We start from the raw sequence: 128660 nt of genomic DNA, 5'->3' as shown, positions 1-128660 counted from the left end.
GCTCCCCTCCTAGCTAGTGTATTTGCACATTTGTTAACCTCTTTATAGCAGTGTTGAATTTGTACTCTTGGGATTCTAGACATTCCTTCTCCACAATCAGCAACAATAGTGTTATTTCCATTCAGGTTGTAACTTGCATTCTTTATATAGCGGTAATCTTAAAACGGTACACTAGTATTAGTTAGTACCAAAATATTTCGTTCCCTAGCCAAACAGAAACACCCTCTGATATGAAATTGACTCCCTTGATTATGCCACTTGCATATGCCTTCATTTTGGTTTTTTTTTTTTTAATTTTTTAAATGAAAAACTTATGTGAATAGTGCACAAACTAACATGTTTATATCTTTCATAAAAAATTAAAAATAAATAAATAAAAGTTGAAGCGTGCGATAATGCTAGTATATAGTAAATAGATGAAGTCATCCTATCCCTCTAACACCACAAAAAATATCATAACTCCATATACTGTTAGAAAAAATTAATTTCAGAAAATAAGAACAAATAAAGAGAGTGAGAGACATAAGGACTTCATGAAATAAGAATGAATGTAAAAGAAAATATATATACTGAAAATACCCAAAACAAAAGGAGAGAAATTATGGATTTCATCTTATTTTTGTTGTTGAGTTTGAGTTGTTTGTCTTAAAGCATTCCTCCTTATATCCTTGCCCATTCAGCGACAGGCATATAACCCAATTGAAATCCTTCTTCTGGAATAGAGCAATGCGAACTGCAGGGTGATTATCTCTTCCCACTCTACCTAATTCTTGGTAATTGCTTTCAATTGATTTGGACATTGTAAAGTGAATGACAAATCACTGAACTTCGAAAAGAGAAATTTATAGTTACATATCTTTTAAGTAAATCAAACTCAAAATCAACTCTGTCGTAAGCTTGGTACTACTATAAAAGGTTGAGACACCAATGTAAAACACACACGCACAAATATGAAGAATTTGAATAATGATCAATATTCACCTAGTGTGAGTAGCAATTCTTACTCCATCTAAAGCTTTGGTGTGATGCCTGATTGACCAATTCATCTGTTAAATCTAACACTTTTCCAACCTAAATCAAGCATGCCAATTTTTAATCAATTACCAATTTGTTGCTATCCTTATCTTTGTAGCTCTTTAAATCAGCTTTTTACTTTGTATCGAAATAATAAGGGCTCATTTGGTTTGGCCATGACTCAATTTTCATAACTCATAACTCAAACTCAAAACTTATAACTCATAACCCAAACCTCATTTTATCTCAAAAACTCCAAAATTTCTTGTTTGGTCACATAACCCAATCACATAACTCACATTTTGCCACCATAACTCATATTTCAGAAACTAAAAACACCAAAAACTCATATTTTAGAAACTAAAAACACCAAAATTCTGTTTTCAGTTTCCATCATTTATCACTGAAATTTTTGAGTTTTGAGTGATGGAAACATCACCCAAAAACTAAGCCAAACAAGATTTTTTCGGTGGGACCCACGCGTTTTGGAAACTCAATGATATTACTCAAAATCATGGTAATCCAAACAAACCCTAAATCATCAGTCCCTAGCTAGAATAAATAGAGGCATTCAACTAAAATAACCAAGAATCATTATAAACAGAGGTATTCAAGATTCAACTTAAATAACTAAGACTCATTATAATGTAGCCATTGAAGATTCGTATAGAAGTCAAGCATTCATACAAATGGCACTATCTAAAAGCACAAAAATTTCATAGAATTTAAGCAATAATGGATCTTGGTGATTCTTAAATCAACTAAAATATATATTAGATATGGATTAACTTTTAAGCAATAATGATCATCTATATCTATATCTATATCTATATCTATATATTACTAAAAGTTAAAGCATAGTATTTATTGTTGTTACGATCCTGTTAAGGCACATCAGCAATCATGTCATTCATTTATTTTTTATATTTTCTTTTTTCTATTTAAACTTTTCTTCCTCCTATTTTCCACAAAAAAAAAAAAAAAAACTCTTCTTCTCTCTATTAGTTCACACACCTACTATTACACTTCTTCCAACCTTTTCCTTTTCCTTTTTGCCTCTTTATTTCCCCACTACTTTACCGTTATACTTCTTTCCTCTTTTTTATATTTTGACTCTTCTTCTACCAATTTTATTTTGTATAAATTTGATATTGCTTTTCCATTCAATTCATATTTTTCCCATACAAAACTGCTCTCTCTCTCTCTCTCTCTCTCTCTCTCTCTCTCTCTCTCTCTCTCTCTCTCTCTCTCTCTCTCTCTCTCTCTCTCTCTCTCTCTCTCTCTCTCATTAAGAAAGATTTTAGTTATTTTTATATTTTTGAGAAAGATTATAGACTTTATTTTATAACCCCCGTATATAATTTTTTTTTTTTTCTTTTGTATTTAACGGTACCTAGATATCAGAGAATACTGAGCCTCGACCACACGAACGAAAGCAGGAAAATATGACCAAACTCAGAAAATGTTTCTTCTACCACTAATCCTCATTGGCGCTTCCATGTGCATCATCGCTCAAGATATTTCCTCTTTCATCATTCTCTCATTGTTTTCCTCCTCAAAATGATTTCACCTTCTTTTCTTCATCACCATCTCCATATGTCCCCAAGACTGATTCTGAAAAGCCTTCCAAACTCATGCAAAACTCTTTCAACTACTCCTCTCGCCTTTCATATCGATTCTCAGCTGTGGAAGATCATTATGATGACGATGATGATGATGATGATGAAACCAGTGATAATTGCAGCTTTGACGAAGCTGTCGCACTCTTCAATGACAGAGAATACTATAAATGCCATGACTATCTTGAAGCTCTGTGGAACATGGCCCAAGAGCCTACCAGAACTCTTATTCATGGCATTCTACAATGTGCTGTAGGATTTCATCACCTCTTTAACCAGGTTGATACTTCATTTGTAGGTTTAGCTTTATTAATATATTGGTTTATTTTACTTACTTTCTTTTTTTTCAAAATTTGGTTATTGGGTTTTGATGGTTTGTGGTCAATTAGAACCATAAAGGAGCCATGATGGAGCTAGGAGAGGGACTCTGTAAGTTAAGAAAGATGAATTTTGTGAGTGGACCATTTCATCAGTTTGAGCAAGAGATTTCTGCGGTTCTGGATTTTATTTACCAGACCCAGATTGAGTTAGCTGCCTGTGAGTGAGTCTATATCCAATTTTTTTTTTCTTTTTTGCTAGTAAGTATATTTATCCCATTTCCATTGCTTTAAAGTTTTAAGTTATTATTGCAGCAGGCATCCCATTAGCTAAACAACATAAATAATAATCCTATGGTTGTGAGTCTTGTGACTACTGACTAGTTGGTTAGAAATTAGAATTCAATTGGAATTCTAGCTCTTTTATTTATTTATCTTTTTCAGAACCAATAGGATTTTAACCAATGACATCCACTTTATAATCAATTTTGTTTATCATACAACTAAAACACCAATTAATTCTTAGTGTAGATGAGATTCGAAGTTTTGAATCCAAGTCCATTATACAGTTGGAATTGTAGCTTTAAGGTGCCTTCTTTATCACAAGGAATGCAGTGGAGATAAATATACACAAATTAGTTGTCTCCCTTGAACACCTTGGCCTTGAATTCATTATTGTGTGTTTGTCTTAATTTATCAGAAACCACATAAAAGACCTGAACTTTATACAATGTTTCATAATAGGTATTAAGTATTTATATTTGTCAATTAAAGACTTGAATTAAATCATTTCAATTTAAGACCTCTATCTATTTCTATTAATCTAAACAGTAACAGAGCATATAAAAGTGGAAAACCCATTTATTAAATTTTGCATTCCGCCTAGGCCCTTGCTAATAAATCAATTTGATAACCATTGAACAGAGAGCAGTAATGAAAAAGTTTCGCTTATGGCCTGTTTGGGAGTTTAGAGAGGGAGAAGAGTAGAGGGGAGTAGAGGGGAGGGGAGTAGTGGGGAGGAGAGTAGAGGAGAATGATTACCCTCCACCTTGTTTGGATGTTTTTATAATTAGTAAGGGGGAAGGGAGTAATTAGCCCTTCCCCTTGTTTTTAACATTGCAATTTTATAAATATAATAAGGGTAAATTAGGTAATTTACTTTATAAATAATTTTATGTGCTCTACTCTCCCTCCAAATCTCTCCAATTTGGGGGAATTAAAAATGAGGGGGTTGGAGGTAGTTGAAACCCCTCCAAACCCCTCCAAATCCCTCCCCCTCCTTCCTTAAAAAACTCCCAAACAAGGTAATTGAATTACTCCCCTTCCCTCTACTCTACTCCCCCTCCTTTTTTAAACATCCAAACATGCCATTAGAGTGAGAAAGTGATTACCAATATTTTTAAACAATAAAATTTCAAAAGATTGAATTTATCAAACAACTAAAAAGGTTAAGGTGGACCCAAAAAAGAAAAGATTCAGGTGATTCAAATAAATAAAAAATGAAGAATAAGTCTTTCAACATTTGGGGGGATTGGGGATGAGAACGAGTGGAAATCTTGGGCTTTAATAAGTTGGGTGTATATGATAAGATGGGCCAGGGTTATTATGGGTAATTCAGATTGTAATGAGTCAATTTGGGTTTTTTCTTTGTCAATCTGTGTCTAATTTTTGGTCCTTCGGTTTCTTCTATGTAGCATCTAACTAAATCCGATTTTGTTCGTACCATGTTATCTAGTCATAACTCACTGAGAAACCCTGCATACAGCCTAACAGTACAAACCTCAACTCCTTTCCACATCCTCTAAGTCTCAATAATGAATTGGAAGGCTATTTTTTTTTTTATTAGGGTTTTGATTATCTTACGTCCACTATTTTACATTTTTTTTTTATGTGTGTGGGCCTTTTTTGTAAGTGTTGGGCTGGGCCGCCTGCCGTTACACTAAGCCCAAAGTTTTCTGGATCGAGAAGTTGGGACCGGTCCAAGAGTAAACCTTCTTGGTCCGGCTTGTGCACAAATAATGCCCTTGTTGGTCAGGTCTTGATCGTACACTTACGGTAAGCAGAACTATCATGTTAACTACAACAAGCAGATATAATGGAGATAATAATAAGAATTTAGGCAAAATAGTTAGTGGGCCTTAATGATGGGTGCCCGTCTTACACGATATTAACAAAATAATGAGTATTAGATGGAGAATAAGGAGCATGTTAAAGAAAAACAAATGTCCGCCGGCCGCGTTAAGCCGTTCTACGAAGTTTGTGTCAGGAAGGGAAACCACTCCTTCAACACAACTAATCTCTCTGAAGAGGAAATTAGCTGCTTTAAAGGAAATGGCCTAAGTGACTTGGGTTGAATGCAGTTTCCTCCTTTCATTATCAGAGAGCATGGGTTGGAAAGGGAGAGGGAGATTAACCCATTCGGTGCATGTCAGTTACTCTATTCCCTCTGCCTCTCTCTTACTTCTTTTCTTTTCCGTTTTTCTTTTGTCTTTCTTTCTTATTTTTACTCTCTTTTTCTTTTCGTTTTCTCTCGTTCCCCTGTTTTCTTTGTGATTCTAGCGACTATCTTACAGAGATTTTCCCCCGTTCCTCCCTCCGTCCTCTTAGCCGTGCACAGTAGGGCTCCTTATATAGGGCCAACCGTGCTTGGTTTTTTATCATTTTAGCCCTTAACCGTTTTTGTCTGACATGGGTTCCTTTGCTGACCGTCACTAACTGGTCAGTCACCCAGTCAGCGCCTCTCCACCTCAAACAAAGAAGACTCTTTTGTTTTGCTTGCTGCTCGTGGCATTCTTATCTGCTACGGTGTGAATACTCTCATTCCCTCTACCTCTCTCAGCATGCACCTGATGGTTCCCACCCAACTTTACCTCTTTTGGGTTGTACGTCATCCCCGCAGGACAGTACTTCCAAAAGGGCTTGAGCAGGAAACATGAAAATGGGTTCTTCCCCCTCCCCACCGCCAAACCATACCCCCTTTCCCTCTGACCCGTGACCTCACCATTTCCTATATTGGCTAGGTACAGGCTGGTGGTGCTTGGGCCTTGCGCGTGCTTTGCCTTCATGCTTGTTCAAAACTCTGCCTGCTGCTCATCTGTCTGCCGCGGTCTGAACGTCAAACTGCCCAGTCTGCTGCTCGTTTTTGGCTTCTTTTGGCATAGGCTGTTTTGCCTAACTCCCCACTTATGGCCCGCATCTTCTAAGGGCTGGGCCTTTCCCGATTGTGGGTTGTTCCATGTCTTTATTCCCAACTCCTGTTACTTGTTTCTTGCCACACAATTCTATTATGCTTGCTGTGGGGTCTACTTGACCCAAGCCTGCTGGGCCACCTTAAACCTTTTCTGTTTATTCTTCCTCCAAAGACCCAATGATCTTACTGGGCCTTTTGCTACTCGTGGGCTCCCTTGTCCCACCTACTTCATTTGGGCGTCCTTGGCCCACTTATTCTCTTGGGCGTCCTGGGCCCTTTTTCAATTCTATGTTTCCCATGGGCTTTTACTAACTTCTTGGGCTTCCTCGGCCCAAGTACTTCTCACCTTTCTTTTGGAGCTCATGGGTTTTCCACAGCCCCTTACTTTCTTTACTTGCACTACTTTGGGCCTACTGCAGCAACTGTGGCCCATTCTCACTTTTTCACGTCCATATAGCTCATGGGTTTGTTGTTACTTTCTTCCAGGCCCTTTTAGGCCCACTATCCGTTATCCTTGCCACTTAGCTTAATGGCACTCCATACTACTTTTTTTTGCTCATGACTTTGGGCCTACTTCCCTGCTGGGCTCGTAAAAATGAGCATCTACAATATGTTTACTTTTATGTATTAAAATATGGACATTCCTGCATTAAGGCGAAAATGGGCAAATGCCCATTTCGCGCAAAAAAAAAGGGGCAAATGCCCCCTTTCTCAAACTAATTAGAAAAATGCCTCTCTTTTAAAACTCGATTTTCTCAAAATCGAGTTTTAAAAAAAAAAATCGGAAACCCTATAGCGACGTTTTAAGGAGCTTATAGTGACATTTTAAGGACCTATAGCGACGTTTTACCTTTAACTCGATTTCATGAAGCTCAAGTTTCAAAACGCCGCTATAGGCTCCTTAAAACATTGCTATAGGCTCCTTAAAACGTTGCTATAGGGTTTAACTCGATTTTGAAAAAATCGAGTTTCAAAAAAGAGACATTTCTCTAATTAGTTTGGGAAATGGGGCATAATGCTGTTTTTTTTTTTTTTTTTTTTTTTTTGCGCAAAAAGGGCATTTGCCCATTTTGACCCCTGCATCAATTATGGATATGTTTGTGAAATAGTGGATACATATAATTTTTTTTACATCCACTTTATGTATTAAAATATAAACATTCTCCCATCAATTATGAATATGTTTGTGAAATAGTATATATATATATATATATATATATATATATATATATCAGTGCTTAAGCCCTATAAGAAAAGTATCTATTATCGTTTATAGACCAAATTCAATGGCTATTCAGTGATTGACCCCTACAACAAAAGAAGAGCACCAATGATGTGGATTGTTGTGGTTGGGCTAACTAGGACACATTGTTGGAATTGCATGTTGACATATTACAATTGATACGCTCCTAAGTAACTAATCAATCTGTGTTATATTGTAGTGATAAATCTAACACTTCGATCTTATTGGTATGAAGGAAATGGCTGATTATATTTCCTGGATTTTGACAGGCACTGATGATCTTTGTCTTACAATGGATAGATCAGAGAGATCATACCAACTTCTTGGGGGCTACGGCGCTGGATAGCATCTATATAGTCTTCAAAGTGACCTTAATCAAATAGTGTACATTATGTTCTACCCCCAGAGGTCCTATGGTACCAATATGGTACCAAGGGTAAAGCTTCCGATCCTTAATGGTACCAAAGAACACCTCCTGGCCTTCGAGTATAGATGAATTTATGCTAAAAGCAATTGTGTAGTTTTTTTTTTTTTTTATAAACAACAATTATGTAGTTATTGTAGATATTAGTTGGTTGATGAGCTTATTAAAATTAGATCCCACTTACAATAAGGTAGAGTTAGGGCATTTTATACTCTCACATATGTTATTTCACATCCATTTTCATGGTTTAAAATGCGGTCATTTTCACATCAATTGTGCATATTGATGTGTACAAAGTAGTGTATAGAAATGATTACTCTTCTTACGATTGAATATTGGAATCCATCGTACTTCGCCCATCCCTTTTAAATAAGCTTGAAACTTTCTCTTTCTAAAATTTCATTTTGGATTAAGACTACTCTTCTTTCGATTGAATATTGGAATCTAACATATTGGAGTTGGTAGGTATTTATTCTGCTCCATCACTAAGAACCAACAAAGAATTGGTTATGCACTTATGCTCCGCTATTTGATGTGGATTTGGGGATAGCAATTGCATGGAAGCTACCATTGAGTATTGGCGACTCCACCCCTATGTGATAAATGCAAGCTATTTCATAAGGTTATGGCAAGACCTAAGGAGTCTAGGAAGGCTAATGGTTTTGAAGAAGATAGGAGGGAGTCATGGTATTGCCCTTGACAAAGTTTTCCACCAACTTGTTACAAGACATTATGAACATGCTTAACTCCTTTACAATGTCAGCAAACCACGTAATTAGAAACTCTAATTTTTGTGGTCTTAGCAAGAATGAGCTCTTTTGTGTAATCAAGAAGGAATTAGACCAAAATTACCTTGAGTTTAATATAAACTCTTTTCAATGCAGCTAATCAAGTCAACACAATACATCTTTCTCAACAAAAACAACAACAACAACGACAACAACAACAAAAAGAATTATTCTCATCTTGTCTATCCTTCCCTCTCCTCTCCTCCATCTCCCTCTCTTCCAAACATATCCTTATATGACAAGTTTCTCTTCCATTGCTCTTAGTGCCTTCTAGCATGAATCCACAAGCTATACTTATTTTTAAAAATATTATTTATTATACGATTAAAGTCACATAAATAATCTTGGTTACTCTCAATAATAGCATTCAATATAGGGACACAATTTTTAAAGCGGTCAATAATGTAAAAAAAATAGTGATCCATGTAAAAGTAATTGTCTATCACTATAGTTAACTACTTTAGCAAGTTGTGAAGGAAAAAAGAAATGGAAAAATTACACTTTGCCCACCTGTAGTTTGTCAGAAAAAAAAACTTTGCCTACTTGTTCAAAAATTAGTTTTTTACCCACCTAAAATTAGCTTTGATTATCTCCTGTTACCCACCTCTGTTAAAAGCAGAAGTAAATTTGTATAAATGTTACCCTTTTATATCTCTCTCCTCTCAAAACATAAAAAACTAAAAAAATCAAGGGAAAAGAAAATCTAAAAGCTAGGTTTTGTAAAAATTAAAACCTAACTTTTACATATTCTTTTCATGTATCAACTTTTAGATCTTAAATTTTAACACATTAAAAATCTTATTCCAATCCTCCCCACTGTCTTTCTTGCACCACTTCTCTAGATGTGGACTTCCTTCAATGCTCAATGTTTTGAGTGCCGTAAGATTCTACAGCTCATCTGGTATAGACGCTAGATTAGGGCAGTACAAAAATCCCAAATATGAAAGCGATGAAAGGCATCCAATCTGCTTCAACAGAGAAGACAAATCTTCACATCTACTAATTTGCAGAGAACAAAGAGCAGTTAGATGTTGAATACCCTGTGGCAATGAAATTAACTTCGGACACTCCTCAATATATAAATCCTCAACTGCAATTAAATATTGAATTCCCTCAAACAAAGAGCAGAATTTGTTGCTGCTCGAAATGGTTAAAATCCGTAGTGAAGATAAGCCCTGCAAACCATTCATTGGTAAGGACAAAAAATTATTACACTCCCATATGTACAGTTTTCATAATGAATGTGAGTTCTAGAGTCCTTTTGGAAGACTTTCGATCTTGTCGCAACATTCAAGACTAAATTCATTCAACACAGAAAGATTATCCAACTGATTAGTCAGTAGTGACTTAAGATTAGGCAACCTGGAAATCATTAAGATCTCAAGCATTTTATGATTTTGCAACAGTCCATCTAGAAGAACTGTCAATTTATCATCCATCTCTTCAATCACAAGGGAAGAAAGCAAAGAGAGATTCATCACTGACCTAATTAACATTGCATTGTTTCTACTCATTATCAAATCTATAATGGAAGGAATTATAGGAATTTCAACTAACTTTGGGCACTCAGTGATATTAAATGTGCTTAGGCAGGGAAAATTTTCTCTTCGATCCATTCATTGTTCTCCATTCCTCCAAATCATGCATCCACATAATTCTAAGGGCAATATGTTAAAATAGAAGATTTAAAAGTTGATACATGAAAAGATGTAAAAGTTAGGTTTTAATTTTCACAAAACCTAGCTTTTAAATCTTCTTTTAATTTATTTTGTTTTTATATTTTGAGAGGAGAGAGACATAAAAGGGTAAAAAATACAAATTTACCCCTATTTTTAACAGATGTGGGTAACGGGAGACAAATGGAGCTAACTTCAAGTGGGTAAAGTGTCAATTTTTAATCCATAAGGAGGTAAAATGTTTTTTAAGCAAACTACACATGAATAAAGTGTAATTTTCCCTAAAATATTTGAAAAGTGTTGCACATCACATAGCACATCACTAGTAAATACAAACAGGGGTACTAATATGACTTTTACTTTATTTTAAAATCACTTCAACGGTTGCACGACTATATGTGGTATTTGGAAGTGATCCGTTAAACCAAAATCTGCCATGAGAAGCCATACATGAGTGAGTAGCTCCCCTCCCCGTCTAAGTTACTTGAGCATGAAGTCTTCCTTTACATTGGCTAGCAGCATGACCCAACATTTCCAGCCAAACATCTTTAACTAGTCCCAAACCCCGCGCATTGTACTTGATAAATTTTTTAGAGTGGTCTTATTAAATTTATTTATTATTTCATTTTAGACTAACTTAATAAATAGTAATGTAATTCATATTTTAATTTATTATAGAGACAATCACAAATTTAATATATATATATATATATATATATATATTATTTTTGTCGTACCAAATCAAAACAATACAATTTTTCTCAAGAATTCAAAAGGTAAGTTAGTGAAAATATTAATTTTTTAATAAAATTTATTTATAATATTTTGTGTACCATTAAAAATTATATAAAATCTAAAAAAATTTCTTTTAGTTTTGATCAAACTTTCTCAAACCAGAAATTTTTTACCATACAATCAGAAACACCGAGAAACTTATCTAAAAAATTAATAAAACTCAACAAAACTACAATTAAAAAAAATAAAAATAAAAGATTGCAAATCTTTTTCCTTAAAAAATAAGAACCAAGAGTACAATTCCAAAGGGGAAATGCAGAGAATTTTTTATAAAAAAAAAGTATTGTGTTAATATTGTCGTAAACTAATCTAACATATAATCCAACATATGAAAAATGAATAGATAAATAAATAATTTTAAACACAAAATAGAATTTATTTTCTTAGAAACCTCAAAGAACACACTAATGCAATAAAGAAGATGAAAACAATATAAAATATTCGTAAACGCTTAAAACAATTACTTAAACATCTAAGAAATCATATAATAAAGACAAAACAATTTTCCACTAATATATCAAACATAATATTTACAAATAGTGAAAAGAAATTACACAAAGACCATTGTCTTTAACTACACTAACAGTTCTTCATTGGCTTGTTCAAATTATCCTGTTGCTTTCCAAATAAACTAAAATTTGACAACAATACAAAATATAACATATTACAATATGATTTTTCCCCAATTCAGATCAACATCAAACACCATTCATTAAAAGTATTTGGTGATGTAAATAAAATGATAAAAAAAAATACTTGCATCAAGGAACACATATGAATTAGTTAATAATAGGACAATAAGGGAACGAACTGCTAATAGGAGATCCTCGTATGGGCAGTGAATATTTTTTTATAGAAAATTTTTAAAAAATAGAATTCTAAACAACAAATATTCATCAATCTAAGATAGAGATACAGGGAAAATAAAAAATAAAAAATAAATCCAACAAAAAATGGAAAAAAAAATTTTGATTGAGAGAAAGAGAAATAACCTTTTTTGTATGGGAAAAATATACATAGAATGAGAGAGAATGGCAAATTTATAGTAAGATAATGGGAATAAGAAGAGTCAAAATAAAAAAAGATGAGTCAAAATAAAAGAAGATGAAGAGGCAAAATAATATATAAAATTAAAACCACCCAAGATGAATATATATATATATATATATATATATATATATATATATGAATACATATATATAGACAATACTTTTATTTGATTTTCCAATGATTTATTATATAGATTATAACATCAAAATTAAAGTAAATAAATATGTAAAGTAATCCGCCTAAGATGAATTTGTAAAGCCAATATATTTATATATTTAATATTGTAAAAAAATTAAAGATAAAAAATAAATACGAAAAGACTAATTATGTAGCCAATAACGTGACAATGCCAGTGCTCTTTAGCCACTCATTAACACAAAGTCTTAAGTATAGAATTAGATCATTTGTTTGCCACCTTGTGCTCTTTATTCTTGAATCATTACACATATATAATGCTTACAACAAAGCGACCACCTTGAAAACCGAATACATTGAGACCCTCACTCCATAGCGTTAAATTTATAATGCCTCAGAAAAAACTATTGAAAAGGGATCGAAAGAGGGGGAGAAATGGGGGAAGTTTTAAGGAGATTAATTCTTATTGCCATCTCATGGAATTATGCATGGAGAGGAACAAAACATTTTAGAAATACAACAACTTATTAGAATTGACAGCCAAATCTCTAAGAATTCTATCTATATGTGCACATTAATTTTTGAAGAACACACAGAAAATGCAATGTTTATTTGGATCCAAAAGGGCAAAACTCAAACAGATATTATTAATCTCATTTTGATGACTAAGGAGTCAAGACAGATAACAAATCCACCATCTGTAAATACGGACATGCCTAATCATCGAAATTTATAGCCAGTCTATTTGTAGTCTTTTTTTCCTTTATACAATTAAATCACAAGAAAATGGGAACAGAAAGCTGTAAATCCAAAAAATTGTATATCCACCAACATAAAGAGAAGAATTCTTTTAACATAGGAAGCTAGGAACAGAACTTTACTTTGGGGTAACAACTTTAACCTCAAGTGTACTTCCATTAAGGGTATATTGAGCTGCAAGCACTTTCTGACAGCATGAATATCAGATCATTTAATTAGAAGATATATAAATGTCACATAGCCAAATCCATGAGAATGTCCTGTCGTGCAATCCTACAAGTCTACAACCATAGCAGAAAAAACACACCATCCAATGTACAGTTAATCTGCATTCTGCATTATATATAGTTGAAACACAATAAATCTACAACACATCATGCAAGATAGCATCAACATTAAAAGTGAGGTCAAGAATTGCTCATTAAACCAATGCATATAAATATTAGTTTTCTGCATAGCGAGTGAGGCACAAACAAGTAGTCATCAACCAAAGGTTCCCAACCGTATGGAAGAATTTATACAAAACCACGCAACTTTATGTTCTGGCAGGCTAGGAGGGAAATAGTAAAATACTAGTCACTATCAACACTGAATTTTTGAGATAGCTGGATAGCCAGAGAAGGGCCCATGCATTGATGGTTGAACCATTCTGGAATTTCACTTTTGAGGAAAACATGTATTTATACAGAGTGTTTGGATGATTTTAGTGGTCTAAAATGTTTTTCCACTACATCTTCACGAATGATGTCCCAATTGTCATAAAGCAAAGCCTTACAGTGGATTGAATTTGCCAAATCTGTTGTCCATCTTGTTTTTTTACAAGACAGGAATCCACGTTCCTGCACCATCCACCCTGGCTAGTCGCTGACTATTGAAACCTCCTATGGATCCAATGACTTTCTTTGTAGTGACACCAAAAGTACTACACCCATCATTCCTCCCTGGAGGCAACCAGTGGAAAAGTGATTACAGAAGTTAACACACAAAAAAGTGCTCCTAGAAATGGATTTCATCTAATGATAAACATCTTGTTTAGATCAATCTAAAATTCAAATATTGATTCATTCGGAAGCATTGTTTCTTGTTAAATTAAATCACTAGCAACAGGAGATCAAACAGTTCATGGCAGATGATGTAGAATAGTATTAAACTTCGGGAAATTTGATTGGAAAAAAAAAAAAAAAGTAAACAGAGCAAATACACAAGTTTCATTTTTAAAAAAATGAGGCAGTGCTAATGTGAGTCAAAGTTATCCACGAAAAAAAAAAGAAAGTTATCTCTCACCTAATCACAAAGAAAAATAAGAACAAAACAAGATTTTTTTATACCAGAAGACTAGAGGGAGGATGGCTTACAAGTAACTTAAGAAGAAAGAGCAAAGAAGCTATGAAGGTAGCTATGCAAGTAGTGGAGAGGTTTTTTTAAAACTTGTGGCTAAAATACACTGTAGTGAACACTTTTAATTCTTCAGGTTTCAAATGAGCAATATTAGTCCCTAAATATTAAAAAATGAGCACTATTGGCCCCTCTGTCCATCTCCATTAGTTTTCTTGCATGTGTCTAATAAAGCAATACAGTAGCATCTTTATAATAACATGGAAACTAATTCTTTTATTAAAAAAATAACACATATGCAACTAAGAGCAAACCCATTTCTATTTGGAACTTTTCCCAAAACTAAATGAAATCTTCTTCACCAAAAAGGATGTCTAGCGCTCAACCATATACCAATGACCAACACAGCAACACCTTTATTGAAAAAACAGAGTTGAAGAAGTCTTTCCTAAATATTTCTATTAGGCCACATTCATAGAATAGTTCATTTCAATTTTACAATCTTCAGATCTAGAGGCCTCTCTAGAAACTGAGTCTTATTGAGAAGTATAAAAAACAATTTCAAGGCATTTTCTTTGAATGTTAACCAGATCATCAGATCTGGCTTGGCGCCAACTCCAACTTAAATAGTTAAATGGCTGATTACAGAATCTACAATTACTTTAACATTACTGGCTGCATCATTTTGCCCCAACCAGTTGAGCAAGTCTGTCTTTATCTTCACTTTGGGTTTTGCATAATATTTGAAAAAATAATCATAAAAGGGTCTAGTGCTCCAAACCTTGAATCTTTTCTCCTATGGTATATGGTTGGGCATTTTGTTTTCTGTTCCAACAAAGAAGTTCTACTGCCCCAAATTAGTTACACCAAATGTTTGGCGAAGAGGTTTTCATTCTGTTTGGGGAAAGATCTTTATAGAAAAGGGTTCAGGCCTTAGATGCATGTGTCAATGTCATTTAAATATATATATATATACACACACACACGCACATATATACACCATGCCATTTAAAAATTTTCACCTTATTGTCCCTTTAGACATATAGGCAAGAAATTAATGGAAGTGGACGGAGGATCAATCAGGCTCATTTGTGAAACTTTAGGGACTAATAGCACTATTTGAAACTTTCAAATTAAAAGCGCTCACTAGTGACTTTAGGGACCAACAATATATTTCGGCCAAAGCTTTTTTTCCCTCGTCTTTAAGAATGGGATCAAGGACTGTCTCAACCTCTCAATGCAAAATTCCTCATTGGAGCCTCAAGTTCTACTAGGTCTTGCCTTATAATTACAGTTTTGCATTTTTCATTAGCTATTATCAATCATTAATGGACAAAAGACACCTCAATTATCAAATAAAGAGGCCACTAATGCCTTATCGTTTGCTTAAACTCTACATAACACCATGCTGATAGAAGAGTAAGCCCTTCCACACTATCAAGGTTGGCCAATTTCCTGCAACTGAATCCTCAATGCTAGAAAATTGACCCTCATGTATTTTCTGGTAGTCTAGGCTTATTTTGATTTTGTAAATATATTTCAAGGAGTAATGTGTTCATAGTATAATCATCATTCTATTTATTAAATGCCAAGCTCCCTTTCAAGGTGAACTAGAAGCACATAGAATCTGGAAGCCCCTTCTTAAAATCTAGAATCTTGGTGAGAAATTGCATACATAGGCACTAAAAACCAACAGCCCAACCCTCTTTTCACATGATACAGACCTACAACCTCAGCCAAGCCAAGAAGCACACCACTTCGTTATTGTGCAATGTTCCAAATGAAAAATTGACTCACTCTTAAATAAAACCCAAAACTGAAAATTAAATTACAAAACCAACATGATAAATAGTAGCTTACCAGCAGAAACAGAACCACTGTAGGGGCAAAAAAGAAGCATATGTTCTTCTGGGGCTTCCTTTTCAAGTGACCCAGCTTGTGTATAAGCAGTACAGCAATGTGGGTCGTCCCACAACCTTTTCCCAAATATACAATTATATTCTCTCCAAAGCTTTCTGGCTTAGCTCCAACTGGTACTTTCAGAAAACATATATACAAAACAATGTAACCCAAAATAAGCTCCTATTTTCTTGCGGAAAAAATTGCATTTTATGTGAAGGAAAGAAATTGCCAGCAAAGCCAAACACAACAGGCTTGCTTGAGCCGTGTTTATGTGTTCTAACAACAAAACCATAAGAAAAAACCCCAGCATTTTGTCACTCTTTCAGATTCTATTAAAAATATGGGATAAGAAAACAAAATTTATATGTTTCCAAGGGAACCCAGAAAGTTGAGAACTCAAGAACCAATTCTAGCTCCACTATTTCAGCTCATATTAGTCAAGCATTACAATTCCCCAAAACTAAATCATCAAATGAGATAGAATTCATAAGTTTTTTACCCTTTCTACATTAATTTTCCTCGAGTTTCCTTGCAGCCAAACAGAGACATAGTCACATACAAGAAACAAATGTGTGCCAAAAAAAAAAAAGACAGTTTCTGGGAAAAGGAAAAGTGGAAAACCCACATGAGAAAATAAGTAGATACTTGAAAATGACATACTTTCTGGAATCTTTCAGTTTTTGAGTTGCTGAACCCAGCTCCACTCCATCATCATCATCAGCATAAAGTCCAGACACCCAAAGACGGTGCAGTGGTGGTGGTGGTAGTAGTAGTAGCACCAAACCCCGTGCTACTGGCAGTAGGCCGATCATCTCTGCCACTGGCATTGCATGGCCTCTTTATCCGAGTCACCTTGTCATTGTGTGCATTAATTGAAATTCCCAAACCAATTTTCAATTAGATTGGGCCCATTTGGATGTTGCATCCACTTTTGGTGTGGTGCGTCTACGTCATTAGAGGTACTTTCTCCACTAGGTCCTGCCCCTTCCCCATCATAGTTGTCATGGCTTTCCTTAATTATGGCATCTCTGGCTGAATCGTCAAAATCATCCTCATAAGGAGTGATGCTGCAGCTTCTGCTAGACACAACAATAGTTTGTTTGAGATCTTCAACATCTTGCTTGAATACCATACGGGCCCCGCATTTTGTAACCTCCAATCCTGGACCCCAGGTTTTAAATTTAATCTCAATGTCACTGAATCCATTAGCAAAGCTTTTACTCAACACGTCTTTCCAGTCGTTTTTAAAGAATTGAGAGGGAAAATATTGCAGCCAAAGGTGATGCCGTTCAATCTTACCAAATTTTTCAGAAAAACCATGGGCCACTACGTCAATTTGACTTTTTTTGGATTCAATGGAACACGAAAGCTCATGTGTAAATCTATGAAGTCCCCAATCCTTAAAATCAAGTTGGTCTAATGGATTGTGTTGGCGGAATACAAAAACACAACACACAGCAATTCCCATCAACTTGTTACAATAACCTAAAGGCATTTGCAGACTCACTGAAGCCCCCACATTTCGGCGGCAAAACCAGTTCGGAATTTCACCTCCAGGAATGTCGATATAATGTGCCAATCTTTCTTGCCCACGGTAATGCTGAAATATGCAAATAATGAAGCTTAGAACTTCACAAGTGAGAGAGAGAGAGAGAGAGAGATACCTTTTCATTAATGAAATAACGTCTTAGAATTGTTAATAACATGTTACTGTAGCCTTGATTCTCAATCAATTTGACGCAATTGAGAAGCCGAAGTGCTGGCTGAAAATCATATTCTGATTCTGATGATAATGTTTCTAGCGAGATGCACTGTGTTGCATCGATATACTTAATGTTTAATGGAAGCTCAGGCAATGATCGAAGATTCGTGCAACAACTCAGAACAAGATCTTTTAGATTAGATAGTTGAATCATACTTTTAGGAAGCGAAACAAAATGATTTCCCTCTAGATTTAATTTCAATAAAGACGACAAGCAGTCAAAAGGATTGGGAATTTCTTGAAGATTGCAATAACTTAGATCTAGTTCAGTCAAAGACCATAACCCTGATAAAGAAAACTCTAACATGGCAACAGGATCTGGACTTCTTCTTTGTTGCATTGAAGGAAAACTGAAGAGTTTATTCGAAGGTTTAGGTGATAGCCCTTTACATCCACGAAGAGACAATACTCTGAGATTTTTAAGATGATTGATGGATGTAGGTAGGTATTTGATTGCAGTTCCACTCACATCTAACTCCTCCAAGCCTTCGAGATTCCCCAAATTCTCTGGAAGTGCATCAAGCTTTGAGCAGCCAGATAAAGTGAGAATTTTTAGAGACATTGAACTATAACAAGCATTCAGAAGACTTGAAAGGCTTTTACAGTCTCTTAGATCCAATTTAATAAGGCCAGTTAAAAGCTCCACTGATAATGGTAGATCTTTTATAGCGGTCTCATTTAAATAAAGTTCAGACAAACATGACATATTTCCCACAACCTCTGGAAACTTCTTCAGTTTTGAACATCCGGAAAGAATAAAAACTTCAAGAGATTCCAAGTTGATCTTGTGCGGAAGGCTTTCAAGGTCCTTGCAACCATTCAGATCTAATTGAACAAGCTGTTTGAGATTTTCAAGAGATGGATGAATCTTAGACAGTCCTGTACAACCTTGAAGAATCAATTGCTTAAGCTTTGGGACTCCACTTAGATTTGGGGTCTCAATCAAGTTTTGAGAGTTACGCAAGTCAATGAGTTTTAACTCATCTAGATTCTGTTATTAACCAATAAATAATTAGATAAACTCAAGCCTTAATGAAAATGAATAAAATACAAAATTGAATAAGTGAAAATCTAACCATAATTCCATCCCATAGTGGTTTGATGCCGCTGCAATGCATTTTCAATTCAACAAGCTTGTTTGGTTGGAAACTGGCTGGCATGGAACTTAAAGGATATCCATGCCATTCTATAATGCGTAACTCATTAGAAAGATAATCAAGGCCTTGTGGAAGTTTCACTTTACCCATATCACCCATTTTAAGCAATCTCATTTTTTTCATATTTGAGAAGACTCCAGCATCCAAAAGCTCCTCTTTTTGAATAGGTATGTTTAGGACTATGCCTTCAACTACCTCTGTTCCCTAATGATGAGGGTAAAACTAACATGACGGTCTTGCTGGTATGATTAAATTAAGGCGACGGGCAATATGGCTTAAAGAGGGCGGATCTGTGGTAGACGGACGGAAAGAATTTATGCATCGCTCTCCAGGCTACCTCAAACCACGCTATGAGATTAGGGCTGACATGGCCTTGAGTGTGATTCACGCAAACGTAAATACGAAGAATTCTTGCGCTACACATTAGCCTTAATCAAAGGAATTTTATAAGGAAAGAGTTTTGATCATGAAAGGAAAGAGCTTGGTAATCAAGGAAAAAAGCCCGACTCTACACCCCTATAAATACATCCAAAACCCCCTTGACTAAAGGTACGCACATTTGACTCAACTCTAATACTTTAGGGTTGAAAAGAAATTCTAACTTGACCTTCGGAGGGTTTTTGGCCGGCACCACACCGGTGCTCTCTTTTAGGTCTCTTTGTTTCTGTTTGCAGGTCTGGTTCCAGCTGGAGAGTGCTCGCAACTAACTGGTGACGTTTTCGACATCATCAGTTGGCGCCGTCTGTGGGAAATCGAGAGTGAAAGAAGAACTAATTCGGCCTTTACTCTATTCCAAAGACAAAAAGTTGCATGGTACATACCAGATCAATGGCGACAGTCAACAATCAAGGCGAAGAACCGCATGCTACAGCGCTAGAAAGGCAAGTTCAGACGCTCGCTGCTGCTGTTGAGCGCCTCACTAAGCAGAATAATGACTTGGAAGAGCAACTACGGCAGATGACTGCGCGCCAAAGTGCACCACGGGAGGACCAGGAAGTCGCGAGCCCGGAGGGGAGGGATGCCGTCAGGCCTGAAGGTAGCACCGCACTGACAAGACCGGAGCGGCAGGAGACAAACCCGCCATCTGCCTTGGACTCCATGCCACCTCATATCACCGCTGAGATGCAGAAGATGAGGGAACGCATGGATGCAATGATGAACGCCCTTAAAGGACGGGTATCTAGCAACCTGGACAACCTAGTCCACAGAACGGATTCGCCCTTCACGGCTTTGGTGAACTCGTGCCCCGTTCCTCCGAAATTTCGTATGCCCCATGTGGAAAACTACGACGGATCTAAAGACCCGGTGGATCACTTGGAGTCCTTCCGAACCCTGATGCATCTTCAGGGTGTACCGGATGAGATAATGTGCAGGGCTTTTCTCACCACTTTGAAAGGACCTGCAAGGGATTGGTACAGAAGACTGACGCCAAATTCCATCGGCACTTTTAAGGAGCTAGGCGCACAGTTCGTGTCACACTTTATTGGAAGCCATCGTCACAAGAAGTCTATTGCCTGTATACTGGGTATTAAGCAACGGGAAGACGAGACACTAAGGTCCTACATAGCCCGCTTCAATAAGGAGTCCCTCTTGATAGACGAAGCAGATGACAAGATATTGGTGGCAGCGTTCACGAACGGGTTACAAGAGGGTAAGTTCTTGTTCTCTCTATGTAAAAATGACCCAAAAACTATGTCCGATGTATACTACAGGGCGACAAAGTATATGAACGCAGAGGATGCCTTGCTGGCCAGGGACGACTATAAACCAAGGAAAAGGGAAAGACAGGAAGACACGAAACCAGATAATGGACGAAAAACGGCAAGAACCAGAGATCAACGAGAAGATCGGAGATCCAAACCACCTTCGGGGAGGTATACAAGTTTCACCCCCCTCACAGCCCCGATTGACTAGGTGTTAATGCAAATCAAAGATGAAGGAACCTTGACGTTCCCGGGCAAATTGAAGGGAGATCCGAACAAAAGGCCACAAGATAGATACTGTCGCTTCCATCGTGACCACGGCCATGATACGATGGACTGTTACGACCTGAAGCAACAGATCGAAGCTCTTATCAGGCAAGGAAGATTGCAGAGGTTCGTGAGGAAAGAAAGAACGGATCAACCCCAGGAGCAGGGTCAAAGACGGGAAAACGAACGTCCCAGACCACCAGTTGCGGACATACGGATGATAATAGGGGGCAGTACTCCAACGAGGTCATCTAAAAGGGCCAGAAAGACATATTTACGGGCAGTGCAAAGTGTCCAGTCGACGGGCTCTTCACTTGAAAGAATACGGCGAAACGGCTCCAGTATCGAGTTTTCTGAAGAAGAGGCTCGGCGCCTTCACCACCCTCATGACGACGCGCTTGTGGTTAGTATATAGGCCAGAGACTTCAACATCCACCGAGTTCTAGTGGACAACGGGAGCTCGGCGGACATCCTTTACTACCCCGCGTTCCAACAGATGGGGATTGCAAAAGAGCGACTGGTCCCGGCATGCACACCCCTCGTCGGCTTCGGGGGAACCCGGGTCCATCCTTTAGGATCCGTCACATTGGCGGTGACGGTAGGAGACTACCCGCAGCAAATAACCAAGGATGTTTCCTTCCTAGTGGTTGATTGCTCCTCAGCGTATAATGCCATACTCGGACGACCCACTCTCAACGCATGGAAGGCCGTCACTTCTACCTACCATCTGATGATCAAGTTCCCCACCGAACATGGAGTTGGACAACTGCGCGGAGATCAGGTGGCCGCACGGGAATGTTACGTGGCTATGATGGAGATGGATGACCATGTACAAGCAATGAACATCGAAGAACAGAGAACAGCGGCAGAACCCGTGGAGAGATTGGAAGAGGTGCAACTGGACGATTCAAGGATCGACCGGACCACCAGGATAGGAACCTCGGTCGACCAAACGGTTCGACATGCGCTTCTACTGTTCCTTAAAGAGAACCAAGACGTATTCGCATGGAGCCATGATGACATGTCAGGGATAGATCCGGCAGTCATTGTCCACAAATTGAACGTGTCGCCTTCGTTCTCTCCAGTTCGACAAAAGAAGCGCGTATTTGCCCCCGAACGGGATCGTGCCGCAGCAGAGGAAGTGCAGAAGCTACGGGAAGCAAACTTCATACGGGAAGTATACTACCCAGACTGGCTGGCAAACGTGGTGATGGTCAAAAAGTCAAATGGGAAGTGGAGAATGTGCGTCGATTTCACGGATCTGAATAGAGCGTGCCCTAAAGACAGTTACCCGCTCCCACGCATTGACGCCTTAGTGGACTCCACCGCTAGACATGAGTTGTTGAGTTTCATGGACGCCTTCTCAGGGTACAATCAGATCAAGTTGGAGGAAACGGATCAAGAGAAAACATCGTTTGTGACAAGCCAAGGGCTTTTCTGCTACAAAGTGATGCCGTTCGGACTGAAGAATGCAGGAGCCACGTACCAGCGATTGATGAACAAAATGTTCGCGCACCAGATTGGCCGGAACGTCCAGGTCTACGTGGATGACATGCTGGTGAAGAGCGTAAAGGTGTCGGATCATCTGAGGGACCTACAGGAGACCTTCAACACTCTTCGAACGTATAAAATGAAACTGAACCCAAGCAAATGCGCATTCGGAGTGACCGCTGGAAAGTTCCTAGGATTCATGGTGTCCCAGCGGGGCATTGAGGTCAACCCCGAGAAAGTGAAAGCAATTATGGGGCTATCTCCTCCAAGGACGGTGAAGGAAGTGCAAAGTTTGACAGGGAAGATAGCAGCTCTAAACAGGTTTGTATCAAGAGCAACGGACAAATGTCTGCCTTTCTTCAAAACACTAAGAAGATCTTTCGAATGGACGGACGAATGCCAAAAGGCATTTGAGGAGTTAAAAGCATATCTCTCCGCCCCGCCGCTGCTTAGTCCGTCCACACCAGGGGAGGAATTGTTCCTATACCTTGCCGTCTCGTCAGCGGCCGTAAGTGCAGCTCTCATCAGGGAGGAAGGGAAGATGCAGAAGCCCGTGTACTTTGTAAGCCGAGCGCTAAGGGGTGCAGAGGAGAGGTATCCACGGATGGAGAAACTTGCCTTCGCTCTTATAACCGCGGCACAAAAACTGAAGCCTTATTTTCAAGCACATCCCATAATAGTCCTAACGAACCAGCCCCTGCGAAGGGCAATGAATAATCCTGAAACTTCCGGACGGATGGCTTTATAGGCGATTGAGTTGAGTGAGTACGATATCCGATACCAGCCACGAACAGCAATGAAAGGGCAAATATTGGCAGACTTCATCGCAGAATTCACTACAACTGAGGAGCGGGGGGCAGAAGAGACGCCCACATGGAGAATTCACATAGACGGGTCCTCCAATAAGCATGCGGGAGGAGTCGGAGTCGTACTCCACACCCCGGAAGGAGATAAGATTGAATGCATGATCCGTCTAGAGTTCCCCACTACGAACAACGAAGCAGAGTATGAGGCCTTGGTAGCAGGATTGGAACTTGCGATAGCAGCTGGGGCAGGGAAGGCAGTGGTCTACTCCGACTCTCAAGTCGTAGCCAGCCAAGTTAATGGGAGCTATGATTGCAGGAATGAACGAATGAGAAGGTACCTCAGAGAAGTGAAGGAACTAGCGAGTAACCTCCAATTCACGATAGCTCAGGTCCCAAGAGAAGAGAATCAAAAGGCGGACCGACTCGCCAAGGCTGCTTCGGCCGAACCCATGATCGCTCCAGAACAGGTATTGTCCTTCGTCTAACATTCATCGCTACTAGATAACGTTCGTGTACAGGAATTAAGCACTAAGGACGATTGGACGGCTCCGATCGTGGCGTACCTCAAGGACGGGAAGCTGCCAGACAGCAAGGAAGACGCAAGAAAATTGAAGGTTAAGGCTGCCCGATTCGTACTGATTAAAGGCATCCTCTACAAAAGAGGATTCTCCCGACCGTATCTAAGGTGCCTCGGCCATGACGAAGCCGACTACGTGATGAGGGAAGTTCACGAAGGAATTTGTGGAAACCACGCGGGATCAAGGTCTCTGGTGCACAAGCTACTCCGAGCGGGGTACTACTGGCCGACCATGCAGAAGGATGCCCATACGTACGTCAGAGCCTGCGACAAGTGTCAATGGTTTGGCAATCTCATTAGACAGCCAACGGAGGAGCTCACACCCATGACGGCCCCATGGCCGTTTGCACAATGGGGGTTAGATATCATGGGCCCATTTCCAATAGCAGCAAGACAACTGAAGTTCTTGGTTGTTGGCATCGACTACTTCACCAAGTGGGTGGAAGCCGAAGCCCTTGCAACTATCACGGAGAAAAATATTCGCAACTTTGTGTGGAGAAGTATTATTTGCCGATATGGGATCCCGAGAGTGCTCGTTTCAGACAATGGGAAGCAATTCGACAACGATGCATTCCGAGATTTTTGCTCTCAACTGGGAATCAAGAATCACTACTCGTCACCCGCACACCCACAGGCCAACGGACAAGTTGAAGTCACGAACCGGTCCTTGTTAAAGATTATCAAGACCCGGCTCGAGGGGGCAAAGGGCATATGGCCGGACGAACTACCAAGTGTCCTATGGGCATACAGAACAACGGCAAGAACGCCAACGGGAGAGACACCTTTTCGATTGGCGTTTGGTGCTGAGGCCCTCATACCGGCAGAAGTGGGGTTGACGAGCTACCGCGTGGAAAGCTATGACGAGAGCAAAAATGTTGAAGCATTACGTCTAGAGCTTGACCTTGTCGATGAAGTTAGGGCAGCAGCAGCCCAGAGACTAGCACGGTACCAAGACATGATGGCGAAACACTACAACTCCAAGGTCCGGCACCGAGACTTCAAGGTTGGAGATCTGGTGTTACGAAGAGTGCTTGGCGCTACGAAGGATGTATCCTTAGGAAAGCTGGGTCCTAACTGGGAAGGCCCATACAGAATCATCTCATGGCACAGGAAACGAACGTACTACCTGGAGACGCTAGACGGAAGGAAGTTGGGCCATCCCTGGAACACGGAGCACCTGAAGAAGTACTACCCTTAGTGCAGCAATCAGAAGACAATACCTACTGCCTAATTTTTTGTTTAATTTTTAGACAGTCATAGCTTCTACTTTTCAACTCATGTTTTCTTTTCCATTGACAATCTGGTTTGTTGAACTTGTGGGAGGAATTTTTATTTAGAAAATACGGAATGTATACTGTTGAAAAACCTACGTGTCCACAAAGTGGACGGATCATCCAAAGGATGAAAAACCTACAAGTCCATAAAGTGGACGGATCATCCAAATGATGAAAAACCTACGTGTCCATAAAGTGGACGGATCATCCAAAGGATGAAAAACCTACAAGTCCATAAAGTGGACGGATCATCCAAAGGATGAAAAACCTACGTGTCCGTAAAGTGGACGGATCATCCAAAGGATGAAAAACCTACGTGTCCATAAAGTGGACGGATCATCCAAAGGATGAAAAACCTACAAGTCCATAAAGTGGACGGATCATCCAAAGGATAAAAAACCTACAAGTCCATAAAGTGGACGGATCATCCAAAGGATGAAAAACCTTCAAGTCCATAACCTACGGGTCCACAGAGTGGACGGATAATTGAAAAACATTATATGGACGGATACAATAAAGGGTTAAATAAATAAGCAAAAGCGAAATTCAAAGTGAACGGATAGTCCAAGGAATACTAAAGATTTCGTGCAAAGTATAAAACGACGGGCCAAAATACAGTGTAGTTCAATAACAAAAAGTCGAACAAATACAGAAGTAAAACTGTTCCCTATCACTACAAATTTCATTAATCTATGACGGGTTCCTCAGGGCCTTCAGGTAGCGGCTGGAAAGAGTCAGTGACGGTCGCCTCTTCTGTAGCTTTAGCGACCCCGTCATCACCTGGAACCTCACCGAAGAGTTCCTCTGTCCCTTCAGAGTCGACAGGGTGAGCAGGGGTTCGGGCTTCAGCATCAATGGTTATGTGAGCCAAGTCCAAGTCAGGGAATGACGCCTTCACCTGACGGATGCAGTCATCGAACCCGTCGCTAAAGGAGGAACCCAGCTCCGTCAGAAGGGCGTTGGAATCTCGGTACTCTCTGACGGCATCAATTTTCGCTTGAACAATATTATCGTCATGGGATTTCACCGTCTTCCGGAGCAGCTCCACCTCCTTCTCTAAGTTTTCGCGAGCCTGCTCGGAGAGCGCCAGCTTCTTCTCATGACGGACCCTCCACAGTTTCAATTCGTCCAGCTCTTCCGCCGTCGCCTTTGCCTTAGCGCGTACCCTTTTAAGGGCCCTTTCCTGGGTTAGGCAACGGTCTGACAGGCCCTTGGCCATTAATACCCCCTGCAACAGTTCGGATAAAAATAGATTCAGGACGGATAAGAACAAAACTAAGTAAAATGACGAATGGGCCTGTGACGGAGCTAACATGGGCTAAGCTGTATAGACATGTCTCCCCCATGGTCTCGGTGGCATGGTTCCCCAGGTCTTCATAATCTTCATCGGTTATGATTGAACCAATACGACGGAGAGCGTATTGGGGGTCTTCACGAAGCAGGACGGGGGGTTTCTTCTGCACGGGGTCCGGGTCGGTCACCAAACCCTTACCCTTGCCAATTCCTAGCTTGGGCGCTGATTTTGCCATGCCGGCAGGTAGACCCGTCACAAGTTTTTGCTTTTTGGAGTGACGGTCCAACCTCTCAGAAGACGGCCTTTTAGGGGCCGTCTGTGACGGATCCACCCTTGAAGCATCGCCCCCCTGCTTCTTTTTTGCTGCTTGTTGTTTGATAATAGCCCGTCTCCTGGCGTCATCCATTTCTGCAAAAGAAGACGGTCAACAAAGGAAAAACATAAAGCCAGATTATTGACGGAAAGATTCCAGAACTTACGTTTGCGAACACCTGTGTCGTATCTTCTGGCGATGGGTGTAGGTTCAGGACCGTCACAATACCAATGTAACGTGTCCAATGTGACGAGCTTCGACCAGGTCCGCTCAGACAACTTTGTCTTTTGGAAGATTCTCTCCAGAAAACCAAACTGTTCGGTTGAGATAGGTGGACGGTCCCTCGCTGTAGTAAAAAGAAAAAAAGAAAAAAGAAAAAAAAGGGGTTAAGAGAAAATCCATGAAAATAAAAATTAGTGACGATTAATGAGTAGACGGACTCGTACCAGACGGGGGCATTATACCCCACGTTTTATCAACCGGCATGTAGTCGTCGTCGCCTGGACGACACATCCAGTTATCTTCGCGAAGGAAGAAATAACGACCCTTCCAGTTACGATTAGAATCTGGGGTCTCGGATACAAGCCTAAGTACCGGACTCCTCGGCACAAAGCTGTACATTCCCCTTGACTTGGTAATTTCCGACGGACGGTAACAATGAAAAAATTCTTCCACTGTTAACCGTCTAGCTCCGTCAGACATAACGCCGTACAATACCTCGACGCTTAGGAAAACCCTCCATGCGTTCGGAGATATTTGGGTGACGGCCAGACCCAGGTACTGGAGGAGACGACGGTGCAATGCACTTAAGGGAAATCGAAGACCCGCCTTTAGCATCTGCTCGTAGACACCGACGTCTTCAAGACCGTAGTAATAGCATTTTTCTGATTTGAATGGTAGACGGATGGATATGGTGTCGGGTATTTGGTATTTTTGCCTCAGCGTGTTGAAGTGCGCTGGTTTGATGGTTGACACAAAGTCATTCACCGTCCACAAAGGGAGCAGGACGAACTCCCTGAAGCCGTCAGGACCAATGACGGATTGGACCGGGGGGTCGACACCGTCCAGGCTGTTAGTCGAGTCATACTCTGACCCGTCCATATCTTGCCCTTCATCTTCCCCATGGGAAGGAGAGCTAGACGACGGTTCCCTCTCCCCGCTGGAGGTGTCTTGGTCTGCTTGACCTGACGGGAACACCTCTTCATAACCCGCTCCTTCGCAGGCACAAGATTGACTACTTGACGCCTCACTAGACATCTGACACCTACATATGACGGGCAAAGGAAGCCTAAGGCTCTAGATTTATACCGACGACGGGACCAACAAGGTTAATAAAGAATGAAACGTTGTATAAGGATAGCTTACAAGCAGACGGCGAGACGCTCACGACGGAGAAAGTTATCACCACGTTGTTTTCCGGCTTCCAAAGGAGACGGTTGCTCTCTGAAAAGGGATGACGATTGCGCTCTGATCAGAAAATTCTCTAAAAAGTGTAAAAATGAATACGGTGGGTGATATATATATAGGGGGAACGGCGCGGTAAACGAAGCGACGCCTCGATTCGAGCAAACGACCATTGAAATCTCCCCACGTGTCCCTGAGCATTTATGACAGCTTCCAGCCTGTCCGTCAGAAACTATAACTGTCATTCCGTGAAACCGCTTCGTAGAAATGACGGTATCACGGAATGAGGGGGCATCTGATGAGGGTAAAACTAACATGACGGTCTTGCTGGTATGATTAAATTAAGGCGACGGGCAATATGGCTTAAAGAGGACGGATCTGTGGTAGACGGACGGAAAGAATTTATGCATCGCTCTCCAGGCTACCTCAAACCACGCTATGAGATTAGGGCTGACATGGCCTTGAGTGTGATTCACGCAAACGTAAATACGAAGAATTCTTGCGCTACACATTAGCCTTAATCAAAGGAATTTTATAAGGAAAGAGTTTTGATCATGAAAGGAAAGAGCTTGGTAATCAAGGAAAAAAGCCCGACTCTACACCCCTATAAATACATCCAAAACCCCCTTGACTAAAGGTACGCACATTTGACTCAACTCTAATACTTTAGGGTTGAAAAGAAATTCTAACTTGACCTTCGGAGGGTTTTTGGCCGGCACCACACCGGTGCTCTCTTTTAGGTCTCTTTGTTTCTGTTTGCAGGTCTGGTTCCAGCTGGAGAGTGCTCGCAACTAACTGGTGACGTTTTCGACATCATCACCTAATAACCAAGACAAATGAAATTAGAATAATTGTTAATCCTTAAAAGAATCTAAAAGAATATATTTCTAAGTTTAGGTTTAGACTAGTCAACTTACAGTATTATTCTTTAGGACATGAAGGATATCCTCACAAAGCCATAACCTAGTACGTCCACCAGCCTCTTTTCGAGATCCACGACGAACTATTTCCTGACCCATTTCTTGTAGCAAATCATGCATCCACAAAGTTCCATTTTCATTAATTGTTATGAGAGATTTATCCACAAAAACACCAATATTGTAGTCTGGATAGTAACCAAAACTTTGTAATATATCTCTTATGCAACCTTTGTTCTCTCCTTTGAAAAAACATGCAATATCTAAAAATAATTCTTTTTTGGTATCCATTAACCCATCAAAACTTATTTGAAGAATATCCAAAATTTCTTTATTAGGTTCTGCCTTTAGTTTATCAATGACACATTTCCATTCATCTGTGCTTTTGTTAAACAACAAAGAACCTAAAACTTTAAGAGCTAAAGGAAGGCCATTAGTGTGATTCACAAAACACATAGAAAAATCCTCATAATTTTCTTTAGGATGGGGTTTCTTGAAAGCTCTCAAACTAAAGAGTTGCAAAGCTTCATCTTTATCCAACCCCTTTGCTTCATATATGTCATGCACACCGCATCTTCTCAACAAATGGCTATCTCTGCTTGTTACAATGATTCTACTCCCTGGACCAAACCAATCATGGTTCCCCGCTAATGCTTCTAATTGTTTTTCTCCATCAACATCATCAAGAACAATGAGAACCTTCTTACCACGTAGTCTATTCCCTATGATATTGATCCCTTGACAAACATTCCATATCTTTATTTCACTTCCCATAAGAATGTTAGAAAGAAGTTGTTCTTGTAAAGAAACTAGATGTTGATTTTTAGTTTGTTCTCTTACATCAGCAATATAGCTGCTAGCTTCAAACCTACCTGAAATTCTTTCATAAATTTCTAGTGCAATAGTCGTTTTGCCGATTCCACCCATCCCGCAAATTCCTACAAAGCGAACACCACCCGAATTTTCATCTATATATAAATCCAACATTTCCTTCACACGGGATTCTATTCCAACAAGCCCCTTGGGTATATTACTTGAGAATTGAAGATCTGAAAATATCTTTCCACAGATTTTTCGGATAATTTCTGATTCTAGGCTGCAAAGAAGATAGCATAACAATAAATTTGATGACTGTAGAGTATAGCATAAATACATCAAACGAAACATTCAAAACACAATCTTAGATTCGTTCAATAGCAAAAGGGGAATTCGAAAAGTATATAATATAGCATCGTAATTGAGGTTTGATTTGATTGGCGTCATACAGTCTAAGTGAGAACCGCATGTTTCCCTCTAACTTAAACATTTTAATGAGTTGAGACTTGAGAGTGTGCTTAATTTTAATAAGGATTTGTTGTATGATTCTTGGATTTAATTTTCATACCCCTTTTTTCTTTCTCTTTAATCTTCACAATAAGAAAAAAAGAATAAATGTAGTAATTGAATTGTTTATGATATATTTATGCTTATTGCCTGTTTACTTGTCCAGAATATTCTAACTGTCCATCAAAGAAATTCTACAAGAATGTAAATTAGCGAGACAATGATTGAGGCTAAAAGATTCCTTGACTCGGCAATTCACTTATAGAATGCAGATTACCAAGTTGTATGTTCTGTTGGGTAGGCAGAGAGGCCAAAAGATCAGCAGCAAATGCTCTATCTCGCTGGTCTCTGCTTAATTTTGCATTTTTTTTTTCTTGCCATTTCTCAAGACTTGGCTTCTGTACTGGATGTTTACAGGTCTTGAAGTTTGTTTATCAATAAAAGTTTATGTGATTATCAAAAGATAGTGTCTATATTGATTAATTCAGTAACAGACAGACTACCATGCCTCAAAAAAAGTTCTTCAACCAAAGTCCAACTTGAGCAGTTGAGCGTATAATTTCCTAACTCATAATATACATAAAAGTGACCCAATTTAAAATTTTCTCTGGTTCTATTGGACTAAAAAAGAGTAAATAAAATTTGTCAAGTTAATCCACGGGAAAGCCGGAGTAATTTTAGAGAGTAGAAATTATGATATTGATATAATAATATGAACAAAAGTAGTCTGCAAAAGACAAATGTAAAGTGTTAGTGTGTTACCTATCTGGTTTTACATGCCATCCAGCTAAATAGCTGATAACTTTCAAAGCAGCTTTCCATGCTTGCACGTCATCTATGTTAACAATAGTACCCATCTGGTTCCGTACATCAAAATTAAACCTATGGTTCCGTACATCAGACGGATCCACACGGTAAAAGACCGGCAAAAGTGTCAACTTCTTCTCTTTCAGGCGTTCAACAATCTTTGCTAGTTCAGTCAAGCACCACCTTGAAGAAGCGTAGTTTTTTGAGAGAATGACAATTGCAAATTTGGACTCTTCTATTGCTTTAAAGAGCTCTTGAGAAATATACTTTCCCCGCTCAAGTTTCTCATCGTCTCTGAAGGTAATAATACCTCTTTGTTTCAAAGCAACGTAGAGATGGTCTGTAAAAATCTTGCGGGTGTCAACACCGGAAAAACTAAGGAACACGTCGTATTTCGGAAAATAAGAGGAAGAGGAAGCTGTTTGAGTGGCCATAGAAGAAGATAAAAGCAATTGGATCAATGACCAAAAGTTTCAGTCCCTTTGCCCGTAAAAAAAACCACCAAATTAAAAAGATTGATATTGAATTGGGTTTGCAAAGAAAGGGAGGAAGAGCAAAGATCCAGGTGAGAGCATTTGCAGGAGAGACTAGAGAGAAGGAAAAAGTGAAACAACAAAAATAAAGGAGATTTCGGAGTTGGTGCGCTTTTTTTTCTCTTTCTTTTTCTTTTTCTAAAACCATTCACGTGCTTAAAAGTTTAGTCATTTATATAAAAATTTAATTTTGGAAACTTTTTTAAATTTAAAATTTTAACCTTGTACTTATATCATTATGTAGCGTTTTTATTTGAATCTTCCGTCCATGATCGATTTTTATTTTTATTTTTTCCGGAAAGTCCATAAGTATTAAAAATAAAATAAAAAAGATCCTAATCCAAAAAAACAAAAAACAAAACCCTCTATACGATGTTGTAAATACACAATTGTACCCGGACCCAGAAACGAATGTTGGGCTCAAACCCAACGAGCTTTATATAATAAGATTTGTAGAGTGTGGGCTTGAAATTTAAGTTCGAGATGTTGGAAGTTCGATTAACAGGTTGAAATGTTACAATCTGCGCAAATGATGAATGAATATAACAAATAGGTCTCCCGGACGTAAGCCAAGGATGATTTATATAAATACTCTCTTTCTAGGCCAAAGTTTACAACTCTTAGCTCCTACTTTTGTTTAGCAGAAAGGTCCAGATCCCCTTCTCTTTCCTCTCTTGCCTCCTTATATACTTCTTCTTCACTGGTTCCTCCACGTGTCATACAAATATTCCCCTTAGATACTTGTCTCATCCGTCACCTTCTTGAAGTCTTCAGACAATAGCAGGGAGGCTGGATCCTACTATTCAGAGGTTACTTCCCCATCAATGAGGCCAGGGAGATAGGTGCAGGGTCTTTAATGTGGAGGTTGCAGTCTTTTCCTTAGATATTTCTCTCACATCTTTACTTCTAGAGGGTGCTTGGTTCACCCTCTTACCTATTAGTTTTCTCCAGAATTCTGCCTTTAACCTTCTTGGCAAGTCTTAGGGTCATCGTCGGGCCTATCCGAGGAGACATTCATCCTCGGACAACTCCTCGGACCTCTGCAGCGTAGACCAACTCGTGGGCTTAGAGGCCCCCTGACAAAAACCAAACTGGTACCAACCGATCAGGCCCAAAGCCCAATTATTTATTCACTAGTTTTTACCCCCCACAGATGTAATTTTAACATTCTAAATTTAATGGTTTTGAAAATATTTATTAAAAAATATAATACTACTAACAATATTTTCAAAACAATTTCATATACAAGTTATTGGTAGGTAAAAAATAATAATGTTAAGAGTGAGACCGGATTAGTAGCAATTTATCACATACAATTTATTATGAAACTATAATAAAAATATTGTGAACGTAATATTATTTGTGAATAATTATTTAATCTAGCCCTATGATACTAAAATAGTAGCAATTTGGAAAGCATGTCATTGCTTGGAAATTTCTAAATCGTTGGATGCAGCTTTATTTTTCCTTTCCCAAGAGAAAGTGTGTTTCCATTTAGTAGTCAAGTCAAAAAGACTTACATCGGGTTAGATTAGCCGAATGATGTTTCCCGCGTCTTCAATGCATAGGAACACGTGTAATTTTAACATTATAAAGTTAGTGGTTTTGAAAATATTTAATAATATAAAAAATATATATAATACTGCATTAACAATATTTTCAAAACAATTTCACCTCTAAATGACAAGTTATTAGTAGATAAAAATAATAATTTAAAAAGTAAAACCATATTAGAATTAGTAACAATTTATCACATATAATTTATTATAAAATTATAATAAGAATGTAGCATTATTTGAAAAAAAAAAAAAAACTATTTAATCTACTTGTATGATACTAAAATAGTAGTTTAGAAAGCATGTCATTGCTTGGAAATTTCTAAATGGTTAGATACAGCTTTATTTTTCCTTCCAATCTAACCTGATGCAAGTCTTTTTGACCTGACTACTAAATGGAAACATGCTTTCTCCAACCTGATGCAAGGCTTTTTGACTTGACTACTAAATGGAAACATACTTTCTCTTGGGGAAGGAAAAATAAAGCTGTATCCGACAATTTAGAAATATCCAAGCAATGACATGCTTTCTAAACTAATATTTTAGTTTTTCATAAGTAATTTTATGTTCACAATATCTTTATTATAGTTTCATAACAAATTATATGTGATAAATTATGACTGATTTTAATTTGGTCACACTCTTAACATTATTTTTTTATCCACCAGTAACTTGTATATGCAGTGACAGCTCTACATGCAAGCCAAGGTGGTCACAAGACTACACTAACTTGCAAAAAAATGTATATATACACTTGTAAAAAAAATATTATATGCTAAACTAACCATTGTGACTACCCTAATAAAAATTTTGAACACCCTGACTTAAGAATTACAAAAAATTGGGTTTAACAAAATAAGAGTAATGCTACTACATTCACAACATTTTCACAATAATTTTACAATAAATCTAATGCAGTAAGCTATTACTGATTCTAATTTAGACCAAATACTAATATTATTTTTTTACCCACCAATAACAACTTTTTGCATAAAATTTATTGTAAAATTATTATGAATGTAGCTTTACTCCAAAATTAATTCTATCTCCAAACATAATTCTTAGTCCCTGTGTTTTTTTTTAAAGCTTAAATAACAACAATAAATATTAGTTCAAATAACAACAAACATAAACCAAACAAAAACAAGACAAGGCCAAACAACAAGAAGTGAAAAAATTATCTTATAAAAAGCCTATTATAAAACAAAAAGATAAAATTTGTAACTCGTTCAACCTATTCAATAAAAATAACTTCTAATTTCATTTTTCTTTAAAAAATTGTACCAATAAAAATATTGTGGTAGTTTAAATTTCTTACTGACCACCTTAAAAAAAATCCTAGAGCCACTACTGACCATAATAATACTTTTTCTTTCCTTTTTGAACAAGGTTTGGTGTAGCAAGTAGTTTTTTATTTCTCAGAAGAAAGCATGTCATTGGGAAATTTCTAAAGGTTGGAATTTCATTCACATCCTGAGGATTGATTTAATACCAACCAACCATGTGACTTTTTAAAACTAACCAATTTGGTCTCTAAAGTCAATTTAGTCTCTAAAACAATTGAGAAAAAATAACTAAACTGTTTAAGAACTAAGTTAGTTTTAGGAACCAAATTAGCTAATTTTGAAAAAATTTAGACCAAATTAGCATTAATCCAAAGACTTCAAACCTCAGAATATGTTAACAAAATTTACCATTTTCCTTTCAAAAATTATGTATATAAGAGCATTCACATTGGGAATGTCATATGTCATATACCATTTTCCTTTAGTAGTCAAGTCAAAAAGTTGTATTAGGGGAGATGAGCCAAAAAAGTCTTGTGCCACACCAAAAGGCACAACTTGTTCCACAACTCGCCACATGGGCAAGTTGTGGCACAACTTGTGCCTTTTGGTGGACGAGTTGTGACACAACTTGTGCCTTTTGGTGTGGCACCAAAATTACTCGAGATAAGCCGAATCGCATTCCCACGTCTTCAAGGACAAAGCTATTTATGGGCTTCTTGGGGCACCCCAATTTTATTTTTTTTTTAATATTACTATATATGTAATACTAATTTTAGTAATTTTTGGTCTATAAAATTATATTTTGTCTCGTTAATAATATCATTCTTTTAAGAGTAATATTATAGTCATAAAATTTTCTACAAAATTTTTACAAACTACTAAGATAATAAATTCTTATTGGTTCACATTTGGACCCACCACTTACATAATTTTTTTAACTTACCAATAACCACTAATCTCATCAGTAATTTGTAAAAAGGTTTGTAATTCTAGCATTTTCCTCATTTTAAATATCATATAAAAATTCATAGATCTAAGATCTAAAACAAAATATACAAATTCCAAAAAATTAATCCAACAAAAATTACCAATAGTAAAACTAAACAAAATTAAGCCCAATAAATCAATTTCAACAAAAACAAACAAACCATCCCTAAAAATCAAAACAAAAGATTTTTTTCTATATCCAACAGTAGACACAGCATCAAAAAAAAAACCCAAAAAAAAAAAAACAAACAAAAAACCCTTTAGCGGCTAAATAGTAGCAAAAGCCAAAGGTCAGAGTTGTAGCACGTAACTAGCAGAAGAGTCGGCTTCCATAACTCCAAATTCTGGCTTTGTCCTTGCCCATCTTAAGTGCAAGGAAAACGCGAGGATCTCAATTAGAGCCCAAGAAAAATGGATATGTCAATGGATCATTTTAGGAAAGTTTTGATACCACTTTCATGATAAATTTAAAAGATTTCAAAACATTCAATTATTTTTTTTGTTCTTATAAAAACTTTCTATAAATATTTCCTAAACTAATACTCTTCCGTTAACTTTTCTCTTTTAAAAAATAAAAATAAAGACATGAATTTATTACACTAGCCTGATCACACATGTTTATGTAATTGAGAGAGTAAGATATGCAATATAATTAAAATGAGAAAGTAGTATATAAATTTTGTTCAAATGCTTTCCAATTTAGAGAAGAATTCAGTATATGAAACAGTAAGTGTAGAAGAAAATAGTGTCGGTTAGAAATATAATGACAGAATGAAAAAGGAACTAAAGGAATATTGTGGGTTTGGAGTTTGTGGGATCTAATGTTATTAGAATTTTTTCTCATGCATTCCACAACATTGTAATTTTTTTTCCAGGAAGTGGTAATTTTTTTTTTTTACTTGGGTAGTTTTTAAAAAAAAAAATTAATGGAAGTTTTATTTATTTATTTATATATGTGTGAGAATAGGATGGTGTTTTATATATACATATATAGGAACTATGGGTAGTTTTTTTTTTTTTTTAATTTATAGAACACGGGGTAATGGGAACTGGGAAGTAAGAAGGGTTTTTTTTTTTTTTTTAATTGAATGTTGGGTAGGTTTTTTGTTTTTAATTTTTTTCTATTTATAATTTTGATCACATTTCTTATATTTTAGGAATAAGGATAAGTTAATTAAATAAAGGATATTTTTGAAAGTAAAAAATGCAATAATTAATTTTCTGAATCCTCTTAATATATAGAAATACGGTACCACCAAACCCTCCCATCCCCAATCTCAAAAGAAATGAAGAAATGAAAATTGACTTTATAAATAAAATATTTTAAAATGCGGACATTTCCATATCAATTGTGCATATTGATGTAAAGTAGTGTAGGTAAATGATTACTCTTCTTTAGACTAAATATTGGAATCCATCGTACTTAAGCCATTCCTTTTGAATAAGCCCATCATACTATGCAAATGGTAGCTAGGTATGCAGTACTTGAAGCTTTCTCTTTCAAAAATTACATTTTAGATTAAGATTACTCTTCTTTGAATTGAATATTGAAATCCAATATATCGGAGTTGGTAGGCCCATTCATTATGATCCATCACTAAGAACCAACAAAGAATTGGTTATGCACTTATGCTCCGCTATTTGCTGAGGTTGATGCAAATTCTGAATTTCCTTAAGGGAGTTGTTGTGGATTTGGGGAATGGGAAATACGTGAGCTTTATTGAGTATCCTTACGATTCCACCTAGGGATGGCCATATCCATTGGGTAATGGATATCCAACCCTACCCGATCCAAATATTCCGGGTAATACCCGGTTCTTCATGGGTAGAGCTTAACTGGGTAGGGTATGGGTATTACTCGAATTGTTGGGGTAGGGTATGGATATTATCCAAACCCGACCCATATTTAAAATAAAATAAAATAAAAAACCTAAACCTCTCTCACCGTCACTCACACTCTCTCTGCCTCTCCACCTCTCCTCACCGCTTCGTGTTATGGGAAGGTAAGAAAAGAATTATGGTGTTTCAGTTTATGGGCTTACCAAAGTCCACGCTTGAAATTACTCTGGGCCTCCTTGGATGAAATGTCATCGTTTTCATTGTCATCATCTTCTTCGCTATCATTGGGTACTCCGATCGAAGACGAACTGTCACATGATTCCTCATCTTCTTCTTCTTCTTCTCTTTCCTTCGGAGCCTTCACGGGTTCACAGATCTCAAACCCCAACTCGACTTCGTTTCAGATCGCGAAATCCACATCACCAATCATCATCTTCTTCTTCTTCTCCCTCCGGAGCCTTCACAAGTTCATGGATCTCAAACCCCGACCTGACTTCGTTTCGGATCGCGGAATCCACATCACCGATCATCTTCTTCTTCTTCTTCTTCCTTCGGAGCCTTCACGGGTTCACGAATCTCAAACCCCAACCCGACTTCTTTTGGGATCTCGGAATCCACATCACCGATCGTTAGCTTCACTTTGTCTCTGGTAGCTGATCTTGGTAACCTTCAAAAACCCATCTTTAGTTTCATGCATTTCTTTGCTTCCATCATCAACCGCACAAAAAAATAATCAAACGGTCTGATCGAAATTGCTGTTTTGGAATTTTTTTATTGGCTAGTTTGTAAGATAAAATGTTTTGGAATTTTTTTTTTTTTTTTAAAAATGGGTTTTGGGTTTTGGGTAGGGTATGGATATCCATGAATAATAGATCCGGGTAAGATTCAAGTATGGATACTAATGGGTATTGATAATCGGGTATCCATGGGTAAATATTTCAGGTAGGGTATGGGTATACCCGATCCATACCCTACCCATAGCCATCCCTAATTCCACCCATATGTGATCAATGCAAGCTATTTCATAATTGTCCAAGATAGGTGAGACAAGTTGGGGACCTTAAGGAGCTGAAGAACTAACTTTGCCATAAGGAACTTCTAAGTCTCTTTTTTGATACCAGGCTACTGGTATGGGTGCCTATTAGGCCCAAAATTCCAATGTCATCGAGAGCAGGGGCAGCATTACAGGCACTTAAAAAATTATATGTAATATTTTTTAGGGCAAATTATAGTAAACTTATCTGTGGTTTGGCCCATTTATACTTTGCCTACCTATGGTTCAAAACTTAACACTTTACCCATCCCAGGTTACCTCCGTTAGTCTTCCGTTATCCAACTTTATTAAAAAAACCTTTTAAGACTTAAAAAAATTTAAAATGAATCAAAGAGTTAGGGTTTGAAATTTTTACAAAAATGGATAAACATTACAAATGAAATTCCAAACAATTACAAATTAAATTATTTGAAATTAAAACTAGTACAAACATGCATATCACAACAAACACAAGACAACACAACACAAGATCGGAGAGAGAGAGAGAGAGAGAGAGAGAGAGAGAGAGAGAGCCCATAGATCATAATAAACAAAAAACAAAAGTTCCACCATGGGTAGGGATTTGGTTTAGATTGGAGAGAAAGAAGGAGAAGGGGGCAAAGCTTAAGGTCATGGGCTCAGTATAGATCAGAGAAAGTAGGGAGGGTTTAAGAGATAAATCATCGAGTTGGAGGTGGTTTGGTGCAGAATGAAGAGAGGAGGGCAAGGAGGCTCTGCCATGAGTATGGGTTGGCATGAGATAGAGTGAGAAAGAGCTTGAGGTTTAAGAGGAGAGAGATGGAAAGAGGAAGCCACTGCGTTGGTGATGGTGGAGATGAGAAGGCAGAAGAGAAACGCACTTTCGACCATCGCTCCTGTTTGGTTGTGTGTGTGTGAGAGATGTCCATGGCTCCAGTGAAGCTTTGGCCATAGAGATTGGTGGTGGATCAACCATGGGTTTTGGTTATGGTGGTCTTGGAGACCGGTGGTGGATCCATCATGGTTTCAGTTATAATGGTTTTTAAGGTCGGTAGTAGATTGGCCGATGAAGTCTTGGATCTGCTCTCTTCTCTCTCTTTCCCTCTATCTGTCTCTCTCTAAGTTGCTACTTGTGTGTGTCTGAAAGTGTAGGATTTTTTAAATTTAAGGTTAATCATGTATATAAGTGTAGTTTGTGAACTTTTTTTTGAATTTGTATTTATTTGGATTGATTGGCTCAAAAAATATGTTTTTAGACCTTATTCTCTTACTGTTTTATGCATTATTTTGTTTTGGGAGGAAAGAGACATAAATGTGAGAAAAATACATATTTATCCTTATTTTTAACAGAGGTATATAACAAAAGACTAACTGAGGTAATCTCAGGTGGGTAAAGTGTTAAGTTTTGAATCATGGGTAGGCAAGGTGCAAACAGGCAATCACAGGTGGGTTTATTGTAGTTTGCCCACGTAATAATTAAAAAGAAGAGGCACTCACAAACACTCACCTTTTGATCTTAAAGTTGGAAATGCCAAGATAGTCAAATAGAAAAGAGAGATGAGATGAGAGAGAGAGAGAGAGAGAGAGAGAGAGAGAGAGAGAGAGAGAGATTTTGTGAGTGATTTGTGATTTGTGTTCTTTGATTTTAGGATGAGCTAATTTGTGATTGTAATGTAATGTGTGAGTTTTAGGTCAAGTGCAAAAATATTTCTAAGAGTAAATTAAACTAATAAAAAAATGGGCAAATTACAGTAAACCCACCTATGGTTAGACCCATTGTTCATTTTGCCTACCCATGGTTCCAAACTTAACACTTTGCCCACCTGAGATTCACTTTGTTAGAACTTTGTTATCTACTTCTATTAAAAATGAGGGTAAATATGTATTTTTGCTTTCCGTTTATATCTCTCTCCTCCCAAAACAAAATAATACATAAGAAGGGAAATAAGATTTGAAAGTAAATTTGTAAAAATGGTAAAGTTCTAGTTGAAGGACACACTACCTCTTGGTATGAACATTCTTGAGCCAGTCAATCCACACAAATCCAAAAAACTATTCGCAAGCTACACTTATATACATACAATAACCTTAAATTTAAAAAATCCTAAACTTTTAAAACTCACACACAAACAACCATCACCATCACCACCACCGATCTTAGATCCGTGGCCGATCCACCGCTGATCTCAGTTTCCACCTTTCTCTCTCTTTAATCTCATCCAAGGAACCCATGGTCAAAGCTTCACTGAGTTTTGTTGTCTTCTCTCTCTCTTTGTCACACACACACACACCCAAACAATAGCCACTGATGATCTCAAATCGAATTGCAATGACTTTGTTTTTGCTTTGTGGGTCTTTCTTTTTTTTTTTGTGGCTTTTTAGGTTGTGGGTTGATTTGATTTTGGCATGGCAGTGGTTGTGTGTTATGGTTTGCGATTGGGTTTCGGTTTCGAAGGTGATTATGGTGACTATTGATGGATGGGAGAGAGAGGGGCAACAGAGAGAGACAAATCTGGGCATTTTGATAAAGATGTCAAATGATGAAGAAAAAGTTTTGGACTTTTTGTTAATAGTTTCTACGAATTAGAGCCAACTTATGCAGACTATGTCAGAAAGGAGATGGGAAAGAAGGCTTTGCTTGTAGGACTAGCATCATATAACACAAATATTACTTATAAGGCTGATTTTCTTTTTAGAAGAAAAATGGGTAGAAGGGGGTGACTTGAGTTGGTGTCTTCTACTTGGGCGTAACCATAATGACACTTTACCTACTAGGCTTGGGCCTACGAGAGCAAGAGATTCGGATGAGCCATCTGATAAGGCTGAGAAATAGCCCAATTTGGTTCTCTATATTAGTTTTAGAAGCAAACCTAATTTTGCACTAGGACAGTTTGTTGAGATTGCTCATGCTATTGAGGCTTCCAACTATTCATTGATTTAAGTTGTTCAAAAGACCTTCAAAGACAAAGAATTCTATGTTGGAAGGAGTTTGTTATGGTGTGCCTATGATTAGATTGCCTCCCTCTACTGACCAGTTCCTAAAGTTTATGTGTTTTTGAAGTTATTTAGCAACTTATTACCAATTTTACAAAAATTACATTTTTTTGATCTTGTTTGCTTTTGTTTTTGTATGAATTTTTTGTTTTAAGAGGAGAGAGATATAAAAGAGGAGTAAAAATACTTATTTACTCTCATTTTTAACAAATGTGGGTAACGAAGTTCTTACAGAGCTGACCTTAGGTGGGTAAAGTGTTAAGTTTTAAACTATAGGTAGGTAACTTGAAAATGGACCTAACCACATGTAGGTTTACTAATTTTCCCTAAATTTATAATGTCTTTAGAAAAAACTATTGCAAATCCTACCTCAAAATTTCCTCATTTAGAATGCATGGGATTCCAAAACTCTCACGCTAGAGCAACCACATCAGCTTGTGGAAAATTTTGCAAAATAGAAAAAGTTACACTTTTTACACATTTTGGTAAAAAAAACACCCACATCAGTGGGTGTAAAATTGTGCATTTATGCACAATTGCTACAGTAACCGTGCATATATGCATGCAACCACACTAGCTCGTGAATAGTCTTTTAAAATACAAAAAGTGCTCAATTTTGCACATTTTAACCCAAAAACCCCTCACATTAGTCTTTGTAAAAATGTCTAAATATACACAATAGTATTGTAAATGAACAATAACCATGCATATATACACAGTTACTATTCACCATGTAAATAATTTTTTTATTCTTTTTTTCTCTCTCCTCACTCTCTTTTTCTCATTTCCTTTCTCACGTTACTCTCATGGTTACTGTTATAGTGTTAAAGAAATGAATATTTTATTTAAATAAATGTGTATAATAGACAAACTGATATGGATGTTTTGTAAAAATAAGTGTGTAAAATAGAAAAAGTAAGTTTTAGATGTGCAAAATGGAAAAAAATTTGCACATACTGATGTAGTTGCTCTAAGTACTAGAAAAATTAAAGCAGCCACGTTTTAACAAGTTAATAATAGCCTTTTGATTTCCTATAAACCCACATTAAAAAAAAAGAAAAAAGAAGTAAACAAACTCTTGAGGTTTGTGACACACTACCACGTCACTTTTTCGGGAGAGTGCTAACACAAAATCAGCATTTTCTTCTTAACATAGAGTAGATTTTATGTGACAATATTCACCACAATTATTAAAGGCTATTAGTAGTTTTATATAAAGACGGGAAGGTTTTAAAATAGAAAATCTAAAAGTTGATAAATAAAAGAAAATGTAAAAGTTAAATTTTGATTTTTACAAAACTTAACCTTTAGATCTTCTTTTCCTTTGATTTTTTAGTTTTTTATGTTTTAAGAGGAGAGATATGTAAAGGGGTAGTAAAATACAAATTTACTCCTGTTTTTAATAGAGGTGAGTAATGGAGACAAATGGAATTAAACTCAGGTGGCTAAAATGTCAATTTTTAAACCACAGGTAGATACAGTTTTTTTCGAGTAAACCACAGGTAGATAAAGTGTAATTTCCCATAATATATATGTATATGTGTGTGTGTATATATATATATATATATATATATATATATATATATATATATATATATATATATATATATATATGAGTTGGGTTCAAGTTACACCTGGTGTAACATTACTTAGAGTTACGCCAGGTGTAACTCTAAGTAATGTTACACCACTCAATATTTTTTAATTGGATGCGAATATTGACAAATCCACCGTTAGATTACATTATCTTCATATATTCTTTATGCTTGCTAAATTTTAAAGTAATCAAAGATTAATAGGCATGTCATCAATCAATTGTTAATATTCAAGTTTTTGTAGTTTAAAATCAATCAATATATATATAAAAGCAGAGACCTCAACTGAGAGAGCATGAGGTTCTGCCAAGTGGCACCCTTCTTTGATTTAGCCATTCAGATTTTTATTTTTATTTTTTCTACTTCCATTTCATCATTTAACACTGCTACTCTACGTGTCTCTCAACTCTTCCACTTCCCCATTAATTCCATAGGCTATTCAAAATTCTAAAACGTTTTTTTAGTTCTCTCAACTCTTCCACTTCCACGGTTATAAAATGCTCTCAGCAGTCTCAATGATGATGCAAAGCATGCCGCATCATATTTACGAGCATGGAAGTCTAAGCACGTCAGGTGTGAAGTTAACAAGGCTGCACACCGAATGGCAAACAAGGTTGCATTGTTTCTGGATAGTCCTTCCATTTGGTTTTAGGATGTGCCTAATTGTATTGCTAATATTGTTAAAGTCTAATTCTCATCTGTAAGGACTAATTCGTAGTAATAGAATGCCCTTTTACCATCACTTCTATCTTCTTTTTAAGTTTCTCCTTTTTATATTTATTTTTTTTCCTTTCTAAAATTTTTAGTTTGTCAATGCCATTGCTAGCTTTGCATGATTAATCACAAGTATGCTATAGTGGTGATTCAAAAACATTGTTTTTATTATTCACAGTTTTATAACTTAACATTTTGCTTGTGTAGGCTAGATAGTGCTCTAAATGTGACTAAATTCAAACATGGCAAGGGTTTAAAATATTGTTCTTTTTTCCCTTTTCGGAAAAGGCGTTGCATTCTTGGGTAAGTAAGAGGAAACACAAATACAATAGTTTATCAAATATGAACTAAATTTATTTATGATATAAAATTTATCTATATAAAACCAACAAGGAATTGGTCATTGAAGAAAAAAAAAAAACAACACATGGTTAGGGTTTTGTTGTGTTGATATTAATGTAAGAGAAAGGTTAACGGATACCTTAAAGGCTTTGGTTTATTATATATACATATTTTTAAAAAAAAAATTATAAGAAAAGAAAAAAGTAACTGCTTTCAATAAAATTTTGCATTAGAATTTTCGTAAATCCCATTGTCCATACCCTAAATCTAATATATAGTTTACAATTTAGCCGTGTTGGGTGTTTTGTTGAATTACAGTCAAAAGAATAGGCATATATATATATATAAGGAAGTGACTTATGAAATCCCATAACAAGGGTAATAGCGAGGAGTTCAAGCATATCCAAGTCCAATTATTCTCTCTTACTCCTTCACCAAAATTGCCTAAGTATCATCACAATTGAATTTTCCCTTTGAAGTCAAGCTTTTCTTTTATATCTTTCATTTTTATGTTCTTCATCAACTATCATATGTCAATATCGATGGTTTGTGATTAATATCCTTTTGCTGGTTGGTTAGGATTTGGTTTGCTTGTGATGAGAATGGGTGTTTGGGATTTTTAAATCTCTACAAAGTCCATAGATTTTTACACTTTTACCGGCAAACTTAGTAGATTTGGTTTTTAATGATAATAAGATTTGGTTTGTCTATTATTTTACACTTATACTGGCAAATTTCGTACATAAACTATGACTATTGTAACTAAGAATAATAGTATTGATGAATCCAATGAGTTATAAGATAATTTCTTACAAAATATTTGAAAGAGACCTCATATGAAAAAGCATGAAGTTTTGCGAAGTGGTGTATTCTATGTAAAGAGAATTGATATTTTCTCAATTGTGCCACATCCAAGATAAGAATAAATTAATGGTCCGTTTGAATTGAGGGGAATGAAGGGGGAGTAGAGTAGAATAGAGTAGATTTAGCACAAAATTAGCTTATTTTTAGCCAAATCTACTTTACTCTCCTCCACTCTCTCTCCTTCCCCCCTCCATCCAAACAGGCCATAAATATTGATTTTTTTTTTATTTGATTCAATGTTTCAAGAGTTTTCTAATTAAAAAATAAATATTCTTTGTATCATTTGGTTCAATGTTTCATGACTTTTCATTCCTTACACATACACCAACACTCTTTAATTTGCATTTTAAGTCATTATTTTTACCTCTTGCACTTCTACCCCTTTATATATACCTACTATAACCCTTCATGACATCCTACGTCAAATACACACAGACAAAAAATAATGTCATTTTCTTTCAATCTTTCAACTACACCTACCTAGCTCTAACATTGTGTCTCATCTAATCCTAACCCGTATAAGTTGGCTACAACCAAGGAAGAGGGACTTGCATTTTATATTGAGTAACAACGACAATTACGATTTTTATGTTAATGTCGGATGTTGTGGATTTGTGAGTTTTGTAAATGATGTGATTAACTATGGGTGTTTAAAATGTGTATTTTGTTTTAGAATTAATGAGAAAGAGAAATACACATTCTATATCAAATTTTATTCTATCATATTCCTCCAAAGTTTCTTTTTTTTTCCTCATTACTTCAATTGAATAATTATAATAGATATGTGTGTGTAATTTATAATTGTTGTTTTTAATGATGAACTCATTATTAATAAATTTCTATAACAATTATGCTATAATAATTATACAACATTTTCTAAAACCATCTTACATAAAATATTACAACATTATTTGTGCATCGCACGGGTAACTTACTAGTAAAACATAAAAGATGAGCTTATGGATCAAATATTAAATAACATCCGATTGATATAAAAATCGGCATGCATATTAAGAATATATAGAACATGTAATTCAACGGTTGGATTTTCAAAATATTAATTCAATAACAAGTTATTTGGTGGTGTAACATTACTTAAAGTTACACCAGGTGTAACTTGAATCCAGCCTATAAATATATATATATATATATATATATATATATATAAAATGGGAAATTACACTTTGTCTACCTGTGGTTTGCTCAAAAAAACTGTGTCTACTTGTGGTTTAAAAATTAACATTTTAGCCACTTGAATTTAACTTCATTTGTCTCCATTACTCACCTCTATTAAAAACAGTGGTAAATTTGTATTTTGCTACCCCTTTACATATCTCTCCTCTCTAAACATAAAAAACTAAAAAATCAAGGGAAAAAAATATCTAAAGGCTAAGTTTTGTAAAAATCAAAATTTAACTTTTACATCTTCTTTTATGTATCAACTTTTAGATCTTCTATTTTAAAACCTTCCAGTCTTTATATAAAACCATGGTTTTAAAAACCGGTACGGTGAACGAACCGGAAAAGCAGCTAATTACCGGTTTTAAGGTCGGACCGGGGTCCGACCGATGGTCGAACCGGTGACGTCATAAATAATTTAATTATTATTTATTTAAATTATATAAATAATTAATAAATTTTTTAAAGAAGTATATAACATTTTTTAAAGAATTTAACATAAAACATTACAAAAAAATCATGCTTAACATAATAAACTATCAACAAAACCAAATAAATAAGTTCCTTAGTCATTATATTTACATCCAAATAGCAAATAACAAATAAGTTCATTACATCCAAATAGCAAATAAGTTTTAAAGTTTCAAACAAATAACTAATAAGTTTGAAAAGTCAAGCATCATTTGTTATGAAGAAAATTGAAATCAATATCATCATGTAAACCAAATGCTCCACCACTAGCATCATTATCATCATCCTCATCCTCATTTTCTTCATCTTCAATAGGAATAGGATGATTTTTATCTCTAAATCCGGGAGGAGCATCATCTTCATCACCAAATGATTCCAAATTGATGTCATCATCATCCTCAATCACTTCATTATCCATATCTATACAAATTCCAAAACCAAAGAACAACAAATGAAATAACGATTCTAATAATCATTTATCATAAATCATAAATAGTCTAATTAAAATATGCAATTAGGCAAAGAATTGTTATAAGCTAACCTCTTTGTACATGACTAGAAGACCCTTCTTCGATTGGATGAGCTCCCTCTTCATATAATGCATTCTCTATCTCCTCATGATCCAGAAATGGAGGTTCCTCATCTTCCACTACCCAAAATTCAGTTTTATCGATACTTGCATAATCAATAGGATCAAAATTGAACTTCTTCCTTTTGACTCTATATCACAAAATGAACATAATGAATAATTGATAACCAAATCACTTATATTTCACAATCACAAAGAACCCACTCAACCAAATTAGTGAATCACTCATATTTTCCCATAACAACGTTAATTAAAAGAGATTATATAATATATACCTTTCTTTCAATCGGTAGTTATAATGAACATACACAAGATCATTAAGTCGTTGATGCTCCAATCTATTTCTTCTTTTGCTATGTATTTGTTCAAAAGCACTCCAATTCCGCTCACATCCCGAAGAGGCAGCTGTTTGGCTAAGGATCCGAATTGCAAACTTTTGTAAGGTTGGAGCACAAGATCCAAACAACTTCCACCACTCATCTAAGTTCCATATACAACACAAAACAAAGATACAATGAATCAATAAACATACTTATCCTAAAAATATAAAAAAGAGCTATAATCTTTAAAACATAATTAACTAAAGTAAATGATATCTTACCCGCCGAGATGTCTTGGCTGATTCTTGAGCAAGTTGAGTTCCAAAAGTTTGTTCACGCTCTCGAAATAGCCTTAATTCCTCCACTAACTTCAATCGGCCAACTGAAACTTTTGATTCAATCACATCTGTCACAGCAGATTGTGTCTCTAGCCTCTTATTAAGAGTAGATGAGTCATATTGGAATGCAGGATTCAACCAATAAGCAGCAGCATGAATATCTCTATAGAATTGATTATCCCAACGATCCTTGATAATATTAACATAAGGCTCCCATAGTCGCTTCTTGTCCTTAAAATTTTTTTTGATTCCATCAATTACTCTATACATGCCATCATATACATAACCCATAGCTGGTTTTTCATCAGAATCAACAATGCGTAATAAACGAATCAATGGTGACATAATATGCACAATTACATGACAATCATTCCAAAATTGATTATCAAGAATGATTTTCACCACTGCCTTTGCTTTCTTATCTTTTGCATATCTTGATTCAACATAAAATTTGCTAGTCACCAATGCTTGTAAGTCATGCTTATGTTCCTTAAGACTCCCTAAGGCAATGAAAGTAGTAGCAAACCTAGTTGGCCCTGGACGCACAATTTCCGTCCAATTTTTTCTAGTCCTCAACCAAGCTTGCAAAGCCACATGATTATAGATGAACACTGTGATCTTGGATGCACGCTTTGCAAGTTTAGCTACATGATCCATCTTCCCAATCTCCTTAAAAATTAAGTTTAGGCAATGTGCTGCACAAGGTGACCAACTAATGTTCCTATATTTTCCACACAAAATTCTTCCAAGAAAGCCTACATAATTTGCAGCATTGTCGCAACCAAATGTACTATATTTGCAGGACCAACCCAATTAACAATTTCATCAAACAAGTTACTCAAATTAATAGCATCCTTAACCAAGTCAGAAGCATCAACATAACGTATAAAAACAATTCCTTTAGGACAATAAACAAGGAAATTAATCAATGTTCTATGCCTAGTATCAGTCCACCCATCAGTCATTATTGTACAACCAAGGTGTCGGCCCAATATGAACGATAAGAATCAACAATCAATTGGACTTCTCTTTTTGCTTCTCTCAACAAAGGCACTCGAAGGGCATGATAATTTGGGCCTCTATATCCAGGACCATAAGAAGCTACAGCATTGAGCATAGGTTGATAATAACTAGAATTCACAGCATTAATTGGAATGCAAGCATCATACATCCATCTTGCTACAGCCATATCAACCCTAAACTTCTTTTCTTTGCCAGCAAGAACACTTCTAATAGAAGGTTGAGCTCCCGGTGTTGTTCTAGGAGCGAAGTAATTACCAATATCACCAACCTTTCTCTTGCCAAGATTAGATCTTAATGGAAAATTACTAGGACCACCACTTCTATTTCCCCTACTTAACCCCCTACCTCTAGGAGTAATTTCTTGAACATCTTCAAATTCTGGTGAGTCCTCTAATGGCGAATAATTAGATGCTTCTTGATCTTTTTTTGTTTGTTCTTTAGATTTAGCAATTTCCTTCAAATTCTCAACCATTTTAAACCTAACATCATAAGGTACACCCATACATGCAGCCACATCACCTTTAATTCCAGCTAGATGTCTTTTCATCCTATTAATGCCCCCTCCTTTATAACTTTTCCCACAATGTATACATCTATAGCTACTTTTTCCGTCTTTCAACTCTTCAGTCACATGATCCCATGCAGGATCACATTTCGCTCTCACAGATGAAGAATTAGCATTAGACCCGGTTGTAGAAGCATGTTCATTAGATGGTACAGAGGCAGACTCCATTTCACTCAACAATTTCAGACTTGCAGCAACTATTTTACCAACAAATAAATTCATCAACACATCAATCAACATAGTGACATACATGTATAATTCTCTATAAAAAAATATTTCACAATCAATAATCACTAATCACTGTAAATTAAATCCACAACAAATTCACACCATACAGATAATCCACAACATGATCAAAAGCAAAATCAAAAGGAAAGAATGTTACCTGATGAATCAAGCAGAGAAACAGAGAGCAACACTTCAGAGGAAAAAAAAAACCCAGCAAACAAGAATTGAAAAAAAACACTTCAGAGTCCACGATCACAGCCATAAATTTCTCCTGTAAACAAGAATTGAAGCATGGAAATGAGAAATTTAAGTGTAAAAAGAAAAGAAAAATGAAAAGAAAGAAAGGGAAATTGAAATGAAAATACAAAGGCAAAAAAGAAACCGAACCCATACCCATTTTTAACTATATGTGGAGGCAGAGAGTGTGGAGGCAGAGAGAGTGATCGTGGGTGTGGCGAGGGGCTGGGGCGAGGGGCTGGGCCGGGGCTTGCGCGAGGGGCGCGAGGGTCGCAAGGGGCTGGGCCGTGGGCGCGCGCGAGGGGCCGGGGCCGGGGCGCGCGAGGGGCCGGGGCCGGGCCGCGGGCGCGCGCGAGCCGGGCCGGGCGCGCGCGAGAGGGCGAGGGGCGGGGGCGCGCGCGAGGGGGCGAGGGGCTGTGGCGCGCGGGCACGCGCGAGGAGCTTGGGTGTGCGCGAGGATCGCGAGAGGCTGGGGCTGGGAGGCTGGGGCTGGGGCGCGCGCGAGGGGGCGAGGGGCTGAGAGAGGGCGAGCGCGAGGGGGCGAGGGGCTGGGGTGTGCGCGCGCGCGCGAGGGGCTGGGGCGCGCCGCGCGAAGGGCTGAGCGAGAGGCTGGTGGGGCGCGCGCGAAGGGCTGAGCGAGGGGCTGGGGCTGAGCGGTGAAGGCGTGAGAGCTTGAGGAATGAAGGCTGGAGGCGGCTGAAGAGAAAGAAGTGAGACACTGAGACTGTGAGAGAGGCAGAGAGCTGAATGAATTGATAGGTTAGGATTAGGTTTAATGTTTTAGGACAAAACGTCAAAACGGCAGAGTTTTGCCAAATAACCGGTTTCCGGTTCGACCGGCCGGTTTTCCGGTTTTTAAGGTTGAACCGGCCGGTTATTACTATTTACAGTTTTTAATAATATTTCCGGTTTTACCTCATAACCGGACCGGATTTGAGGCCGGTTCCCGGTTGAACCGGTCGGGCCGGCCGGTCCGGTCCGGTTTTTAAAACTATGTATAAAACTACTAATAAATATATATATATATATATATATATATTTATGTAAGGTCACAATTTGTACCCAAACCCAATAGTGAGAAGGGAATAGGCCCAAAAATTGTGTTTGGGTACAAATTGTGTTTGGGCCTATTCCCTTCTCACTATTGGGTTTGGGTACAAATTGTGACCTTACATAAATATATATATATAGGGTTTGGGTACAAATTGTGACCTTACATAAATATATATATATATATATATATATATATATATATATATATATATATATATATTTATGTAAGGTCACAATTTGTACCCAAACCCAATAGTGAGAAGGGAATAGGCCCAAAAAGCCCAATACAATGAAATTTGTAAAGAGTAGGTTTGAAATCTAGGCTCTAGGGATATTGGATAACGAAAAATGATGGGCCCAATCCCGACGTTATACCTAAGGAGAAGTTTATATGACAGAATTAGTCCTTGGACATAAGCCGAGGATAATTTATATTATCTCTTCTAATGTCTTCCAAAGATAGGTTACAATTATGGATTTTGATGTCTCCTCCTTTTTCTCCTCTCTAGAATGTCCCTTCTCCCTTTTATACCATACTCTTCCTTCTCATCATCCTCCACATCAAGGTTAAATTGCTGGTTCAAATACTTGTCCCATCTACCACCCCTCAAGTCTTTGGAGGCAAGTGTAAGGCTAAATCCTGATGCTCAAGCATCACTTCCCCATTAATACGGCCAGAGAAGCAGTTGCAAAGCATTCAATACGGGAGCAGTGATAACAGCTTTATCATAGATATTTCACCCTCTTCTTCTTATCTTCTACATTTACCATGCTTACCCTTACCTATAGGATCTTCTAGAATATTTCCTGTAGACACTAACCAGCCCTTCTCATTCCTCAGCTTTACATAGCCGAGGACATATTCTTCCTCGGACTATCTTCTTGGATATACCTATTCAGGTATCACCTCTTTATCTATTAGTATCACTTTGTGAGTTGACATTCTTACATCCTCAGACCATTCAGTGTCCTCGGATTGGGCCTTTAGCCCAACAAGTACTCTTGGGCCAACTCTAAACATATTTCTAGGCCCATTAACCCTACAATAGCCCCTCGAGATTCTCATTTCTGCTACTTCAGGAGAAAAAGAGGATCTTGACATCTGTCATCGTTAACTTGTGTACACCACACATCTTTGCTGACAGGGATGACTTTTGAACTGCCCATTGCACATTCCTGACGTTTCGGCATGCGGGGCATCCCCAAATTAAATTCTGACGTCTCTCTATCCCCCACGCTCAGCGACAAGACCCGCATCCAACGGTTGAGGGTTGCATTGGGACATAGGCGGGAATTTTCCCGCTTCATAACTCCCACTGATATAAATACTAACAATTCAAACCCTCTTACACACTACAACACTCGTACAACGTATCTGCCACCCTTTGTGATCTACATGCGCCTTCACATTTACCTAGAATTAGGTCGAGGTCGCTTTGTCATTTTAAAGTAAGTTCTCCCAGACTCTCTCTTTCATCATATTTTTTCTTCTCACTTTCTTATGTGTTTCTTTATCCTCGGCTCATCTATCTTCTTAGTTCTTCCACCATACCTATACCTTGCTCCCATAAATGGATAGATTTGTATCCCTAGTAGATTCGGATGAAAAAATAGAACAATTTAAGGCTAAGTATAAAATTCCACCGGGGGTGTCTGTTACATACTGTAAGAAAGGGGAGTGGCATGAAAAAAGACGAACAGGAGAAGTAGTAATCCCGATAATAGCGTTCATAGAAGGAGGGATGAAAATCCCAATGGGGATTGTAACTAGGGATTACCTTAGGGCTTTTAGATTAGCTCCTACCAAATGCGCCCCAAATATGTTTAGGATTCTGGGTTCCATAGATGCACTAAATGAAAAGATGGACCTAGGACTCACTCATCATGACATGAACTGAGTTTATAACCTCCATCACCTAACAGGACAGGGTTATTACCTAAAATCTAGGTACCCAGAAGTTAGACTAATTCAATGCCACCCTGAATCCAATAAGGGTATGAAAAATGACTTCCTAATCATATCAAGGGATTGGCACGACAGTGTCCCTGTCCGACAAGGGAGGGAGAAACAGGTGCAGTTCTAGATCTGGGTCAACTATTCACAACCATTCTTTTTATACTTGGGTTTATATAAAAGCATTTATTTGTTCTAACCTTTTTTTTCTTCTCAACGATTTTGCAGACCCCTACGCAGCCGTTCGCCATCCCTATCTTGCTGATTTCGCAAGATTAGACAGAATATTAAAGGCTAAAGTATTTGTGCACACAGACAACCAACTCCGAGTAGCGCATTTAATCCTCGACTACGATCTCATATCCAAAGCTTTTCAGGCGCCGAAATGCGTGATTAGAGTGAAGGATCCACGCTTACACTGGATAAGCGTTGCTGCCGAGGGATTTTTGTTACCTGAAGGAGTTCCTACTCCTCAAGGCACCCTTGTCACACAGCCCATACCGGACGACATTCCTCTAATTCCTCTTCCAACATAACACACAACTGGTGAAGCAACCTCCTCCTAACCCAGCGTAAAGGAAGAAGAAGAAATTTTGGAAGTGTCAGATTCTGAGGATGAGTTTGAAGTTTTCAATCAACCCCCTTCCCCTGAAGATCGAGTTACTGTCTTCGGCACATCCTCCTCAAATCCTCCACAAGAAGACACTCAACAATCTGACATAATGGGAGTTCAGCGCAAACCAAAGCAAAGTCTTAAAGATGTGCTGGAAGCTCAAGTAGGGACCTAAGAGCTTCCAAAGGTAGCTCAAACTAAAACAAAAGCTAAAGACCTCGAGAAAACCTCTCAGCCCAAACTCCTTTTTCATCCACCTGCCCAATCCCAACGCACTGACCAAACTGATCACAAGAGAAAAGGAGATCAGTAGAAGGGGAAAGATGTGCTTGAGGGAGGGAAAGACTCTCTTCCCAAGGAGCTAAAGCCCGAAAAGGGAGGAAAGCAGGCTCGTACAATGCAGACGAGGTTAGAAAGACGGGCCAAGACTCATGCACTTGTAACTACCCAATTTGGGCTCCCCCAATGACCATGGATGACCATGCGGTTACTGTCGATACATATATTAGGAATTTTGATGCAAGAACAGCTGCTTGCGTAGCAGACGCTTTGGAGCAAGCCCTTTTATTGCCCGAGGACATAGGTGAGCTCAAGCAAATGAGAGACCAGAATGTCTTCATGACATTAAAGAAGGAGCTTGCTATGGTAAGAGTCCCATTCAACCGTTGTTTGCATTCGTTTCTGTTACACTTAAAAGTTTTAATTGTGCTTTCTTGCTTTACTATCTCTTATGTATAGGTTGTCCAGTCTGCTCACAGGGCTGAGGAGATCGCTATTAGCACATACAAAGCCTTCAAGGCTGAAGAAATAAGGTACAGCAACGCCTAAAGGATCCTTGATATAAAGGTCAAAAAATTACAAGAGGTCATGACCAGCTTGAACAAAGCAGAGAGTGAAAAGTTAAGCTCTGAGGTTGCTTTAAAAGTAGCCGAGAGGCAGGCTGAAACCCAGAGACTGCAGCTTAAACAAGCCGACGAGGACTACGTTACAGCAAAGAAGTTGATTGAGGACCTCAAGAAAGATTTAAAGGAATCTGAGAGGGCGAAGGAGGAGGCCATTAAAGCCAAAGAAGAGGCTACCAAAGCCAAAGAGAAGGCTGAGAAGGCAAAGGACCAAGCTGAGCAAGATGGCTATGAGGTCGACGTGGCAAAGACCACTAAAAATTTCAAAGCTCAAGTCTCTGAGGTATGTAGGCATTACTACCTCCAAGTATAGAATGAGGTGCTTTCCCAAGCTGGGATTGATGCCTCTTCCACTCTTTGGAAGACAGAGAATGTCTACTTCCCCCTAGCCATTCGAGCCTCTACCCCTACCAAACCCAAAGATGATGCTGTCATTCAAGGGGCAGAGGTAAAACAAGGTGATATAGCTGAAGACCCTACTTCCACAAAAAGTCAGCTTCAGAAACATGCTAAACCTGTAGATAGGGTGGCACATGAGGATACACAGCCTTTAAGTGATCCCAAGGATTCTTCCAAGGACAAAAAGATTGACGAAACAAAGGAGCTCGCCTTAGTGACAATTCCCATAACCGCAGAGGAAGATCCGAAAGGCAAAGGGATAGTTGTTGACTCCTCAGCTCCAATCCAGCTTCCGAAAGATCCTAAAGGCCATTTGAAGTTAAAGCTAAAGCCATGATTGCTCCTCGTCTTTTCTTCACTCTAGCTTAGTTTTCTTTTTATTCGAGGTAGCTTGATGCTTTGTAAACAAATTGTCTTTCCAATAGACTTTTAAATTAATGAAGATATCGAGTTATTTACTTTACGTGTTTGACATTTCCTAATACATTTTTTTTAAAGGCAAGGCATGAACCAGACAATAAACATGTTTAACATACTTGCAAATGCTTTAAGTGATACTCATGAACCCCCAGTTATTCATCGTTTTGGGATTCTTTAAGATATGCAACCAAAATGGCAAATATAATCAAATATTTCACAAGATATGTGGTCTGAGGAGTCAGATATGACCAAGTTTGAAGTTAATATGTAGAAAAATGAAATGAAGTGTTAATTTTCCCAAAGTAGATGATCTGAGGACCAGACATAACTAAGGTTCTATTCAACACTTAATAAAATATCAAGTTGTACAAGGTTTGTGGTCCAAGGAACCAGGCATCACCAAATCTCAGTTTGATACTTTAGAAAAAATAATTGAAGTGTCAATTTTCCCAAAGTATATGATCCGAGGACTAGACATAACTAAGATTCTATTCAACACTTAATAAAATATCAATTTGTACAAGGTATGTGGTCCGAAGATCCAAGTATGACCAAGTTTTAGTTTGATACTTAGAAAAATGAACTAAAGTGTTAATTTCTCCAGAGTAGATGATTTGAGGACCAAACATAACTAAGGTTCTGTTCAACACTTAATTAAATATCAATTTATATAAGGTATGTGGTCCGAGGATCTAGGCATAGCCAAGTTTTAGTTTAATACTTATAAAAATGAACTGAAGTATTAATTTCCTCAAAATAGATGATCTGAGAACTAGACATAACTAAGATTCTGTTTAACACTTAATTAATTATCAATTTATACAAGGTATGTGACTACAACAAAAGTGGGCTATGATGACGAAACTTTTTGTCACAATATGTCCTTATTTTGTCACCGAATACATATGGTGACGAAACAGTATTTGTCACCTTAGCTCCGTCACAGAATGTATTGGTGACGAAAATGTTTCGTCACCAATAAAAAAAATGATAGGTGACGAAATTTTTTCGTCACCAATAAAAATGATAGGTGACAAAAGTTTTTCGCCACCTAATATTTTCGTCACTAAACCTTATTTCCAGTGACGGAATATTTCATTACCAAATGTATTTTTTTTTTCCAATTTCAATAGATTAGGTGACAAAGTTTTGCGTCATCGATTTTTTTATTATTTAATTTCAATAGATCAGGTGACAAATTATTTCGTCACCAATTTCTGCTTATAGTCAAATATGACAACGAAAATTATCGTCACCAACTTTATTTTTTTATTAATATTCTTTACATTTACTTGCCATTACATTAACCTATTCATTTCTAACCAAATCCATAAAAAAAAAAAAAAAAAAAAAAAATCCATTCATTTCTAACCAGATCCATAAAATAAAAAATAAAATAAAAAACATTCATTCATTTCTAACCAAATCCATAAATAAAATCCATACAATCTAAAAATGCAATAAAGATGTTCACAAAGTAATTACAACCATTTACATACAAATAATGTCTTAGCTTCCAAACTTTACAGAAAATTATTTTAGTTCAAGTAGTCCCACAAAAGCTATCTTTTTGCCACCAATCCCATACCTGCACAAATATAAAGAAAAATACATTAATAACAAACAAGACTGCAAACCTATATCTCTAATAAGATGTACTACAACAAAAAAAAAAGATTATTATTAGTAAGACAATGCAAAAAATGTCCATAGAATATCCAAAACAAACTAAACAAAATAATCATAATGCAACATCATATGAAGCCAAACTATCAAAGAAAGAAGACCCACAACATTCTCATCAAATAAAAACCAAACCTACATTACAAACTACGGAAAAATCATAAAGAATGCAGAAAAATCCCAATTTAAAACAAAAAAAATAAAGTGAAATCCAAACAACAACTTAGCCACCATCTTAAACACAAACCCACCCACCACAACGAATAAAAAATCTAGCCAACACTTAAAAAAAAAAAAAAAAAAAAAAAAAAAAAAAAAAAAAAAACTAGCCACCACCATAAACAAAAAACCCACCACTACCATTAAACAAAAAACACAGCCACTGCCGTTAACACAAAAACCCAGCCACTACCATAAACAAAAAACTCAGTCATCACAATAAACAAAAAACCCATCACCACTATTAAACAAAAAATAAAGTCACCACCATTAACACAAAAACTCAACCACTACCATAAACAAAAAACTCAACCACCATCATTAAACAAAAAGCACAGTCACCGCCATTAACACAAAAACCCAACCACTATCATAAACAAAAAATCCACCACCACCATTAAACAAAAAACACATCCACTACCATTAACACAAAAACTTAGCTACTGTTATAAACAAAAAACCCACCACCACCATTAAACAAAAAATACAGCCACCACCATTAACATAAAAACCTAGCCCTATCATAAACAAAAAACTCAGTCACCACCACAAACAAAAAACTCATCACCACTATTAAACAAAAAACTCATCATCACTATTAAACAAAAAACACAACCACCACCATTAACACAAAAACTCGGCTACTACCGTAAACAAAAAACCCAACCACCACCATTAAATAAAAAGCACAGTCACCACCATTAACACAAAAACCCGGCCACTATCATAAAATAAAATAAAATAAAATTAAAAAAAACCCACCACCACCATTAAACAAAAAACATAGTCACTATCATTAACACAAAAACTCAGCTACTGCTATAAACAAAAAACCCAACCATCACAATAAACAAAAAACTCGTTACCAACATTAAACAAAAAACTCAGCCACCACCATAAACAAAAAACTCACCATCACCATTAAACAAAAAACATAGTCACCACCATTAACACAAAATCATAGTTACTACCATAAACAAACAAAAACCCAGCCATCACAATAAACAAATAACCCACCATCAACATTAAACAAAAAATTCAACCACCACCATAAATACAAAAACCCAACCACACAATAAACAAAAAATTCAGCCACCATCATTAACACAAAACCCACCACCACCATTAAACAAAAAAATCCAACTATCACCACAAACAAAAAACCCACCACCATCATTAAACAAAAAACACAATTATAGCACAATTGTGCTATGATACCCTCATACATATAAGAGGTTACTATAGCGTAGAGACCGGGTAATACTTGTTTTTGTGTTTCTATGCTAAAATATAACAACATATACCATATACAAGTCCCAATACTAATGCTCTTAGGTAGGCAAATAAAACACTAACCAAGATGTGTTCTAGTTGGTAGATGAGCTCCCCCCACTGCCACAAATGTCACTGTCACCCTTGCTCCTCAAATATTGATGATGCAATCCATCTTCTCCTCCAGCCTGAAGTTTGCATCCTGGAGCTCTTCTACTTAACCCTCCAGCCTGTAGTTTGCATCTTGGAACTCTTCTACTCAACCCTTAAGTTGGTGAGTATCCTGAGTTGAGGAAGATAAGACAAGAGTCCTAAGAGATGAGGAAGGCCTCATGCCAAGTCCCTTTACATAGCCAGATCTCGACTTAAGAACTATCATAGATATCTCCTCTTCGGTCAAAGGCTATGCTTCAGGAGTGGTACAATGCTCATTTTGCACTCTTAACATCTCTTGCTGTCATTTCAAATAATAGAAACCATCAGAAATATATATGTTCTAGTTTTACGAACATATATAGAATAAAAATACATATATTCTAGTTTTGCAAACTCAAGGCATGTACTGATATACACACATATGTATGTTCGCAATCAGGGTGTACCCACTGTTTTGTCTTTGAATTGAAATGGGTATCATAGTAGACTTGTGCTAGCTTAGAAATATGACCTCCATTTTTCCGTCTCTAATTATATGTTTTTCAATGTTAGAAGACAAGTTAATTAATTACAACAAGTAATATACTAAGCTTTTGAAAAATTGAAATAACACACCACCTTGTCCACCCTAACTGCAAGCGACTTGTTTCCATATCTATGAATGTGCTTGTCAACTGTTCCCTCTTTATTTTTGTTTTTAGCATTTCTTGCTGAGACCTTCTATAAAGAATAAAAACCAAGGAAATATTAGAGTTTCGACTTAATTTATATATATATATATATATATATATATATATATATATATTATAATATAAATCTACTCCACCTTCCAAATAAATATTAATCAAACAAATTTGATAGAACGAATAATCTAGTAGACATGACACCATAATAAGATCTACATAAAACATTAATTCAATGCATATATAGGTAAGGATTATCTAGGTGAAAGGTGAGAACACTTCACTTGTAATTAAAATTTTCAAAGTATTAATTACCAGCCAATCTTCATCACTCCACTTTCCATCAATTAGTTCAATCCATTTTTCTCGCGTGACATTTTTTGGTGGGTGGTTTCTTGCATATGTGCTTCCTTCATCCTTCACAAGTTTTTTATATTTTGCAAACAACTTGTTGTAGTGGCTGCTCAATAGTCGACCGCACTTTGCATTTAGAGATTTGTTCACAAGTACAAATTCTCCTTGTATATCAAATTGATCCTGCAAAGTGAGGTATGTATAAAGAAAATATCATTCCTTGAATTCAATATGCTTAGTAACAGAATCAACAATACACTATAAAATACAACATAAAATATAAAGCGATGTAATTAAAACAACAAAATCAAGCTCATGGACAACTATAAACATTTAAAATACCGCCACATTTTGAATGATTGCCTCTTTTTCACTGCTATCAACATTCTTCCAACTATAAACATTCATAGTGGACAAGTTCGTACACACTTGTACACCAATTTGGCTAGCAAACTTCCCTACATGTCCACCAACAGGAGCACAAAACTCTGGGGCAATGCGGACCGGTAGACGTCTAAGGAAACTAACATGAATTTCCATTATTTTATTTTAATTTTGATATGCAAACTTGAATTTCCATTAACACTAGCAGACTGCCAAAAAAATTGTGCACAGATTTAGCTTATTTGTTAGAACCCTAAACAAAACTGAAATACTCTGACCATAAAATTTTTAAAAACAATGACTTTAAAATTTCCATATAATCAATAGGGAAAGACTCTATTACCTTCTTCAATACCAAAATCTATGTCCTAAAATCATCACCCTCTCTAATCCCAAAGTCAATGAGAGAGACAGGATCGATGAGAGAGAGAGCTTACCAGTCTTTTTGAGAGGCTAAGAGGCGTGGGTCTGTCAATGAGAGGAGAAAGAGTAACGGTATTTTGTTTATCCATATAAAAATGAGCAAGAGTGGTACAGCATTTAGGTTTCTTAGGCTCTTCCTCTAAGATTTTGCCACGTAATTTTTTTCTTATGGAAGAAAGTGTATTTTTAAAGTTATGTAGTCACAAGAAAAAATCTAAAATACTATACATAAATTCTATTCAATAAAAAATAATAATAAAAAAATCCAAAAAATTTAGAACCCGCCTCAAATTTGGGCACGGCGCAAAAAGGAAATCAAAAAAATTCACTACGCATTGTTTACAAACTAAAGTTATTGAACGTCTACCTTTAGATTACAAACTATGCGCTTCCTTGCTTTGCTAGTCTGCCAGTGCAGCAGTGATATTTGTATACACAAATAGTCAATGAGAGCCACACCTTTGTTTTTTAGGTTTTAATATTTAATGAATAGGAGCCACACAAGTTTGACATTCTTTTATGCCTTTAGATTTTGTTTTATTTCCAACACTGTACATTATAATACTTTTTTTTTTGGGTTAAGTGTACATTATACTATGTACTACTATTCAAAAAGATTATAATATATATATATATATATTTATATATATATATATTTATATATATATATATATTACCACTACTACTTGATCATTATGATTTAGCATTGATATTCACATAATTTAGTTTTTTTTTTCTTCTTATAATAATTATTATTAGAAAAAACAATAGTAGTTTTAAGTAATTAAGTTAATAAATTTAAACACATTTTTTATGTGTTATTATAAACTACAAAAACTTGAATTTAGACAATTGATTGATGACATGCCTATTAATCTTTGATCACCTTTAAAATTTGTGAACATGAAAAACATATGAAGATAATGTAATCTAACGGAAAATTTGTCAAATTTCACATCGAATTAAGAAATATAGGACTGGACTCAAGTTACATCTGATGTAACTCTAAAAAATATTACACCACCTAATAACTTATTATTGAATTCATATTTTGAAAATCCAATCGTTGGATTACATGTTCTCTATGTTCTTAACATGTATGCCAATTTTCATGCCAATCGGGTGTAATTTGTCATTTGATCTTTAAACTCATCTTTTATGCGTTATTTTAAACTACAAAAACTTAAATTTAGACAATTGATTGATGACATGCCAATTAATCTTTGATCACCTTTAAAATTTGTGAGCATGAAAAACATATGAAGATAATGTAATCTAACGGTAGATTTGACAAAATTCACATTGAATTAAGAAATATAGGGCTGTGTTCAAGTAACACCTGATGTAACTCTAAAAAATAATACACCACCCAATAACTTATTATTGAATTCATGTTTTGAAAATCCAACCGTTGGATAACATGTTCTATATGTTCTTAACATGCATGCCAATTTTCATGTCAATCGGGTGTAATTTGTCATTTAATCTTTAAACTCATCTTTTCAGCGTTATTTTAAACTACAAAAATTTGAATTTAGACAATTGCTTGATGACATGCCTATTAATCTTTGATCACCTTTAAAATTTATGAGCATGAAAAACATATGAAGATAATGTAATATAACGGTAAATTTGTCAAATTTCACATTGAATTAAGAAATATAGGTCTAGGTTCAGATTACACTTGATGTAACTTTAAAAAGTGTTACACTACCCAATAACTTATTATTGAATTCATATTTTGAAAATCCGACCGTTAGATTACATGTTCTATATGCTCTGAACATGATGCCAATTTTCATGCCAATCGGGTGTAATTTGCTATTTGATCTTTAAACTCATCTTTTAAGCGTTATTTTAAACTACAAAAATTTGAATTTAGACAATTGACTGATGACAAGCCTATTAATCTTTGATTACCTTGAAATTTTGTAAGCATGAAAAAATTATAAATATAATGTAATCTAAAGGTAGATTTGTCGAAATTCACATTGAATTAAGAAATATAGTTCTGGGTTTAGGTTACACCTGATGTAACTCTAAAAAATGTTACACCACCTAATAAGTTATTATTGAATTCATATTTTGAAAATCCAACCACTGGATTACATGTTCTATATGTTCTTAACATGCATGCCAATTTTCATGTCAATCGGGTGTAATTTGCCATTTGCCTTTAAACTCATCTATTATGCATTATTTTAAACTACAAAAACTTAAATTTAGACAATTGATTGATGACATAACTATTAATCTTTGATTACCTTTAAAATTTGTGAGCATGAAAAACATATGAAGATAATGTAATCTAACGGTAGATTTGTCAAAATTCATATTGAATTAAGAAATATAAGTCTGGGTTCAGATTACACCTGATGTAACTCTAAAAAGTGTTACACCACCCAATAACTTATTATTGAATTTATATTTTGAAAATCCAACCGTTGGATTACATGTTCTATATGCTCTGAACACGCATGCCGATTTTCATGCCAATCAGGTGTAATTTGCCATTTGATCTTTAAACTCATCTTTTAAGCGTTATTTTAAACTACAAAAATTTGAATTTAGACAATTGATTGATGACATGCCTATTAATCTTTGATCACCTTTAAAATTTATGAGCATGAAAAACATATGAAGATAATGTAATATAACGGTAGATTTGTCAAAATTCACATTGAATTAAGAAATATAGGTCTGGGTTCAGATTACACCTGATGTAACTCTAAAAAGAGTTACACCACCCAATAACTTATTATTGAATTCATATTTTGAAAATCCAACCGTTTGATTACATGTTTTATATGCTTTGAACATGTATGCGAATTTTCATGCCAATTGGGTGTAATTTACTATTTGATCTTTAAACTCATCTTTTAAACATTATTTTAAACTACAAAAATTTGAATTTAGACAATTGATCGATGACATGCCTATTAATCTTTGATCACCTTGAAATTTTGTAAGCATGAAAATATATAAAGATAATGTAATCTAACGGTAGATTTGTCAAAATTCACATTGAATTAAGAAATATAGGTCTGGGTTTAGGTTACACCTGATGTAACTCTAAAAAATATTACACCATCCAATAACTTATTATTGAATTCATATTTTGAAAATCCAACCATTGGATTACATTTTCTATATGCTCTTAACATGCATGCCAATTTTCATACCAATCAGGTGTAATTTGTCATTTAATCTTTAAACTCATCTTTTATGCGTTAGTTTAAACTACAAAAACTTAAATTTAGACAATTGATTGATGACATGCCTATTAATCTTTGATCACCTTTAAAATTTGTGAACATGAAAAACATATGAAGATAATGTAATTTAACGAAAAATTTGTCAAATTTCACATCGAATTAAGAAATATAGGTCTGAGTTCAGATTACACTTGGTGTAACTCTAAAAAGTGTTACACCACCCAATAACTTATTATTGAATTCATATTTTGCAAATCCAACCATTGGATTACATGTTCTATATGCTCTTAACATGCATGCCAATTTTCATACCAATCGGGTGTAATTTGTCATTTGACTTTAAACTCATCTATTATGCGTTATTTTAAACGACAAAAATATGAATTTAAACAATTGGTTGATGACATGCCTATTAATTTTTGATAACCTTTAAAATTTGTGAGCATGAAAAGCATATGAAGATAATGTAATCTAACGGTAGATTTGTCAAAATTCACATTAAATTAAGAAATATAGAGCTAGGTTCAAGTTACACCTAATGTAACTCTAAAAAATGTTACACCACTCAATAACTTATTATTGAATTCATATTTTGGAAATCTAACCGTTGGATTACATTTCCTATATGTTCTGAACATGCATGCCAATTTTTATGCCAATCGGGTGTAATTTGCCATTTGATCATTAAACTCATCTTTTATGCGTTATTTTAAACTACAAAAACTTGAATTTAGACAATTGATTGATGACATGCCTATTAATATTTGATCACCTTGAAATTTCTTAAGCATGAAAAACATATGAAGATAATGTAATCTAACGGTAAATTTGTCGAAATTCACATTGAATTAAGAAATATAGGTCTGGGTTCAAGTTACACCTAATGTAATTCTAAAAAATGTTACACCACCCAATAAGTTATTATTGAATTCATATTTTGAAAATCTAACCGTTAAATTACATGTTCTATTTGTTCTTAACATGCATACCCTGCCAATCGAGTGTAATTTACACATTATTTTCCATTTAACTAATTAAATCTAACCCAAACCTAACTTAACCAAATTATTATGGATAAAGTCCAACCCACTCAATTACCCAATTATCAAAATTACCAAATTGCCTCTAAAACTTGTAAATAACCAAAGTACTCCTAAAATCCTCTAAAATTGCCAAAATGCACCCTAAACCTAAAAAATGACCGAAATATCTTTAAAATCATAAAATTACCAAAATACACCTAAAACTTAAAACATTACCAAAATATCCCCCGAAACTAAAAAAATACCAAAATTCACCCTAAAGCTAAGAAATAATCGAAATACCCCTGGAACCTTTAAAATGACCTAAATACCCCCCAAAACTTAAAAATGACAAAAATACGTCTTAAATCTAAGAAATGACCGAAATACTCCCCAAAACTTAAACATTACCAAAATACCCATGAAATCTAAAAATGGCCAAAATACCCTTGAAATATGAAAATTACCAAAATACCCCCCTAAACCTAAAAAATAACCGAGGATACCCTCGAAACCCAATAAAATGACCAAAATACCCCCTAAACCTAAAAAATGACCAAAATAGCCAAAAATTATAAAAATGAGTATTTTTGTCATTTAGGGGTATTTTGATCATTTTTAGGTTTGAGGGCATTTCGATCATCTTTTAGGTTTAGGGTGTATTTTTATCATCGTATAGGTTTTAGAGCCATTTTTGTCATTTTATAGGTTTCAGGGGTATTTTGGTCATTTTAGTGGTTTTTGAGCATATTTGTTGATTTTATAAAATTGGCTTTGGGTAGGGTATGGATATCTATGGATAAACAAACTGGGTATATATGGGTATACCTTGCCCATGACAATCCTTAATTATTTGTAAACAATAGGTGACAAACACTTATTTTGTCACCAAAAACACCTCCATCTTAATATTGGATGATGAATTTGGAATTTCATTACCTCCGGTTAGTCTTTGGTTAAACAATAGGTGACAAAAATTTATTTCGTTACCAAAAACACCTACATCCTAATATTGGGTGACGAATTTAAAATTTCGTCACCTCTGGTAAGTCTTTGGTGACGCGAATATTTCGTCACCCTAGGTTTGCCTTTTTTTCATGACCTATAGTGACAAAATATATATTTCGTCTCCAATTTGTACATTTTTGGTGACGAAATATTGATTTCGTCACCAATTGGTACATCTTTGGTGACGAAATATTGATTTCGTCACAAATTTTAATATTTTTATAATATTTGGTGACGAATTCTTCTTTTCCTCACTAAATGTTATCATTTGGTGACGAAATTGTTTATCCTCACTAGATTTTGTCACCATAGCCCACTTTTGTTGTAGCGTGGTCCGAGGATCCAAGCATGATCGAGTTTCAGTTTGATACTTAGAAAAATGAACTGAAGTGTTAATTTCCTCAAAGTAGATGATCCGAGGACCAGACATAACTAAGGTTTCGTTCAACACTTAATAAAAATATCAATTTATATAAGGTATGTGGTTTGAGGATCCAAGCATGACCAAGTTTCAGTTTGATACTTAGAAACATAATTACCAACACAATACAATGTCAACAAAAATAAAATGGCAGAAATGCCTTTCATTAATAATAATACCTTTGTAGGTTGTTTACATTCTAGGTACGTTGTACAACCTTTTCATCTAAATCTTCAAAATAATATGCCCCTATACCAGCTACCGAAATGATACGATAAGGTCCTTCCCAATTAGGTCTTAATTTTTCCCATGCTGGGTTTTTAGCAGTACCCAAAACTTTCCTCAATACCAAGTCTCCTGGTGCTAGTGGCCTTAGTTTCACATGAGAATCATATCCTTGCTTGAATTTGTGTTGATAATAAGCTAGCTGTACCATGGCATTTTCTCGCCATTCCTCAACTAGGTCTAAGCTTTTTTCCAATAAATTGTCATTATTGCTTGGGATGAAAGAGCTCGTCCTCAATGTTGGAAACCTAATTTCCAGAGGAATCACAGCATTGGCTCCATAGGTCATAGAGAAGGGTGTCTCCCTAGTGGATCTTCGAGGTGTAGTTCGATACGTCCACAAAACATGTGGCAATTATTCCACCCACCTCCCCTTAGTATCATCCAATCTCCTCTTGAGCCTATTAACTATAACTTTATTGACAGCCTTAGCTTGCCCATTCCTCTGTGGGTATGTTGGAGTGGAATATCTATTCGTGATGCCTAGATCATAACAATATCTCCTGAAGGCCTTACTATCAAACTATAGGCCGTTATCTGAAATAAGAGTATGAGGAATTCCAAACCTGGTAACAATGTTTTTCCAGACAAATTTCTTCGCATCCACATCCCTAGTGCTTGATAAAGGCTTAACTTCAACCTATTTAGTGAAATAGTCTGTTCCAACAAGCAGCCACCTCTTATTCCTTGCTGCTTTTGGGAAAGGTCCCACAATGTTTAAGCCACATTAAGCAAAAGGCCAAGGACTAGAAAGAGGATTAAGGACACCACCTGGTTGATGGATATTGGGAGCAAATCTCTGACATTGGTCACATTTCTTTGCATAATCCTATGACTCTCTCTGCATATTGGGCCACCAATATCCTTATGTAAAAGCTCTATGAGACAAAGACCTTCCTCTTGTATAATTCCCACAGATCCCTTCATGTAACTCTTCCAAAAGTAACTTCGTTGCTTCAGGGTGTATACACAGCAAATATGGTCATGAAAAAGAGCGTTTGTATAAATTTTGGTACTCGGACAGCCAGAACCGAGGTGCCTTTCAGCGTACCTTATTTGCTTCAGATTTCTCCTCAGGCAAGATATCATTTTTAAGGAATGACACTATAGGATCCATCCAGTTGGGTCCCACCCTAATTTGATGAATTCGAATGGTGGTGCCATTATTCGTTCCACCGGGTTTACACAGATCTTCAATAAGGATGACTCAAGGTAGGCTTTGTGCCGATGACGTCACAAGGGTAGCTAGGAAGTCAGCATGGGTATTTATACTTCTGGAGATATACAACAAGCTAAAAGATTCAAATTTTGATTGTAAATACTTGGCCCGGGTTAGGTACTCTTGCATTCTCAGATCTCTAGCCTCTAACTTTCCATCCATCTAGCCCACCAGTAATTATGAATCTGAGAATATTTGCACTGTTTTTCCACCCATTTTCTGAACCATATCCATTCCGACCAGTAAAGCTTCATATTCTGCCTTATTGTTGGTGGCTGAGAACCCCAATCTCAAGGATTTTTCAAAAGTAATTCCCTCAAGGGACACCAAAACTACCCATACCAGATCCTCTCTGATTTGCTGCTCCATCAACATACACTTTCCATATCAAAGGTTCCTTGCACGAAACCATGCCAATTGATTTTCCATCCATGTCCAACCTTTTAGCATTCTCTTCTAATGAAGGCTCAGCAAACTCTGCCACTAGGTCAGCAAGGACCTGACCCATTATGGAGGTGCGAGGCATGTATTTGACATCAAAAGCCCCTAAGATGGAGCCCCATTTGACAATCCTTTCCATATAGTCAGCACTTTGAAGTATAGACTTAAGGGGAAACTGAGTTAAAACGACAACTGTATGATATTGGAAGTAATGGGGAAGCTTATGTGTAGCATGCACCACTGCTAGAATCGCTTTTTTCAACGGCAAATAATACACCTCGACCTCATGTAAAGATTTGCTCATGTAATAAATTGGCCTCTGCACCCAGTTATCAACCCGTATCAGAACTAAGCTAACGGCATGACTAGCCACAGTAATATATGCGAACAAAACCTCATCAATCTCTAGCCGAGACATAATGGGTGGTTGCGAAAGATACTCCTTAAGCTGTTGAAAAGCTAAAGCACACTTCTCGGTCCATTCAAATCCCTTTCACTTATTCAGCAACTAGAAGAAAGGCCATCTATCTGCGGACCGAGAAATAAACCAGTCAAGGATAGCAGTCATCCCTATCAACCTCTGAACCTTTTTAGGATTCCGAGGTGGCTGTAAGCCACTAATCGCCTTGACTTGCGCAGGGTTAACTTCAATTCCCCAATGAGCATATAACCTAGATATTTGCCAGATCCCATGCCAAAGGAGCATTTGGAAGCATTAAGGCGCAACTTGTACCTCTTTAGCGCCTGAAAAGTATCATTTAGGTCTTCCACATGCACATAAACCATTTTACTCTTCACCACCATGTCATCCACATACACTTCAATAGTTTTTCCCAACTGTGGCTCAAACATTCTGGTCATCATCCTCTGATAAGTAGCTCCTGCGTTTTTCAAACCAAAAGGCATCACTTTATAATGATAATTTCTTGTGGGGAGTGACAAAGATTGTCTTCTTCTGATCACCCAAGGCCAAAGGTATTTGGTGATAACCTTGAAAAGCATCCAAAAAACTCATCTGAAGATGCCCAACAGTAGCATCCACCAGCTGGTCTATACGAGGCATTGAGAAAGAATCTTTTGGACAAGCTTTGTTCAGGTCTATGAAGTCTACACATATCCTTCACTTTCCATTCTCCTTTTTTACTACCACTGTATGAGCCAACCATTTAGGATAGAACACCTTTCTGATAGCACCAGCCTTTTTGAGCTTGAGTACCTTTTCTTTGACGGCCTCATAATGCTTTTTAGATGATCGCCGAGGTGGTTGCCTCTTCGGCACCATAGCTGGATTGACATTCAAATGGTGACAAATGAAACTAGGGTCAACCCCGGGGGCTTCATAAGCATTCCATGCAAATACATCCATATTCTTCTTCAAAAACATAACCAGCTCTGCTTTCTCTTCAGGTGGCAACTGAACTCCCACCTGAAAGAATTTTTCAAGGTCGTCATTCATAAAAACCTTCTTTAATTCTTCACACGTAGGTTCTTCTACCGTTGGTACCTTGGGCGTGGCCAGAGGCGTTGATTGCTATGGCCCTCCCTTAGCCAAGGCCGAGGACTCTGGCCCAAGCTGATGCAGAATTGCAGCCGCCATGCATTGTCTAGCCACATATTGACTCCCAATCAATTCCTCGATCTAATCCCCATAAGGAAATTTTACTTTAACATGTAGAGTTGAGGACACGGCACCCAGAGTATGCAACCAAGGTCTTGCCACAATGGCCGTGTAGAGAGAATAGGCGTCTACTACAATGAAATCCATGTTTACCACTTCTGGGCCAGATTGCACAGGTAACCTAATTTGCCCCTTTGGTATGACAGTCTTCCCTTCAAAGCTTATTAAGGGCGAATCATAAGCCGTAAAATCCTCAAGCTTTAAGTTTAGCCCTTTGAAGTCAAGGTACATGATATCTGCACCACTACCCTAATCAACCATTAACCTCTTCACATCGTAGCCCCCTATCCTCAGCGTAACCACCAAATGTGGTTGGATAGTCCCGATCTTGTCCTCTTCTGAGAAACCTAAAATTGGTAGGATATTCCCTTTCATCCTCTTCGGCTTAGATCTAGAATCCTCGGTCAGGGTCCGAGCTACAGACATCACTCTAGAAGGATGAGAGCCAGTTCTTCTAGGTGCAGCAAAAATAACATTGATCGTACCCAGAGGAGGCCTTAATGAAGTGCTGCTCTGGTTCACTGCCCCTGAATGGTTTCTTTGCCTATTAGGCCGATACAAGAATTGCTTTAACCTTCCCTCTTTAACCAACTGCTCCAAATGGTTCCACAGAGTCCAACAATCCTCAGTGGTATGACCCCTCTCTTGGTGATACTGGCAATGAAGGTTCTGATTGCGCCTCATGGGGTCCCCCGCCATCTTATTGGGCCACTTGGAGTATGGTTCATTCTTGATTTTCTCCAACAACTGATGCACCAGTACCCTAAAGACAGTATTAACCACTTGAGGAGTGTTAGGGCCAGTTTGCCTGGCAAAATCTCTTCGAGACCTATTGTTGTTGTATTTATCCGACTTGAAATCCCTCCTCTCTTGAAGGATAACCTTCCCATTTCCCTTACCTTGCTGTTGATCTTCCTCAACCTTTTTATATTCATCAATGCAATCCATGAGCTGACGTACACTCCTTATAGGCTTTTTGGTCAAAGATTTCCTCAAGTCGTGCTCTGCAGGTAGGCCGACCTTGAAGGTCCTTATCGCTACATCATCAAAGTCCCCATCAATCTCAACGTTATACCCAAGGAAAAGTTTATATGACAGAACTAGTCCTCGGACATAAGCCGAAGATAATTTATATTATCTCTTCTAATCTCTTCCAAAGATAGGTTACAATTATGGATTTTGATGTCTCCTCCTTTTTCTCCTCTCCTGAATGTCCATTCTCCCTTTTGTACCATACTCCTCCTTCTCAGCATCCTCCATGCCAAGGTTAAATTGCTGGTTTAGATACTTGTCCCATCTACCACCCCTCAAGTCTTTGAAGGCAGGTGTAAGGCTAAACTTTGATGCTCATGTATCACTTCCCCATTAATGCGGCCAGAGAAGCAGTTGCAGAGCATTCAATGCGGGGTTGTGATAACAGCTTTATCGTAGATATTTCACCGCCCTTCTTCTTATCTTCCACATTTACCATGCTTACCCTTACCTATAGGATCTTCTAGAATATTAACTGTGGACGTTAACCAGCCCTTCTCATTTCTCGGCTTTACATAGCCAATGACATATTCTTTCTCAGACTATCTTCTCGGATATAATTGTTCATGTATCACCTCTTTATTTATTAGTATTGCTTTGTGAGTTGACATTCTTACATCCTCGGACCATTCAATATACTCGAATTGGGCCTTTAGCCCAACAAGTACTCTTGGGCCAACCCCAAACATATTCCTAGGCCCATTGACCCTATATAATATATTGATTATTATTTTAAGAAAGGTAATAGAATTTTTTTTAGGAGAAAAGTTAACGGATGCATTAAGGTATTGGTTTAAAAAATATTTTTTTGAATTTTCTTTTGAGCAGATTTTTAAAAACTTTTTATGGAAAATAAAAGGATAATTGACTTTTTTGACATTTTTTAAAATATTTTTCATGCAATGGTCCATTAACAAATATCCTAAAGGTATCTATTAACATGAACAATTTTTTTTTAAAAGCTTTGATTTAAAAATATTTTCTTTTATATTTAACAATAAAAATATTAATGAATACTTTAAAAGTATTTGTTTAAAAACTATTTTTAAAAATATTTTATAAAAAATTGATAAAATAATTAATTTTATTAATAACTTTTTATATTTTCCGTTAAAAAATGTTATCAAAACTTTGCAGGGTTTACTAAAAATTGCAAGCACCCGTTAAGGTGAACCATTTAACTATACGAAGATAGGTGATAAATTAGGGAGATTTTTGAGAACACTAAAGCCTCTACCACACGAACAAAAGCAAGAAAACATGACCAAACTCAGAAAATATTTCTTCTACCATTAATCCTCAATGGCGATCCCATGTGCATCATCTCTGAAGATATTTCCTCTTTCATCGTTCTCTCGTTGTTTTCCTCCTAAAGCTGATCATGATTCCTCCACCTTTTCTTCATCACCATCACCATATGTCCCCAAGACTCATTCTGAAAAGCCTTCCAAACTCATAAAAAACTCTTTCAACTCCTCCTTTCGCCTTTCATATCGATTCTCTGCTGTAGAAGACGACTATGATGATGATGATGACACCAGTGATAGCTGCAGCTTTGACGAAGCTGTCATGCTTTTCAATGACAGAGAATACTATAAATGCCATGACTATCTTGAAGCTCTCTGGAACATGGCCCAGGAGCCTACCAGAACTCTTATTCATGGCATTCTCCAATGTGCTGTAGGATTTCACCACCTCTTTAACCAGGTTGGTACTTCATTTGTAGGTTTAGCTTTATTAATTCATTGGTTTATTTTATTTACTTTCTTTGTTCTTATCTTTTTTTTCAAAATTTGGTTATTGGGTTTTGATGGCTTGTGGTCAATTAGAACCATAAAGGAGCCATGATGGAGCTAGGAGAGGGACTCTGTAAGCTAAGAAAGATGAATTTTGTGAGTGGACCATTTCATCAGTTTGAGCAAGAGATTTCTGCAGTTCTGGATTTTATTTACCAGACCCAGATTGAGTTAGCTGCCTGTGAGTGAATCTTTATCCAACTCTTTTTTTGGCTAATAAGTGTATATCCTATTTCCATTGCTTTTAAGTTTTAAGTTATTATTGCAGCTGGCTTCACATTAGATAAACAACAACATAAATAATAATCCTATGGTTGTCAGTCTTGTGACTAGTTGGTTAGACATTGGGATTCAATTGGAATTTTAGCTCTTTTATTTATTTATCTTTTTCAGAAACAATAGGATTTTAAGCAATGACGTCGGCTGTATAATCAATTTTGTTTATCATAAAACTAAAACACCAATTAATTTTTAGTGTAGATGAGATTCGAAGTTTCGAACCTAAGTCCCTTATACAGTTGGAATTGCAGCTTTAAGGTCCATGAATATACACAAATTAGTTGTCTTCCTTGAAAACCTTGGCCTTGAATTCATTATTGTGTGTTTGTCTTCATTTATCAGAAACCACATAAAAGACCTGAACTTTATACAATGTTTCATAGTAGGTATTAAGTATTTATATTTGTCAATTAAAGACTTGAATTAAATCATTTCAATTTAAGACCTCTATCTATTTCTATTAATCTAAACAGTAACAGAGCAGATAAAAATGGAAAAACCATTTATTAAATTTTGCATTTCACCTAAATCCTTGTTAATAAATCAATTTGATAACCATTGATCAAAAAGAGTAGTAAGAGAAAGTTTCACTAAGAGTGAGAAAGTGATTACCAATATTTTTAAACAATAAAATCTCAGAAGATTGAATTTATCAAACAACTAAAAAGATTAAGGTGGACAGAAAAAAAAATAAAGATTAAGGTGATTCAAAAAAAAAAAAAAAAATGAAGAAGAAGTCTTTTAAAATTTAGGGGGGTGGGAGGGAACAAAGTTTCTCTTCAAACTAATTTGGAGAGAAACTTTTCAAACTTTTCAAATATCTCTTTTTTTGTGTGAATTTTGAAAATCTAACCGTTGAATTTTATGTTCTATATGTTCTTAATATGCATATCAAATTTTGTTCAAATTGGATACTATTTACTATTTGATCAATAAACTTATTTTTTACCCACAATTTTAAATCATAAAAATTTGAAATTTTAATATTTGTTTGATGAGATAGTAATTGGTCTTTGATCTTCTTGAAATTTTACATGCATGAAGAATATAATAAGAACATGTAATCTAACGCTTAAATTTTCAAAATTCACGCTCAATATAGAGATATATGAGGAGTTTGTAGAGTTTCTCTCCACACTAGTTTGGAGAGAAACTTTGTTCGGTGGGAAGGGTGGAATGAGAACGAGTAGAAATTAAAAGATTGGGCTTTAGTGCCCGTTTGGATCCGCGTTTCCACAGGTGTGTTTGCGTTTTTTTTTTTTTTTTTTAAATCCAGCGCCTGGTGCACTGTTCATGTCCCATGAACAGTGGACCAAGACATATGAACAGTAAAAAAAAGAGTGAACAGTGTTTTTTCACACATTAAAAAATTATTTTACTACAATATTTTCAGTTTTCAGCAATAAGTTCTATCCAAATGGACCCTTAATAAGTTGGGTGTATATGGAAAGATAGGCCAGGGTTATTATGGGCAATTCGGGTTGTAATGAGTCAATTTGGGCTTTTTCTTTGTCAATATGTGTCTAATCTAGTAATCTTTGGTCTTTCGGTTTCTTCTATATGGGACTCAAATAAAACTGGAGCTTAAATGGAGAGTTAAAGATGGTTGATCTTGGTAATTAACCATTTTATGTTGTGTAATTAGCATTAACAAATGATATGAAGGAAATAGATATTTACACTATATATATATATATATATAGAGAGAGAGAGAGAGAGAGAGAGAGAGAGAGCATCTAAATCGGATTTTGTTTTTACCATGTTATTTAGTCATAACTCAATGGAGAACCCTGCATACGGCCTAATTGTACTAACCTCAACTCCTTTCCACGTCCTCCAAGTCTCAACAATGAATTCAAAGGCTCTTTTTTATTAGGGTTTTGATTATCTTACATTTACTATTTTACAATTTTTTTTTACATCCACTTTTATGTGTTAAAGTATGGACATTCCCGCATAAATGATGGATATGCTTGTGAAATAGTGAATATAATTAATTTTTTTTACATCCACTTTTATGTATTAAAATATAAACATTCCCACATCAATTATAAATATGTTTGTGAAATAATGGATATATATCTTCTTCTTTTTTTTATATGAAAACTTCATCTATCATTCATAATGAAATTGAAATACAACAGAGGAATCTTTCAATACACATTTCAAACACTACAATCGTTTTGGATCAATTGAAAGATCATAGGAGGATAGGTCCCTTTCCAAACTTGAGAAACACCTCTTCTTCTGGCCTCCTGCGCTAGTTCATGTGCAACTCTGTTGTACATCCTTTTCACATGATTGAAGCTCCAGCTGTTGAAACCGTTAAGGAGAAGGGAGATATCATGAACTAAGTGACCAAGGCAGCCACCTGTTTCTCCCTTTTCCACACTTTGAATTGCAACCAATGCATCAGATTCTATAATAACATTTAAAAGTTCCATCTCCTTAGCAAGCAGTACACCAGCTTCTATGGCTAAGATTTCCACTTCCACCACTGAGAACAAACCAGCAAGGTACTTCGACCAAGCTGCTATCACCTTCCCCTCGGAATCTCTAATGACCACTCCAACCCCAGAGTTTCTTCCTTTCTCAGCAGTAGCCCCATCGACATTGATTTTATAAATTCCACCAGGAGGAGCTTCCCAGTTACTGTTCACCACAGAAAGCTGCTTCTGCTGGATTCTCCAGTTTGCTTTGAATTCTCTTAGATATCCCATAGCAAAGTTCCAAATCTGTTGAGGGTGTTGGCAAATGGTCTCAAACACTATCTGGTTTCTGTTAAACCAGATTGCCCAGGCTGTCACAAAAAAGATTTCAAGGTCCATGGAATTCCCAGAGGAAATAATTCCTAAAGCAAAGTCAGAAACATCCCATTGATTTGTCACCATATATACAGGGCAATCCTTCCAGCAGCTCCACACTCTTTTAGCAATATCACAAACAATCAGTGCATGAGAAATGGATTCTGGAGCTCCATCACAACCAGGACAAAGCATTCCTTTATTAATTCCTCTTGACTGCAAGTTAACCATAGTAGGGAGCCCATTAACACAAGCTCGCCAAGCAAAAATTTTTACCTTCTCTGGGATGTTCAAATGCCAAATCTTTTTCCAAAGATTAGCTCTGGTGTCCCCTCCTGAGCATTCCCCTTCTTCTTCATTATCCACCACCTTTAGTGGTATATAGTAAGCACTCTTCACTGTGAAGTCGCCTTTTCTGTTGCCCACCCAAATAATCCTGTCTTCCGGAAGATTAGAGCTTAGAGGCATGTTTAATATTGTGGTTGCCTCAAAAGGAAGGAAAATGGACCTGACCAAATCAGCTTTCCAACTCCTAGTTTCTTTGTCAATAAGTGCTGACACCATAGGAAAGTCTCCAAACAGCTTTGGGGGGGAAATAACCTTATATGTTGAGGGTGTAGGCATCCATTTATCCTAATAAGTGCTGACACCATATTAGGGTGGATATATATCAATGCTTAAGTACTATAAGAAAAGTATCTATTATCCTATATAGACCAAATTCAATGGCTATTCAGTGATTGATCCCTACAACAAAGGAACAGCACCAATGATGTGGATTGTTGTGGTTGGGCTAACTAGGACACATTATTGGAATTGGATGTTGACACATTACAATTGATACGCTCCTAACATTGTAACTAATCAATCTGTGTTTTTTTGTTGTAATAAATCTAACACACTACGATCTTATTGGTATGAAGGAAATGGCTGATTATATTTCCTGCATTTTGACAGGTACTGATGATCTTTGTCTTACAATGGATCAATCAGAGAGATCATACCAACTTCTGGGGGGCTACGGCGCTGGACAACATCTATATAGTCTTCAAAGTGACCCTAATCAAATAGTGTACATTATGTTCTGCCCCCAGAGGTCTTATGGTACCAATATGGCACCAAGGGTGAAGCTTCCGATCCTTAATGCAACCAAAGAACACCTCCTGGCCTTCGATTATAGATGAATTTATGCTTAAAGCAATCATGTAGTTTTTTCTTCTTTTTTGTTGATAAACAACAATTATGTAGTTATTGTAGATATTAGTTGGTTGAATGGGCTTAAGATTGGATCCCACTTACAGTAAGGTAGATTTAGGGCATTTTATACTCACATCTGTTATTTCCCATCCATTTTTATGTTTTAAAATATAGATATTTTCACATCAAATGTGCATATTGATGTGCACAAAATAGTGTACGTAAATGATTACTCTTCTTTTAATTGAATATTGGAATCAATCATACTCTGCCCATCCCTTTTAAATAAGCTTGAAAGCTTCCTCTTTCTAAAATTCCATTTTGGATTAAGATTACTCTTCTTTTGATTGAATATTGGAATCCAACACGTCAGAGTTGGTAGGCCCATTTATTATGATCCATCTCTAAGAACCAACAAAGAATTGGTTATGCACTTATGCTCCGCTACTTGCTGTGGATTTGGGGAATGGGAAATACATGGAAGCTACCATTGAGTATCCTTGCGACTCCACCCATATGTGATAAATGCAAGCTATTTCATAAGGTTATGGCAAGACCTAACTCCTAAGGAGTCTAGGAAGGCTAATGGTTTTGAAGATGATAGGAGCGAGTCATGGTACTGCCCTTGACAAAGTTTTCCACCAACTTGTTACAAGACATTATAATGAACATGCTTAACTCCTACACAATTTGGTCAGCTAATTAGAAACTCTAATTTTGTGGTCTTAGCAAGATGAACTCTTTTGTGTAATCAAGAAGGAACTATCCTCTTCTTGTCTATCCTTCCCTCTCCTCTCCTCTCCTCCATCTCCATCTCCATCTCCCTCTTCCTTTGTTCCAAACATATCCGTATATGACGAGTTTCTCTTCCATTGCTCTTGGTGCCTTCTTGCATGAATCAACAATCTATACTTATTTTTAAAAAATTCTATTTATTTATTATACTATTAAAGTCATAAATTATCTTGGTTATCCTCAATAATAGCATAATATAGGAACACAACTTTTGTCATAAATTTTGAAGTGATCAATAATAATAATAAAAAGCGATCCATGTAAAAGTAATTGTGTTGATCACCAAGTTGTGTCACAAGGCACAAAATTTCCTAAACGACTACACTTAGGAAAGCAAGCCAAGCCAAACGATTGCTCGTTTAACTACATAGCCCCGACAAGCTCAGAGCAAGAGACATAGCACACCATCGACAGAAAGCACAGAATGGAGAGGCGCGAGAAGAAGAGCGAACACCGAAAAAGGAAAAGAAAACCCGAAAATGACAAAAGCCTTCAACTTCTTCAACTTGCCGATGCTGACACCATCTTCTCTCTACTGCTCGCAGCAATCCACAACTCTGACACACCCAGTTCCCTCGCTTTGATCAAGAAATGCCTCATCAAACTCAAACCCACTTTTCTTTCACAGAACCAGAACCCCAACCCGATCCTCTCTTTGCTTCCATTCCTTCTCACTTCCAAGTAATCCCTTCAAAGCTTTCATCTTTTTGATTAAATATCACAAACCCATTTCAAATTTTTGATATATCTTCGAGTTTTTTGTTGCAGAAGTGATCTTTTCGATTAAATAAAGCAACCCCATTTTGAATTTTAGCTAATTGTTTGAGTTTTTTGGTTGCAGAAGTGCAGAAATAGTGTGTTACAGTGCTGAAATTGTGGGGGCATTGTCTCTGTACTCGCTGGAGTTGAACGAACAGGTTGGTTTGGATGGTGAGATTGTGAAAAGTTTGGTCTTGGCATTGGGGAATTGGAAGAAAAGGAGAGTGTTGATGGCTGCCTGCAATGCTGTTTTGGATATGGCGACAACCCCAGTTGCTAGGCAATGCCTGCTGAGGTTTTTCGCTTTGGAGAATCTAATGTGAGTGTCTATTTGAAGTTTTATCATGTTTTTATTAGTTGAGTAGTTGTTGTTTCCTTTCTTCTAATTGAAAATTATGATATTGCTGGTTGGTTTGCTTGATAAATGAGGAAACAAATTTCTTTAGAACTGTTTTTTTGTTGTTGTTGTTGGTAATGTGAGGAGGATATTGCCTTATTTAATATACATTTATTTTATAAAATTAGATGAATGGTTAAAATTTAGTAGAAATGGTACATACCAAAAAAAGAAAGTGTGTACCATAGAATGACCCGCGATATAAATGAGGAAAATAAATGAGGTTCTGTTTTTTAGAATTATGGTATCTGGTCTTTGGTTTCTCAGTAGTAGGAAAGACTCAAGTGGATTAAGTCAAATTGTTTTTTTGGGTTATTTCAGTGTATGCTAAAACAAATTAATCACAATGGTTTCTCTATTTATCAATATGAAATATGCAAGTATATATATTTTTTCTTTTTAATTTATAAATTTTCAAAGATTTCAATTCCATTGTGGTGTTTTGGTGGTGATATCCATATTCGTGTCATTTATTGATTTACAAATTATCAAAGATTTCTTTGCTTTAATCTCGTTTGTTACTAGAATTTTATCTTAAACTCTTCTTCTACATCATACTGAAGGCCTGGCCTACATGAAGATGTAAGCAGACATATGTCATGTTTGTTGCTAGAATTTTTTCTTCAACCCTTCTTCTACATCATCATGAAAGGAAGGTCAAAGTTATGATTGAGGGTTGTCAAGAGCCTTATAGCTCAGTGGAATTATCCCGTCTCCTTTACATGGAGAACCAAGGTTTGAACACCCACCCCCCCTCCCCCACATATTGTAAAATTTAATAAATAAAAAAAGAACTTATGATTGAGGATTAAAGGTTGAAGTTCCAGAATCTAATGGTTCAATGCATCCAGATGAGTTTTTGGATTGGGCTACTTGGGTTGAGCAATTTAGTGGATGGAAGGAGTTACCTAATCACAAGAAGGCCAAATATCTTGTAATCAGGCTTCAAGGACATGCTATAACCTGGTGGGTTTTCATAGTGTGCGAGAAAGAAAGGGAAAGGGGAAGGTTGATAATTTGGAGAAGATGAGGGAAAGAATGCCCCAAAAATTTCTTCCACCAGACTATGCCCAGAATTTTCTTTTCTAGTTTTATCATATAATCCAAGGCATGAGAAGTGTTGAAGAGCATACAACTGAATTTATGAGCTTCTTTCATGAATCAAATTCATGGGAATGCTGATTCAGGTGATTGCAGGATACATCACAGGGTTGAATTCACATGTTTAAGAGAAAGTTTGTTCTCATAGGAACTTATCAAAAAAAAACAAAAATTGTTCTCATAGGATGGTTTGAGTTAATGAGGTCTGAAGAAAGAGTTAGAATGATGTCAAAAAGGCTGGAAAAATGAGATTTTTTAGTGAACATACAATATAGAATCAAGAGATTATGTCAAGGAGCAAGCAACAATTAATTATGCCATGGGGGTAAAAAGAGTACCAGCTTTTCTAAAAGGAAAGGGTGAAAGCTTGAAGTGTTTCAGGTGTCCAAAGCCAGGTCTTAAGTCACATGTTATCCACAAAGAGTTATGACAAGTGAGATAGATGAGTTAGTAGTTGAAAAAAGTGAGAGTAAAAATTAGGAACTCACTTGCGGTGGCACCAGCATGACTTTACTAGTAAAGGGCGCTGACATTTTGAATTTGAAGGGTCCGAATCTAAACAGAATGACATAATTGTCTGAGCTTGAGGAAAGGTGAAAATTGCAACATCATCATTAATTCAGGAAGTGGAAGTAATTTTATCTCCAAAGACCTTGTTACAACATTGAACTTGAAATCGGGCATATCCTAAATCTTATTCTGTGAGTTGGTTTACTGTCCTAAACCTTATTTCATGAGTTGTTTTAAAAGGAGAATCGAGCTAAAGGTCACCAATAGGTGTTTCATGTTTTGCTTGAGTTTTCAATGGGTAAGGATTAAGGCATATCTTAACAAAATCAAATGCGATGTTCTTCCCTTAGAAACATGCCATATGATTTTCTGTCAACTGTGGGAGTTTGATAGAGATGTGATACATGATGGCAGAGACAATATTCATTTACTTGAGAAAGATTTTTTAAAAATCCTGCTAGTTCTATCCCAATTCTAGGAGAAATATGGGCAGGTTACATCTAACTTTTCAGTGCCACATGTGCAAGTGAAAAAGGAAGAATATTTCAACAAACAGAAGACTATGATGACAAGGAACTACAAGAAGCCTCACATTGAAAAAATTTGGGTTTTTAAGGGGCAAGAATCAATGAATTCTTTGAAGATGCATACAATATAGAAGCTTGAGGACTATTTTTTCACAAACCTCAGAGGAATGATGCATCAAGCTATACAATTGTTGCTAAAACTAAGAAACTGTTCTTCTCAGGTCTCGTGTCAGTCAAAAAAGAATTCAATGAAGTTAATGTCTAAGTAATAAATGAGTCAAGGAAATCTCACATCTTTTTTGGTATAAGAGTTATTGATGTTTATGTTTCCCTTTTATCTTACAGAATAGGACTCTGAATTACAGAGATACTCTTCGGTCTATTTGAGGGTCTCAAAGGGCTGTTCCTAAAATATTTATTCTGGTCTGAGCTTTATGTGTAAAAGGCTGAGGCCTAGTTTCCTATAAAGTTTCTATTTTATAGAAGCTTGGCTGTATTTTTGAACAGAAAGCTATTCAATCAAGTTTTGGGACCTCTTTTCATTGTTCTCCCAATTTTCTGCCAATAAATCAACTTTATTTTTTCACCAGTGTTGAGTTTGTTAGGTTTTCTGATGCAAAATTAAATCAGTGGCCTTTTGGGCTGCATCATTTCAGGTGGTAAAAAGGGAAGAAAATAGAGGTTTACAGGACTGTTCTCTTGCTGTAACTATTAATCTGTGAACAGTGCACCGAGAAGAAGAAAAAAGAAAGAAAAAGCCTAATCTTTCATTTATTGTGTTGACTTTAACTTGATATCTTAGTAGTTAGTATATCTTGAGGGTTTATATTCAGCAAACAGATAAATATCCAAATATGCATTGAGAGCTCCCAAAAAAGATTTTTAATTTCCCTTCTACCAGTTAAACCCTCTCAAAGAGTAGTTTATTAGTGCATATATCCATTGATTCTTAACCCAAATACATTTCTTTGCTAAATGACAAATATACAACTTTAATCCTCATCTTATTTTTTGCATCCATTGAAAGCACATTATTTTCTCCCTCAAGTGGGTATGGGTGAAAAACTCTCCAGCTTCTGCAACTTAAACATCCACCACTGCTGAACACCTTTAATTATCATCTGCAAATTAAAAGATAAAAGGGTCTTGGTCTGGAAGAGGTTCAGCTAGTGAATAATGGGATTTTGGTGATTAGTCATGCAAATGACTTCTTGGCATTTTGTTACGAGTTTGCTCATGTACTAGTTGAACTCTGGGTTTTAGTTTTCCTTGATGCTATTTATTTGATGTAGGAAAATTTTGGATATTTGTCTGTGTGTGCTTATGGTGGGTTTAGGGTTATGAGAACTTTTGGATCTAGAGTTTAGAAGTTGTTGAAGAAAGGGTTATGGGGTTTTGTTATGAATTAAAAGATGGTTTCATGAGTTATTTGATTGCAATTTGGTAGAAGAAAGAATGAGAGTTTTCAGGGTAATACAACCTAAGGTACTTAGGATCTCCTAATGAAAGATTAAATTTTTCTCTAAGAAAATACAACCTAAGATACTTAGGATCTCCTAAAAAATTCTAGACTCAACTACCAAAATGCCCTTACTTCACAGGAATTGTTAATATTACAATTTTTCCCCTTACTACAAAGTTGACCATTACCTATCAAATAAAATTGCAAATAAAAAATTGTTTTAACTATAAGACGCACATAACCAGACCTTTAAAATGTACAACTTTTACTTTAATTGGACTTTACACATGGGTCCCATAAAATAAATATTGAATGGGCAAATTTTGCGAAGTAACAACAAATCAATCTTTCATGGCCACACCGTTATGTCTCACTAATATTAGTTGTTTTTGCATGTGTAGGAAACACCTAGACATATTAATCATCTGTAACTTTCTTGATCTTTATGATTATTGCTTTCTTCTGGTGATTTATTGCTTGAGTAATGAATTGTCATGACACTGAAGTTACTGGGCCATGAGACTTGAACAAATTAAAGGCTTGTGTTGACATTGATTCTTGTGCCATTTTAAACCATGCTGAAAAATAAATGGTCTCTCTGCAGCTTTCACATCTTATCTATATAGCAGAATGAATTTAGGTTCCATATCTGATGGTATATTTGGCTAATGAGTTCTAAAATGACTCCTCCTTCCCTCGTATGAGCAAGGTGGAGGGTGGGAGTGCATGTGTAATACCAATAAAAAAAATCTGATAGTATACTTGGTAATTTGAATAAAGGCATTGAATAATTTGACTTAACTTTCATTAGGTCTGGATTCCTTCAGGTTCCTAAATCTTCAGTGACGCAAGTATCTCTATGTACTTTGGATGATGAAACTGTAGATGGTGGAAGTGTTGCCTGTCTCAAGATCGGGTTTGAGGATGATGAACTTCCAGTATTACTTCTTACTGCATCTATAATTCTCATTAATTCGTGCAACATTGAGCTATTGGGAAAGATCCCAAGAAACCTCTCTGAGACTTTCTTGGCCTTTTTGAAAAATCTATGGGCTGAAGTGCATAATCAAATATTGCTTGCCAACACCATGAAGTCTAGCCAAGAGGGACAGTTTGTTATGAGTAACATTAGAGTTAATAATCTGGCAGAAAGCATCTTTAGGCTTTCTATGAATAGTAGTGAAGTTGCAACAACTCTTCCTGTTGAGGTTGTTAAAAGAAGTATTTTTGGTTTGACTAAGTCTAGTTTTGAAAATTTCATGTTAAGTCACTGGGAGGCATCACCCTTTCTCATAAGAAAACTTTCAAGGGCTTTAAACGAGAAAGATGATGTTTTCAGTTCATTTATAGAGTCTCTAGGTTTGGTTGAAACAGATCCTTCTTTTCTTTCTTCAATCCTTCGAAATTTAGTTTCTTGTTTTCCTATTGCTTCAGATGAACTAGATGTCCTTAGTTTCTTAAAGGAAGTGAGAAATATTTTGGGTTGTCCTATAATCTATCATCAGGACATTCGAGTTTTAAGAACAGAAAGGAAAACTAAAAGAGAGGTGCATTTCTTTCAGGAGAGTCTGGACTCTTGCTGCAAAAAAGATTGTCAATTTTTTAACATTGACGATTTTTTGAAATGTGAAGAAGCATATAAAGAAGGTTATACAGTTGCTCTTCGTGGCATGGAATTTCGCTTCAAGTGTATTGCTGCTATTGCAAATGGATTAGCATCTATCTTTGGTCAACCATCTGTAGGTGTCAATATGTATTTGACACCACCCAATTCTCAAGGGCTGGCTCGTCACTTTGATGACCATTGTGTGTTTGTTTTCCAACTTTTTGGAACTAAACAATGGACAGTTTTTTCTCAGCCGAATGTGCAATTACCTCGCCTCTATGGTCCTGATAGACTACATGATGCAGAGGTTGAGAATTCAGTGACCAAGTGCCGCAAAATTTTGCTGAAGGAAGGTGATATTTTGTATATTCCCAGAGGTGTTCTTCATGAGGCATGTACAGATAATGGTGGTCCCAATGAGTCCACTGCATGTTCCTTACATCTTACACTTGGTATTGAGGTTGAACCTCCTTTTGAGTAAGTAAAAGTTAATTTTTTTTCCTCTCTAGTTCTCTTCCATATTTGATTCTAATGATTGAACTGGTGATGGTTTCTCAGTCATTATATGTGGGAAGTTGTGGCTTTTCTTGTGGATATTTTGCTTTATGTTCTATTTTTCAAGTTTAGGTGGGGTTGCTGAGTATCATGAGGCTGATTTCAGATTTGACATATGATAATAATTCTGTGTTGGATTTTTGTACAACCTTTCCAATTCCTCAGCTAGACAAATCATTCTGCAAGGGAAAAAAAAACATAGTACATTTGGACACAAATGGATACATTATTTGAATGGTGTGACACATAAATATGCACTAGCTTAACACTTATCAAAAAAAATAAATATGCACTAGCTTAACATAATCGGTAATTTCTCAGATATATCAATTTAAATCCCTAAGAACACCAGTAATTAACATTACATCTAGTATATATACAGGATTTCTTTTGTTCTCTACTGCATCCTGAAATAAATATGAAATTAATATTTTCAATGCAATGCTTCTTTTATAATTGTGTTCTTAACCATTCAAATAACTTTAACTTATTTTCCCTGAGTTTTTTAAAACTTTACTGAGAACAATAAGGCAGTCAGCATAGGCATTGTCACTAAGTAACCCAATTAAGTATCATGGTTGTATTTAGCATATCACGCCACACTGATAATACTTTTGATGGAAATGTATATGACATAAGTATATACCATACTTTTCTGAGCTTGATTTAAAAGGAGCTTGGAACACATCACAATTAATTACAGGAAACGGTTATATAGTTGTGGAACTACACATTATTTATCTGTTCATTTATTTATTTTTTTGTTCTTCTTTCTGGTTTGGTAGACATTTTAGAAAGAAAGAGATCCAAAATTTTTATCAACAATCTACTTATTGATATCAATTAATGCATATATCATACAAATCCTAATTTATTTACTAACTGCAAAGTATGAAAAAGATGATGGTCTACCCATTATTTTTGGTTAAATAAACACAATTCTTGCCTCTTTCATAATACAGTTAGTGTTTTGTTTTCTATGTACTGTTCTATCAATTAATTTTTTTGTTAAAAAAAAAAAAAGGTGAAATGATATATGATATGACAATAAATAATTTCAATGAACAGGAATCTATGCTCTTATGTGATTAAGATTCAATAACTATTGATGTTGTGGGGGCAAAATTGACCCTTGATTACTTTGCCACGGTCCGTCGGTCACATGCTTATATTTTTCTCCTGGTAGACATTATACATGATTCATTAGATATCTCTGGTCATTACATCATATGGGTCACTCTGTTTGGTGATCATGCTTGGATTCCAAAATAATCAATCAATGATTGAATTGCTTGAGCCTGGATGTCGGTATCCCTATCCATTTAGATATCAACAGTCATCTTTGACTGATTAGCATTGCCATGTCCATTGGTCCACTCCACAAAAAAGGATTCAATTAAATTGGTCAGTCAGTCAATTCATGGATCTAGGCTCTTTTTAACACATGCGTTAGCCCATCTATTGCAATCCAAACACTATGAACCACCAACACTCTCATGAATGACAATATTAAAGGACTACTTACCAATAAATAAATAAAATGCCCCCCAACTCTTAGTGTTCTCTTTACCAAATGCACTCCCCTCCCCCACTCCCTCTTCCAAGAAAAAAAAAAAGGAAAAAGAAGAAGAAAAAAAAAAAACTCTTTACTGAGTGTATGTTTGTGGGGCCATTTTTAAATTTTCCTTTCTGCTTTATAAGTATCTCATTATTCAACAACTCCTCAGAAACATCCATCTAGAGGTTGCGTTTGAATGTTCATTGATGCACATCATTATTCATTTCAATGTTTTTTTCTCAAATTCTTTATACGGGTCTTGGTATCTTCTTAATGATTAGAATGATAGAGTCAAAAGCTGAGAACAGTGCATGTGGGCTGACACATGTCCTTGACCAAGTTATGTTATATACACATTTATATGTCTATGAGACATAGAGACAGGGTTTAGGACCCAATGTCTTTGGAAAGCTGAATTATGGTCTGCCTTTAAAATTTAATAGGGTAATAATCAAGCATATGCCAATCATCTCCAAGATGTTATAGTGATCTGCTTTACATAGTATATTGAAATGGTATGCATTATGTGTCTGTTTTTACCTGTGTACATGTACATGTGAGTTTATTTGCGTAAAGTGATAGGATTTGAATCCATTTAAGTAGAGGCTAATTCACTTATGATTATATTATTTAAAGGATTGACATAAGTGAATTTAAAGGTCAACTGTGCTTGACAATGTGAAATCGTTTATACTGCCCACAAATGATTTGTTCATAGAAAGTTTGCTATGATATCAATTTCAACCATGATAATGATCAAAACAGGCTTACGGCTATGAATTATTAAAAATAAAATTTTAAACACATGAAGCAAAATGAAAGTGTTGGTCTTGATATGATTAAGAGCTGGATTAGTTTTTACATATGAGGGGTTTGTAAGATTACATTTCTTAGAATAAAAGTTAAAAATTAATTCATCCTGTCCTATCAGCTGAATGTTTTGGAACAAGTGGTAGTCTATTATGGTATTTGAGTGGGAGGTTGTGAGCTTTGAATCCATCTTCACTCTACCTCCTATTTAAAAATTAAAAAATTCTGTGTTGGGTCCCACTTATTGAGGGGGACTTTGAGCCCACAAGGAAGTGTTAGAATAATGGTTAAGTGTGCACCCTTTCCAATAGGCTTAAGTTTTTTGGACAAATTGTAGTTTATTGACATTGAACTTGAACGTGCTGTAAAATATAACTGTGCTTTATCATCCCTATATTGATTCTTTTATTTAACCTAGGTGGGAAGGATTTGCTCATGTTGCACTTTGTTGCTGGAACCAAAGGCAACCTCAGGATGCCCCTTCTTCTGAGTCTGTATTAGAATTTCTTGATGTTATTTCTGTGAATCTCTTGCATGTTGCAATTGGGCTAATAGGAGATTCTGATCCTACCTTCCGGAAGGCTTGTTTGGTTGGTGCAATGTCTTTGCCATCAGACACCAGTTATAGGCTTGATCAGAATCAGAAAACCATTTTCAGTTACTTGATTAACAAAATCGATAGAGAGTCCAGGTTTATGGATGCTCTGAGGATTATAGAAGTTGCAATGCAGAAAAATGAAGATCCCTTTCAACGGATCAGATGGCTCCGGCTTCTCAATGCAGATGGAGAAACCACTGGACATGATTGGAATTTTTCTTTTATGGAGGCCTCTAAGTTATTCCCTTTATGCGTTGAACACAAAGACGAGGCAGAGGAAGCATTTATGCATGTAAAGTCTAGGTTTTGTGATGAAGTGTTATTTGGCGATGTATTAGATCGCTATAAATGGCTGCTTGACAAGTACAGGAAGGCCAGAAAGCAATATATGAATGGAATGATTTCACTGCAATGCACATCTTGATTTCTTTTACCTATGTTTCAAACTTTCTTCTTTGATGTTGTGCACTTTTTTTTTTCCTCTTTCTCTCAACAGGTTTTGCTGCTTTCCTTAGGTAAAGGAGTGTATCCAAAGGCAACCAATGCCGTTGGCAAAGGTAGTTTATTACCTCTCTGGCCAAAATAAGAACAGAATGTTCTTACCCTCCTCATTACCTTCTTATGATCTGATATCTGATTATTCTGATGGTAGGACACTTACCCTATTGAAATTTTGAAAATGGTATTAGGCCGTTTGTTCTGTTGAAAGTTGTTTTTGTAAGCTACTGGACACAAAATTCATTGACTTATGGCTGCACTAATTCTGACACTTGAGAAAAATGACAACGTTACATTGTTTAATTTCATTGAACTTAAAGAAAATGAAATATAAAGTTTGTCTGTTTTGGAGAAAATGTTATATTTTTGCAATGACACTTGTGCAATATTTGGATGAGAAAATTTTTAAGTGAGATTATATTCAAAGTTGTCATTTGAGAATTTTCAATATTGATTTTCCTATTTTGGATTAATAATACAGCTGTTTCATAAAACTTGTAGGTTTTTTGAATTTGGGATTTTCAAGATCTAAATCTATATTCAAATATCATAATGGTTCATAGAAGTGTGTGAACTTTTGAAGAAAAAGGATTTGAATATCAGTCCCATAGTTTTATTGGTATTGAATAAAGTCTCAAAAGTACAATTTTTTCCATTGATAAATTTCATGGAAGGATTCAAACCTATTGATATTAATATGTAGATAAGAAATTACATGTAAGATGTCATTTTAAATTCATAACACTGACTTTAATTTACAAACCTGCAAAGATAAAAGTGCACAAAACAATATCCTATTTCAAGGTGGGGGAAAAAACATCGATAGTAAATACTTTGTCTTTACTTTTTTAATCTATTCAAACATAATACACAACTTCCTCATAAAAGAGAATAAGCAGTCTTAAGGTTTAGGGTGTCTAGGAGTTGGAGTTGGATGTGTTGTCACCCCATGGTAATCTACTTGGTAGACAAGCTCATCTAAATTGTACCCGCTGCTTGTACTTTTCTTTGCCATGGAACCTTCTTGGATGGTAGATCCTTTCATCTCTTCAACATTCTGCATTTCAAAGACCATTAATGTTTTTTGTACTATGATTCAAATGTAAACAAATTAAGGAAGAGTAGTGGAATGAAAAGCTGAAGATTACATTTGATGTAAGAATTTAAAATCAAGGGATCTAAGTAGCAATTTTTTAGTATAATTTGCTTGTTAATACATGGTTCTTTTGAGCAATAAGAAAAGGGCAATGTTTAGGTCCAATACATTGGAGCATTCGATCCAAGTCATGTCCATAAAAAAATAAAATAAAATAAAATAAATTGTTTCAATAAATCATGTGTTATGACTTTGAAACATATGACACGAATAATTCAAATCTATATGCTAGAAAGGTTGAAATCCGACAATAAATTTGTCAATTAAAAAATTGATGCTTTTCATATATTTCATTCAATTCATTTCAATTAAATATAAAAATTGGAAACATTATCTTCCAATGTTTCCATTCCAATGAATCTAAACAGAATTTTGGTTCTCCTTTTCATAGTTTCAAAACCACTAGTACTAAATCATCCTCCATTATGCTGAATTGAATGGTATTTTTAACTTTGTCAATGTTGAATTTTTCTAAAATTGTATTAAGTGTTATTATTTTAAATTTTAAATGATGCGACATTCTATATACTATTAGATCCTGTAAATAAAATCTTTTTTATAAAATGAATTATTTCCTTTTGAATTAGAAATGATCATGTTTGTGAAAACAATTAGAACCATATCTACATCAAATAATTTCATCATGCTTCTTTTAACAAACCATTTGAAACACTAAACATCAAAAGGGAATATATAACTTGCCTTGATTTTGTGGTATTTGTGCTTGTCATGAGTCATAAACATGCTCAGTTTCCTCAAGGCCTGCCTTTCTTGGAGTAAAATGGTGGAAGAGGAGGTGCTGACAGTCAGAGGGAACAGGTACAAAATGGTGGTAAGGACACACAAGAAAATTATATAAGAAGAAGATTTCATTATTTATATAGCTAAAATATAAACTTCCTAATACTTTGTGAGTAAAATAGGCAGAAATCTTAGCCAAGTATATATAGAAGAGCAAAACATGTGAGAGAGGGAGAGAGAGAGTCTATTATTGCTTAAAGGGGCTGGGGAAACATGTCTGAGCCCATGCCTATGATTCTGATGCTAATGAAAATGAGAGAGAAACAAGGCCAACCCAAAACTCTGAGCCCTACTGAACACAAGCAATGTCCCATGCTCTTTCCAAATCAACTCTCTTGGGGGACTCTTGATGTATTAAAGTGGACCAATTCATATTCAACTTTGGGCATTGTTTGGCCAGGTAAATTGAAAAAATTGATTTCATGTGCATGTTCCACGACAAACAAAACCGGTCACGGTTAAATCATTGATCAATGTTTTGTCCTCATCAATATGGACTCCATCGGGTTATGTCATCTTTTGGCAGCCTCCCTCTCTCTCTCTTTCTCCATGTATTCTCCATTTTATTTGAAATGAATTCATTTTATAGTTAAGATTTATTTTATGAATCTAACAATATACAGAATATCACATTTCAATTCAAGCATTGGCCCTTGGCAATCTCGCAAAGTGCACTCATTAACAAAGAATTTAATGAGTCACATTACATTGGAAAGTAACAAAAACTAATAAACAAATATTTCTTTAATTAAAAGTGGCTCAGTTCCCTAAAAAAGTTGGTCAAATACAATAATAAAACTCAACATTAACCCCAATGCACTTTGAAACTTGTTAACGAGACTTTTTTTTTTGGTGATTATTATCAATCTTTACATATTTTGGGAATTTCTCTTTCTAATAATGTTGTTCTATCATATGAATGGAGTATGAAATTTCCCTATGTTGTGTGCATAATCTCATGTGCTAGCCGTACGAATGACTGGTTTCAATATTCTTTCAACGATGCCATGGCCCATAGTACATTTTCATTGTCAGCAATATTGGCATGGAATTACTGATAGATTGAACCTTTCTTTCCCCATAATATGGCATCATGAAAGATGGGTTCATGGGAGAAAAGATTATTGAACCGTAGCTGAAGTAGGCAAATCCCCCCCCCCCCCCCCCCAGCAGAGTCTAAAATTGTGGATTCTCTCTTTAAGAGAGATTGAACTGACAAGTTCTTTTTTTAGCAAGCTTTCAAACTTGTTATATATGTTCATTGTAATTCATTTTGCTTTGAGTGCAAGAAAGCTAATCCTAATCTTACTTAGACTGCAGGTAATCCTAACTTTGTAGTGTAACTGTGTAAGTTTTATAACCTTAAGTTAGCTCATGGTTAGTTTAAGATTTAGCAAACAAACGAGTTTGTTTAGTCTCAATTCACTCTAATATTACGATTTAACTTCGTTTACAAAGGATTATAGGTCGGTAATTGCCTCAATGAAGCGGGCTTTACTAAATTAAGTATGTTGATGCAAAGTGCAGTAAAAAGACAAAATTAAAGAAAGCAAATTCAACTAAAGATGTTACATTGTGAGGCAAAAATTATAATAAAACGACTACCATCGATGCATTTAAACTACAATAATTAAAATAAAATAACTTGCATTAACACACCAATCAGATATTAAAGTATCCTATTCTAAGAATAACAAGAGTAATGAGCATAGATGTGAGTGCTTGTGTCTTTTGCTTGCAATGAGAGTCTCTCTTTCTTTCTTTTCTTTTCTTTTTTTTTTTTTTTTTTTTTTTTTGAAAAAGGGGACCGGAGCAACCATTGTGACTCACCTCCTTGGGCATGATTATAGAGTCAGCCCCCACTAGAGCATGTAGGATTGAGCCATAACCTCACGAGAGAGTTAGAAGCTAGGGCTAGTTGCAAGTAGAAGTCCCACAGTTCGCCTATTGGGAATCGAATGTGGGACCTGGTGCTCCTGCGTTCACACTAAGACTACTAGGCCACCTCTCTCGGTGGTCAATGAGAGTTTCTATTTATACTTCAGGTTTTGATGATTATCTACTTTTAAGAAAAAATATTGTGTCAAATGATACTACATTATTTATATCAAAATCTAATAAACAAGAGACATGTGTGCAAAAAATAATTATCCACTAACATGAGTGAGTTAGTTTTTATTTTTTTTTTTGTTAACATGTCTCACACTTATTAGATTTTAATATTATTGACATAGTATTATTTGATATAAAATACATTTACTTGTGTCATGGATAATTCATCCTTAATCTATTAGGAAACTTGTCAGTCGTCCTATCTTCCTATTCAAATTAGGTGCTGACTTCTTTGTTTGAATTTTGATTCGCTACCTGCATCCTTCGTAGAATAATGCCACATGTTAATCATGATGATTTCGAGCCTTTAAAGTAGTTAGGCCTTTCTCCACATGTTGTGTCCCCGTGAATGATGACACTTGTATTTTTATTTTAGTACTAACATTCATAATTTACATTGGAGCTTTAATTTCTTGGAAAATTAAAGAATTCTGGGAATAAAATGAATGTATACTTTTCATCTCACATGAAAATTGAATCTTACCATGAATTTATTTGGTCGAACTTACTATTATGTAAGAAGAGGAAGTACACATTTTCATAAGCTAAATATTTTTTTTCCAAGCCTTTTAAGTAGTTTTTTTTTTTTTTTTTGAGAATAAATCTAACTTGGTTTTATTAAATTGAATCAACTACATCCAATTATAAAATCAAAACAATATGCGATGGGATATCTTCTATCCATACTTGAAAATCTGGCATGCGTAATGCATTTTTCACCAGACTATGAACTACCCTATTGCCGTTTCTCTTAACATGAGAATACGACAATCTTACATAACTATTAGCAACCCTTTTCACATCTTCTATTAGCAAACCTGTTGGAGATAGGCTACACTCCGCTGACTTCAGAGCTTTAATCAGTCCAGGAGAATCCCCCTCAAGAATAGCACTTCGGAAACCGAACTTAAGCACAAAGGACACGGCCTTCAGGGCAGCCAGCACCTCAATCTCCTCAGGCTTATATGCTTGATGGATTTTTCCTGAACAAGAAGCCAACACAACTCCATTATTATCCCGGATTACCACTCCAATTCCGGACATATTAGATTCACTAAAAACATCGCCATCAAAGTTTATTTTCACCAAACCATCTTGCGGACTTCTCCATCTCAAACCTTTATTGCTGCTATTCGTAACCTGCACTTCAGTAATCTGCAGATTAGCTCTAAATTGTGCCAGCGTTTGCTTCGCTTGTTCAACCATTTGATGAAGCGGAATAGCTTGTTGATTCACACAAGCTTTATTTCTTTGATTCCACACCATCCAAGCCGTATATGCAAACAACTCTAGTGACTTTCCTTCTGCAATCAGCCATGACAGCAGCTCTTTAACATTTATAAACTCAGCCTCAAACCTGAAACACCATTCTTCACAATCACCCCAAACCATTTCCAACTCCGGACATGACCAAAGAGCATGCTCAGTCTCCTCCACAGTAGAAAGACACCTCTCATTGATTGGGTCAGCTGTAATTTTCCTCTTCATCAACACCTGTTTTGTAGGAAGAGCATTACAACAAGCTCGCCAAAGAAAGTTTTTAATTTTTGGTGCAACTTGCAGCTGCCATATCCCCTTCCATACCTGTTTATCACGAATTGGTGGGACTTGTGGGCTTGCTTCCATCTCTGACTCTTGTTTGAGGAACATATAACCAGACTTGCATGTGTAGTTACCTGATGTAGAGTATGGCCAATACAAGGTGTCCTCAGTTGCAACTTGGCTAAGAGGAATCTTCTTGATCAACTAAGCATCCTCTTCGATAAATAAACCATCAATCAGCTTCTCATTCCATTTTCTTGTGTTTGTGTCTATGAGTGAATCCACCATATGATTTTCAAAACTCTCTAATGGACAAGTTGGCTGCCTTGGAGGGTGTTTTCTTGGCAGCCAACGTTGCTGCCATATATTAATTTTTTTCCCCACTTCCAATCCTCCAAATTGCCCCCCTTTGAATAATGTCTCTCCCCCTAAGGATAATCTTCCAAGCATAGAAACCTGGCAGCCTCCATTATTGAAGAATTTGGGAAGAAGCGAGCTTTAAATGCCTTATAGAAGAGTGAGGTCTTATTATGTAGGAGTTGCCAAGCTTGCTTTGCTAAAAGAGAGTCATTGAACATGGCAAGATCACGAAAATCCATACCACCAATGGTTTTAGATTTTTTCATATCCTCCCATTTAACCCAATGTATTTTTCTACGGTCACCCCGTTGTCCCCACCAAAACTTCTTAATAAGGGACTCAATCTCATTGCACAAACTTACCGGCAATTTAAAGCATCCCATAGTGTAAGTAGGGATAGCTTGAATAACTACCTTTAAAAGCACTTCCCTTCCGGCTTGGGAGAGTAATTTTGCTTCCCACCCTTAAAGTTTCCTCCAAACCTTCTCCTTTATATAATTAAAACTCTATTTTTTTTTCCTTTACCAACTAGAGAAGGCAGCCCAAGGTATTTCTCATAGTGCATGATTTCTAGCACTCCCAATTTCACCTTTATTTTGTGCTTGACCTCTTCCGGTACAAAGTTGCTAAAGAATAAAGAGGTCTTACTTTTATTTACTTTTTGCCCCGAGGCTTCCTCATACTTGTTTAGCAAGTCCATCACCTTGTCACACTCCTCCATTGTAGCCCTGCAAAAAATAAGACTATCATCTGCAAAGAGCTGATGCGTTAGTTTAGGATCTCTCCTACAAAGGGAGTAGCCATGGATATTGCCTTGTAATTTAGCCTTTTTAATCAAATCATTCAACCCTTCCGTACAAAGAAGGAATAGAAAAGGGGAAAGTGGGTCTCCTTGCCTTATCCTCCTTGTAGGAAAAATAATCCCACATGGTTCTCCATTCACCAAAACAAAATATGAAACTGTTTTCACACAACCCATCACAAAATTTATCCACCTCTCCCTAAAACTCATCTTCGTCATTTTCCCCTCTAAATAATACCACTCCACCCGGTCATAAGCCTTACTCATATCTAGTTTTAGTGTCATATACCCATAAGATCCCCCTTTATACTTCTTCACACTATGTAAGGTTTCAAAAGCCACCAAAATGTTATCCAAAATTAATCTTTCCATAGTGAAGGCTGATTGGTATTCTTTGATAATGGATGGAAGTACTTTTTTTAGTCTATTTGCAAGGACTTTGGAGTATATTTTGTAAAGTACGTTACAAATGCTGATGGGGCGAAATTGATGTGCATATTCAGGAGAGTTTATTCTCAGCACAAGAGTAATAAAAGTATGATTTAGGAGAGATGGTATGGTACCTGAATTCAACCAAGACAATATGGATAAAGTGACATCATGATTTACCGTGCTCCAAAAATGTTAATAAAAGAGTGGTGGCATACTATCAAGTCCAAGTGCTTTAAGGGGAGCCATTTGTTGGAGGGCACTAATGACTTCACACGCCTCAACCTCCTTACATAAGCCTCTCTACGTGTATTGTGTCCATATAATGACACTTGTAATTTTATTTTAGTATAAACGTTAATAACCTACATGGGAGCTTTTATAATATTTTGAGAGTACAATAAATGCATACTTTTTATCTCACATAAATAGTGAGTCTCACTATAAATTTACTTAGTCTCGCTATAAATAGTGAGTCTCATGAAGTATTCTATAATTACCTAATTCTTCGTTTAAGCTAGTCAAGGTTGCTTCTGTTACCATCTTTCTTTTCAAGAAATGCAGTAGTGTTTAAATGCAAAATCTTATCAGATAGGCCATTTTGCGTTAAAATCATAGAGTTTGCTACCCGAAAAAAAAAAAAAAAAAAAAAAAAAGGTTCTTAATTCCCTCAGTAACATTGGTGGAATATTTCTTTTTTATGTCAAAGGAACAGTAGTTTGTTCTGTGTCTTTAGGATTTTGTGCTATGTTTTGTTTTTGTCTGTGTTGGTTATGTTCTGCCGTCATTCTGCTGAGTGTTTGTGTTGTGGTTTGTACCGTTTGTATCTTGTATTTGGTTTTAGTATAATTTAACCTATTCTTCAAAGACAAATCTACCGCAAAATTCTTTCTTGTCAACCAATTAACACTTTTAACGTACCTACATTAATGGGCGTCTTACAACAAAGCTTAAGAAGAAATGGCCAAACACTAATTGGCAACCTTTGAAGGCTCTGTCTCTTACATTTATATACATCTTAGTACCTTGGTATTTGGGTTCGATCATACCAACAGTAATACATCGGATTCCATCAGAGCACCTCGATGTTCACACAATTTATCTAACAGATTTCAAGTGGCCCATTTCTGGAATGGGTGCAAGAGTGTGAAGACGCTGATTTTTTAACAATTAGCGTAGGTACACATTTTTTTTCTCATAACAATGAAAGCGATAAACTGTGAATGTTAAAAAAATAAATGGTGTCAATGGTGGGCATATGTAAAAATTTTTTTTTTTATAAAAAACTAAAAATCAATAACAATATACCACCTCCTAAAAAATGTTGTGTACATCATATTACTATTTTCAAAAGATAAGTTGGAGCAATTCCAATGAATCTAATATATATTATAGAATATTGTTATTTTTTGTGTTTTAATGTTTTATAAAAATGAAAGTTCCACTTGTTTATTCCGTAAATCGTGGCCAATGACATAATTTCCCTCAAAATTCTATTTATTATCGGTTTGACATCCCTAATCATTTATTAATTTATTTTCTTAAATTCACACTTCTGAGAAATAAGTAAATAAGTTAATTTATTTTCCTGTCACTACTATCTTTTTATTTTTATTTTTGAGAGAGCCAGTCACTACCAAGTACTAACTAATGTGCACAAGTTTCAATTTTTCACTGGAAGTAAGAACAATGAAGTAAAAAACATGTCACATAAAGATTGGCCCAAACATACAGGTATTTTTCCTATGTGATTTGCTTTCCAAATTGGTTTTATAATGCTTAAAATTATGGGAGGCTTTCTTCTTCTTTTTTCCCTAAGTAAAAGTATGAAATTATATTACAATAAATTTAAGATTGCACATTTTCACACACCTTCTCTTACAATTTCTTTATGTGGTTGATTGTGAATGATGTAGAAAAAATAATGAGTCTATAGAAAAGTGACATGTAACTAACCACAATTTACTACATAGAATGATCGTGCAAAATTGTGTGATTCTAAAATATCTCATCATATTATAAAAAAAGTTATAAAAAAAAAAAAAAAAAAAAACCAGAAAACCTCAAAGGGACAAGCCCATCTATAACAAGAAGAGAATGACAGAAGAAGGTGGGCCTTCGGCAAGAGGTGACCCAGATTGCAACAAAGTGGGCCAAAGAGTTGGCCCGTCTTCTACAAACAGAATAAAATAAATTAAAAAAGTCCAAAAATCAAACTGAGCAGAAATGGTTCGGTTGAATAGTGATGATAACATTGGAGAAACCCCAATCAGCTTCAAACGTGTTGTTGATGGCAGAAATTACCACTGCACTTACTGCAAATTTTGAAAACAAATAGTAGTAAGAAAAATTAGCATTTGAAGAATATAGAAAAAAAATATATATTATGTTTCCACCATTGGACCTTCGAGTTCACAAGTTTCAAATCTTGCGGTCCACTAATTAATTTATTTTCTTAAATTCACACTTCTAGTTTCAATTTTCCAAAAAAATATTTTATTCTATAGAAGAAAGTGGTAAAATTTACTGTCCAAGACTCCAAGTATCTTAAAAAAATGTGAGAGTTTTATTAAGTTTAATATACAGAGTTCCAGATTCTTCATTAATACTAATAGAGAAATGATATGTCCACAACATTTTTACAGTATTTTTACAACAAATCCTAAGTGGCAGGATGTTACTGGTTGTTATTGTTGGGGCAAAAAAGTAATCTTAGTGTTAGGTTCAAATTTGAACCAATAACAACTAACCACCTATGATTTGTTGTAAAAATGTTGTAAAAATGTTGTGGACGTAGCACCTCTCAATAATTATTAGTATGAACAGAGTATCTGGGGTAAGCAATATAATAAATACTGATACAGCTTCCTTATTTGGAAACCCCATATAACACACATTCTGACTTTATTGTAATTGAAATGTCTTTGGATTTTTAAGAGGTTTAAATAATTTTCCTCTTTTGGAGTGGCAGATATAAATACTTGACACATTTCTTAAATTAATTTGGTTATTTACCATATAGCTTAACATCATATGATTTTTTCTCTTTTTTTTTTTGTATGAAATTTGAAAATTATAGAAAATTGGTAATTATTAATAATAGATTTTTATTTTTATTGTATTTGTATCATTTCTATTGTATATGGAACTATATATTTTGCCATATTAGGCATTTATTATGATTGTATATGTTTGTATATGAAGTTATATATTTTCATGTTCTAAAGAAAATATAATTTACCAAGATTTTAATGGATGGTTAAGGGTTCAAATATAAAATAAAATTTAAATAATTAAAAAATATATCAAAATAATAACGTGTAAAATTGAGAGACTTCAAAAGTTTATGTAACATAATATCATGGTTGTCAAAATCGGAATCTTATGTAAGATCATGAGAGAGAGATGGGATCCTCAATCGTAGGATCAAATTGTGAATCGTAAGATCTTACATTATTTGAGAAAAAAAAACAAATTGGTATGTTAATTGTTAAATAATCACATAAATTATACATTTATAAGAAACAAAAAATTTGCATTCATTTGATGTAATTATTGTACTTCATTAATTACATCCATTTGTAAGTATCATTTAAAGAGGGTAAAAATCTCAAAATGTGACACTATATTGGGATGTTATTTTTCGTTTGATTCAACTAACACTCTATCTCTCTATATTAGAATAGCAAAACTTGGTCCATTAGGATGTTATTTTTCATTTGGGTCAAACTGAGTTTTCTATCAAGTTAAAGAAAATTGGTGAGTTCCAATTAGCTCAACTGGTAAAGTCTCTAATAGTTGTATAAGAGATTTAGGATTCAATCCCCGCCTACACCAAAAACTGATTGGTGTCTTGGTCTGATGATAAAGAACTATCATTAAGAGCGGACGTCATAGTTTTAAACTCTAAAAAAAAAAAAGTTAAAGAAAATTGCAAGAAACCAGGTTTGTTTGGAATCGTCAGAATCGTACGATCCTGAACAATCGCTAAAATCCTTGAAAGATTTGAATCGTTTTAAGTAGGGGGGATCGTAAAATCGTATAATTGTAGGATATAAATCGAGATTTTGACAACTATGCATAATATTATGGTGAGACCAACCAAATTAAAGTCAAAAGCCTTTAACTAGTTTTATATATATTACCATTACTTTTAAGTAGAGTTTTTGGTGTGCCTTTTTGTCAGAACACATTTCTCTCTCCCTTATGTGTTTATACATACACGTACACACGCACGCGCGCGCTCGCACACACACACATATATATGGACTAGTCATGTAATCAATGCAATGCACAAGAAAGTTTAACATAATATAATTTCTTCTCACTTTTATTTTTATTTTTGTCTAAATATGAAATTCGATAATTATGATATTTTTGTTATTATGATTGTGTTCATATATGGAATTATATTGTAGAATTTGGTGGTAAGTTTCAAACTACCTTTTGGATTTTTTCCACAAGGGTTTCCCATTGCAAGTTATAACTATATCGTTCTGTTGATTTATTTTGAGATAATATGAGTATATGACAAAAATAAAATAAAGTTCAAAGCATAGAATAATAGAATATATTCTATTAAAGTTACTAGTTGAATTTCACTTAAGATTGGAATCACTTCAACAACCTTAACATGCCTAAACAAATGCATAATTCAATGAATTAATACTAAACAAGTCAATATTAATTTCATATCTAGAGTTAAATGTCATAGTCGAGCATAAATTTTAATAGAAAAGGATGAAGCTTTATTATTATTATTATTATAAAAAAGTTTTAATTTACGATGGATAAGGTGATACATGGTGAAGGAAATCATAAATCCGAATTTCAATTTTGATTTAGGAATTGATCAGAGAGAGACTAACATTATTGACAATTTACAGTGTGGGAGACTTGTTTACAACAATTGATCCTCAAGTTATTATAAGAAACTAATTATCGTGGATGCATAACAATTTTTTTTTTTTTTTGAAATATTTTAGATTTTAATTGGGTTGAGTTTTTATTGGCCAATAAATTTAAGGCCTTCTTAGGGTGGGGGAGAGAAGCCAGAACTCATCTATGCTGTTATTTTTTTTATTATATTTTTAGTAAAACTATTTATTAACCTAAAATTTTGGGCTTGATTAGGGCTCTTAGGTAATGGCCTAGCCTAAGAATTGGCCTTGAATCTTATTATTGTTTTTATTCTTAAAATTTAAAAGATATATTGTTCATATTTTAGTATCCAAAGATTAAGTTCTTATCCGTCCTTGAATTTGTGTTGTGAGTCACATAGCAGGCATATACAAGGTAGATTTGAGCTATATAAGTAATAATATTGAACTTTTTGGAGATATAAGACACATATAGTTTGCACTTTTCTCAAACAATGATAGGAATTTTTGTTTTTTTATACATCGATATATAGTTGGGAAAGAGGAAATTTAAACATTGAATGTCTTAATTGAAAACACTAAAAGATACTGACCAATTAAGCTACAAAGCTATTGGTGCGATAGGAAATTTTTGGGTTATCAAAGTATTTATACTTAATTGTTACAAAATTTCACTAGTATATGAGAAGTATAGATACGGACCATGAGGTTTTATAAATAAGATGCTACTTTATATAATTTCTCCCCATAAATAAATACCATATAGGACCAAAAAAAAAGAAGAAGAACAAGAATGATATATTCAAGAGAGAGAAGGGACTTTCAAAATTTATATTTATATATATATATATATATATATATATATATATATTATATTATATTAGAAGAAGAAATTGAATGCTAAGAAGACTAGGCAGTTCACAAAATGATCATTCATCATCTTCTGCCGTTTCTAGTTGAATCTTCTTCAAAATAACTACAAAACGTTATTTCTTTGGTCCAACTACAACTGCATGAATAGGGACAAGAACTACGCGTGCATTCACGTAGGAATTCTAAAAAGAGTAGTCTTCACGTACAATCATCACTGATTTTACATCTTTTTTCCAATCCATTAAGATTATTCTCCAAAACCAAACTATTGATTAAAGAGTCTAGTTAACGATAAGGATGGCAAACACTACAATTGAGTGATTTTTTTATGGACAGTCAAACCACACGTACACTTTCAATATTAAAAGTCTATTTTTATTCTTTTTTTCTTTTTTTTTAGTTTTGTTTTACCTCCCAATATAGGAGGGACCATTAAATGCTTCTTTAACGTATGCATAGGTGTGTCCATTAACAAAAGCCTTGATTAAAACATCACCATATTAATAAATTTTTTAATTCATTTTCGTTTTTGAAAAGGATTGTTTGGAAAAATGCATCTCACGTATTAACTATATGTATCTCCTTTTACACCATGTGAGTCTCACTTAGCTATGAACTGACCTATAAAATAATTATGGATTATTTGTAAACACTATTTAATTCATGAGCTTAAATATCAAGAAACTGTGATTAGAAACCAAATATAAAAAAGGTTTTGTTAATGCGTGCCCTTCATTAGGACATTTGTTAAACAAATACCCTTAGAACATCAGTTAACTTTTCCCTATTATAAAAGATGGGATTTAGATGAAAAGAATATTAGTTGTTACTCAGATAATAAGTTCTAATAAACTCAACTAATAAAATATTTGAGCCGATAATAAAAAACAATTATAACATATGCAATCCTACTTATAAATTTTTATTTAAAGAAGTTATAAATTAGATATATATGTATGACAAAGCACTATGATAGGAAAGTGTTTGGAAAGATATGGTATGGTGGACTCAAAGACAAAGTTGGCTCAAAAAAATATCCCGTGGAATTCGTCTGTGAAGTCAAAGCCGCTGCCATGGCATTAAGGTAGTTTGGTTTCCGAAAAGGAGTCTCAATTCTAACGCATGCCTTTTACTCTTTTTTCACATCTCATAGTTGTCATTAGTACTAATTACTTAATATTACATAAATATTCATAAAATCAAATTCCCACTAATAACTGATTGATATTAAATACCCTCCCTCTTTAAAATCTCTATCAAATCCTCTCCTTTTTATTTCCTCCGACTTTCCCATTTGATAAAATTATTTTCACACCTCTATATATATATATATATCTCTCTCTCTCTCTCTCTCTCTCTCTCTTTTCTTTGTATCTATCTCTTTCAACCATGGAAGATGATGAAGCATGCAACACAAAGCTCCGTCTTGGACTTGGCTTGGATGACTATGTTCCGAGGAAAAAGAGACATGATGAGAAGGCTAAGCCTGTGGTTTCCTTGGACTTAGCGTTTGCTCTGCGCCCAAAACAAGAAGCTATGAACGTTGATCACAAGGCAGATAGACCAAGTTTCAAGAAAATGGAGAGAGACCATGAATACCCAAGTAAGGAAAATGGTTTTATTAACAACAAGAAGGATGGAGGGAGAAAGAAACTGAGGCTCTCAAAAGACCAAGCTTCCTTGCTTGAAGATAGCTTCAAAATTCACAGCACCCTTACTCCGGTACTTTTTTCAATGAATTTCTTCATTTTTCTTTTAAAAGATTAATCTTTATTATGTTTTTTTTAAAGAAAATTGATCTAAACACCCACATATTGATTCACAATGAATTCAAATTAACTCAATCAATAAAATGATTTTATTCGAATCTTACTAAACTGAAAAGAAACCAAATGATATTTTTACTGATTATAGAGAGTAATTATTATACTGTTGATATTATAGGCTTCAATCCTTTTATATTTATCAAAAAACTATATATATTGATGCACAGATAAATTTCCTCACACAAGGGCATTGCAAAAATCCCATATGGATGCTCGTTTGTGTTAGGATCTAACATAATTTTTAGAGGCAAAATAAGTTCATTGCATGAAATTTTCTGCCTTGGGTGCACGTATCATATGTGTTATTTATTGTGTTTATTTAATTTACATTTATATATTTATGCGTTCAATAGTTTGCATTAATGGGTATTGGATAAAACATGCAGGCACAGAAACAGGCACTTTCTCAGCAATTGAATCTGAAGCCTAGACAAGTGGAAGTTTGGTTTCAAAACCGAAGAGCAAGGTAATTGTGCTTCATAAATGAATTTTTTATGTTGTTCATTCTTTTTCTTTTTCTTTTTTGTAATTATGTTAACAAGAAAGATAAATTCATGTTGCAGAACCAAGCTGAAGCAAACAGAAGTAGACTGTGAATTCTTGAAGAAATGCTGTGAAAGTTTAAGTGAAGAGAATAAAAGATTGAAGAAAGAACTACAGGAGCTACGATCATTAAAAGTTGGACCATCGCCATTATACATTCAGATCCAAAAGGCTGCAACTCTTGCAATGTGCACATCGTGTGAGAAAGGCATAAAAGCTAATGAAGTGAAGGGTAATGAGGCCGTCTTTGATGTGGTCCGTAAGAATAATAATAAATTGCAGAGCGGCTTGGAGGGCTCAAACTAAGAGATTCTAATTGATTCATTCATAGCCATAGCCATATAGGTGCGACTCCAACAACAACAACATAACGATACTTGTCGATGTGTAATACAGACAGTCACAAATCAATTTATGAGCGTTTTGCTTTATGTTTCACCCATTGCAATGTCATGTGTCTGATTTTTCTTCTTTTATTTTAAATTTTGGCTACCTTTTAAGGAAAACAAAAAATGCCGCTTGGCAAACAGTAATTGATGAAGCATAAAGTTGAAAACTTATTATTTTGAGCGTTTCACTTTATGTTTCACCAACTACAATGTTATTTGTTTGATTTTTATTCTTTCATTATAATTTTTGATTTACTTTTTAAGGAAATCAAAAACTGACGTTTGGCCAACAGTAATCAGTGAAGTATAAAGTTGAATACTCATTATTATGAGCGTTTCAAATTATACTCCACCAATTATAAGAAGTCACATGTCTAATTCTTTTTTTCCATTTTAATATTTGTTAATTATTAAAAAGAAAAAAAAAGTGATATTTGATAAATAGTAATTGGTAAAAACACAAAACTTAGATACAATGCTTAAATGTTTTTCCTTAAGTTTCCTTCTTAAGATTCTGCCGTGTAGATTTTTTCTCATAGAATTGAAGTGTATTTTTTAGTTAAATAACTACATGACTTAATACTAAGTGGAAAACCTAAGGAACAACACCTAAGATGTTGTACTTAAGTTTTGTCCTCGATAAAATATAAAGTTGAATACTCAGAATAGTCATTTAGATTTAGACCGAGTATTTCTTGAATGGTTAGGTACCTCAAGAGGTACCCTAAGTTTTTAACTTATCAGAATCTAGGGTAAAATAAATTGTTGAAAGTTTAATGGATGGTTAGGCACAATATCTGATACTTTCATGGAGACTAGAAGCAAATATATTTTTTGGTTTGTTTGGTCATTTGTTCTTTTTCCAATCATTCCCATTTGATACATTCGATCAACAATTTTTTTCCACCATTGATTGGACCATGATTTCCGTTAACATAAGAGAAGTTTGACTTGTATAACTAAACTGAGATATCATTAATTCTCAAAGTCGTCATGAGAAAGTCACAAAAATATGTCACTTGTGAAATCAACTTTGAATATAAAAAATATATGAGATTAAGGATATTACAAATTTCATTATAGAAATTTTACAAATTGAGGTATGACTATGTCACAAAAATATTTAAAATACTTTATTTTATGATCATAAAATAAAGTATTTTAAATATTTATTTATTATTTTGTTTAAATAGCACCAATTATATTCTTACTTTATATATATCATTTATGTATTTTCAGTGATTGTCTTTTTCATTTTTTTAAAGTCAAATGAGCTAAGGAATTTTCGTTATTTGCTATCACTGACGGTACTTGTGTGGCTGTTATTGCATTGTTGAAATGGTTATAATATCGTCGTGGTCGTCATCATCATCATGCAAATTCTTGAAAAAAAAAAAAATCAATTCTATATTATCTATAAAAATATTTTTAAATAAAAAAATCTATATATATATATATATATATATATATATATATATATATATATATATATATATAATTAACTCAAGGTTAGGTTACACAAGCCATTTACTTGTAATTTGGCCATGCAGTCATCTTTTTTCTTAACATATCATAGTAACGTATTTCTTAAGAAATCACCAGCCATATGGCCCGTGTCTTTCTCCATAATTTTGGGTCCGTTTGAATACAGCTGAAAACTGAAAACTGAAAATTGAAAACACTGTAGCAAAATAATTTTTAAATGTGTAAATAGTACCGTGGGATCCACTTTTAATTAAAAAATTGCTGAAAAGTACGTGAATAGTGCACGCACAGTATATGAACAGTGCACACACTGTACACGCACAGTGACTTTAGTCTCCTAAAGGACAGATGCGGGCAATGAAAAAAAAAAAAAAAAAAAAAAAAGAAGGGGAAACGCTGAACGCTGGACGCGTTCAGCTTTACCCAAACATACACAAATTTGTGACGTGATTCTCAGTGATTGTTCTTGGCTTCCACTTGATGCATATAATATTAGCTCATTCACTTTGAGCCTAACCAATCATTTGTATTGCTCTAAAATTATCCAAATTTATAACTTCAAAAATAAAATTTACCCTAATTGCATGTGACCAGGACATTTTAACCAATCTCTCTTTTTTTTCTTTTTTTATGTCTTTTCTTCAGTCCAATCGATATCCATTAAATAAGCTATGTGTCATGTAAGTGATGTAACAAGAGGTGGCGGCCCTCTCCCTTCCCTTAAATCTTCCCTTCCTTGGTTTTAGGCTGAATTCAATCCAATATTCATTATACAATGACGAAAGATACAATGACAAAAGATACATGTTGATCCAATTAGTACCCACTTTTAAAAATTCATCTCTTACTGGTCAAGACTATTTTGCTATCTTAATATCTTTATTTCAACAAAAAACGATGTGAGTGACCACCACAATTATCTGTAAAGCATGACAACTAATTATTTTGACCAATGATAACTACATATGCTCGTTATTGCATACGCACCATACACACGTTGTCACATAGACTGAAATAGTGTTTTTAAAACATAATTTCATAGTTTTAATTGAAATTGTGTTTTAAAACACAACTTTAAAAGAAAGTACTATGTATAAAATATGCAAAAACAACCTTGTAATATGATTTTCCGAATTGTTTTTTAGGTAATTTTATTGCTAAATGACGTGTGGTAAAAAAAGGACATTACACGTGTCCAACAATCAAAGAGTCAATCTGGCATACATAAAATATATGCATATATTACGTGGTAACCAAAGTATTTGTTAACCAAACAATTACAAATAACCAAAAATTAACATGGGTAACAGCTGCAACAATAATCGAGGAATGAAGAACAGTGCTTCTCCTTATCCCTTGACCATATGTTTGCTTAATCAAATCAATTAGCTGGTCTTGAATGGTTTCCTAATCCTTGAGGAACTAAGAACAATGTCATACCCTAGTCAAGCTTTCTAAAGGATTAAAGGTCCTAGATTTCTCCAAGTTTCTAGAAAATATGGCAAATTGAAACTAGGGCTAGAGAAAATTGTTAAATTGACTCATGATAGTCTTGGTTTTGAGCAAAGGAAGTTTTGAAGGGACGACCTTGTATGACCCTTATCTATTTTCAAGAGGACAGCTCGGTACAAAAGCATACTCAGAGATTAAAATATTAAAATTATTTAAGGAATTCTTCATTTATGCTTTTTTTTTTTTATATATACATATCAGGACCCGAGTTATGAAATCTATTTATGATGATAAATGGTGTCAATTTATGATGAAAAATTATCTAATGATCGTATAGAAAAATAAAAAGAAACAATTGGATTAAAAAATAAAGGAAATAAGAACTCTTCACTTGCATATTCTCAAAACAAATTGTGAATATACAAACAAATGAGAATCTTTTCTTTTTATTTTCCATTTTTATAATTATTTTTCCTTTATTTTGTCCATGGCTGCGTGGTAAGTACATGTGAATTAAGGTTAAATAGGATGGATGCTAAAGAAATTTCAACAAATTATTAAGAGTGCTTCAAAGTTAGAGTTAGGTTAGTTTCGTTGGGCTGATGGGTTGAATACATCATGCACACCCCTAATTCGGAGCAGGATCATTACACTAATTGAGATTTACAATATATTGTATTGGTGGGCTTGGAGCTTTTCACAGTTAAATAGGGGAAAAATTGCAACTAATTCTATAATTTTAAAAAGAATGATAACTCAGATTTAAAATTTAGATAAATATTACTAATTAATGGTCTTATAATGAAAGAATAGAAACACCATTTACTCAAATCTTTGAATACATTTGTTAAATAATCAAAGTACTCTCCTTTAGAGATTTTCAGTTATAGAGGCAGTGATTATTCAAATTTATGGAAGGCAATAACCCCAAGCACCATTAGAGAAAGACATATAGTAACAATAAAATTAACATATGCACCATAGGTTTGACTCACAGATGTCTTCATAAAAAAAATTGTGAAATTTGTCTCGAGCATTAATTCAACTGTCCTAAAAAGGATTGATTGCTTAATGTAGCCTCCAAACTCCAAAGCATTATGCAAAGTCTACGCGTAATTAGTGTGATAGGTATCATAACGGCGACCATAATGAATATCATTAAACTTTCTATCTTCTGCTTTAAATACTAAACGATTTTATTAATGAGTGTTCATTAATATGTAGGTTAAAGTCAATTCAATATTTTTTTTTTGTGTGGTGTATATTTTTTCCTTCAAAAAATATACATTATAACTCCTAGTTAAACATTTAAACATACCTTAGTAAGACTCATAGTAAATAAAGTTTTAATGAATGAAATAAAGGTTATGTTAAATGATGCTCTTAGAGCAATTGTTAATAAACCATATTAAAAAAATTTTGTTATAATTTTTATGAAAAATATAAACTGTCAACAAAATTAATTGTTTTATCATTTTTTCATAAAATGTTTTTAAAAATAATTCCTAAACCAATGTCCTTAAGGCATTTTGTTAACATTTTTCAAATGAAATAATATATGGAAAATGCTTCTTTTCCCTCTAGAAATAAGGATAAGGTATTGAATGCAGTTTCAAGTTTCAACATCTTATTTTACCATTTATGATTGAACAGTTAAGTCAATATTTTTCTGTTTAAAAATGATAGTTTTTCAAAGCTTTCTTCCAAATCCAATGGCACATAAACTTACCCAAACAAAAGAATATTATATATGAGAAATGATTGCCTAAGTAATCATGGCATAAGGGAACGGTCTAAATTGTGAAACTTTTTGTTATTTTTCTATTCATAATCTTTTCCATAGTGGAGTTTTCAAGGCTCCAACCAAGAAAGAAGAGAGGACAACCTTCCACCCTAGTGGTGTAAGGATTCCGAAGGAAGCTTCTTCCTTACCTCATTTTCTTTTGTTGTCTTTTTTTCCTTTTTAATTTTTTATTTTGTATAATTCTTTTTTTTTTTTTTGAAGTGTATGGGTTTATATTATATGATAGGGTGCAATTAGGCCTAAAATTTCTATGAGTTCTAAAGTATGAGGTACACCTAGATGAAGGGAATTCAAACTCTAGGCGTTTCCATTAAAAAGACCAGACTATGGCGTTGAAGTTTTTAAACTCTACTATATCATGTATGGATCTTCCACTCATTTCTTTATGATGGATAGACAATCAAAGGGTATTAGTTTAGCAATTATTTTTAGAAAATTTTATAGGAAAAAAAAAACTAATTTTTTGACTAATTTTATTTATTTATTTTTCATTAAATTAGTATTAAGACTTATTAAAATTGTCCATTAAGTGCTCTAAAAGGACCCATTAATCAGACCCATAATCTAAAATGAGTGGGAAATGTGATGTGATGATTAACACCTGGTATTCATTTCATACTTTTTTTTTTTTTTTTAATTCTCTTTTAGTTTGCACCTAAAATAGAAACAATAGGACAATCACAGCAATTGCAGGATTCTCGTATAGCAACAAAACCAAGTCAATTAATAACAATACTAATCATTTTTTTAATTAACTTTTGGATGTTTCCACAAATACCTATCAATGACTCAAAAGTCAGTTTGACTAAACCGTTTTTAATTGATTAATTAATTTTGTTTTTGAAGAGTTTGACTAAACGGTTCAAGACAAACTCTTCACTCATGATTGTCTGATGGACCCGTGTTTAATGGTTCAAGCGAAAGTTTTAATATCTTAAAGACGACGCAAAGGCATTATTTATCATCTTTTGAGGTACGGATGGAGTTGAAGGTCAAGAGCTTTCGAGCTCAATTCCATCACCCACATTTTCTAAAGAGGAGAATTTTGGATTTTGATTCCCCTTTCATACTTGTGGTGAAAAAAGTTTTTCTTTTAAAAAACGAGGGAGCAAATATGTTGAGACTTGAGAGTTGAGACAAGGTCGAAAAATTAGTCTACCAGACAACAAAACCCAAAAACCACGTTAGTATAAGAATATGCCTTTTAATCTACCAACTTGACAAAACAGATCTCACATGGTCCAACCCAATGGCTTGGGTTAGTTTTTGTGGGTTGATGGGTTGAGTAAAGCACTGTTATTAGTATTATTATAAGTTGGATTCAGTTTGGGTTTGATCTTTGATTTGACAAAATTTTCAATTCGACGAACCCAACCCAACCTACGCTATTAATAGTTAACGAATGCATATATTATAATAGTTAACGAATGTATATATTATAGATTCATTAGTTTGATTCATTTTAGATGGTGGGACTTAGGGTGTGTTTGTATACTATTTATTTTGCTGAAAACTGAAAAATAGAAACATTATAACAAAATAATTTTTAAATGTGTGAATAGTGTCATGAGACCCAATTTTAATTAAAATTTTGGTAAAAAAAAATGTTTATGAGTCCTGTGAACAGTGCACAAAACCCACAAACAGTATCATTCCAGTGAATTATGTGGACATTCAAAGTAGTCGTGGGTCCCGTGCACTATGCACGGGACCCACTGACAAACGTGATGGAGAGCTTCTCAGTAACAAAAATAAAAAAAAGCTGAAAACGCAGACACCAAAATTGAAACGGTATCCAGCCGCTGCTTTAATTTGAATTTTTTAGCTTGATTTATTCCGATATATCAAAACTTTGTTTTAATGAAGTTGGAATATTTGGCTCAATTGTGTAATTTGTAATAATTTGTAGAATACTAAATTTAAACGTTGAATGAAAAGTGAAAACCTTTAAATATATATAAAAATTAAGTCTAATAAATAGCCCCACCCAATGACCAAACTCAACCCAACCCCTACCCAGTTGGATTGGGTTGGATTTTAGGAATACCAATGGTGGGTTTGGAGTTGAAAAATATCTTTAGCCAACCCATACACACCTAAGTTTAGTACAAGAATATATATATTTAAAATAGTATCAATCATTGACATAATACAAAAATCATTGAATAATGTGCATTTGACTAACTTATTTGCTTAAATGTAAGATAAAAAGTGACCTTACACAAATAGGTTGGCTTATTTGTAAACAAATAATTAAACTTTTCCAAATAAATTGACTTATTTGCTTAAAATTAATCATTTCTCATCTTTAAACAAATAAACTAACAACAAATAAGTTAATTAAATACAAAATAATTAAATTTTACATATTTTTTGTGTTTTTTTATTCACATAACTGAATGTAAATATTATGCATAATACAATATATTATTCATGTAACCGATCTAGTTAATCTGTTAAGGATCTATAATCAACCCCAAATTTTTGAGACTAAGACTTTGTTGTTGTTAGTGGTGGTGTTGTTGTAATACAATACATTATACATAATACAACACTATAAATATACTAAAATTATTAGTATGTTTTTCTATTTGTAAAATCCTTTTTTAACAAAGTTTCAAAAAGATTAAAAATATTATTTTGACTAAACTTTGTATTGAAATTTTTTTTTAAAGAATTTATAAAAAAAATTTGACCATCTATTTGAAGTTATTTTAATCTCCCATCATTGATAATATCATCTTGATTATACATATGGTACTTCCATTAAGTAACTTATAGCAATATATTTTTTTCACTAATTAATATTGTGATATTATTACTATCGAAATAATTTTTTTTAAATGCCCAATAGTTCTTCAGAAAATATCTAGCTAATCACGCAAAACAAATTCTAAGTCAAAAGATTGTTTGAAAAAATAAAAGAATTATTAATATTATAAAGAAAAGTAATGCACGATTCTTTTCTTACTATTTGGCTGGTGTACAATAAGTTACAATAAGCTTTTCTAGCTATATAAAAATAAAAGGGAAAAGCAATCATTGGATTTTAGTCTTGGAACCTATCTGTTGGAAAACAAGAGTGGCATAAATAAGCTCATTCCATGCATCAGGGACCCCTGGAAGACACCAATGGCTGCAATCTTGCCTCCTTGTGGAAACTTTCTGCCCAGCAATCAACTTCTTGCCATAGACTGATGGGTGGCCATCCTTGCGAAAATTGGTCAACCTTGTCACATTTAAGAGTCTCACTGGAACTTTCATCTCCTTTACCACCTCCTCCACTATCTTCATTTTCAAAGGATAGTTATTGAGAATGGCCCCACTCAAGACTGGTTCAGTCTCCCCATTACATGAGCCACCTGAGTCCCAGTCACCTCCTCTGTACATGAAGAATTTTTCAACTAATGATTAGCTTTTTCGCTAAAAACTAATGTATTATCCAATCACCACCACCTCAGGACGTCTCTGTTGGAAAACGCCAAGACGTGCATCATGGCATCTCCAATTTGCCTAGTTACCACAACTATTCTGACTGAATTAATCAGTGGCCCTGGATGGAGCAACGGCCGCAATAAATTGGTATTCCTATTTCCTAAAGTCAAGTTGATTTTTTCATGTTCCTCAGTTCCAGTTCAAGGTCTCATGAGTGCCTCATTTTTCATTTATTTATTTATTCTAGGAGTACCAAAGACAACAGAAAAACCCAGTTGGAAGAAAGTAAATAAGAAAAATTTACCTGAAATGAGCCGAAGAGTATCCACGATAGAAGACCAGCTGTTTCTTTGGATTCACATTTTTGTCAATCCAATTTGCCCAGGTCTTCAAAGCCCTTCTATAGGCCTCAACTGAATCAAACATTGGATAGATATAATCACCTTCTTTATAGTAATTTTTCCTGCATCAACCAAACAAATTTCCTTTCTTTTTCGTGAAAAACATACTAGAGGAAGAAGCAAGTCTATACTACTCAATTGGAATTTGTACGAATATGTGATTAAATGTCTCTGTGGCTTAAGGACTTCTGTAATAAATTACATAAGGCTTTCATATACAACCCTTTCTATATTTTGAAGTACACAATTGTAACTAAACAAATTATATTTTTATGCTACAAGCAAGGCTTTTTTTTTTACCCCCCATTTCTCAGATATACTATATTCTAAACATCTAAAAAGGAATCAAAATGGTTCAAAAAGTCATGTTAAAAACAAGAGGAAACCATTTTCTATGTGCAGATCATATGTAACAAAATATTGTAATAATAAATTAAAGCATATGCCACAGATGCCCTTTTACCAGAAATCAATGACAAAAACACATCTTATATCTGAAACACACTTTGCAAATTCCAAAAGATTACTAAGAGAGCTAATGTCAATATACATATTTCAAAAAATATAAATCGCAAAATATGTCAATTAAGATTGCAGCCATACCCTCGAGCAGTCTTTCCATGAGTCCACCAATGGCCGGTATTAAATACAAGAATGTCAGCACGCTTCCAACGTTTAGCTGTCTTGTCAATTTGATCTATTGAGAGAGTTGGATTTGAGTTCCCTTGCCCATTAATACGAACACCTTCCTTCACAAGGAAATGCGACCTCACAAATTCCACTGTACAGTTGTAGTCCTGTCAGAGTATTTTGATAAACTAGTAAATTACCTGATGGTGCCAGTTAATCAACAATAGTCCATACATCTAAATTGACTAAACAATGACCATTAAGCAATATTGATTCCTTTGAAAGTAACGCTTGGTTGTAAATATAAATTAATTCTAGCTAAGATAAAAAGCTCAAATGCTAATAAAACCAGGTCAACTAATCTGGTAAATGTTGCATTTCCTGGAAATAAGTCAATTAATATGTGGTAGAAGATCTTTTAGAACAAGAGTAAAACTATTAAGAGCATGCTCTAATTGGTTGATGCATGAATTCTTTCGTCAACCGTTGCATCAGACCACATGGAAATTTGGTTTAAAAGACAGACAAAAGCTGAGCAATGATATAATTTACACTTAGCCCACTTGTTCTATGGGTGAGTACAGTTTACCAACCTATGGTTTTAAAAGATGACACTTTACTCACTTATTAATGTCCACCCTGTCAGTATTGCCAAAATCTGCTATCAAAACTTGCATGGGCAGATAACGTTTCGCAAAAAGGCAACAGTCCACCAACTGTGATTTAGAAAAGTTATACTTTATAAACCTGTGTTTTTTAAGATTATTGGTTGCATCCTTCAACATTGTAACTTAATGGATGCTGACAAAGTGAATCTCAAGTCAGTAAAGTGCCATTTTTCTAAACTATAAGTTGGAAAATGAAATTCAACTATACCACAGGTGGGTAGAGTGTAGTTTAGACAATATAAACTTTCAAATAAAGCCCTACAAGGCTTGCAATCTCCCTCTCTCTCTCAAACTTTTGTCTCTAACATATCTCTGATTTCTACACTGTTGCTACACATGGATTTCATTCTCAACAGCACTAGAGCTTAGAGAGCTTTGGTGATCAGCACATACACGATATGCTGGATTCTATGCAACCTATGGATTTAACTTGGAAAACTCTCCCCCCATCACTTATATATAGGAGGAGGAGATGTCCAAAACATGGGTGTTCATTCTCCATTCCCTGTTTGAACTAAGGTTCTTCCTTCATACATTTTCTTATAAACGTTTCCTTCTAATAACCCATAAGCTTCTATATCTTTTCCCCCATGGTTACATTAGCAATTTTTCATTTATTGATCTGATAAGTTTTGAATTATTCCAATTTACATTGGGACATATAAATATAATGGAGGTTTCATTAGTTGAAATCGCTGAAATTTTGAACAGATTACTATTGAAGAGAAGTAATTCAGGGACAATATCCTGATAATATAGCTGATTTTAATGAAATGTTCAAAGTGGGTATGGCTCTGAATAAGGCTTTAACACTCTGGCCCATCTTACTCTCTAATAGTTAGGACTTGAAAACCTGTTTTTGGAAAATGATGGATCTTGCTTTCGGAAGCAAGGAGAGAAATAAATTGACATTTTAAGAGAAGAGAGACATAGTAAGAGGAGGCCATTTATGGCACTTGAATTTTTTTTTTCTTTTTTAATAAGTAAGTTTGGCCCCAAGGGGAGAGGGCAGGGGATGTTATTTATGGCGCTTTAATTTATGGGAGTTTGTTCCTTTTGTTGTTTTCATTCAATATGTGCTTACACTTTAATGCACTCAGTTTGCATAAACCTCTATGTGGTTCCTGATCCAAGGATTAAGAAAGTTGCATTCACGTTTAAGAGCGCTCTCAGTTGCAGAGATAAAGGAACGAACAAACACAAAGACACACACAGAGATCTGCTTTTCTTTTTCTTTTTTTTTTGGGAGGGGGAGGGGGAGAGAGGATAGGTAACTTTTTTATTTTTTATTATTATTTTTAAGAAAATAAGCTAAGAAATATGAACATACTTGAGAAGAAACACATCTATAATGAAAAATGCAAAATATCTTTTTAACTCATAAAGAAGCAATATGAGAATGCAATAGGTTTTAGCTACCTCAAATTTGAAGACAAAGTAACCTCTTCCTTTCGATATTTTGTGGCCATGGATCTCATACATTCTGCTCTTATCAGGCAGCCCCTCTCGGAGGAGACACAGGATTGACTCAAATTGGTTCCGGTTCATGGAATCTCCAACCAGCATCAGCCTTTTACCTCTCAGCCTCATCAAGAAGTCTGCTGCATTAAACCTACGAGTGAAAAATGAATGCAGAAAAGATATGTACCTCTAATTAATCTGACAAATTATCAAGAACAGGGAAACAATGAAAAACTGCAGTAAACATATACTGACAAACCATTTTCAGTGTCACTTCCAAGAGCAGAATGAAAAATGCCCCTCATTAAGAAGAGGCTGGAATTTTAATGTTATGGAACAGGTTACAGAAGACCTAATCTAAGATCTATGGATGTGAACAACAGAAATTAGATGAAAAAGCTCAATGCACACACAAACTCTCGGATTTACGTGGTTCATCCAAAACAAGGTAATGTCCATGGGGTTGCTACAGTTTTATTATGAAGGCTACAACAGAAGTTACAGGGTTCATAGCTTATATACCACTCTATTTCTCATGCTACAAGCAAGTGGGAAATCACAATAAAGGGCCTGGGGCATCGAAAGTGTACTCAAATACTGGATATACCCTCAATACTTGTATGGCCCTCAAACTCCTGGCATAACCAACACAATAGATCAGGCTCCATACACATCCCATCACTTAAGACCAGCAGTTAAGTTTATAATGCCAATCTAAATCATATTCTCACAATGCACAATTGCAGGCTGAAAGAAAAGAAATTACTTATCCTAAAACAACAATATGTTAGAATTCTATTCTCTCCAGCAGCAGTCAAATGGAGCATAAGTTCTTTCATATGATCTAGTTCACTATTTGCCTCAGAGCTTGTTATAAAAAAGTCAATGTCAGCTGCATATGGACAAAAAGAGTCTTCAGACTTGACATGCTGATATATAACATTTGGATTAGAATATAGTCAATCACATATCAGAACCATAGGTAGAACCATTTGCACCAGAAATGGTCACCCATTTGATTCTTGTTTGTGCAGCATTTATTTTAATGCTTTATAATAATTCCACTTTCTAGAACTGCTTCAGTTAGCTTATTTTGATGGAAAATGTTTGAAATCCATGTCTACGTAGATAAATAAGGAAATAAATTTGTCAAGGCGTGATAAGTATTTTTACACTACAGTTGCTTCTAGGTAGTTATCTCTTTCCCAATCAGTATCCATCCATGATTCCATTAAAGAATTACAATGACAAACATAATTAAAGACAAGGTATTGAAACTTTCTGCTACATTATCCTTCAGTTGACAGTAAATATAATAAAAGCAAAACAGAAAAATTCTTCTGAAAACCTCCTTGACAGTGCAGACTGCTATGAGAGACATTGTACATCGGTCCATAGTAAGCATGTCATAAAAAAGACTAATGGGGACATTTGCAGACAACACATTATATTTCAAGTGAATACAAGTAAGCTATAAGAGTTCCTAATGAGACAGCTAGCTCTCTATGGTATGACAGTTGAAAAGGCTTTTACCCCTCAGCTGTCTTTGAAAGAAACCTTCACCATGATTTTGGTTTTCAATTTTCAGAAATGCACATGAGTCTGTTATTATTTTATTTGCACTTCCTATTTATGGACACTAACTGGGTGGGGGGATTACTGTTCTTGTTGTTTACACGAATTTTTCCTAGCGACATAAAGAAGATGTCAACTGATGAAGAACCACATGAGCAACAAGACAAAACCATGACAAGAAATTTATAACAAAGAGTAAAAATATATGAATAAATCACTCTTAACTTTTCTCAACAATCAAATAGGAACAGTTAACCAAGTTACAAGACATTCTTCAAGACCCAAGAATCAGCACGGCAATCAATTGATCGAACATTGAGAAAATAGGTTTCTTTCAAGTGTAAATGTGTTTTTTCCCCTTCCCACCAGTAACATCCAAAAACAATGAACAAAAACTTTATTGATTGGAAACAAATAAATTACCTGACTATGTCACTTTGATGCTAAGCAAAAGTCAAATTGATGAGAAATTTTTCATGGACATGTTTATTTTTATAATGATTCATATCCTTTCCAGCTAAGACATTATCTAAATACACATACGAAATTATTGATATCATTTTGCAGTTCATATACAAGCATCAAGTAGTCTAAAGGAAATTTCCTTCAACCTATGCATCAATAACATGCCACTAAACTTGCCAAGCCAAGCCACACTAGAAAACCAGATTATCTTTATAGATATTTTAAGCATTTCGAAATTTTTGTGCACAAGCTCAAGATGATTTTCCTTTGATACAATGTAAATTTTTATGAAGCATATAAAGCATTGCAATATTCAATTACGCGAAATATCAAATTAGTCTCAAAGGCCTAATGAATGTAATATGACTAAAAACTACAACTTGCATTGTCTTTAAACCATACGTATGTCTAAAATTAGAAATTCTGATGTAAAATTTAAGCATGTTACCAAAAAATGAAAGACCAATATAACCAGCTTTGTCGTATCTTTAACATCAATAAGTGTAAATGGTAATTGTTCACGAAACATTTGCCACCAATAGAGATAAAAGTTAAAACTGGTTGTAACAAAACCATAACACAAACAACAGTGAAATAAGAAAGTGGCACAGATACCTGGGAAGATCACAGCTTTCAGGTTTCCACCGCCAGTTGAGATAGTTGGAGTCACCCCTACCATTGTTTTGGCAATCATAACCTTCATCAACATAAGGACAAGAACCCTGTTTGTAAATTGGGTACCCTTCATCTTTCACCCAAGTACCCATATACAAGTCACACTCTAACGCTTTCTCTCCCTCCCAGGATGAATCACTGCCATCACCATCCAGTTCGCCAAAAGATTGGTTTTTGTCATCTGGGTCTTCCCCGTTTTTAACGGAGAGCTGGCCATTGATGCTCTTTGGAGAAGAGCTGTTGTTGTTTTGAGAAATGGGTGTGTGAGTTGGTGCAGAGGCTAAGGATGAATCACTGCCATTACCATCCATTTCGCCAAAAGATTGGTTTTTGCCATCTGGGTCTTCCCCATTTTCAACAGAGAGCTCGCCATTGATGGCCTTAGGTGCAGAGCTGTTGTTTTGAGAAACGGGTGTGGGAATTGGTGGTGCAGAGGCTAAGGAAATGTGGGAATTGGCTGGTGAAGAAGAAGGAGAAGAGAGAGGAGGGGGTTGAGAAAAGGGATCTGTGTAGAGAGAGAAAGAGGGCTCGATAGCTCGTTTGCTGAAGATGAAAATGGTGAAGAGGAAGAAAGTGAGGAAGAAGATGGGAGTCATGCACTGAAGAAGATTCTTGTTCCGAGGAGGAGGAGGAGGAGGAGGAAGAGTTGCAGTTGCCATCTGGTGATGACAATAACATGTTCTGTTAATCAATAAAAACCGTATTCCTAGCAAGCATGATCTTTAGTTTAATTCAAAGAAAAAAAAAAAAAAAAAGCAAGCATGATCTTTGTTCTTTAGCCATCTCAATTCTCAATTCAATTCTTCTGTGGGACCATTTGCCAAACCTTGGAATTTAATAGGACCCTAATTCTGTTTGCCTTTACCTTCTTCAAAATAATAATTAAAATCAAAGCAGATTATATTTTATTAATATAGTGTAATACTTTTCTTTATAAGAAATTAATATGGTAATTTTTTTTTCTTTTTTTCTTTTGAGAAGGAATATATAGTAATCCTTGGTTACAAAGATTCAGATAATGATATTTGTTTGTATCTGATCAAACAAAGAGAACTCCCATTTTGTTGGATGGAGTTGAAGGACATGATGTTAATTCGATTGAATGTCTCTAGCGTTTAGAGTTTATTATATTATTAGTGAAATTTTAGAGATATTTTATGAGAGATAAGATAGAGGAGCCATTTCCATCCATATTTTTTCATCCCCTATCTGGCATATGATTGCTTTTGTTAACAAGTAACATGGGTTAAATGATGTTAAGTTCTATTTAATATTGCATTAAATGATGTTTTTATGGATGTAGTAAAAATATGAGGAATACTATAGACACAGACTATTTTTTAATATTTTTACAAAATGTTAATGTGGCTAATTTCTTATTGATTTTCATCTAAGTCACCATTAATATCACTTTTTCATTTATTAATAATCAATCACCACATTAACAGTTTATAAAAAAAATTTGTAAAATAATTTGTATATTTGACATTATTCATAAAAATAATCAGTGTATAATTTTGTTTTATGAGTCATGTTAACAGGACCCTTATATCTTTTTTTTTTTTTTACAAGACTTATGATAGTTGTTAATAAACTATTTTAAAATTTAAGCTACTCATCAACAAGATCCAATAATATATGTGGATGTCTTATCAAAAAAAATATATATATATATATGGATGATCATCTACTAGAATATCCTGGTCTTTCTCTAGGAATAAAAAAAGAAAGACAGTTTAGGAAAGCCTTATCTCTCATTGAAATTATATGATTAAGGGTCATCCACATATATTATTATTATATGTGTACTAAGTACTAACAATTCAAATGACGGCTTACTTATATTTTAATCACACCTTCAATCAAAACATTTAATACAACATATATTTTAATCATACTTACTATTAATATACGTCTTGATTATTATTGAATTACATAAAATAAGTTGAAGCAGAGAAAACATTCTCCAATTGAGTGAATCCAATTTTGTCTTTATTGATGGACATATATGTAGGGAACGTGATGCTTTTCCGTTGATCAAGATTTGGTAAACACCTAGAAACAGGAGTTTAAAATAAAAGTTGGTAGTATTGATGATAATAAAAATAAAAGTTGGTGAACACATGGTGCCTTTTTATTGGAGGATATCGGCCCATATTGTCATTCAAAGTAACGTGAATTGGACCACTTTATGGAATTCAAAATTTCAAACCTCATAGACGGTTAGACTTAGACCTTGCTAAACTTTTGAACCCATTTCTTTACGATGAACTTTCTCTCAACCAAATGTCAACAAAAGTATTCAATACTTTGCAAGCAACAATTATTCAGTGAACTCTATCATGAATTATCTTATTTGTAATTCCACTAATATGCGAGAAAAGTAAACATTTTTTTTGTTAAATAAAGTAAACATTATTCTTAGAATATTAAATAATTATTTTCTAATAATATATGTTCAGTTTCATGGTTGGGCAATTATGAGACATTTATAATTTTTATATAAACATTTTTTTTGCATACTGTTTTACCTAACAGATTGCAATTAATGAATGAAAAGTGATCATGTTTGGACTCATCACAATTTATCATCCTAATAAATTTATATATATATATATATATATATATATATATATATATATAAAGCAAAACTTAGTTACAGTACTTAGATATTGTTCCTTAAATTTCTCTCTTGAGATTCTGTCATGTGGCTTTTTTTTCATAAATAGAAGTGTATTTTTTAAGTTAAATAGCCACATAGCATAATCTTAAAAGGGAAACCTAAGGAACATCACTTAAAATATTGTACATAATTTTGTCCATATATATATATATATATATGTGTGTGTGTGTGTGTGTGTGTGTGTGTGTGTGTGTGTGTGTGGGGGGGGGGGGGGGGGGGGGGGGGAGATAGACCTAGGAGTGTACATTTATGTGCATAATGGGCTGGATGCCCGAGCCGAGGACATTAAGTGGTCCGAGGATGAGCAAACATCTTTCTAAGGGTCTGTGTTAATTTATAAAGAAGCAAGGTTTGATCGTGATCATCCGAGAAGTAGGTCCGCTGAGGAATGTCTCCTCGGATCAGCTAGGCCGAGGTCGGAATGAGTTATCTGCCGTCCAGAGACAATGTCCCATGAGACTCTGATTGACAAGGATGTGCTACACAAGGGTATAAAACAAAGGAAAACCATGACATATCTAAAGAAAAAGCTACTACATCCGCATTGAATGTTCTGCAGCTAACTCTCTGACCACATTAATGAGGAAGTGATGCCTGAGTAGCAGGACTCAGCCTTATAGCTGTCATCTAAAGTTTCAGTAAGGGGCTAATGGGACAAGCATCTCGCCCAGCAATCTAATCCATACGTGGAGGTTAAAGAGAGGAGAAAGGGAAGTATAAAAGGAAAAGAAAAGCCCTAAAATGGGAGATCGGGAGATAAAAAGAGAAAACATTGTAGACTAAATATTTTTGTAATCTGCCTTTAAGAAGAAAGAAATATTAGAACTAGCTCCTCGGCTTGAGTCCGAGGACAATTTCTCATCATACAAACTAGTCCATCAATATTGTTTTGTGATCTTGGACCACTACCATTGTTAACTAAGCTCATAAGAAACCAGATTTCAAACTCACTCTCTACAAATTTATTGTATTGGGCTCTTTGGGCCTATACCCTTCCTATTATTGGGCTTAGGTACAAATTGTGACCTTACAATATGTATATAGACGGATCTGAGATTTCAAGTTAGAGGGAGCCGAAGAATAAGTAAACAAATAAATACTTCGATAGGCATTCAAATAGGCATCAATATAAACAACTCATTAAGCTATTTTATTTATTTTACCACATCACTTTACAATACCCTCAGCATTAAATGTTCTATTTTTTTACCACTTCATTTAAAATAATATAAACAACTCATTATAATAATAAAGGAAGAAAATAATTTGAATTTTTTAATTGAAAAAAGAAAGATAATCTTACAAAAATGAAAATAATAATAAGTAAAAAATAATAATATTTGGGTCAGGGCTCGAGCCCCCTTGGGCCCCTTTGGATTCGTACCTATATATTGGTAATTATATATATATATATATATATATATATATATATATATATATATATATATATATATAATAGTACCAATATATATATAGGTACAGATCCAAGGGAGGCCCTGACCCAAATATTATTAATAATATTACCAATATATATAGGTACAGATCCAAGGGAGGCCCTGGCCCAAATATTATTAATCACTTAACCAAACCATAAACCCAAGCAATTCCTCAACCAAAACTACATCCCAAAATCCAAATAACTCCAAATTTGTCCATTAAAAAGCCATAAAGCCTATATTGGTCGAGCAACCATCATCCATGGCCCATATTTTTCATAACCAAAAGCTTACACATTGACCTATGGCCTATTTGGATGGAAGGGGGAAAGAGAGGGAGTGAAGGGGAGTAGAGTAGTGTTAGCTAAAAATAAACTAATTTTGTGCTAAATCTACTCTACTTTACTCTACTCCCCCTCCCTTCCCCTCAATCCAAACAGACCACTAGTCACAAACCCAAATCAAACACGATTCTATGTTCTAGAGAGAGATGACTATATCTATGCACTATAGCTAGCAGTTGTTTTGGCTAACTACAAGATAGCCTAATATTGGTTCCCTTTATTTGGGATAGCTAGCCCAACTTAGCTAAATTAATCAGATGGCTAGTCTATTACTAACACTCTTATTTCAATTCCATCTCACTTAAGAAAAACTCCATGACAGTAATTCATAGTACATTGACTCACTAAAATTTTAATCAAATTCATTTTTATTTCTTCTCTATATATTAAGAAGATTCAGAAAGTTAGTTATGGCTTCAAAAAATGTCAAAAATACCCCTAATCAATTAGATAATCCTTATTCTTTAAAAAAAAAAAGGGTTAAAATTGTAATTCAACAAAATTTAAAAAAAAAAAAAAAAAAAAAAACTACCAGAGAAACTTTTTTTCCAAAAAATTAGCGCACTCTCTATTTAAATATATCTCATGCACATTTAATACATTTTTTCCTAAAAACTAGCACGCACTAAACCCAGCAGTATACTCCATTTCAAATCCTAAATTTTAATTTCTAAAAAATTTCTTCATGTGTAACCTCACTAATAATAGATAAATTCAAATTGAAAAATTACATTAAACTCAAAATAAAAAAAGTGTCTCATCGCATGTACGGAGCGTGTCTAATAAGGCTAGTTTATTTTATTGTTTGGTTAAGTGAGAAACCATAAAGCAAACAATCAATAACAATAAAAGGGGCATGCCCCAAATACTACATGGATTCGTCTTGTATTCAATTATTGTGTGAACTGGTTATGGCTAAATGGGGGTCAAATTTTTGCTCATCCTACTACTATTTTGCCTAAACAAGCTTACTTACATGACATGTAACTACTTAGATTTTTTAAAGCAATCAACTGGGTTGGGTTTTCATCATGAAAACCCGATATCTGACAAATCTTGGCAAGTCTTGTTTAGTGAAACTCAGTGGTAACTACAAGTGAAATCAAAGCTCCCCAATTTAGCTAAATTATCCAGATAGATAATCTATTACGAATGCTCTTAGTTCAATTCTATATCGCCTCAGAAAAACTCAATTGCAGTAATTCATAGTACATTGATTCATTGAACTGCGATCATTATTTTATTTTATTGTTTTGGTAAGTGAGAAACCATATAAAGCAAACGACCAATAACAAACAATAAAAGGGTACGACCCAAATTCAAACATTTTTACAAATATTTTTTAAAACTGTTAGTAGTTAAAATTTGTGCCCATTACTGATATTACTTTTTATTTACCAATAATCACTTATCACATCAGTAATTTATAAATTTTTTATAAAAAAATTTATATCTCTAACATTTTTTTATTCAACTTAGATCTGTCTTATATCCTTTTATTGTGTGAATTGGTTACTACTAAATGGGGACTTAGTAGATTTTCATTTATCTTATTACTATTTTTTACTAAGCACGCTAATTGATGGATTTTGAAGGGATGTGATGCATTTTTTAAAAAAATATTAAAAGACAACACAGTATGCGATGCATTAAAACTCATATAAATATATAATTATATCCTAATTGGCTTTATCGGGCAAAAATGGGCAAATGCCCATTTCGCCAAAAAAAAAGGGCAAATTCCCCCTTTTCCAAACTAATTAGGCTCTTTTGAAACTCGATTTTCTCAAAATCGAGTTTAAAAAAAAAATTATGGAGCCCTATAGCGACCTTTTAAGGAGCCTATAACGACGTTTTAAGGAGTCTATAGCGACGTTTTGTAACTCGGGCTCCATAAACTCAAGTTCCATGCAAGTTTTTCTTTTTTTCTTTACCTATAACTCTATTTCATGAAGCTCGAGAGTCAAAACATTGCTATAGGCTCTTTTAAAACGTCGCTATATGCTCCTTAAAACGTCATTATAGGGCTTAACTCGATTTTGAGAAAATCAAGTTTTAAAAGAGGGGTATTTCCCTAATAAGTTTGGAAAATGGGGCATAATACTTTTTTTTTTTGTGCGAAAAGGGCATTGCCCATTTTGGCCGGCTTTATCGTTTATCCTTTCACTTCAATCTTTTATTATTATTTTTACTAGGAGGAAAATTTTATTGAAGCAACAACAAAAACTTTACGAGAACTAAAGCTTTTTATATTCAAGTGATACTCTAGTAGTAATTCTTTGTAATGGTATATTTGTAATATCTCATGTATAGAAAAAGGTTTCTCACCAAACTAGAACGTATTCTATATTTTTTTATTAGATATGAATTTTGAAAATTTAACTGTTTAATTGTATGTTATTATCATGTGCTCCATATTTGCAAAATTTTAAGAAGATCAAAAATCAATAGTTATGTCATCAGTGGCGTTTAAATTTTAAGTTTTGTGGTAAAAAATTATTTTTTAAAAAAATATATTGATCGAAAAGTAAATAACATCCGATTTGAACAAAATTTGACTTGCATGTTAAAAGCATAAAGAAAATGTAATCTAATGGTTAAATTTTCAAAATTCACATTTAATAAAAAAAAAATATAAGACAAGTTTAGAGGATCTCTTTCCAAACTAATTTGGAAAGAAATCTTATCCCCATATATATATATATATATATATATATATATATATATATATATATATATATATATATATATATATGAATGAAAAGACCTATTTATGAAAGGCTTCCAAAATGAGTTTTTTTTCCTATAAAAAAAAAAAAAAGACATTTTTTGGGTTAAAAAAGGTGTTCAGATTTTGTTGAGCACCTAATCATTTGGAAATAAATAAATAAGATTTGACTATCCATCTGACTATCCCATATTCCCATTCAACTTCTGATTTGGCATTGGCATATGCCTCTAGTTTGTAAGAGCATTAGCATTCAATGTGCTGGAAAAAAAAAAAGGAAAAAAAAAAAAGAGAAAATGAAGAAGAAGCTATTTTAGCATACCTAAAATCTTTTTTTTTTATCACACCATTTAACAATACAATCTATTTTTTATATTTTATTCTAGTATACAATACATTAAAATAAAATGAAAAATAACTCCTCCCGTATACTTATAAATAAATAAATAAAAACCAACACTAGCACTACCCCCAAAACCCACCACTACCACCCACAAAACAACTATCCATAATCCCAACAAACCACCCATAAACCTAGTAAAATCACCATCCACCATTTTCACTGCCCACAACTCAAAATCGCCGATTCACAAACCACCCACGACCCACAATGTTGATCCACCATCATCATCAGTAGCATTGATTGAGAGAGAGAGGTCTGAGCGAGAGTAGAGATATTTGAGAGGAGAGAGAAAAATGAATTAAAAAAAAAGAACATTGCTACAATGATTTACTACTAGTAGTATATTCCTATAGCAATGTTCAAAACTATTTGACAAATTTTTTCTCAAGTAGCAAATCAAATAGAAGTTTTTTTTTTTTTTTTTTCCTTTCTTTGATGCGCTAAAATAGCAATTTGGGTGTTTTAGCATACAATGCTAGTGCTAACTTCTTGAATAAACAACATTTATGATGTGTCATAAATGCATAATGCCATAATGAACGCTTGCCTGGCAGAAAATACTACATTTGTATCATGCCATAAAAAATGGGATATGTTTTTTCTCCAACAAGTAGAGAGTGAGAAGTTAGTTTAAGGAAAATGTTAACAAATGCTCTAAAGGCATTGGTTTATGAATTATTTTTAGAAACATTTTATGGAAAAATGATAAAGCAATTAATATTGTTGATAGCTTTTTATATTTCTCTTGAAAATCGTGTCAAAACTTTCCTAATATAGTTTACTAACAATTACCTTAAAGATACCGATTAACATGACCCTTAGTTAGGAGGTGACAATTCATGTTTGCGGGTCATGTCGTGTTAAGTCATGAGTATTTAGCTATATAAGTTGACCCGAATCCAAATCCGACATGTTTAGAAAACGTGTTAGGAATCCTCAACCCTAACACGACTTATTTATTAAACAAGTTAACCCGACACGACACGTTTAATCCGTTTAATTAACATGTCATGTAAAAGTCAATACAAATGACCTGTTTAATAACCTGTTTGATTAATAAATCATACCAAACCTAAATAACATGTTATCAATTCCTATATATCTACAATTAAAATACAATTACAACTATAAATATAGTAATAAACATATAATTACAACAACAAAAAATCAAGCAATAATATAAAAAGCTAATACCTTTATAAGCTAAATGAATTAAACAGGTTCGCATGTTGAACACAACACGGCCCGTTTATTAAACGTGTCAGCCGTATCAACTCGAATATGACTCATATTCATTTAGTTCTAACTCACGATTTGTTGATAAACATATTAATTGTGTCGGGTTCATGGATTGTTGTATCAGATTTTGCCACTCTTACCCTTAGTTTAAAGTCCCTCACAAAAATTTTGACGGGACAATAATTAAGTAATAAAAAAATTATAAATATGATGGAAAAGGAATACCTAACCTACATGTTTAACGGGAAAGGGCGGCTTTCATGAAGTCACAGGCCCCCCAAGTGCAGGTGTCTCGTTGTCATTCCGGCAAGGGCACAGATTGGTTCTGTCCCAACCAAATATACTATGGTGGAGTTTGGATAGGCGTTTCTGCGTCCGCGTTTTGGTTTTTTTTTTTTTTTTTTTTTTTTCCTCCAGCCGCAAGTGTTGACCCAATTTTCTGTGAACAGTGCATTCGTGCACTGTTCACGGACCCACAAATTTCACTTTTCAACAACTTTTTCATTAAAAATGGGTCCCGCGGTACTATTCACACATTTTAAAATTATTTTGCTACAGTGTTTTCAGTTTTCAGTTTTCAATTTTCAACAATAAGTTCTATCCAAACGGACCCTATATATATTTTTACAACCAATCCATCATTCATTCAATCAAAAACCTCAGCTCAAACGTGGTTTACAAGCAAATGTAACCATTGGCAAAGTCTGGTCAAAACCACCCCATTAATGATTCACCAAAAAAGTTCCTAGCATTTCCTATTTGAGTGTCAGCTTTATATACATGGCGTCATGGCCTCTCTTAAGAGCACGTGGAGAGGCTCCCCTCGATGAAGGTCTCTCATAAAAGCTCTGGTGGGTTTTAGAGGGGATTGGGAAGAGAATTGGAGTAGCAGCTAGTTTTAGGAGTGTGGGCGGAGCTATGGGGCAGAATGTTGTGTTTTGGGCCTTTTGGGTCTTCCCCAAGTTTCAAATTCTGTTTTCGTTTAATTTTGTTATCAAAGTGTCCAATAATATTGTGAGAGCAATTAATGTGGTTTGGTGAAGTTTCTGATCAGAAAGATGTTGATGTTTCAAAGTATTTTTACTGTATATATCCGAGGTACTACCGTAGTTAATGTCACTAATACCTCTCTCTCTCTCACCATTCCTTTTCTTTATCTCTAATATAATTCCCCCATTCCTTTTGCTCTCTCTCTCCCTATATCACAAGTCGCTTTTCAAGTATTCAATCTTCTTGTCCTGTGTTGTTGCTCTCTTCTATATCCGTCTGTGTTCTTTTTTTGGGTTGTGTCTGTAATTCCAAAATTTTATCCCATTATTCAAGCATTGTTTGCAATGAGATTAGCTGAGTTCATTGTTCTGCTATGTCTTTTGTCATTGGCTTTTGTGGGCTCTGATGCAGTGGTAAGGATGACAATGCTCACTGCCACCAATGGCGCTAAGGAGAGGAAGAGCTCAAATGAGACATTAGAAGCAGTCAACAGGTGCAACTCCAAGAGACTCCATTTTCGCTCAGAGAAATTCTCTAACTCTGAGAAGTATAATCATATTAACACTACAGAAGACAACAAAAGAGTGGTGCCCACTGGTCCAAATCCCCTACACAACAGGAAGAAGTACTGAAGAGCCTACTGAGCAAGAGCTTGAAGTTTTCTAGAAAATGATGCAGTGTTTCTCAATGTAATGTTATTGAGAAGAAAGTAAAGATTTTCATTTTTCTTATTTTATAATACACCTTTTTGATGTTTTGGTCTTTTTCCTTTCTGTTCCTAGCCATTTGATTATGTAAAGGGTTCTGAATTTCTATTCTCATGTTCCTGTACTATTATGACGGAAAATGAAAGAAAGTTAAAAAGGAAAAAAAAATGCATGACTATAAAAAATGCATGACTCATGAATATGTAGTAGTAAAAATAAACTAAATAGTAGATAAAATAAATTAAATAATAAAATAAAATAACT

At 35.0% G+C, this 128660-nt stretch overlaps 7 protein-coding genes, 1 long non-coding RNA gene and 1 pseudogene across 8 annotated transcripts; 3 read left to right on the top strand and 6 right to left on the bottom strand.

The window, feature by feature from the left end:
• Positions 1-13401: 13401 nt before the first annotated feature.
• On the bottom strand, positions 13402-31937 carry LOC142642243 (disease resistance-like protein DSC1). The gene is made up of 7 exons (XM_075816578.1): positions 31298-31937; positions 29213-30308; positions 19086-19370; positions 17912-19000; positions 16908-17847; positions 16206-16375; positions 13402-13951 (listed from the first exon to the last, which is right to left on the bottom strand). Exons 1-5 carry the CDS (start codon positions 31774-31776, stop codon positions 17116-17118), a joined length of 3681 nt encoding a protein of 1226 aa, XP_075672693.1. The 5' UTR covers positions 31777-31937; the 3' UTR covers positions 13402-13951; positions 16206-16375; positions 16908-17115.
• A 5805-nt stretch (positions 31938-37742) lies between these two features.
• LOC142643929 (uncharacterized) lies at positions 37743-49801 on the bottom strand (annotated as a pseudogene).
• Positions 49802-70067: 20266 nt separating this feature from the next.
• LOC142643928 (uncharacterized) lies at positions 70068-71078 on the bottom strand. Its single transcript, XM_075818637.1, has 2 exons — positions 71051-71078; positions 70068-70855 (listed from the first exon to the last, which is right to left on the bottom strand). Exons 1-2 carry the CDS (start codon positions 71076-71078, stop codon positions 70068-70070), a joined length of 816 nt encoding a protein of 271 aa, XP_075674752.1.
• Positions 71079-72029: 951 nt separating this feature from the next.
• On the top strand, positions 72030-77210 carry LOC142643686 (uncharacterized). The gene is made up of 3 exons (XM_075818393.1): positions 72030-72557; positions 72680-72827; positions 76687-77210. The coding sequence occupies exons 1-3, from the start codon at positions 72153-72155 to the stop codon at positions 76911-76913; spliced, it is 780 nt and encodes a 259-aa protein (XP_075674508.1). The 5' UTR covers positions 72030-72152; the 3' UTR covers positions 76914-77210.
• An 827-nt stretch (positions 77211-78037) lies between these two features.
• LOC142644625 (uncharacterized) lies at positions 78038-88037 on the top strand. The gene is made up of 4 exons (XM_075819204.1): positions 78038-78402; positions 78563-78799; positions 83289-84560; positions 87425-88037. The coding sequence occupies exons 1-4, from the start codon at positions 78146-78148 to the stop codon at positions 88026-88028; spliced, it is 2370 nt and encodes a 789-aa protein (XP_075675319.1). The 5' UTR covers positions 78038-78145; the 3' UTR covers positions 88029-88037.
• Positions 88038-88775: 738 nt separating this feature from the next.
• On the bottom strand, positions 88776-90387 carry LOC142605345 (uncharacterized). Its single transcript, XR_012839015.1, has 2 exons — positions 89961-90387; positions 88776-89159 (listed from the first exon to the last, which is right to left on the bottom strand). It is a non-coding gene; the product is annotated as an uncharacterized LOC142605345 (long non-coding RNA).
• Positions 90388-92813: 2426 nt separating this feature from the next.
• Positions 92814-94794, bottom strand: LOC142643927 (uncharacterized). Its single transcript, XM_075818636.1, has 3 exons — positions 94599-94794; positions 93756-93847; positions 92814-93665 (listed from the first exon to the last, which is right to left on the bottom strand). Exons 1-3 carry the CDS (start codon positions 94792-94794, stop codon positions 92814-92816), a joined length of 1140 nt encoding a protein of 379 aa, XP_075674751.1.
• A 7624-nt stretch (positions 94795-102418) lies between these two features.
• Positions 102419-103884, top strand: LOC142644756 (homeobox-leucine zipper protein HOX17-like). Its single transcript, XM_075819331.1, has 3 exons — positions 102419-102779; positions 103270-103349; positions 103447-103884. Exons 1-3 carry the CDS (start codon positions 102447-102449, stop codon positions 103730-103732), a joined length of 699 nt encoding a protein of 232 aa, XP_075675446.1. The 5' UTR covers positions 102419-102446; the 3' UTR covers positions 103733-103884.
• Positions 103885-111462: 7578 nt separating this feature from the next.
• LOC142641998 (protein trichome birefringence-like 5) lies at positions 111463-118611 on the bottom strand. Its single transcript, XM_075816338.1, has 5 exons — positions 117807-118611; positions 115110-115302; positions 112996-113189; positions 112296-112454; positions 111463-111938 (listed from the first exon to the last, which is right to left on the bottom strand). The coding sequence occupies exons 1-5, from the start codon at positions 118523-118525 to the stop codon at positions 111596-111598; spliced, it is 1608 nt and encodes a 535-aa protein (XP_075672453.1). The 5' UTR covers positions 118526-118611; the 3' UTR covers positions 111463-111595.
• Between the last annotated feature and the right edge of the window lie 10049 nt (positions 118612-128660).

This window comes from Castanea sativa, chromosome 7, assembly GCF_040712315.1.
Source record: "Castanea sativa cultivar Marrone di Chiusa Pesio chromosome 7, ASM4071231v1".
Lineage (NCBI taxonomy): Eukaryota > Viridiplantae > Streptophyta > Magnoliopsida > Fagales > Fagaceae > Castanea > Castanea sativa.
The sequence above is the reverse complement of the archived record's forward strand: the minus strand, read 5'-3'. Positions and strand labels throughout refer to the sequence as shown.

Excerpts from the sequence above, each read along its gene's own strand:
- LOC142642243 (XM_075816578.1), bottom strand. The coding sequence starts at position 31,776 with ATGGCCACTCAAACAGCTTCCTCTTCCTCTTATTTTCCGAAATACGAC. Across the intron at positions 30,309-31,297 it reads TGGCATGTAAAACCAGATAG|CCTAGAATCAGAAATTATCC; the intron begins GTAACACACTAA and ends TCTTCTTTGCAG. Across the intron at positions 17,848-17,911 it reads GTTATTTCATTAATGAAAAG|CATTACCGTGGGCAAGAAAG; the intron begins GTATCTCTCTCT and ends TGCATATTTCAG.
- LOC142643928 (XM_075818637.1), bottom strand. The coding sequence starts at position 71,078 with ATGGAGGATGCTGAGAAGGAGGAGTATG. Across the intron at positions 70,856-71,050 it reads TGCTGAGAAGGAGGAGTATG|CGATAAGGACCTTCAAGGTC; the intron begins GTACAAAAGGGA and ends TTGATGATGTAG.
- LOC142643686 (XM_075818393.1), top strand. The coding sequence starts at position 72,153 with ATGGCGATCCCATGTGCATCATCTCTGAAGATATTTCCTCTTTCATCG. Across the intron at positions 72,558-72,679 it reads TTCACCACCTCTTTAACCAG|AACCATAAAGGAGCCATGAT; the intron begins GTTGGTACTTCA and ends GTGGTCAATTAG. Across the intron at positions 72,828-76,686 it reads CCAGATTGAGTTAGCTGCCT|GTACTGATGATCTTTGTCTT; the intron begins GTGAGTGAATCT and ends GCATTTTGACAG.
- LOC142644625 (XM_075819204.1), top strand. The coding sequence starts at position 78,146 with ATGGAGAGGCGCGAGAAGAAGAGCGAACACCGAAAAAGGAAAAGAAAA. Across the intron at positions 78,800-83,288 it reads TTCGCTTTGGAGAATCTAAT|GTCTGGATTCCTTCAGGTTC; the intron begins GTGAGTGTCTAT and ends AACTTTCATTAG. Across the intron at positions 84,561-87,424 it reads GAGGTTGAACCTCCTTTTGA|GTGGGAAGGATTTGCTCATG; the intron begins GTAAGTAAAAGT and ends TATTTAACCTAG.
- LOC142643927 (XM_075818636.1), bottom strand. The coding sequence starts at position 94,794 with ATGGAGGAGTGTGACAAGGTGATGGACTTGCTAAACAAGTATGAGGAA. Across the intron at positions 93,848-94,598 it reads TGGGCTGCCTTCTCTAGTTG|GTAACTACACATGCAAGTCT; the intron begins GTAAAGGAAAAA and ends ACTCTACATCAG. Across the intron at positions 93,666-93,755 it reads CACCAATTCGTGATAAACAG|GTGTTGATGAAGAGGAAAAT; the intron begins GTATGGAAGGGG and ends CCTACAAAACAG.
- LOC142644756 (XM_075819331.1), top strand. The coding sequence starts at position 102,447 with ATGGAAGATGATGAAGCATGCAACACAAAGCTCCGTCTTGGACTTGGC. Across the intron at positions 102,780-103,269 it reads TTCACAGCACCCTTACTCCG|GCACAGAAACAGGCACTTTC; the intron begins GTACTTTTTTCA and ends TAAAACATGCAG. Across the intron at positions 103,350-103,446 it reads TTTCAAAACCGAAGAGCAAG|AACCAAGCTGAAGCAAACAG; the intron begins GTAATTGTGCTT and ends TTCATGTTGCAG.
- LOC142641998 (XM_075816338.1), bottom strand. The coding sequence starts at position 118,525 with ATGGCAACTGCAACTCTTCCTCCTCCTCCTCCTCCTCCTCGGAACAAG. Across the intron at positions 113,190-115,109 it reads ACTTTGTCTTCAAATTTGAG|GACTACAACTGTACAGTGGA; the intron begins GTAGCTAAAACC and ends ATACTCTGACAG. Across the intron at positions 111,939-112,295 it reads TACTCTTCGGCTCATTTCAG|AGGAGGTGACTGGGACTCAG; the intron begins GTAAATTTTTCT and ends CTTCATGTACAG.